Source organism: Cavia porcellus, unplaced genomic scaffold, assembly GCF_034190915.1.
Source record: "Cavia porcellus strain 051 isolate PalLab524CR breed Dunkin Hartley unplaced genomic scaffold, mCavPor4.1 scaffold_1, whole genome shotgun sequence".
Taxonomy (NCBI): domain Eukaryota; kingdom Metazoa; phylum Chordata; class Mammalia; order Rodentia; family Caviidae; genus Cavia; species Cavia porcellus.
The window spans coordinates 71329732-71473910 of NW_026947484.1; the positions used below are offsets into that span (position 1 = coordinate 71329732).

General features: G+C 36.5%; 1 protein-coding gene across 2 annotated transcripts; it reads left to right on the forward strand.

Moving 5' to 3' along the window:
• Positions 1–12165: 12165 nt before the first annotated feature.
• LOC100728538 (aldehyde dehydrogenase 1A1) lies at positions 12166–90971 on the forward strand. 2 transcript variants are annotated; one of them, XM_023566061.2, is made up of 15 exons: positions 12166–12286; positions 43034–43248; positions 44455–44534; positions 57186–57290; positions 66711–66851; positions 69143–69272; positions 70854–70915; positions 71968–72096; positions 72631–72744; positions 75331–75433; positions 77016–77200; positions 80481–80645; positions 83171–83328; positions 85756–85830; positions 90397–90971. In XM_023566061.2, exons 3-15 carry the CDS (start codon positions 44469–44471, stop codon positions 90467–90469), a joined length of 1506 nt encoding a protein of 501 aa, XP_023421829.1. In that variant the 5' UTR covers positions 12166–12286; positions 43034–43248; positions 44455–44468; the 3' UTR covers positions 90470–90971. The 2 variants fall into 2 exon arrangements, with proteins under 2 accessions (XP_023421829.1, XP_003472266.1); XM_003472218.5 differs by lacking the exons at positions 12166–12286; positions 43034–43248 and having other exon boundaries at positions 44333–44534.
• The last annotated feature ends 53208 nt before the right edge of the window (positions 90972–144179 follow it).

Consider the following 144179-nt stretch of genomic DNA (forward strand, 5'->3'; position numbering starts at 1 on the left):
TTATATTGACATGAACATTCCACAAGAGGTAAATTTATAGAATTGGAAAATAGCTTAGTGCTTGCTTGGAGCTTGAAGGTGAAGTTAAAGAAAATGACTACTAATGAAAATGGAATTCTTTTTGGAGTAAAGAAAAATCTTCTGGTACTGTATGATTATCATAGTACCTCAGCACTATAAATCTGCTAAACACCAACTGGTCTGCAAAATTCTCACTTTAAATTAAAGATGCATCTAGATTAAGAGTAAGTAATAAAAAATAACATCAGAGAAGACTTAAAACCAAGGAGAAGAAAGTAATGGTAACAATATAGATTGAATTCATTCCCAATCAAAATACCAATGCCATTTCTCACAGAGACAGAGAAAAAAAACCCCTAAAATGTATATGAAATCAGAAAAGACCCAGAATAGCATTATCAATCCTGGATAACAACTCAAAGCAGGTGGCATCACAATCCCAGACTTGACGTTGTACTACAAAGTTACAGATTAAAATAACACAGTGCTGGCATAAAAATAGGCATAGGATCAATAGGATAGAATAGAAAAAGCAGCAATAATGTCACACATGTTCAGTAATCTTTTGAGATGTTTAAATATTTATCAAAGCAGAAGATCTGTGAATAATAAAAGGTTAAAAGAACACAATGTTCTGATGAACATCAGATGGTCACAATCAACATTCATGTAAAAAATCTGCTGAGATTACATCTGCTGGTCTGATCTTTTATTTAAGAAAGAAAAAAATCAAAATAGAAAAATGGTAGAATAATACAGAATTCAGAAAAAAACAAAAATTAACACTAAGAAATCACTAGCTGATACAGTAATATTGTCATATAGAGATAGTTGTTCAAGTTACAAAATCAAAACATAAACAGTGGGTAGACCCTGAAATATTGACAGTTCAAACCACTCTGTTCAATGATCCAACAAAAATTTAGTAATATGGTCATCTATCTTACACACTTAAACATACAGTTATATCCTTTAGAGCACTTTCCTTCCCTTTCATTTTTGCAATAGCTATTATACATTCTGGATCATATTACTTTTTCAGTTTTCATTGTTTATTACACTGGAGAGACAATGTAATAGCAGCACAATTTTTAATAGCTAAATCTTGGAAACAACCAAAATGCCCATCAACCCTAGAGTGGATGAAAAAGATGTGGTATTTTTATACAATGCAATACTACTCAGCCTTAAAAAGGATGATTTTGAGGCCTTTATAGGTAAATGGAGGCCAGTTGAGACTATCCTGATAAGTGAAATAAACAAGACTGACATCAGCAAATATCAAATTGTCTCTCTAATGTACAGGAATTTTACCTTGGATAAAAAAAGCAAAAATATGTATTGCAGGAAATGCATCCTCCTTAATAAATAAGGCTGAACAAGTGAATATCCACATTGGCAAGACTGAATATAAATCCATAAATCTCACCATGAACTAGGCTCACAGTCAGAAATTATCAAAGATCAGAATGTTAAAAGAGAAACACTTAGTCTGCTTGAATAGAATAGCATAAAAATGGAATAAAACACTTAGTCTGGAATAAAATAGGAGCAACTCTTGAAGACATAGGTAAGGCAAAGACTTTTTGTACAGAAACCCAATTGTACAAGAAACACTACTGAAAATCAACAAATGGGATATTAAGTTTAAAAAAAAACTGCTTCACAGCAAAAGAAATAACTAGCAAAGTAAAGAGAAAACCTGTAAAATGGGAAAAGATTTCCAGCTGTTCCTCAGACAGAGGGCTAACACGAATATATTAACAAATGACAAAACACAATTAAAAACCCACTCAAAAATTGGGTGACCAAATTGAATAGACACACCTCAGAAGGAGAGGTACAAATAGCCAATAAATAATTACATGACAAAATACTCATCTTTGCTGTCCATCAGAAAAATGCAAATTAAAACTATACTGGGGGTAGCATCTTATCCCAGGAAGAATGGCTGTCATGCGGGAGAGGATGTGGGGAAAAAGAATTTCTTGAATTATTGTTGGGAAAGTAAACTAGAGCAACCATTATAAAAATCAGCATGAAGATTCCTCTGAAAACCAAAAATAGAAATTCCATTTGACCAGCTATTCCCATCCAGGTATCCTTCCAAATGAGCTAAAATCATAGTACCACAAGAAGACATGCATACGCATGTTTATAGCAGTACAATTTATAATATCTAGATCTTGGAAACAGTGTTCTATCCATTCAACAGATAAATGAGCTAGCAAAATGTAGTACTTATACACAAAGGAGTGAATGCTGTTATAAAGAAGGATAAACCTGATGCATTCATAGATAAATGGATGCAACTTTACAACACAGTGTTAAGTTAAATGAGTCAAACAAGTTCAAATGCTGCATGATTTCTCTTATGATATACATAAATATATATATATATATATATATATATATATATATATATATGAGAGAAGGAAGCAGAAGAGAGACAAACAGAAAATAGGATAGTCCAAATACTTGCTCAAATTATATATTTCATTGTTCAAGAATATTGTTCCATTTATACTTTGTTGAGTACAAAGGTTTATAGATTTGGTTTTTTGTTGTAAGAAAATTTTGGTTTATGCTTGTAATCCTATTACATAATGAGAAAAGACCAATATTCCAAGAATATGCAATAATTTTTAATGAGCATTTATCTAAAATGAGCGCATCAAAGCATAAGAAGATAAGACTGCAGAGTTTCATGGAAATGAGTGGATCTATTAATATAGTTTGAGCCCTTAGCAGCTCTCCAGTGCAAATGGACAGATTGATAAGCCTTTTGTCAGGCTTAAGAAAGAAAAAAGTCACAAATTACTAATATAAAGAATAAAAGAAGGGACATCACTATAGATCACATTAACATTAAAAATATAGTAAAAGATTATTGCAACTATAATGACAAATTTGATAATTGAGAAGAGATGGATGTATTTCTTGAAAGATACAAATCTGCCAGAGCTCATATAGAAAGAAATAGATAACACGGAAAAGCCTGTATTTATTAAAGAAATGAAACATTAATAAGCCTCCTTCCAAAACAAAATACAATGTGTCTACATGAATTCACTAGAATTTTCTATTTAATAGTTAAGGAAGAAATTATACGAAGATCTACATCTCTACTAGGAGACAGATGAACAGGACATACTTCCTAAGTCATCTTGTTAGGTCACCATTACCTCAAAATTAAAAAGTAGATAAAGAGATTACAAGAATCAACATAAAATATCTTTGAACTGAGAAATATTTACAGCAAGATTATGGGATATAAGACTGATATACAGATGTCAGTTGCTTTTTTATATACCAGTAAAAAGCAAGTGATGTATGAGATTAAAACACATTAAAATTTATGTTAGCAACCTTCAAAAATAAAATATGCAGGGATATATACAAGATCTATATGAGAAACATGGCAAAGCTCTATGAAAGATACCAAGAATTAAGTGTAGAAAAATTTCATATTAATAGATAGGAACCCCTGTGTTATGGTTGATATGTTGTGTCAACCTGAGAAGTTTAGAAGTTTAACTAAGTGACTCTGCAGGGGGCCAGGGTCCTCACTTTGTAAACATCTCCATCTTGTGCAAGAGGAGGGCAGGGAGATGATGGTATGAGTGCTACACTTGCCCTAGTTGGGCACAGCCTGCTTCTTTAATTTTAGGTATTGAGTATTTTGTCTAAGCAATGAGAGAAAAGTAACCAAGTTAGAATTTGATGCCATAAGTTGACCGTATTTATCTGAGTCTGTTATTGTTATTGTTTTTCCCCATTACCATGATTTCTCTATGCCATTGACAAATGCCACAGTGCCTTGATCACTTGAACTTTAAAATATGTCTTGAAATCAGTACGTGTCAATGCTCTGACCAAAGTTTCCAAAAATATATTGAATAGCAGTGATGCTAGTGGACATCTTTGTCTTGTCTCTGATTTTAGACTGAAAACTTTGTTTTTTTCCATTTAGCACAATGCTGGTTATTGGTTTTTCATAGATGGTTTTTACAGATTGAGATAAAGAACATCTATTCTGATTTTCTGTGGGACTTTTATCATGAATGAGTGATGGACTTTGTCAAAAACCTTATATGATCTATCGAGATTATCCATTAATTTTTTACTTTGGCTCTGTTGATATAGTGTATATTTCTACATTTGTGAACTATTGAACTATTTCTACATTCGTGGTATGAATCCCATGTGGTCATGTTGTATAATCTCAATGATTTGTTGTTCCATATGCCAGTATCTTGTTGAGAACTTTTGCGTTTATGTTCACTAGGGAGACTGGCCTATAGTTCTCTTTTTTGGTTTGGTGTTTCTCTGGTTTTGGTGTCAGGCTAATACTTACCTTCAGTAACGTATTAGGGAGTATTGCTTCCTTTGAAATTTAATTAAAGTGTTTGATGAGTATTGGCACCAAATCTTCTCTAAATTTCTTGTAGAACTCAGCAGAGGCTCCATTAAGACCTAGATTTTACTTTGTTGGTAAGATTTAATTACATTTCCATCTCATCAACTGATACTGAATTATTCAGAGATTTTATATCTTCTTGAACCAGATTTTATAATTTATACATATCTAAGAATCTGTTCAATTCTTGTGTGTTTTTTATTCTACGGGAGTAAAAATTTTCAAAGTGGCTATTGATGATCGTCTGAATTTCTATGAGATGCATAGTGATTTGCCCATTTTTATCCCTCAATGCATGAATTTGAGTCTTTTTTTTCCTTTTTTGATTAGTTCATTCAAGAGATTATCAATTTTATTTATTTTTTCAAAGAACCAACTCTTTGATTCATTAATTTTTGCGTTGTTAGTCTCCATGGTGTTAATTTCTGCTTTGATCTTTATATTTTCCTTCCTTGTATGGACTTTGGACTTGTCTTGCTCTTCTTTCTCTAGAAGCTTGAGGTGTGACATTAGGTTGTCTATTTATATTTAACTATTTTCCTGATGTGAGAATTCACTGCCATAAATTTCCTCCTTAGGACTACTTTCATTGCATTCTGTAAGTATTGGTATGTTGTATCTGCATTTTTGATTGGTTGTAGATAGTTTAATTTCTTCCTTTATTTCATCTCTGACCTATTGGTTGTTTAGGAGAGTGTTATTTAATTTCCATCTGTCTATGGAGTTTTTCCCTATTGCTGTTGCCATTAATTTCCAATTTCATTGCACTATGGTCAGACAATATGCATGGGATAATTTAAATTCCTTTGCATTTACTTAAGCATGTTCTTAGGGACAGTACACTGTCTATTTTAGAGAATCTTCCAGGTACAGCTCAGGTGTATTCTGATGATACTGGGTGGAACACTCTGAAAACATCTGCCAAGACCATTTGTTCACAGGGTTGGCTCAGTTCTTTGCTGTTTTCTTATTCATCTCTTTGTGACAATGGAGTATTAAGGTCTCCGACTGCATGTGTGTTATTGTATATTTGATTTTTCATGTCTATTAATAACTGTCCTATATAATTGGATGCTCCCATATTTGGTATATACATATTTATGATTGTTATCTCTTCCTTTTGAAATTTCCCTGTAACAGGTATAAAGTGACCTTCTTTATCTCTTTTGATCATTCTTGGTTTGAAGTTTATATTGTCCTTAAACAGAATAGCTACCCCTGCTTTTTTCTGAGTTCCTGTTACATGGAAAATTGTTTTTCCATCCTTTGACTTTCATTCTATAAATTTCATTTTAAGTTAAATGTGTTTCTTGTATACAGCATATTATTGGATTTTGCTGCTCGATTCATTGTGCTGGTCTGTTTCTCTTGATTGGTGAGTTCAGGCCATTTACATTGAGGATTATGACTGGTATGTATTGACTTGTCCTTGTCATGATGTTTTCCTGTTGTTGTTTCCCTGGTTTTTCCTCCTATTTAATTTCTTGCCATTCCTGATGTTTTCTGTCTGTTCTTGTCCTTGGAACTGTGGTCATTTTTATCTCTGTGTAGAATAAATTTCAGTATTCTTTGTAGGTTTGTTTCAGTATTCGTGAATTTCTTCAGTTGTTCTTTCTCATGGAACTGTCTTATTTCTCCATTAATTTTGAAAGATAGTTTTGCAGAGTACATCAGTTTGGGTTGAAAATTGTTTTCTTTTAGGACTTGAAATACTTCACTACAAGCTCTTCTTGATTTGATAGTTTGTGCTGAGAAATCTCTTGTGATTCTGATGTGCTTTCTTTTATAGGTGAGCTGTTTTTTTTTTTTTTTTTTCTCTAACAGCTTTTAAAATTGTGTTTTTGTTCTGTATTTCTGGACTCTTCATTATTATATGTATTGGTGTAGTTTTATTTTGGTCATGGCTTTTGGAGTTCTATATGCTTCATTGGTTTGTGTGTCAAATTCTTTATCCATGTGTGGAAAATTTTCCATCATTATTTCTGTGAGGAGTTTTTAATGGTTTTTATGCTGTCCTCAGGTTTTTCACTGACCCCAATCAAAGTTGTGCTGGTTTTTTTTTTTTTTTTTTTTTTTTTTTTTTTTTTTGCTTCATCTTGTGGATATTGGATAGATTTTTCATGGTCTCTTGATATTTTTAAGATATCTTTCTTTTCATGATTACTAACCGCAATTTTGCCTTCAAGATCTGAAGATCTAAGCTCTTCATTCAATATGTTGCATGTACTTTCAATGGAGGTTTTAGTCTGTTGGATTTTTGTTTGCTCCCTTTCATGTAACCCATTTCTTTCCTGTGTCGGACATATTTCATTTCCTTCATTTTTCTAAGCTTGTTTATTCATTTGTCTGTGTCTTCTCTAATATGTTTGATTTTGATCATTCTTCCTTTTATTTATTTATTTAGTACAGGAAATAGAATTGAGGACTTTGTGGGAGGCCCTCATGCTGCTGAGTTATATCCCTGGCCTATCATTTATTTCATACTTGAGTGATTATTTTCTCTATAGCCTTTTCCATTTCTGTTTTCACTTCTGGTGCTATAATTTCAGAAATTTCCAGTGATTACTTCCAATTTTATCTATCTCATTGAATTTTTGGGCTTGTTGTTGGTGGCCTGGGCATTTGGGCTTGCATTTTTCTTCCACGTCTTGTCATTTTCTGTTTTATTTATTTATTTTTTATATTTTTGTTTTTATGTTGATATTTGCCAATTTCTTATGGTAGGCAGCTTTATCATTAGTGTTGAGGGTCTCATAGGAAATGTCTGTCCTTCAGGGATGTCCTCTAGATGTGGGTGGTTCTTTACAGCTAACACAAGAACCGATCATCCCAATTTGTAAAGGATGCAAAATTGCTATTTGGCTCAGCAACTAATCCTTTGTTACTGGGCAGTGGTGATTATTAGAACCCTATAGAGTCACAGTGTTGTCATATAGGGGAGAAAAACTGCTTATAATATGTATGACATCTTGGTTAATGTAGTACAGTTAGTAATAAATAAATACTAATTTCCAGAACAGCTTAACTGCCAACAAACTATGATAATCATTAATCTGTAACCTCCAATCACAGAAGCAAACTCCAAAGTTATACAACAAAATCAAACATATGATGTATATTTGTATTCAGTGATTTTCCTCTTAGTGGCATGAGTTTAGTCTTTTGTAGGGTGAGGGGTTCAGATTAAAATGGGTAGGGGACAGGATAAGTGATGAATGAGGTCAAATACAGTGTGTCCAGAATGGAGGTCAAAGGATGACCACTCATGTTTTGCCAAATTGGAGGACACAGGATGGAAAGAAGAGATAAAATGCAAAAGAGTAATCAAAAAGGAAAGAGACAATGTTTACTTGCTAGGAAGTTTCAATTCAAGAATTAATTGAGGAAAGTAAGTGAGTCAATAGAAGAGATTGAAAAAGAAAGCTCTGAAACTTATACAGTGAAAAAAAGACAATAACAATGAAAAAGAGAAGACAGAAAGAAAAAAGAAAATAAAACAACAACAATAAACAGGAGGCCAGAGAAAGAGAGGAGAGAGAGAGAGAAAAAAAGTACCAAAACAAAAATGACCACAAAATAGAAAACAAAACAAGACAACATCAAACCAGACAAGGAAAGGGAAAGCCACTCAAACAAACAATGGATAACAAAAGTAGTAAAACACCTCTAGTTTTTACAGTTCTGTGATAATGTCCATGTTAGATCCCAGAAATGTGCAGGGCGTGGAGCTAGCTGATCTTGGCCTCTGTTTGGATATAGGGGCTGAGACTGGCCTTGCCCTGCTGGACTTCTCCAGAGCCCACTGCTGCCTCCTGGCTGCTGCTGCAGATGCTTCCACACTGCTGGTCTTGCTGATTCCTCCACCCTCAAACAAGTGTGTGCCGTGTGCCCTGGTCTGGCTGGTAGTCCACTAATCCTTGACAAATTAGTAAATGCAACCCACAGAGAAGATACAACTTTTTAAACACACGATGCAGAATGAACATGTGCATGCAAAGAAATGAATATAGAAAAAGAAATAGTCTTCAGAAAAAGAAACTCAAAAAGTATCAAAGAATAAATTTAAAATTCAAAACTATAAAAGCCCCAAAATATAATATAGGGGAAAACTGGGATGACAATCATATTTTTAGAATCAATACCTATTTACTCACAGTAATTAATTATATATGAGCTGTAATTAAAATTAATAACTTCTGCTCTGTAAAAATAATATGTATAGACAATGAAAAGGTAATCCACAGGCTGGTACAAAATACTTACAAAAGTTATATGTGTCATAAAAGCACAGTTCTCCAAAATGCACAAAGAACTCTAAAAGCTCAACAGTAAGAGAAACCAACAAATTTTTTTTTTTTTTTTAAAGGGCAAAAGACCTGCATAGACTCTTGCCACAGAAATATAGACTGCAATACTGAAAGAGAACTGCTGCAGAAAGTGGCAGGAACGATGCCACAAGTTTGCTCAAAGCAAGGGGTGTTTATCTGGAAGGGAGTTAATGGTAATTTATCTGCTATTGTAACAGATTTTTCAAAAATGTAATTATTAATATTTCCGATCATGGCTCACGTTTAAAACATAAGTTCTGCCACTCTAAAAGGTATGAAATTTAAACAGTGTGATATAAGTAAGGCATTAATTTCACTCATTTGTAAATTTACCAGTAATTGTAATTAAGAAACTACTATTTTCTGAACATTTGGCAGTCTTGAAAATTTAAGGGAGTACAGATTAGTCTCTATTAAATCAATAACAGTAAAGATTATATAAGCAAAGAGCTGGGATAAAATGTAATGAAATGGTGATAATAAAGGCATACAAAAACTTTCACTCCATTTATACTTTCCCATTTAAAAAATATCCTTTACTATTGCAAATACCATAGTTTTTAAAAAATAGTTTGATATATTTGTATGCCTTAATTATCAAATAAAATAAACTGTGATGCTACTAGTGACACTGGTTTTCATTTTAAAAAATGTATCTTATAAAAATAGCGTGAGTTAAATAAATTGCCTATTTTCTTTTTAATACTAGTATTTTAAAATTAAGAAAAGTATGTAAATAGATGCATACTTGATAAATAAATAATATATTTGAGTATGTTTCGTTGCTGCATTTGGAACATATCTTTCTATTGGAAAAGCTTTCTAAAACATGCCTCATGGAAATCTTTTCTCTCCTGACTCTTTTTCTCCTCTCACTCAGAATTAGAGTTCTGTATCAAAGAAAATGAGATATTAAGTTTTTTTTAAAATTATAAATAATAACTACATAACGAAAAATAAAAGAAAACAAAGTCAGGCAAACAACATTAACATTAGCTGTGCATATTGAGCAGAGTCTGAGATCCAGCCAGACAGCACCTGGCAAGTACACAGACACAATGCTCAAAGGCTGTGTTTGCTGTTTGCTTTGCAAGGGATCTAAGACGCCAGATGACCAGTAATCTCACTTGCCCTTTCTTCTGCTGCTCCCTGTGGGCGCTGCCTACAGCTCCTTCCCCGGCATCCTCCTCTGCCTTTGGCCTCAACCAGCTACCTTGTTCTTCTAAAGATGTCTGGGGTGGTTAGGATTCAGCAGCTCACACCTTAGCCTGTCAGGACCTGGCGTCTCCTGTGCCCAGCACCAGTCCATCGCTTCATTTCCCCTCCAAAGAGCCCAGCGACACATCTGCCTTGTTAGACACAAATCTCCGTGAGCCCATGGCAGCCAGCAGTTCCCTGTTTGGCCTCCTGTCACAGCTCCTTGCTTGGCAGCCTGAGACATCCACAGTGCTTATTAACCTCAGCAAGCGCGGTGACCAGGACGGGACGTTACACAGAGGCATTTGACTCCAGGGCTTTTACACTTGGTCTGCACTGGGGCAGCATGCACAACTGCCTAGGTTAGGCCCAAATTCATGACAACAGGTGAGGTTTATTTGGATCCAAACCCTCCATCACTTTCTGAAGCTATGTATGACAGGGAAAGAAAGGAGAAATTGTCCAGGCACTTAAATTTAAAGGAATTAATTTACCTTATCAGTTTATTACCAGTTTTGATCTTCACAACAATCCTGAAAGATGAATGAACAGTTCTCCATCCCACCGAATTCCATTCAATTGTTAACAATTCATTTACTTAATGATTTTTTTGTGAGAATTTCTTTGGTATGTAGCACAGTTCATGGGGCAGACCTACAAAGACTAAGAACATACTCTCATCATGGACTGTGTTCTTATGGGAGTGGCACAGGACCCGGCAAAGGTAAATGAAATGGTGGGGATAAGCAAAGCGGGGAGACTGTGACCATTATGGGGCATAAGTGGGCTCGCTAGGGGCTGAGTGCTGGATACCTGAGCTAGCATTTGAAGTAGGAAACCCACAGAAGACCCTGACACATTTTGCTCATTTACTATTTCTGTAGAACTTGTACCACTGCCATTCACACACCCCTTTTCAGATGTTGCAATCCAGATTTAATGCAGTAACAGAAACTTTCTGGCCATTTAGCAAATAACTGGCAAAAATGGGCAACGCAAGGTTGTCATATTGGACTAGTGCTGTTTCCATAAATCAACATTCTTTGCTCAGAAAGAGCTCTTCCATATTGAAGAAGACACTGGATGGGGAGAAGAAATTAATTCTAAATTCAGAGGACTTCAAATTAATTACCCATGGGAGAAGAAAAATAAATTGAAGCCTTTTGTCCGAACTACATCCATTTTGTGAATATTCAGTACTAAATAAGTGCACAAGATTTCTGATTTATATTTTAAAGTGGGATTATTATGCAGTGCCTTTTTGTGATTTTTGTAAAGCACACACTGCACTCAAACTCTGCATAGTAAAAACTACAATTTACAGTTAAATTCTATGTTGGAGAATTTTTCTTTTTAGGGAAAGATCATTAGTTAACTTAAAAACATGCTCCTATCCAGCAAAACAAAATGTTTTCACAGCATTTCATTGCATTATTTTGAGGAGGAAAACAAGTGAAAGTATATAAAAAGTATTTCTCTCACGGACTTTCCTGAAAAAAATTCCAGAAAGGTTTTTACAAATAAAAGAAATTAGTTGAGAAAATTATTCCATGGAAAAACCGTGAGATGAGGAGACCTGCTGTGTGACTCTGAACACATCACTGTTGCAGGGAGACACTTTACTTGTGGGATGGAAGTATTGATTGAATCGTATTCCAGTTCACAGAATCTCAGAGGGTACATTAAGTGATACATAGAGAATAATCTGAAACATAAACTACCACGAACAATAAGGTTCCAAAAAGACTGCATTATAAATTAAATATATTTGATGAGAGAAGATTGTTTTATTAGCAGATACATATTCAAGAGAAAGAGTTGGTAAAGATATCTCAGGAAAACCTTAAGACTTCTCATGTTAAGATTGAGTTGCTTACCAATTATTTTAAATATTTCAGCATACACATGGTTTGTGGGTGGATAACCTAACTGTATCCTACGTGCTAAAGCTGGTTATCATTTGAAGTGTTTTAATTAAGATTCTACTCCCCATGGGTAAGTAGAACATTTGAAAAGTTCTAATGAGCATGCTGTAATTTAAAAATAGTAATTCTGAGTGCAATGACCTCAAATACCAAAGACTTTTAGGATCCCTGTCTCTATCTGAAGTAGAATAGAGATGTTTGAAAACTTTTCCCCATTGTGATGGCATGAGAACCTAATGTCCCTGCATTAACATCCTTCCATGTGTCTCCCCTATTACAGGACTCCTAAGCTTCCCCTGACCCTCAAGAATAAGAAAGGATTTGCCTAATTATGACTAAATGATTAGCTGATGCCTCAAGTCTACTGTCACATGGGTCTGCAGTGGAGCTTTTAGGTGAGTACTGGTCACTTCCTAAAGGTTGGAGAGCTAGAATCATATAGTTTGAATAATTGGTTGTTTCAATATTTTGTGCATATTTAATAAGGAAGCTGTGTCTGCTAAACCGTATCTGAGATTCACTTTCATGTAGCGTTCTGCTTGGTGTGTTAGAGCAGAAACAGCTTAGTGACCTCTAACTGTGAGGAGAGAGGGAGAAAAGACCCGGAAATCAACCCAATAGCCTATTATGAGTGGGCAAACTGTTAGGAGTCATGATATCACAACCCACTTTTATTTGTAATAGCAACTTAAATGTGTCTTTCAAATGTACCAAACACCCACTATCAACTGCAGATACTCAGGAGACCCACACTCAGAGAGCCACAATGTATGCTGCTGCCCAAAGACCTCAAATAATAGATTTCTTGCTTCCTTTGGGGGTTACTTTTTCTTTTCAGTAATGAAAGTCATGTTCCCTATTTGGCTGGCTCTCTTTTCACTCTGGTTTTCAGGAAACCCTAAGTAAAGTCTACTGTTCAATTGTACTGCATGGTTTGATACAAATTGCTTTCATTTTATTTTTCTTTATTTATTTTTAAATTTCAAACAAATGTTTATATTATTATATTGTTATTTTATTTATTTGTATTCTGTGTTCTACCTTAAATTTTTGTTGTTTATTTATATAATTTAGATATACGTAATTATCACATTCATCACAGAGACTTGGTACCTGATCTGAATACATCTTCTTTCCTCTTTTTGTCCCATTCTCTTTCCCTCCAACCCCTCTTTTAAATTCTCTTTGTAAGCACAAAGAACAGAGATAGAAATACATTATTTATAACTAACATTTTAACAAAAACTTTAACAATACTGGAATAGAATTTGCAAAAAATGGTTATCTTTCCTGTATAAGCTTGTTTTTCCTAAATTATTGAGAATTGAAGAAATTAGTGAATAATATAAGCAATAGAACAGAAGTTGAAAAATCATTGTAACAACTTTTAATGAATAGTAAATATGCGAAGGTAGTGTGTACGTTTTAACTGTATGGTTTTGTTTTTCATTTTGGGGGGTTTTGTTGGTTTGTTTGTTTTAGTATTACTGGGGCTTCGAGTTAGGGCCTTGGCACTGGGGTACTTCCCAACCCCTTTTTTTATTTTATTTTTGATTTTGGTGACAAGGTCTCACTGAGTTACTAAGTTGCTCAGGCCAGGCTGGTACTCAAGGTCCTTTTGCTTCGGCCTCCCAGAGTGCTGGGGTTAGAGGAGGACACCACTGCATCCACTCATTCATGTACATTGATTGCTAATAAATGGATTCTGGAAACAATAACAATAGGTGGAAGTTTTCACGGGGCCTCTTTTATACAATGTGCTTAACAGTTGTGCATTTATGTAAAATGCACAACACAGAGATTTTTGGAATAAACCATTAGCTTTCCTATTCTGACTGCCCTGTCTTTCCATCTCCAAACCAACAATAAATGCAGAATCAAGTGAAAGATAAGGCTGAATGCCATTGCACACCTGGGATTTTCTCCGTAGATGCAAAGATTTCTTCTTGAACGAAGTCAGCAATACTCATGCCAACGGGTAAAGCCTGCAGTGGATCAGCTCTGCTTCTTCCATCCGGGGAACAGCAGCCTGGTTTGTCCTTTTGACGCTGATTTCCTTTGTACTCCACATCTTTGAGGCTTCAAACTAGGATTAATTTCTTAATCTTTATGCTGTAGTATTTATCATCTTTCTCATCAATCTAATTTGAGTTAATAAGAGTTGGTAACTACTTCTCAGCCTGTGTTACAGAAGAACAATTGAAGAGCGAGCATAGACACAATTATGCCATTTGATTGTCTGGAGTAGACAGAGGGCCAGTGGGGCTCCCCTTATTAAGTTAACATCTACCTGACTTCAAAATGCTTTAGTGATACAAACAGCTACAGGAGCCCCTGGGAACACTGAACTCCATTCCTCTTCCTCTTCCGTCCTCTGTACAAGCCAATTAATTCGAAGGTGATGGGAGAAAAGAAATGTTCTAGATGTCAAAATGACAAAGTTCATTACATGACTTACAGAATGAGAAGTCTGAGTGAATGAATTCTTGTTTTTACTTTTAACCCAAATCCCCTTTTTGTCATGTTTTGTCAAAACTTCTCTTCAGATCTATGTGGGTAAGGTTTATGCCTGAAAAATTTCTCCAGATAACTACCACAGTAGTTTGATAAACATGAGAATTAAGTAAATATAAAATTTTTGTGGATTCATCATGCCCAAAACACAGACATTCTGCCAGAGTGGTATGGTTTGATACCCCAACAACAAAATGCTTTTGAGTGTACATTTGTAAGATCAATATATGTTAAAAAGATAAGGGATAGCATTCTTCAAAATACATGTAGTTTAGATCTTTTCTGAACTTCAGAACACAATATACTATCTCCAAAAAAATACCAAAAGAGGAATGATATTTAACATAAATATATGTCTACTATATTTTAATGAACTCCAAGCTTTAATTTAATCGTTAAAAATTAAAAACTCTTAATCCTATAATCAAGATGAATGATCCATAAAAGTTTAGCAGATAGAGGGAATTGCTTTATTTCACATAGGTCCAATATCTCTTGTATAAGAAGAAAGATCTTAGAAGTCACTTCTTAAGAAAATCCTAATTGAAAATCCCTGGCAACCATTAGAACATGAATAAATGTAAAACAAATGAAAAAAAGATTTTAAGATAGCAAGATCAGGTGGTGGGTAACAAAATAAATGTCAGCTACTTAAGAAATTTACATCGAATAAGAAACTACTAATACTCTTTCAAAAGGGATATTAACGACTTATCTGAAATATGCCCCTCTCAGTGCCCTTTAGATTCCTAAAAGCATAGCTAAGTTGCTTTTCCTTTGCATTAAATAAAACATATGACATGAAAATGTTGTTTATTGTGAACCAAAAACAAGTTTTAATTCACCGCAGTGCAAAAATTACTACTCAAAGGTAGGCAGTATTTTCAGGAAAAAATTTTAAGGGAGAACTTTTCATTTTCCCCTTTGACTCACTTAGGTAACTTTACAAAAGTAATAACTTTAATAAATAAATTAGACTTAGAGGGTGCACTCTATTGTCACTAATTTTATGGCTTCTTTTGATCATGTAAGTTAAATCATAAAACATGATAAAATAGATTTTGGAAACCAAATGTCTGTGAAGTCTGTGGTTAGTCTGCTCTTACCCAACAAATGTTACATGTACTTTAAGATGAAATGACCAGGTCTATGGGGCTGCCTCGCAAGTATGGATTTTTAATTCTTATTTCCAAGAGTAAATGTTCCATCACCAAAGAGGAAATGCTTTCTGTTTCTTAGCTGTAAATCGAACAACATCTGCTTTGCTTAAGTCCTTGTAAAACTGTTAGGACACCAATAAAATCGAAGTGAAAGCCGAGAGAATAGTGAATCCTTTGGCAAAGGATGACGTAATGCCAGAATTCTCCCTGCATATGACAGAGGAAGACCAATAAGCTGCACCTGGAAGGAACATTCAGCTCTGTTCTGGGCCTGTGTTTATGATACTGCAGGTTGCAATCTGTCGTGCTGTTAGGAATATTCAGAGTAGCTAACTTACTCCTGCTGTCTTACCCGTGTCTGGCAGGTAGCTTACTTACATGTGTCTGGTAGGTAAAGCCACTTCCTTTGCACAGATGCAGGCATTTTCTGGGGCCACAGCCTCAGGAGTGGAGCAGGCCAGGGTCTCTATAATAGTCAGCAGAAGCCTTTCTATCCTGTAGTGATATTTGAGTATTATAAATTCAAGTTTCTTTTAAAAATTCATCTAATAGCAGCTCTGGACACTTTACTAACAATCAAAATGGTCTCACGGAGAAGGGAAAGCAGGATGATACTAGTTGATTCTAAAACCCTAATTTTTGGATGATTTTAATGGCTTTTCTCAAATGTTTGGCTACAGTATTCATAAATTGCAAATGTTGAGGTGCTTTAATTGTTACAATAGAGATCATCAGTGATTCAATATTTCCATCTAAAAATATCATGTGATCATTTTAGTGGCTATTAAAAAATTAAGACAGGTCAATTTTTAAAATTTCAGTAACAATTTTCAAACCAACATAAATAAATTATCATTAATATAATATTTAAAATATAAAATTAAATATTGCCTTTTTCCTTTTTAAATAATGATCATTTTTATAATTTATAGTAGATTTAAATCCAAAGACCAAACTTTTATCAAAAATACCTCATTCGTGCTTAGATGCATAAACTTTACAGTAGAGAAAATTCCACCAAGCATATTTAATATTTTAAATGTAAAATTAGAAGCCTTAGTCCTTCCATCATATTTTTCAGATTCCATGTATTTGGCAACACATCTAACTTGGCTACTATATTATACCCCACAGTGGGATTATACAGGTACTATAAATTTTCCAACTGTTTATTAATCAAGTGTGCTCTTGAGTTTTTAAAGCTATTAAATGAAAATTTTAATTAATGTATTAATTTATTTTAAGTGGATATTCTAATGATCATTATGTTTTCAGCTATAAAAATAATATTTCAACAAAGTATTACGTTGGTAGCAAAGATTTTTTAAAGTAGTGAATGTCTACCTTGTTGAAACATTAGTTCCTTTTATTTGCTTATTAACTTGTTCTGTTTGTGATGTATTTGTCATTCAATGACTTTTATGTTCAAAATATTTGCTGTTATGTTTTCTAACTCTACCTCCCCCCAAAACCAGATGTACTCATGAGTGGGGCTTTGGGGAGATGATTTGATCTTGGGTGCTTGTGATACTCATTGGTGCATTAGCCCAATGATGAGTGTAGAGCTTAAGGTGACATTAGGAGGCGAAGTCTGGTCTGAGGAGCTGTATCCTGGGGGCATGGCCTCAGGGGTTAGACAGTGTCTCCCTCCTCCTCCCTTGATCTCTCCCTCTACTTCTGGCAACATTGCCGTGAGCTCTCTACTCTGCCATGTCCCCTCTGTTGTACCACTCTGTCTTGGAGCCAGCCAAGTTTGCACGGGAGTCTCTACAAATTGTGAGCCAAACCAAACTTCTCCCTAGAACTGCAGTTGTCAGGAATTGTGTGTCAGTGAACAGGAAAGGCACTAAGACACTCTCATTCATAACTTTCCATTAAAATGTGAATAACTCAGATGTTGCCTCACTAAAAAATCTCCTATGCATATTCTGACTTGACTGAATTTGTGTTTTTAATTTCAGGGAAAGAAGGGAGAAAGTCACTTCATTTCTTTGTTAATAGAGTAACTTTTAATGCAGTAGGATTTGGAGAAAAAAATATGAATCATGTGTGAATGTTATGGCCTGCAGAATGAAATTATGAACACAATTCTGAATATTTTTACTCTCTCACTTACTTTCCGGGTCCCTAGAAGAGTAGAAGACTTGAAAATGTATATCAACCATTAAAAAAAAAAGTTTCAATATTTACTGAAAGCTGTAGTGCATATTTTTTACTTTTATTTCCTTCTCATATATTCTGGATAATGTTCACATTTGCAGATAAACCTTATTCTTGTGATCTGAAAAAAATTTAGAAATATTTTCTCTTATTATATACTACCTTTGCTGCCATTAAGTTACCAAAAAAACTGACTTTAATTAACTTTTCCTCGCCTAGTAAAGGAACAAATATCATTCAAATCCTGTATGTGCTTTTGCTTGACTGTACCATTTTATGTGAACAAATTTTTCATAAATTAAATATTTCACTAGTTATAATTTCATTTATTGAAATTACTTATACTTTATTGTTTTCTGAAACCATCTTCAAACAGCTTCCTTGTTTTTGAAACTTAGATGGATAAAAAAGACAAATTTTCTGCCATAGAAAATTATAAAAAATTTATTTGCCTTAGAGACCACGATGCTTTAAAAGCACATAATGAAAAAAAAATCACACTATGAGTGTTTCTTTTGTAGATGTTTTATATGAATTTCTCTATCCATGAAAAGGTATTTAGTGTACAGGAGAGTGGGAGGGATCATTAAAATTGACTTTTGTTTGAAAATTTATTTCAATAGGTGGACAACTTTGTGTCTGGACTTGGTGTGGACTAACTGATTTTGTGGATAAATGACATAGCTGATTCTAGGTCCACAAATTGTCCCCCCACTGAAAACTGCAGAGTGTTCATGTGCTTTGCCTCAGAGAAGGCAGATGGCCTTGTGATGTTCTTGCTCATGATATCCTCTGAAAGGGCAGGCATTGTCATAATTATTCAAGCAACGTAATTCATGCCATTGTAAATATTCTGAACCGTCTGGTAACTGTGAAGAGGCAGAAAATTGCTGTGACAAAGGATTATTCTATGCAGAAAATGTGGAGCTAATGACAAAAGCATGCAGCCCCATTTCTTTAAAAGAAAATAGCTTTTTACAAGATAGAGTCCATTACCAGAAGTCTGTTAATACCACTGACAATTTTTATATTGGTATTTTATTGTGTGCAATGCTGCTTGTAATAAGTAATACATTAGTTAAGGGCTAGAAAAACATTGTTTCACATTTACTTAATAACTATGGTTAGGATGGGTTTTGTTTTCTAAAATATATAAAAGGAATTTCATTTTTATATTCCTTATAAGTTCAGGTACTAATTAAATATTTTTCCTCTTTCAGTGTGCCTTCTAGAAAATGGTTTTCATAATTATATGATGCATATTTAACAACATGAATGTGAATATTTATATGAATCACAAAGAACATGTCAGTTCATGTTTAAATTTAAACTTACTGTGTTTAAAGCGCAAAAATTCTTTGTACTCTTTATTTAAAAACACATTTAACCTTGCTTGAAAGCTTTTACATTGCATACAAAGAAAGATCTTTAATTCCTACAAACAGCATAACTGGAGCTCAACTTTGCTCCTCTCCTTTCACGTATGATTTTGAAATTTTAAACTCCAGGACATAGCGTGGATGGGAAAGGATAGACACAGAGAATTTTACAGCACATTCTTCATTTTTCCCTAGACTATCCTGGCTTGTTTGTTTTGACAAGTAACTGTTCATATTCTACTTGCTTCTTTCTGAAACAAAATAAAAATGTTGGGAACTGGATCCAAATGAATGCTGCTTCTGTCCTTTTTGGATGTGATTCCCATAAAAACACACTGTTCCCACAACTTCACCCAGAGACTTCTGCCTTGCTGGCTCCTATGGGTCTTTTGTTTCCATCTCCAGTAAAAAGAAACAAATTAAGAGATGTAGGAATTTCTGTGTTTCTCAAAATATAACCCATATCAGAAGCCTTAGCAATGTCTCAGAACTTTTTGAGGAAACCAAATTCTTGGAGGCCATACCAACCTACTTAATTAGAGACACTGGGATGGAAAACAGAAGATCGTGTTTTAGCAAATCCTCCAAGGAAATCTGAGTCTGAGAACCACTATTATGTAGAAAGGAAGTACAAAATTGTACTAACTCAGAAGTAGAGGTAGAACCAGTCTAGAACTCGTGTCCTGCAACTGTTGGGTCAGATCCAATGACCCTACCAACTTCACATGTGTACATGTCAGATTTATTGGGGTGATTCTTTTCTTTAATTTTTTTTTATTGGTACCGGGGATTGAACTCACGACTGCCTGCTTGCAAGGCAGGTGCTTATGCCGCTGAGCTAAATCCACAGCCCCATATTGGGGTGATTCTTGAAACAGAAATTCTCCAGAACTTTGTTTTAAGTGAAGAAATGAAGGGCAGCATGAGTATTTGGATTTTAATAATGCAAAAAGTGAGTGAGAATATAATAAATACATAATAACTTTTATTAAATATTGCTTGGTTTTGAAGATCATTTTGGAAATCAAGTTTCTCTCATGAATTCAGTAACAAACTGTCAGTATCTAAAAGTGCCCAGTAAAGTCTTTGTGAGCAGCTTCAGTGCTTGCATTTGAGAAAATTCTCCTAGAGAAATGTGATGGACTGAACTGCACTGACATACTCCAACACCCATGAGTCTTGGTTCTTTGCAATCTAAAGCATTTTATTGCACTTTTTGTTAACTGTAAATTTGTGCATGCATATAGAACTATGGGCATAATCATGACTTTTAAAGTTTGTAGCCAAAATTTACTCTTTGACTCTCTACTCATAGAGAATGTCTTTTTTCTTTATTTGATTGTATTAAATTCTATGTGTTTTCATTTGACACTTTTAAAAGTCAATATGGTGGGCCCATTTAGGCAAAAAAAAAAGTCCTTGAGATCTGACAAAGTCCAGCTTTGGAGCAAAAAAAAAAAAAAAAAAAAAAAAAAAAAGAACCACCGTTTTTTGAAAATCAGTATTTCACAAGTGATCACAGGTTTGTGTGGTGGTTTTCAAAGGGAGACGGCACTGGATTCTTTTTATGGCCATCAGTAAATTTTAAATATTGTATGGGAGTGTACATCTAAAGCCACAGTTATCGAAAGAAACCATGTTGTCAAGGCTGGTTTTGTTTAACAAGTTTGATTTCCCTCCACATCAGATATCCTCTGTCTCTGGAGAGATTTTGTGTTAAATACAAAGCAGTTACCACCATTCAGGAGCTTACTGCCACACACAATCCAGGTAAAACACATGGGTATGGTGCAGCCAAGTGTGAGACTTGCTGCGCTCCGCGTGGAATCCCTTTTGGTCAGTAAGCTGATAGGCACAGTCAGAGGGATTAGGTGAATAGTGAAGGGAACGAAATGCTAGGCAGCGGGTGTAACTCTATCCTCCTCCAATGCAAGCAAGAGACAACATGTACCTGGCACATGCTGGAGTGAAGGGAGGTGCCTAAAAATGGAACCAAGTTACTTTTTATAGTCGTGCTCCTGCAAAAGTTTATACTGCACAGTAAAGTTAAATGGTTTCTTAATATAACCAATGAAACTACTGCCAGGGATTTTCTAAATCATTATATATCTTACTGCCCATACCTTTCTGGGAACACACATTATTTTTCCAAATTATGGTGATTAAAGAGTGTGTTCTTGCCTTCATAATTCTTTTTTAAATCTGTTCTGAATTCACTATTAAAAGGAGACAGCTTCCTACATTAACCCCCAGTACCATAGTACATGTTATTCATAGTTTTAGTCATTACGGGTTGAATAAACACACTGTATCATTTTCTAGGAATATGAGGCTGCCTAGACTCATTTCTGTAATAGCCATGTGGATGAAACAGACCTGTGGACACCCCAGTGGGATGAGTTCCAGACTGGACATCATTAGTTGTTGCAAGAGCCTTAAGGAATTGGGCTAACCCCAGATTTAAGGATTTGGAAAGGTTTCTTGGAATACAGTCCTATCAAGGCTGAGGTCTAGAAGTAAGAATTAACCAGACAAAGAGTGACAAGGATGATGGGTGCAAAAAGAAAGGAAAGTCATACAGAGCATCACAGGTAGAGAAAGCTGCATATTTGAATTCAGATGAGCAGGACGAGGAGCCTTGTTCAGGGAAATTCAGTACAATGATGAAGGTCGGCAGTTAGAGGCAAAGCTGTGGATGTGAGGCTGATGGAAAGCAACCCAGGATGGTGATGGCAAGCCTTCTAGAGACCCAGTGCCCAAGCTGCAAACCAAAACCCACCTACATACTTCCAAGTCCCAACACTATGTTAAACCTCAATACTGAGATTTTAGCATAGAAAAAGCAACTATTCTCCGATGCTCTGCTGCTGGGTGACTCGGCTTGCATGCCCTCCACACCACATGTGCCTGCTGCAGCGTGTGGGCCACAGGTTCCCACCACTGACCTCCGACACGAACACAAGCACTGCCGTGCTGAGGAGCTCGAATCTCATCATCTGGACAGCAGTGGGAGCCCCAAAGCGGGCTTTCACGTTGGCAGAGAGGCAGCACGCACTGTTCCTCAGAAGGTTTTGTCTCTGACTGTGCTAAAATGATAAGGAAAAGCAAACTGCTAGGTATTTATCTACTGCAGCACTTTCTACTTTTATCAATAATTCTAAACAATGTGAAAAATGCTCAACCGAAACCCAATAAATACATGAACAATATTATTTCAAACAATTTCTGCTTTTATTAGTTAGTCTAGAATGCGTATAGGAAAACAGTGACTCTCTTAGCAAATTTCTGTGTATCTCTTTGGCTTTTGCTCAGCTGTAAAAGTTGTCCTTAGGAAAGCAGGCACACAATAACATCCTGTCACCAAGTGTTCAGAAGTGGGGAAAGAACACTTCAAGGAAAACTTTTTTCTTAACTCTGAACTTTATCATCAAAATAATTTAACCCCAGTCATCATGTAATGGCAAGAAACTTTGATGTGGCTTCAGTGATGTACAGGAGAAAAATGTTTCATTATTAAGCAACTGCTCCTTATTATCATATGTGGCCACATATAGAAAAGCAGCCCTCCTCCCTACCTCTCTAAAAAAATGCTGTTTTTGATGTAGTGCCTAATTGCAAAAATATTTGTCTGCAGTTTTACTATGCAGGTTCCTCCTATGTAAAAAAAATCAACAGGTGGGCTGAGTCTTGACTTCAAATCATAGTTTGCTTCAGAGAAAACTGAAAGCTGTTTAACCTCCATTGCTTTTAACAAAGCAAGTAGGAGATTAACAATGTTGCCTGCAGACTGGCATGAGTATAGGGATCTGTTCATCTGTTCATATTGTACTACAAGCAAAAAGCTTTAGACAGTTATCCCTTAAACATTTGCATGTAAAGTCATTTAAATTTTTAAGGTCAAAAACTTCATGATAATGTTTAATTTTTCTCTCTGAATACATAGTTAAGAGCAGATTGTTATATTCTGTCATAAGTACATAAGAAACAGTTAAATTACACACAGAATTATTCTCAAAAAGCTCAAAAGAGGCTCATCTAACCCAAAGTGTTGTTATACAGTTGATCACACAGAAGGTTTAATAACCCCAATCCTGCTTGGTTCCAATCCACATTACTGAATTTTGGTGGGCTAGACCCAGGACCCTGACTCCTGACTTGAATCCCAGGACAGTATTCAGCACCTTACTCTGACCCAGCTGCTTAATTTTATTTTAGGATTTTCCAAGCTGGAGTTATCAATAGATTGCAAAAACAAATCACTGGCAATGATGTTACAGGATATGCAAATCATTAAACACAACACCTCACATCAAAGGAGCAAAGGACAAAAATATGAGCATCTCAAGAGATGCAGAAAAAGCACTTGCTAATTTTCAACATCCTTCCACACTAAAAACTTTCAGCAAATGAGGAATTGAAAGAATACACCTTGTCACAACAAGGGTCACACACCATAAACACACAACCAACATTATACTGAATGAAGGCAAAGCTGCTCCTGAAAGATCAGGAAGAAGACAAAGGTGTGTGTTTCCCCCACTCTTGATCAATAGAATATCAGAAGTCTTAGCCAGAAATACAAGGAAAGAGAAGGAAATGAAGACACTCACATAAGAAGAAGGAAATCTAATTATCCCCCATTTGGAGGTAACATGACTTTTCATGTAGAAAAAAACTAAAAATTTCATCCAAAACAAAGAAAAGAAAAAGCTACAGGATTCAAGAACTCATATCAGTTTTATACGCTAACAATGAACTTACTGAGAAAAAAAAATCAAGAAAGTAATTACAGTCACCAAGATATGATGAATAGATTCATGGGTTCCTAGGAAATATACTTGGGTTTATTATTCCTTCTATTTGCTTTCCACTGTCAACTGTTAGCAATATTTCACAAATGCACCTGAAGTTTATGTAAAAGTCTGTGCTCCCTAGTAGATACATAAGCTCAAATTAACTTTTGGGGGAAGAGATTTGAGATAAATTATTAATCATGCCTATCTTGTTACAATTATTAATCCTTGATTGTTGAATTAACCTGGTAATCCTATGATAATATTAACCAAAGTTGTCATTTAAGCTACTTTTCACCCAAAGAGGTCTAAATTAGAGTTGACTCATTTTTCCTCTCAAGAATTTATGTACTTTTTGTATGTTTATTGTCTTTTAAATCAAATTTAGGTGGAGACAGTTCACAATAAGGTCACAAAGAGCAGTTTGTGTTATGGCTCTCTAAAAGGCAGAGCAGGGTGTAAAGGACCTAACACCTCAGAGGAACCTGGAGGAAGGATATACACAGGCTGCTCCTAGGTAGGAGCACCATGAAGTGAGTGGGGGGCGAAGAATTAAAAAGCATGTGATTCTGAGTCTGGGTTATCCCAGAAAGATGACAGTAGTGATGACATTTCTCTTCTCTGAGTAAGACTGTAGGATCTCTGGACTCAAATGCTCTTGAGGTGACCGCCAGGTCTGAAAAACTTCCTGGTTTTTCTGGGAGTGCCCAACAGATGACAGAACCAAGTCCTTTCTTTAAAGGCTCCTTCCTAGGAAGGATTTGTGCTGTTTCTCTCATAAACACCTATTCTTAGGAAGTTTGTCTTCTTGAAATCATTTTTTCAGAGATAATTAAGATTGACAGCTTTCATTATTTCCGACAAATACTTCTAGAGTAAATGTATGTGGAATACATTCATCATGTCGTATTAAACTCAACAAATAGGGACAGTGCCATGTGTCATATTATAATTAAGCACAGCTGAAGAAAAGTTAAAGAAGCAATACGGATCCCCACTCCATGCAGTGTACCCTTGTGCATTCTATGCTACTGCATTTTATTTTTTAAAACGTTGCTCTCAATCCACTACAGTAATATAATTTTTTGGATAATTAATTTGAATTGCTATTTAATGTTTCAATTGAGAGTGCTGCTTCAAGCAATATCAAAGTGTTGCATGCATACACAAGTATTCCAAAATGAAACTCACTATTCTGTGAATAGAAAAGAAATCTATGCCTTCACTCTAGCACATATATACTGTTTTCCCCATTAATAATACTTTTTTAATTTTTTAAAAAAATGTAGCCCTTGTTAAGAATGTGGGTTTTATGCTACAAATAACAGGAAGTTATCAAAGAATTTCAAGCAAAAAAATGGGGTGATTTTTTTTCAGAAGATCACTCTGCCTCCACTGTAGAAAGTGGCTCAGAGGAGTTGGGGATGCTGGCTCAGAATCTTGGCTCCTCCCTGGTCAGCAGTCCAGGGTCCATACAGCTTCTCCTCACAGCCTGGCCTGCACGGTCAGGAACCAGTTTGGGGGGTGAGAACTTTGAGATGATGTGGTCTCCACTTCCGTAAAGGTCTGACCTGGGAAACACAGAAAGGAAGGAAAAGAAGCTGGGGGATTATCCCTGTTTTGTGGGGCTGGAGCTTACAAACTTCACCATAAAAAGCCCACTTGCGTGTTAGTTATGCCTGCTTTGCTATCCACAGTTGTGGTATTTAGTCATTGGATTATTGTTCACTCAATTTGTAAGTAACAATTATGATATAAAATAATAATTATGATGATACATTCATGGATTAGAGAAATGTGGTTAATTTCTGGCCCAGAAGTACACCATGTGTTTTTTGAATTAGTTTCCCTTTTGCTTTCCACATAAATTCCCTAAAATACAACTTGGCTTAGTTGTGTTGAGAGGAATTTATAGCGTCAGGGAAATCAAAAGAACTCTTTCGCCTACCACCAGCCCCAGGAACAGCTTGAGAAAACAAATATACAGGCACCTCATTCAAAGTGGACTTCTTTATGGAAACTCAGCTTCCAGTGATAAATCTCTGAAGGCTCTGGTTTTTGTTTTAAAGTATTAGCATTCTCTTGATCCTTAGTTATAATCTTTTAACATGTCTTTTCAAAACATGTTAGGCTAACTATTAAGGAAATAGTTCATTTATCATGAAAAAGGAAGATGTCACTCTCCCTGATTCATAAATAATATACTCCCCACATATTTAAGCTATCAGCAAGTGACATTGGTAATCACTGAAATGGATGTACAAAATATGAAGGGACATCAGATAAAGATCTGAGCAGTGACATACAACAGGAGCAGGGTTATTCAAAGCACACTTTCTACCAAACTCCAGCACACAGAGAACTCTTTCTGTGAGAAACGGGGTTCCGTAGAACATCAAAGAGTGGACACTCCAGATGGTATCAAGAAATCTAGTGGTTAAGGAGCCAAAACCAGGGATTAAAATCTTCTTTTAGGTGAACCCAGGAAATGAAGCACAGAAACACGGGCAGTAAATATTTCTGTTGGAGTGAGAAGAAAAACAAAATGCAGAGGATAAGAATGCAGTAGTCTGTAGTTCAAAGTGGAAGAAAACATAGTGCCCAAAAAACACAGCACAGTGATGTGTATTTGACACCTGTGACTGTTTATATCACCGAGACCGAATGGCTGATTATTTCCCAGGCATTTCTGAAATTATAAAATCAGTATAAAAGAATATAAAGTGCTAAGTAAGAATCAAGTTTATTTCCACACATCTTTCAATCACTCTGGTGCATTTATTTCTACAGACAGACTGGGTTCAATATCAAGCCATTAATAAGCTGCTACCTGGCCCAGATAACCTATATTTGGTATTTTTCTAGGTTATTTGTGTTACTAATGATTTTTTTCTTTACTAATGCTTTATCGTGCAAAATAAAACAGAAAAACTAGATGATTTTTAAGGCACTTTCCAACTGTAAGCCCTTCTATCTTTAGAAATAATAAGCCTACTTGTTTGAGATACAAGTGCTTAAGAAAAAGAAAACCTTTCTTTTTCTCTCAGTAGAAGAGAACACATGTAAACAATGAAATTTTGGGTATATACTACCACTTTCATGAATTCTATGCATCTCTGAATACCATCTTAATGCCTAATATATAATATATTTAACAAAAGCTGCAAATGGCCATGCAATTTCATACAACATCCTTGGCAATGGTCATATCTTTAATCTGGGTGTATAGTTTTCTCTGGATTTATTCTATAATTATTTTGACCTATAATTTCTTGCACAATGAGTCAGCATTTCTTAAAGCTGACACAAGTGATAAAATATTTTTCACACTTCCTGTTATGTAATCCTTATACAAATACAATCTATGGTTTTATCTTTTCCCATGACATTCTCATAACCTTGTACCTCTTATGGCTCAAAACCCCTTTATGTATGAGCTTTGTGAGCAGGGCACACACCTTATGTATACACTGTAAGTCTTACTTCTATTTGGTTGCTGTGTTGATATTCACAAGGGCATATTTGTGGTAGGTGTTGCTATTTGCACCAAAACTTGAATTCATCTGGACATACAATCACCAAAACCTAGTAAACACGAGTGGATAACACGTGACCCTATGGTCCTATGCGTGCTTCATGGCCTCCTGTGATTCTAAACTCTTATTTTCTATTCTTAGTGAAGAGAACCACTGCTAACTTAAGGAACCAGGGTAGATTAAAGGCACCTTTGTTCTGAGGAAGAAACCACATGGTAAAATATTTCTGAGTGTGCTTGATAGTAATAGCTTGAGTCTTGTGAAAATAATTGTCTTCTGTTCTCTAATAACTATCTTGTGGATATTAATAAGAGAGAAACATCTTGGAAGAGATTAGAATGTCATTTCGAAGATATTATTTCAAGAACACATAATACCATAATACCTTAGTTTATCTAAAATGTGTGAGTCTTAAAGCAACCGTTCTCATACAACTAATAGAAATATAGAGTCCTGGATGGAGGCCAAGAGATCTAAGTCCTAGAAGGAAATGCTTGTAATATATTGCATTATTCAGGTCTCTAATCTCTTGGATTGTTATGTAACATTTTGCCACACTGTTTGAAAATGCTTCTAAACCACAGAATGTCTTCAGCATTGCAAATAAATTACTTTGCCAATCTGTGTCTGCCACCCTGTTGAGCCACATAGTTAGATGAAAAGTGATTTTTGTTTTCAGGAGCTAGATTCATTTGGTTGGAAATGAAAACTTTCCAGGTTTCCAGAAATATTTTAGAAAACCTTTAGCACAAAGGCCTAGTATCTTCCCTCATACACATATTCAACTAACCAACACATATTGGTACAGGCATTTTAGGAGCAGAACACTGTATAGGACCAATAGTAATTAAAAGTGGTTCTTGTCCTCTAATTGCTCACAAAGTCCAGGAGAAGAAACAGACACATAGTCATAATTACCAAATGGTATGATTAAGATTATGGGCAAGATTTCCAGGTCAAAGTTAAAGGAAGTCTATGTGAGGATGAAAAGAAAGACAGAATCCTGATGGCGGAATCTGTTCTAAATCCAGCTTTGTCTGAAACCAGCTTTCTTTCTACTGCAAGTCTTTGATTAAATTAAGTCTTCCTATTTTATTTTGTTTTGCTGGCATCCTTTGAGTAGGGTTCCTGTGCTTGTAGTCCAAAGTGTTCTTACTAGTCTGAAGAGTAAAACTCCAGTAAGAATCTAAACTGAAGCCAAGGGTCAGTGGTACATATCTGTAATCCTGGTACTCGGGGAGGCTGAGGCAAGAGAACATTAATTCTAAGCCCAGTGTAGCACTGGAAAAGAAGGAGGAAGAGAAAAGAAAGGAAAAGGCCTAAGAACTGTACTAAAAGGAGCTACAGTAACTTGGGTGATTACACTGCATTTAAAGAAGAAAGGGTATATCCAAATCAAGATTGAAAGTGGAGAGGGAGACAGAAGAATCATGACAATACTTATAAGATGCCCCATCTTAGCACCTTGGCAAGAAAAGTAGGCACCTTCTTAAAGATTATGAGTGGAAGGAGAAGGGTACACTTTAATTTGAGTCCAAGGAAGCATTTAGGGATTAATGTGCCCCGCTGGAAAACCAAGGGGAATAGGCAGAGACCACATGTGCAGCTCCCCTCAAGCACTCTCAGAGCTGGTTCCAAGACTGCTGTAGATAGTTATGTGGCCCTTGCTACTCCTTCTTTGCAAAGCTGGGCATGGCCAGATGTAAGAGGTCACTCCAGCTCTGTGCCCACCGCAGGGTGCAGGTGACTCACCACTGCTGGGAATGGGATAGAGACCCAGACTCTTAGCTTCGGAACCTCTCACTGTGGGTGACTGAGTAGCAATCCAGTCTGCAGCAATGTCAGTGGTTGCAGAGAGGTGACATCTTCCCTGTGCCAGGGTGCAGCCAGAGGAAGGCTCCACTGCCTCTACTCAAATGCTCTCAGCTAATCTAAGGCGATTTGGCTCTCATGATGGAATGAAAATGAGAGGCTAAGCAGAGTTTAAGTGGACAATGGTTCTGAAAAAAAGATCAGATTATTTATTGCCTGGTCTAACTTCTTCAAATCTGCATGCAGACACCAGAGTCTTAGTATGAAGGAGGTGAGAGGGGAACACACGTGCACACGAAACAGACCTGGGGACACAAGTAGCCTCACAACAACTTAGCAAATTTAAACAGGTTAGCCAAAGTTTTGGAAGGGAAAAATAGTGATGCTAACTAATGGCTTTTTAGAATTCTCTAACCCAGGTGAGCTCGCTGGAGATCCTGGTTCTTAACGGTAATGTGAGGGTTTACTTTGTTCAGACTCTGGGTGAACCATGGTCCAGGAAGTAATAAACTACTAGCTGTGCATCTAATAGATTCTGTGGTCTGTCCTAAAAGCTATGTGCTTCTCTTTACATTGATCTGAAAAATTTCAAAAATAATCATGGAACAGTCCGTCAAGCATACTACATTTGGTACAAAGCTGGCTGTGATAAACTGTTCCTCTAACTGTTGAAAGAATCAACAAGAGTATGTGAGGGGGTTGAATTAAGAGAGAGATACCAAGATAAAAGCCACAAATATTACAAAGGGTGACAAGTCACAAAAATAGGGACTAAATTGAGTTGGAACAAGAGAAAAGATTAGGAAGACAGGAAGTATCTGACTATCACTGTGACACCTCCAAACCACAGTATGTTTATCTGTACAGTGGAAGAGACTGCACCTTCCACTTAGAGACATAAAACATTTAGAGAAGGATCATGCTCTTAGCAGCCAGAAATGTCAACCGCAATGTCACTGTTTTTGTGGTGGTTGACATCATTCTTTGAAAGTGCGGTTTTGAATGATGAACAATATTCCAATGACTGCAAATGCTAATAGTGTAGAATGCTAGATTGATGGACAAGAATGACCCACTACTGGATACTCCATTGTTACGTATCCAAATGTCACAGGGTTTAATACAGAGTCACTGAGCGAGATTGTGTTCCTAAACCAGAAGCCTAAAAGTGTCAGGAGGCACCAAGACTTTTTGACCTGGGTCTGTAGATAGAAGCAATGATTTTATTTACCCAATTTTATGAATTTCTCATTTAGTTCCTTAGAAGGAGAAGTTTGGCAACTTCTTACTGTATCATAACTGGCAAAGATAATTTTTTCCCGGCACATTATCAAGGACTACCTATATACTGAAGCACACAAGAAACATGTCTAATAAAGTCACTTTTTGGATTACTCATAGTGGTGAGAATAAAGACAGTTACATAATGCCAACTTCAGTTCCTCTGAAGTGGTATCCTGGAGTTGAGTGACAAGGAAAACATAATGCACAATTCAGTGAAGCCAAGTGGGATGTATACACACTGTTTCTTGAAATTCAAAGCAACTGTTGGCATAAGTTATGCACAAGATTTTCAGATTGGAGGAATGACATTTTAAGTCCTAATTTCATATTTGACAAAAACAAATCTCATGGAAACCCAACTAGTTAATTTTAAATAAACTTTCTAGAGTCCTTCCAGGTCTTTGAACTACTGAAGTCTATTTCCTTGGAGAAATAGTTTCGATCACCCACTGATAATTTCAGTAGATTACATGTGTTTGTGGAGTTGATGATCCATGAATTTGAGAACCTGTTCTTCATACAATACTATGAGGCAAAGAAATGTCCCATTTCTGTTAGACTAAGAAAGCTGTGTCCTAAAAGAAGCATTTCCTGATGGTTGGTTTAGAGGGTGCCTTTGAAATCAGGGTCCAGAATGCACCATGATACTATCGCTTGACAGAAACTATTTCCTATGTTCACACACCATTTGTTTTCAAAATGTCAAATTTGCATGCTAAATTACTGCTCTGTGCTTTAAAACTAGTGTGACTTGAGAGAGAGAAACAGATTCCTGATTTCTCAGACTATTCTCCAAACCCTTTTTAAAACCAATGTAACTACTTGCTGATGATTTTGGATTACTACCTACTTTTGTTTTCTGCCTTTGAGAGAGAGGGATGTGAGTGAAATCATCTCTTATCCTTCAGAAAACGATTCGACATAACAACAAAAACATACAACAGTTGCCCGTTTAGACTATTTTTGAAGTGCTATCCAATAATGCTAATCATTATTTATGTTGTCCTGACATCTAAGAATTGCAACAAAAACAATAGGATGTGGAAGCAAAACATTTAAAAAGTTGTGAAATGCATATTCCCCCAGGGCATCCACTGCTAGTGCAGTCTGAAAATAATAAAACTGTGCTTCTCAGGCTTTTATTATCCATGGTGTTGCAAGGTCTGCAGTTCTCATCAAAGAATTGTCCCACAGCTGGAGTGAGCCCTGGGTTGTCACACATGGTCATAGCAGAGCTTGTCTCTGCTTCTCCTTTATATTTTAAAAATAATCTACTGAGGTGAAATGCAAGCAAGCAATGGTCTTTTGTGTATTCACAATGTGGCACAACCACCACTTTCATCCAGCTCCAAAACATTTCCATCCAAAGTAAAACTCTTTATTCACTAAATGTTTTGACTCCATTCCTACTCTCCCTCACTGTTAGCTACCACCAATCTGTACCATTTCTCATCTCTTTCTCTTTCTTGATCCTCTGCTTTTAGTGAAAGTTTTCATCAATGCTTTTGCTGTCCATAAACTCATCTGGCAGCATTTCTCTGTGCTGTCATGTACAGCTTCATAGAGTCGATACCAGAGCAATACTCTTTCTTGGAGGTCACTAAGCTGCTATGTTATCTCCCTGGTCACCCTATCTCCTGGGCATTGCTATGGTCCTTACAACTCTGCTTTCATCAGTGATGCACAGCAGTGTTCAAATATACCACCAGTAATGTATTTTATAGGTTTAATAAAACTCCTCAGTCACTGTCAGGAAGAGACCATGTCTTTCTCATCTCTTATATTTCTCTTCATCATATGGGTAAAAGATAAAGCAAATACTCCTTGAATTTCCTTGTCAATGTGGAAAGGACTAATTAGGCAAATTTCTTTAATTGATTTCAGCCAACTTTATCCATATCATTATGATCAGAGAACATGTTTGGGAGGAGACACTAGATCAGAAGCAAATTCCAAATATAATCGATCAGTTGTAATCAGAATCAGCTCTTATCTCCAGCAACCAAAGCATTGTTAGAAATTCAATGCCATTTTGATGCTGATATCTTCAATTATTATTACTCCTAATCCCTCCCTTAAAAGTTCTCTTCATAAAGTAATGCATAATTATCTCCAGACACATAAAAATATTTGCATATCAGAGAATTTTTAGTTTGAATTTATGCTCAAAGTTGGACTCTAAATGTGAACATAAAACTTCATATCTGCACCATAACAAACTGAGATAATTTTGTAATTTTAAAAATTAAATTGAAAAGGAATGTCTATAAAAAGGAAAATCTGGGAAGGAATAGACATATCAAGAAACAAGTTTCAATACTCATGCACCCATGAATGTTATGGTTTGTGACTTAATGTCCCTTCGAAGCCTCTTACGGTCGTTGAGTTTGTTCAGTGGTGTCTGAATCTGGAGTGTGTGATCGATTTGCAGTGCCATGAGGGCTGAAGGATGCTGGGATTAAGGGTAGTTGGTTGCTGGATCAGTCCACTGATTGGATTGGCATTGCCCTAATCCCAGCAGTTGAGATACAATATAAAAAAGGCAGAAAGATGTTAAATCCCCTTGCTTGGTTTTGATATCTTATGCTACCATGAACTGTTTCTGCTCCATGATGCCCTTCTGCCAAGACATATCAGCTTGGACCCAATCAGTTATGGACTGAAACTTCTACTACCTGTGACCTACATGAACCTTTCTTCTTTTAGCTTTGAGTAAAGGGTATTTTGCCTCAACAGTGAGAGAAATATAACTAAGATAGCATATAAGTAATAAACAAAAAACTATAATGTAAAAGAATAAAATATTGATTATTATTCCTAAGAAGAACCTTTATAAAAACATGTAGAAAATAAAAATGTACAAATTATAAAAATTAAACGTTTTATGAATCAAGTAAATTTTTAAACATGATTGGGCTCTTTTCTGATTGAATCAGTAAGTTCAATTTCACTCAGAACAGCAGACCAGATTACATGAGAACTCTCTACCAAAACACAACTCAAAATGTAAGCTAAAGACATCATGTGTGTTAGGGATTGCATACTTCTTCCAACAAGGAGGGAAGAAAAACCTCCAGAAGTCAGAAGAACAAGAATGAAATAAAAATGGTATACAAGCATCGAAGAAGCTGTGTTGCAGTTTACAACTCAGAATGGTAGGTGGCCCAGAGCATGCAGAGAAGCAGAAGGGAGCTCTGGTAAAGCTCTTCCTTGGGTCCCAGTCTCTTACTGGCATTCACAGTGGCTGTGGAAGACACAGAGGTGCAGCACCAGGAGGTTTGCTGCAGCGAACACACATTCTTTGGAAGAAGGTAGCATTGTCACAGGTTTGTGATTAATTCTGCAAACAAAGTTTTCATTTAAATGCCCAGCAAGTTACATCGAGCAGAGTTAGCAGAAAACAGAATCATTATGAACTAACAGACAGTATAAAAAGAATTGGTTGAAATTGTCAGACAAAGACTTGATCATGTCTATATACAAAACAGAAGAGCAAAAATGTCAGAAGAGACCTGGGAGCCAAACAAGAATACTGGAGAGATAATTCTTGAGCTATAAATGATTTACATCAAGAAACCACTGAGTAAATATTTCAATGGAAAGTGTGCAGAATGGAAAGAAACATGGAAAATTAGTAAGTATAGAAGAAAACTTTCTTTTCTTTTTTTTTTTTTTTTTGGCTTTTTCATTTTTATCGGTACCAGGGATCAAACTCACGACTGCCTGCTTGCAAGGCAGGTGCTTATGCCGCTGAGCTAAATCCCCAGCCCCCGAAGAAAACTTTCATAATAAGCCATGGACAATACAACAAAGAAAAGATGAATGATTAAAAATAGAAACACCTAATAAGACAACAGCAACAAAATGTAGAAAAATTTTCCTCTAAAGAACAGTCTTTGGATGGACAGTCCATGGTACAATAGAAACAAAGGGAAGAGGATGTCAGTGAGATTATATATATATATATATATATATATATATATATATAATTTAAAACATCTACAGCAAAGCAAGAAAGTAGATTCTACTTCCAGCTAAGTTTAAATTTAAAAAATATATTTGCCTTCCAGCCTGTAAGTTAGCTTTCGGCTACTATAACAAAATATTTGAGATAGTATAAAAAGAGAACTTACTTGATTCAAAGTCTTGGAAGTTTCCACTTTGTCTCCTGTGTCTAAGCCTGTGGTAAAGCAGTAGATCACGGCGAGTATAAGTGGCCGCGCACACTGCCTACCTCACGGTACAGGGAAGGGAAAGGGACACAGGGAGTGGAAGAGACAGTCCTCTTCTGAGGCACATTCCCAAGGACCTAACATCTCCCATACCTCTTAAAATTTCCATCACCACCTAATACTGCCAGCCTGGAGACTGAACTTTCAACACACAGATCTACAAGCAAGGCTATAAAAATCAACTCTGCAAATTCCTCCAATAAATTAAAGAGAAAAGAATACTTCAAACTTATTCTACAAAGACAGTACTACTTTGAGTTATAGGGCTTTCTCAAAAAGGAAGGAAATAGAGGGAGAGAAGGAGGGGTAAGGGATGAAAAAAAAAAAAAAAAAAAAAAAGGAATCGCAACGTGCTGTGTTCATGGACCAACCCCACACAAGGAATGCAAACATTATGCATTGCAAACATGTACCATAAAAAAGGAAGGCAATTAAGAGATGAGTGGAGGAAGGAGAGAGGGAAACAGGATGAAAAATGGAATTAAGATGTAGTATAAACATGTACAAACTTCCCACATAGAATATAAATGTTGTTGACTATAAACATGTACAAAAAAAAAAAAAAAAAAACTGGACACAATTGTAGACCAGGATCTTTCTGAAACAAGATGAAAGCATTCTTAACAAATTATTAGAAATCAAACCCCAAAAGTATTTAAAAGAATACCACTTTATGACCGAGTGGGATTTATCCCTGAAATAGAAATTTGGTTCAACTTTTGAAAAGCAGTCAGTGCAATTCACTTTATGATTTTTTCAATGCATAAAGCCAAACTGTGTAAAATTCACTGTTCACTTTTAAATAAAATTTATAAAGAACCTCTTGGCAGAGTAGGAATAAAAATATCTTCCCCTTGATAAGAGGCACCCAGAAAAACATACAACCAGCATTTAAATAAGGAAAGAGTAAAGGCTTTTTTCCTATGGTCTGTAACAAGACAGGGATATTTACTTTCGCTAATCTTCCTCAAAATTGTATTGAAGATTCTAGACAATGTGATCAGGTACTTAAAAGAAATAAAAAAGCATGCAGATTAGAAGGGAAATAATAAAAGAGTATCTACGTGCTGGTGATGTACTTAGCCATGTAGAAGATCAGAAGGAGGTTTGGCGAGGTGTCAGGCTACAGGACCAACGTACAAAAATTGTTGCATTTTACATACGAGTAAGAAAGAATATGAAATTGAAATTAAAAGTGCCACTTATAATAGCAAAAAGTATGAAATATTTAGAAGGAAATATTGAAAAAGGGCAGGTATATGACTTACACAAAATACTGAGGACAACTTCCTTAAATGCCAACATTGCCACTTCTGAGTTCATATCCAGAGGAAATGGGGATACCAAGACTTGTCCGCCACTTTCTGCTCCATGATTCCCAGCAGCAAGTGAGAGAAACAGCGTAAGTGGCCGTCAACATCTGGACAGATAGAGAATGTAAGGGCCATGCATACAATAGGATATTACTCAGTATCTGAGAAGGGGAAATCTTGCCATTTGCAACAACATGGAAAATCTGGAAGACATAGTATAAAGTAAAATAAGCCAGACACAGAAAGATAAATACTGTACAATCTCACTTATATATAGAATCTAAACACATTGAACTCATAAACTCGGAGAGCAGAAGTTGGATATCAGGGGATGGCAAGAGGAGAAAGGGGAAAAATTGATCAAATTGTACAAAGATTTAGTTATGTAGGATGAGTAAGTCCTGAGAACTAATGTAAAACTAGGTGATCGTAGTTGATAACAATATTTCATATACTTAATATTTACTGTTATTTGTCAGTGTTCTTACCAAAAAATAAAACAATGTATGAGAGCAATTGCTATAACAACTACAACAGCTGAAGTAAAGTGAATCTGGTGTAGAAAACACAGTATTTGGTGATCTTAATATGCAGTCAAACACTTAAATATATATTTAGCAGCAATAACTAGCACTCTGAGAGTGATATAAAGGTAATTTAAAGTATGTTAAGGCATTTGGATAAGCAAAGCATTAATTAACTTTGGACTTTGATGAGTGGAAAACTACATATAACTTCTGGAGTAACTATTAAAATAGTAACAAAGACAACATATAATTGTCAGAATAATAGAACAAAAAGTTAAAATCATAACTATATGAGAAATATATATATATATATACTAATTAGTTTCTCTGTAGTAATTCCACAATGAATATGTTTATTGAAACATAATGTACACCTTAAAAACACACATTTTTTCAAATATTCCCTAATTAATCTGGAAAAAATCAAATAGTCAAAAATCAATTATCATACTCAGACCAAATATTAAAAAATACAAAAATATATTACTGAGAAAAATTATGGGACAAATAAATGGGATTATATATATATCCCTTGTTCATGTAGATGTATATGAGCATATATAAGTGGATTATGCTTACATTTTGTGCTTACAGATTGTCATATATATATATATATATATATATATATATATATATGACAACCATTCTATTACAAGCTGCAAGTACTTGGGGACTATTTATTACTAATCAATAAAGAAATTAAGAAATATACCTCAAAATAGTCCATGAACTGAGGAAAAATAAAAATTAGAATTAGAAGGTACCTTGAAATTGAATCAAAAAGAAAATAATATTTCCAAATTTGCTGAAGAAATACTGAGATGAATATTTAGAACTTTAAATAAAAAGGACAGCTGAACATAAACTCTAAATGTTTTGAATTACAAAACTGCAGAATGAGAAGAAATTAAAACTGAAATTGAAGAAACCAAGCAAACAAAAACATGCTAAAGAAACTCAATGCAGCTAAAACTCCTGCAATAATTTGACAAAACTGATACCATCCTGACAAGACAGATCAAGAATGTGAACTTTTGACACTCAGAAAAGGAAAGTAAACCTAGAAGGAAATGCTCAGGTCAATGACTGAATAGTAGACAAAAAGTTTTGTAGCAAATGGACAAAGTAAGATAAAGAGTGACTAGATATAATTAATAATAATAATAATAATTTGACTAATGGAAAGAACCAAGGAGGAACAAAATTGAAGAGGTTGCTGTAACATGCAGAACAGGACTGGAGAATTAACTGTTGCTTTAGGGATTTTAGAGTCCTTAAATGGAAGTGTGACGAAATTTAAACACATCAGCGAATATGTTCACATCTTGAGTATAGCACACACAAGTGAACAGTATTGCTTGCAGACAGCAGTCATAGTTTAACAACAGAAAAAAAGGGGAAGGAGAAGAAAAAGAGCAAAGGGCAGAAACCACTAGCCATCTCTGCAATAATCGTCCTTTCTTGTCCTCACTAATGTCAGTGCCGTTCTGTATGTAGGACCCTGAAGCTTAGAAGACGCTTACAGTATTTACTTTGCCTTGCAGTTAAATGTGCACTTGTGTCCAAGCTCTAATCAACCAGTTCTAAGTTTCGCAGAAATTTTAAAATGTAGGTAGGCTCCAGTCTCTCTCAGTTTTCTTCGTCTTTCTCCGTTTAGATCGTGGTATTTGAGCAGCCTTCTCTTCGCAAGAGGCCAAGATTCAGCCAGCAATGCCTGAGCGTGAGCTGCAAGAAGCCTTGCGAGGTGTAGTTCCCTTCTGGAACCAGCTCCGCCACAGACAACGCACGCGCACCCCTCTTTATGGGAGAAAGGATTCCATTTCCACCTGAAATATTTATTTTGATTTCCCTATTATGGACAACCAAACCTAGTCATAAGTAATTTAAAGATAAATGGAAACACAAATTACCTCAGTAACCACTAAATATAAACAGATAAAAAGACTAAAATGCATATTAAAGGAAGCAAATAAATACCTGTTAAAGGCAGAAACACATGAATTGAGTTAAAAAGCACATCAGTTATATGTTCTTTATAATCCAGGTCCACACATCAAAACAATGCAAGGTTGAAAATGCCCAATTAAATAAAAGCCATAGCATTATAGGAAAAGAATAGGAAGCCATTAATGCCTGAAATTTGTTCGTTGGTGTTTTGCTGTAGTCAGAAATTTAAGAAAAAGTCTGGGTTTGAGAAAAAGGTGGGTATCCTTTTTTCATTTGAGTGAAAACAGGTTAGAATAAATATCAGAGGTAGTGGGGGCCTCCGTGGTACTAGAGTACAACCAGAATCACCCAGAGGGCTTGTCCTGTTACAGGTGGACGGGTCATTCCTCATAGTTTCTGATTCAGCAGCTCTAAGATGAAGAGTGTGACTGCTCTCCTAAAAGAGGACAAGGTGATGTCCACCGTCCTCCAGCTCTGAGATTCCCTGCTGTTCTTCTCAGTGATCACAGGAAATGGAGCCAGAGCTGCTTCAGGGGTTCTGATAGCTGACTACACATTAGAATGACCTGGAAAGCTCCAGGGGCACACTTACACCTGGGCTCGGTCCACACCTACTGAATCAGAATCTGCTTTGATTTTAATTAGCTGTGTAATCCCAGTGAGCAAACAGGCCCAAACCCCTCTGCAGTTCCCCTGACTTTTAAATTAAAATCTAAGGTTTTGTGTAAATGTTTATAATTGGCATGATACTACACATTTCATCTAAAGGAATATACTACTCTCAAGTTTGCATGTCTAGCTGCATGACTAGAGGTAACATTGACCTTTGGAATCCAACAAGCAGCCCAGTGGTAAAGTTGGGCCTAGATGATAAATTCAGATTGTGATCATAGATCTAGGTTTGTATGTAAAACTTTGAAATGTAGAAACACATTTGAGCAGGCACATGCCAGCCAAAAGGTTGATATTGTCCAAATAAAATGATTCTTGAATAGCTTTCACAAGTATTATTTATTGCATTTTGATTTTGCAATAAATACTGATTTATAATGCAGTTGAAATGGAATATTTTGAAGATATAAACCCATGAGGAATTTTTCATCCCAAGGGAGAAGTAAGAATTTACCTTTAGTTAAACCTGCATATTTAAATATTAACAATAAACTAAAATGCTATGCAAAATGACTGGTACATGATCAAGGATGGAATGTACATTTATGTCTCTGAACTTGAGCGCTCAGGGATTTGTGTGTTAATTTTCCATTCATTCTGCTATGAACTTGAGAAATAACACATTTATCCTCATAGTTTTTTAGGTCAGAAAACTGAAATCAGCTTCACTGGCAGATATCAAAAAGGCCGGCAGATCTGTTCCCTCCAGAAGCTTGAGTAGTCATTTTAGTACCTTTTTCAGATTCTTCATCCTCTGTGTGCCTTGACATACAGCCCCTGCAACCAGCTTAAAAGACCGTAGTTCACCAGTTCATTTCAGTAGCCCACGATGCTTTGTTTTTGTTGATTCATTTTGTTTTCTCTTGTAAAAAGCATTTATAATTGTATAAAGGGTTCATCCTGAAGATTCAGGAAAATCATCTCAAGATTCTTAACATCGCTTATGAAATTTACCATATTACAATTAGTTTCCAGTATTTTTAACAGCTTTTCTTACACTAAGATAATTACATAAGACAAGGAATTCAGGCCATTTTTATCATGCATAAATTCAGGATGTAAGAAATGACAATGAAGGACAAATTTAGCTGGTAAAAGCAAGGGAAAATTGAAATACCTCCCACTTTCCTTGCTTTCTATCATCCGTTTTTAGTTACTATAAAAATCTTTCCTCTTGGGGCTGGAGATTTAGCTCAGCGGCATAAGCGCCTGCCTTGCAAGCAGGCAGTCCTGAGTTCAATCCCCAGTACCGATAAAAAGGAAAAAAAAAAAAAAAAATCTTTCCTCTTGGAGTCATACAGATGAGCATTATAGTCATCGTCTTTGCTTCAGTGATACCTCTGTCAGGTGGCTGATGTGACAATGGTTCCCTGGGTTATTCCTCACAAACATGGGGACCACTTTGGTCAGAAACCCTTGTCTGCTCTGGGATCTAATGATGTCCCATAAGAGGGTGAAAACTGACCGTCACATACTAAGTCTGCCCTTCAGAATGTAGGTAGCATGAACATGCAGGGAAATTGATTTGTTGTGCAGACCCCTGAGTATTTCTCCTCCACCTTTCCCCATGCCTGTAGTCACTCAGCTGCCTTACCCACAGATATCCTTAAACCATATCTCCAGAAGGCAGAGGCCAGGCCCAGGCTCCCCACCCAGTGAACTCTCCTTGTTTGCAAAATGTGTTGCCTCAGAGACTGGCATATTTTGCAGTAGGCCAAATGGGTCTGGTTTAGTAACGCACTGAGTTTTCCAAATGCTGAGCGTGGGATCCAAAGAAAATTATAGACTTTACTGAAATACTAAGAAAGAAAGACTGTTTCTTACTGTCCTTATGCACAGCTCCTAAGGTTATTGCTTGTTTTTAATTAACTAAAAGAAATCACAGTAGTTTAGCAGGATCTTCTTGAAGTATCCTTCTACCTTTTTATTTTGGCTGAATTGTAACTTATCCACTTGTTGCAGGCATTTTTCTATTTAAAGATGGATGCTAAAAGTTGCTGGCCAGGCAAGATGGCACGTGCCTGTATTCCCCTGGGAAGCTGAGACAGAAGGAACACTGGAGACCAGGATTCCATGACCTCATGTTGAGACCATGTCTCAATGTAAATAAAAAAAAAAAAAGAATCAGATATAAATAAACAGAAAAAAATCCCTTTAGCAACATGCTATTTAATAACTTGTGCATATTTGATTGTTTTCTTAAAATAAATGTCTGGAGGTAGAATAAGTTGAACAAGATTCTGACTATTTCTAATATCTTGGTAACAGTTTCCAGGTGCTATTCTATTTTGACAAGTCTTGTGGGAGCATTAGCCATTTGTCTGCACTTTCCCATCTGCCATGATTGGGATGCAAAGTGTCCCTGACTGATAAAATGACCAGCTCATTGCTGTTAGTTTGCATTTATCTGAAGGTAATAAATATCTGTCTGGTTACACTGGAGCGGGAAGAACTTCCTGGAAAACAGTCTTTTCTTCACAACCATGCTTTAGCTAACTTGCCAGACTAATGTATGTCCTTGGATTTCCTTTCTAAACATATTCTCTTTGTAACAAATTCAAAATCTGAAAAGAAAAGAATAGGATGTCCTAAAATTAGGAGTCCAGCAATTTGAGGAAGAAGGAAAGTCTGATCAGAAGTGTGCATGCGTAGACCATCAAGTTCTGGCATTCTGTTTCTTGACCCAGGCGGTGATTGTTTTGTTTTGCTCATTTTACAGCTGTCTGTTGAATCGTACACTTACAATTTTTGCAATTATCTGCACACAGTATATTTGACATTCAAGAAGTTTAAATTAAGTTAAAGCACCAGCCCTTTCCCTGTTGGTTAAGCCTGTCAAACAATAAAAACACACAAACCTGACTCCAGTCTTGAGGTTGGCATCCAAGCTCCCGTGTTCTCATCAAAGCTGCTTTTTCTCTACAGAGGAGGAAGGGAAGAAAGAATCTTTCACTCACATAACCATTCCCAGGACTACACAGTAGTCTAGAAAAGAAGGCTGGAGCCAGGCAATACTTCACTCGGAAATATAGATCTTAGATCTTGTGGTTTCTGGGAAGAAAAGATCTGACCTTCAAGTGAGATTAAGCGTGAGCAATTAGTGAAACATAAATGATGCTTAGTAAATATTTGTTGAAATTAAATGTGTAGGTGTGGTGACCTGTCTCCAAAGCTGCCGCTTTTACCTGCATTCTATAATGCCTGCTTTAAAGAGACTATTCTTACGCAATTATCTCACAACATCTAAACAAAGATGTGCTCATTCAAAGAATGAGATGGAATACCAAGTGTGTTACGAAGCCTGGTGCTCTCACTGCCTGGACATCAAATAAACCAGTGTTTGTATCTACAAACAACTGTGAAGCAGAGAGCAGAAGAAAGCAGCAAACCACAGCTGCTGGGGCCTGGCTGCAGCCCCCTGCGAGTTATGTAACAGCCGTTGTGTAACTGTGCATTTAATTCAAAACACATTTATGAAAGAGAAAACAATTAGCCTTACCAAAGAGAAAAGATTTAAAAGAGAAAACGAGAAATGGTGAAAGGGCCCAAAAAGTTCTATCTGGTCTTCAAGAGAGAGGTACAGGGTAGTCTAGGACTTTGGAATGGAACTGCCTTAGAATCTAGAGGGCTGGCCCTAGCCCTGAAATCTGGCCTGCCTTCTGGTTTTCTGTAAATACAATTTTTATTGAAAAACATTTACACTCATTAATTTACCTGCTGTGTACAGTTTCATTTAAACAAAGTACAAAGTAGTTATAACAGAAATCGTCTGGGCCAGAAACCTGAAGATATTTACTATCTGTCTCTTGACAGAAAAGTGCGTGAATTCCTGACGAAGATGAAACCCAGTCAAGCATAAGTGCTGTGAGGGTGAAGATTCCCTGGAAGAACCAAAGCAGCTGACTCCAGAACCTGTCTGGGATTCTTCCTACAGAGCAGGGGCCACGGTGAACAAGAGCGTGGGATTCGAAACCAGCAGGCAGAAAGAACACTACAATTTTGGCCTCGTACCTATTAGATGTGTGATTGTAAGTAAATTACCCTGTGGATACAAAACTAGGAGACCAGTTGAGGAAGGAAAGGAAACTGGGGATCTCATACTTACTTAAAAAACAAAATACTACTCACACTTTTTAGTTTAGCTATGTAAATCTCATATTCAGGGGAGCTGGCAAGAAATTGTTGTTAATTCATTATAATCAGAGCATCCAAAGAATTTTATCTTGTTCCTATTAGAACTTTTGCTAGAACTTCAATACAATAAAGCATTGTACTTAACATGAGAATGGTTCCCTTTAAAATTGTCCTTTTTGAAAGTTCCCAGCTTGAACATCAAGAATTGGAATTTTGAGAGTCCTGTTTATAAAATTCTTGTGTGATTGTCTATAGCACTGATCCATAAATATACACACCTTTCAGAACCACAGGTCCCCTTAGTTTTAACTGAGCTTTCACAGATGACACTGTCACAGGGCTGATTGTGGTGACCCTGTGCTGTATGTCAGTGTACTCTGCATGCCCTGAGAGCCCTGCTGACTTTTCTGTATCCACATAGAAAATACATATAATTTAGGGTTTCGGAAATCACTGTAGACGCACTCACCCAGCACTGAAATACACCTGAATGATTAGGTGTTTAACAAGCTGGCATAAGGTAGCACCTCAGGGGCCCTTGTGCCTCCTCGAGGTCCTGGTTCTCTCGGGATGGACTGATTTGCTGTGAGCCTTGTCTGAGACACCTGCTTGTGGCTCTTTTCCTTCCTATCTTCTACTGAGAACAAGTGTCCCTTTGGACTCTCCATTGTCAGATTTTCTGGTTCCAAGGCTATCAGAGTACAGAAAGTTACACAGTAGCATAAAAAGCCAAAAAAAAAAAAATAAAATAAAATAATAACTGAGCTTAGTGGCCAGAACAGCTGTGCTGCATATTCTTATCAGAGGCTTCAGCTCTGTAAATTAATTCATCTGCAAATAGTGCCCTGTCTCCAGATGCAAGTTTGGTGCTGGAGAGCTGATTTTCTTAAGGACTTAAGTTTAAAGTCAAAGGCTTCCTGCTCTAGGTGTACAAATAAGTAGGGTCCTTTTTTTTCTTTCCTTTTTTTTTTGCTCCCGGTCTGTTCACCCAATCATATCCCAATATGCAAATAAACTTTAGCCAGTGCAGATAAAAAGGAACAAATAAAGCCAAGTGCTGTATCAGAATCAAATTGCTCAGCCTGTCACCTGTGTTCCAGGAGCAGAAACAGAAATGTTGTCCTCAGCAAAGCCAGACTTACCTGTCCCACTGACTGACTTGAAGATTCAGTACACTAAGGTGAGTACAACTTGTAAGTGTTGCGTTGCCTGGGGTTTCCATAAGGTCCCTCTGTTCGAAGTATAAAAAGGTCAAATTAACTTAAAGTTGTGTGAAGAGCCCTTTGCAAATACAAAAATAAAGACTTGTTTAAAATACAGGTCTGGGATTGGTGTCCTCATCAAAGAATTGTTTTTAAAGGCTATGGACAACTTTTAATAACTTTCTTATAATATTTCAAAGTAAAAAAAATATTTCAAAGTGAAAGGAATCTTCTCTGTGAAATATTCTTGTACCAGAATCCAGTGGACTTTAGTAAGCAGTTTTATTAACTGATAAGTGAGGCAGATACTCGTTGGACTACCCTCCTGGAAAAAGTCAGAAGGTTAAAAGTTAGAAATATTTGAGAGAGAGAAAAAGAGAGAGAGAGAGAGAGAGAGAGAGAGAAAGAGAGAGAGAGAGAGAGAATACTCTAATAATATAACTTTTCTATATGGTTCATAAAATGAGTGTTAAATAAGAGGATTTAAATATGACAAATAGATGCAAGCTGTTTTATAAAACTTAAATGGCTTCTATTATTCTGCACATTTGGAGGAAGAAAGCAGGCTTATTTACTACTGCAGCCACATTTGTTGCTATTGCAGCAAATATATAATTGTTAACTGATAAATATTTGGAGAAACAAGGACAGGAGCCAGACATAGGAATCAAAATCCACATTTAGGGAGAACTAAGGCATCGATCCTGCCGGGGTTGTTTTGAAGGTCCCTGTCCCTCTGCCTGCCTCAATTACATGCCTGCTTCCTGTCAGATGGCAGCACTGTGGAGCCAAAAGGAAAAGAAAAAGCAACATATCCATCTATCCAAAATCACTCAAAGCTAGCTTTCTGGTGTGACAAAGAAAAGTAAGGAAAAAACTGTTGTAACTCAGGACGAGCCATTTTGCCTTCTGAATTAACCAATAAATTAACCAAGAATATTCAACCTGCTAACATAACATTCTCACCTATTGTTTGCTTATATGCCACGTGCAGCCCTGTCTGATTATGAAACCCTAAGTTCTATTGCTTTTATTTACATAAGCACAACAAAGTAGGAAGCTGCTTGGTTGATTGATCCTTTTCCTTAAGAAAATTTCCCCAGAGATGAGTATGCTTTTTATGTGGTAGCCTTGCAGCTATGGGATTTATGAAGGTATTATTATGCAATGATTTATTGGACAGAAAATGCTTTTCTAATGAATTTTATCATAAATGGGATGAGGAAATACATAAATGTTTCCAAATAATTTACATTTAAAAAAGTTATGCCCAAAACATCACAAGACTCCAATCTTCTTATAATTTTTTTACCCCAAATTTGCCATTCACAAGAAGTTTCAGTTCAAATTAAGTGTATTTAAGAATGCATTTCATGATGATCAAAGTTGCTGGAATTGCTTTAACTATTCCATTAAAATTATTAGAAGAAATATATTTTTCTATGATACTACTTGGAAAGATATTTTGATAGCCGGAATATCTCCTCATGCTTTATTTAATTTGACTTTGCAAAGGTTTGCAAAGTCTGTACTGTCTTTATATCTATAGGCAGCTCTCATATGAAATGATGTCTCTAATGAATTAAACTTTATTTAGCAGCTATTAACCAAAACTGCAAATAAAAGTACTAGACAAATGAGATGTTCTTTATGATATAATATACAAACATGGAACTAATGATTCCTTAACACAAAAAGGTGCTTTTAAGACTGCAATTTATTTACCTCAAATTCAATGCACAATATCCTTCTAGAAAAAATGACTGAGTGTTCAAAAGCAGACAAGATTGGAAGAACAGGCCCTTGCTGACTGTTGAAATACTTTTTTGGATAAACTACAGAATGCCACTCGGTGAATTTGGTATCTCATGCACCATTTGTATAAATCAGGTCTTTTATTGTTTGACTTTATGGGTTACAACATTTTCACACTTGGGAGGACACCAGTTATGTATGTAATTAAATCTAAATGGGTGAGCTTTTCCAAATGCCTTTGCATTTTCCTCTTTCTGTATCCCATTGATGAATTAAATTGAATTTGTACTTGCAATAAGCTTTGGAAAAATAATGATAATTAACTAAATTTCATGTTTGCAAACCAAGTAAACAATGGTTTTATAGTGACTTGTGAATTACCTTCTCTGATCAGCCCTTAAACTTGTATATTGATTACTTTAATGTCTTTGAATATTATCTCTAGAAGTATATTGGTTGTTGGGGCAAAGGAAAGAGAACAGACAAGCAAGGTTGAATACAGAAATTTATGACTATTTTAGAAGAGCTACACAGTATTCAGCTGGAGACTGCTTTTCTTCCAAACAAAAGAATTCATTGATGCATATCTTTTAATGACTTATTTTCTAGTACAGTCAAATTATGTCTTTGTTGAGTAGATGAAACAGAGATTAGAGTTTAAGAAATATTTTTTAAAATGATCCAAAAGCTTTTGGAATGTAAAACCTCAGTAACATAAATCCACATGAACTTGGATCCCAGCCCTAACCTCATTGTTCTGCCTTCCAATTTTAAAGGGATCCCACGTCTGCCAATCCATCCCTGGTGTGGAGCTTTTAAATGAAGAGCTTCTTTGAGAGTTATGTGATCACTGGGCAAACCACGTTAGCTCTCTCTGCCTCCTTCTCCTTAGAGATAAAATGGGGTTTATCAGTGTATCTGTTTCTTAAGGTTGGTGAACGTATTTTAGTTGGGTGGTGCATGGTAAACGGATGACTAACATTAGCTATCCTAGTCTTGAATATTTTCCTGAATCCTTTCCAGATTTTGCAGGATTTTCTTTGACTCAACTTTCCCGGGCCAGTTTCCCACAAGTGCCCTCTGGTGTCACTCTTGCTTGGGTTTTCCTCTCCTGGTCCCACACAGTTGCATCCCACTGACAAAGGTCGCCCAGGAGAGAAACTCAAGAGAGTTTATCTGGGATTTCCTCTTACAGGGTTTGGTTACTTTGTTTTCCATTTTTCTTTCTCCATACCATTTTTTACACTAAAAATAAGACCAATAGGAAATTCAAGGTGACAAGCTTTCTTGGATAGGGTTTAAACTTCAAAATGTTTAATATATCTATTAAACTTAACTAGTTAAGCAGAGTTTGCTCGTGGAAGGAAAAATATATCAGCAACTGATGACATTTTACACACACACACAGAAACACACAGAGAATAATTATAGTTAAGATTCACGGAGTTTACCATGCCTGTGACCACTTCAGTTCTTTATAATGATTTCATTGCCACCTACAGCAGCCCTATGAGGAGGCTCCTATTTGCTTCTCACACATGATGAAACTGAGGAATCCAGCAGATAAGGAACTTGCTTGAAGTTACACAATTCCTAAGCAGCAAAGCTGGGCTTTTGGTACTGGCAGACTGAGCCCTCACACTAGCAAGTGATTTTTCTAGGGTCAGATCCACTCCATTGGGTCACAGAATTGCCAGGTTTGGTTGTGTTTACCTGCTTGCTTGTGATTACTGCGTGATACAGGATCCTGAGCCTTTCTAACTCCTGCTCCTCAACTCCTAGGCCAACAGCAGGACATTTGCCACCACTTGAGAAAACAAAAGACAACAACAGGGAAAGCTGGAAGGGAGCTGGCTTGCTGCTTTAGACAGGAAGCTGGAATTTGACTCAGGAGGGGCTGGCTATAAGGAAGAGGTGCAAAGGTTTTTTAAATGTCTTCAACACATAGAGATTGAACTTTGATTATAGAAAACCATTGCTTTCCTAGATTTCTGCTTTGCTTGCATTTCTATTTTTAAAATGTTTTCCACAAGAAAAATTTACTCACCATTATATACTATGTGCCAGGTCCAATTGACACTGCTTTTTTTTTTTTCTCTACCATTCTGTTTTTAAATTTTTACAATAGACAAATTTGAGCCAGATGCACTTATAAATACCTTCTCTTCACTTATTTCTCCCATTTTCCCCCCTTTTCCTTTATCTGCCAAAGTGACCTAGTGAGGGTTCTTTGCTAGGTATTATGATACATGTATGCTAATTTGATTTTTATCAGCCAGAGATTTATTCCTAGAAGATATGTGTGGCAGAGAGCGAGTATGTAAGGCAATACTTGAATCACAGGTTATAAGTGCTAAAATGAAGAAAACTAAAAGCCGAGTGAATGCCACGGGCAGAGCTCACCCCTGATGATGTGGTTAGGAAGAATCCTTTTAAGAAAGGGGCATTTGAGGTAAGCTGCCGGGGGCAGAGAATGAAGTGGCCGCGTAGAGTGGGGAAGAACAAAGATCCAGGGTAACAGAACATACAGGACTCTGCACACAATGGCTTGCTGTGTTGGAAGAACTGAGAAAAGGCAAATATTTCCCGGGCTAAAGTCAAAGAGGGAAAGTACTCATTGAGAGGAGTTAAGAGATGTGTGCAGGGGTCATGTCAGCTGGCTGATGGAGTCCATTTGAGGGAACCGCTTTGAGGTGCTTGCAGCAGGACTGGATTTATGTTCCCAGAAAAGCTAAGGGGGCTGTGGTACTGCTTGCATTTGAGCGCACCTTTTAAACTTGTGATTGTAGAAATATTTTGTTTGCCTGGGGCTTGAGAGCAGTTGGACAAGTAGCTGAATGTCTCCAGGGCAGTAAGTAGCTTGACAAGATAAAACTGGCTTCAGTTTCCAGTTCTTCTACCTGTTTAATAATATGACCTTGGCCAAACTCCTCATCTCCTTCAGTCTCAGGTCCTCTATCTGCAAATTGTGAATAATGCCTGTCTTAAGTCAAATAAGTTGTGGAAAGTGCCTAGAACCTTCTGTCTAATTGTTCCTTTCTTGAATTCTCCTTCCTATTACGATATTTAGAATTCCGAAATTATTCATGCCCCAGTGTTAATGAGCCTGTTTGTATTCCTGTCACAGTTCAAACTGATTCCCTCCACTTATCTCATTGGAAGCTCATAATTAACCTTTGTGAAAGAGCTGGAAAAGACATTACTAGGTCCCATTTAAAGTTCAAGTCAGACTATGGCAGATATGTTTGCTCAAGGTGATCAGATTTTAAGATGCAAATCTAGAAAGTACTGGATTCTGAGTCTTGTCATTTCAGAGTGGTATATTTCTACATGAAGTCACTTTCCTCCTGATTCCTCAAGATAGTGGTACTCTCACCTTTCTCAAGAAAGCCCAATGAACATAAATACTAAAGTGCAGAGCACAAACACTGAGAGAGGATGTTATTCCCATTCTTAAAGTCTTGCATTACACTTGCTCATGTGGCTTTTTAAACATAAATTTCACTGATCAACTTTTTCACCTGCTGCTTGTCAGAATGAGAGATCTGGGTAGGAAATCTCTCAAAGAACATGAGAAGCAGTTCACCTGGAGAGCAACTCAGTGTTGAGATAATCCTTCTGAAATGTGTTACAGAATGCAAAACACAGATCGGCGAAAAGAGCTGTGTTAATTCATGTTGGTAAAATGGAGACACACACACAATGGAGACATGCTAATTTCATATAGCAGTAATCATGACAGTATCATTACATGTTACTGGGGATACATTACATGTTATCAGAGGTAGGTGATAACATAGAGCCATGCTCCAAAGAATTGGAGCAATGATTATTTTCTAATTAAAATCTAATCAATCAGAAAATCCTTATGCTAAGTTTTGCTCTCTTTAGTTTTAGGTATCAGTTGGACAACTAATGTTAGAAAACATTAAGTTGGAAATTGCAAACATTGACAATTTATAAATTGTAAATGTCATGCCATTCTGAGTAATGTGATGAAGTCTTGGTCTAGTCTACTGCTAGTTTCACTTAGGAAGTGAATCTTCTCTCTTCTCTTTTTCCGCACTACCCTGCCCATCAGCCATGAACTAGCCATCCAGCTTATCAAATGATTACTGAAGGATCATAGTACTGAATGTCTGGTAACAATTGACTGTAATGTCCCCAGTGTCTAAAAGTAGCAATACTGAGAATTTGTATTCCCAAAGAAAATGCAGAAAGTAGTTCCTTTAAGTAAGGATTTAACAGTATAATAAGGTCTTATGAGATTGTAGTCATATAGCTTTTATGTAACAGGATATTGTTAAGGTTGGTCTATTTTATATTGTTGCTAATATCTTTGCCCAACTTCAAGCTGTGGTCATAGTATAGAGAGAAATGTAGTATATATGGGTTCAGTCATCTACTGGGAGTCATTGATCATTTCTCCTGCAGTTAAAAGGTGCTGCCGAGTTGGCACAAATTTGTAATTCATGATACAGTTATAGTTTGAGTATGTTTATGTGCAATTATGTATGTATCTAAGGTTTCCGTGAAGTTAGCTGCACTGCTTAGAAGTGGCATTAAGTGTTGGTAATATTTAGTTTCTGATATGATATCTTTAATTGATTTATTATAATATTGGAATATTAAAGGAGTTTGTCCCTTGGGAATTTGGTCAACTATGAGAGCTCTCAAAACTTTGCTTGAATTGATACTTCTGAAGCCCCAAGACCCATTATCAGACTTATTTGTACTGATCTCCCAATATAATTTTAGATGTTGAAGGAATACATGTTTGACATGTTTTACAAGCAAAAAGTCTTCCTATAAGCTATTATATTATGGGGTTTTAAATGTGAAATATGTATAGAACTTTTGAGTGCTTGGTTTTCCAATATCTCACACATGCACTCACTCATACACATAGACATATATATGTATATATATAAGTACACACATGTGTGTGTCATATATACTTATGATGCATAGAAACAGCTGATAACTACTTTTGTCATGTGTAGGACCAGTGATAATATGGCTCAAAATAAATGTTACAGTACTTTTTCTTTTTCCCTGGCCAAACTGAGAAGGCTGGAGGACATTTTAAACAAGGAAAAAAGTACCCACTCATATCACTGAATACAGGCTATAATATAAGATAATTGAAAGGCAAATTTTATTTTTCCTGGTTTTGTTTTAGGCATTGTCTCATTTTTGTTTCTATACCTATGAGTATGGTTAAATTTTCCTTCCGCCTGTTATTTCCTCCTTAATTTCCTTTCACATTTTTCTTTTCTGAGAAACAGAAATGTTTTCTACTCCACACTTTGCTTTGCTGCCTCAGGGCTTGAGCTTGAAGTTGCTGCCAGAGATCTGGCTTTGATTCCTCCATGTGTTTAAGGCCCACCTAATTATATTCCAAGTCTCCCTTCCTGTTAATTCATCCTTTTTGTCAACTGTTTCATCTCTCAGCCTCTTTCCTCCACAGTCTTTGCTACTCTTTTCGGCTCTTGGTTCCTAAGGTTGAGAAAAGATTTACAACACACGTTACAAACTCCTTGTGTGCTTACGTCACCGCCCACCCCACCCTAGTTCAACATGACTTTCAGGCTAGAAAATTTCATGCAGCAAAGTTATGTGGTGACTCTAGATATCCTCCCTGTCCTTTGGAATATCTTAAAAGAAATCCTCAGTGCATTGAAAATGAGATCTGTTAAAAGCTCTCTGCCCAAGGTGTGATGGTGCTGCCTGCTCTCCCACAACTTGGGAGGCTGAGGCAGAAGGATCACCATGAGTTAGAGGCCAGCCTGAGCTACATAGTGAGTTCAAGGCCAGCCTGAACTATCCAGTGAGATGCATCTCAATAAATAAAATAAAATTTACAAAAAGTCCTCTGCCACTGAGAAAGTATTGTCTTCACTTCTAAGACCATAGATCTGCTTGCCCATTGGCTGAACTAAAAATATAATGTGAATTTAGGGGACCATAGTAGAGGAATAGAAGGTCTTTCTAAGCAACAGCCCACAAAATCTCATGTCAGTACATGAGATCAATAGGTCTTTATTTTGCCATTTGTAAAATAATCTTTATTTAAACTAGAAATATTTTGAGACTACTTTTTAAATTATAACTGACTCTGTGCTAAATATATTAAGACATAATATTACTCTGGAAAGGCAAACCCTACCCAAACCATGGCATGGAAAATAAGCTACATTCAGAGAGCATTTGCTCATTTATTAAAGATAATATTATGCATCTCTTTAACTCTGACATACCTAAGGAAATCAGTCTCCAGATTGCCTCAACATTCCCATTGACTGCCTTCCTGAGGTGAAAAAAAACATCTGAATCCCAGGTGCGTAGACATCTATAATTTCTGATCAGTACATGTACTTAAAGTTGATATCTACTGTACATATAGGTTACTGAAAAGTATCCTAAATCTACAATTATAATGAGAATACAGTTAATATAATGGCCAAGTGGCATCCCAAATATTTCACCTTTATAGAATTCTCCCTTTTTCCTTAAAGTTGCTGAAGGCAAAATAGGAAATAAGAAATTGGGTTATCACCATAGATAGATCATTTCAACATGTCTAAAATGGATTTCACAAATGCTATTATAAACACTCATTAGTTTAGACTTCACCATTTAACCAGTGATTATAATTACAGGAGGGTCATTATTCAAATGCACTTGATTACACAGGTAGGTATATGGCAATTGCCAAACATAAAGCTAAGAAAATTAAAATCATAACAAATGATAACGAGGAGAGTTCCTCCTAATAAACTCTGAACAGCTCAGAGAGTGAAAAGGATGTCGGGATACCCCACCCTTACAGCTATCTCAGTAATCTTATCACCTGTACTGAGTTCTGTCTCATACCTGTAGGTCTCTCTGGGGGACGAGGTCCCTAATGCATAACTCGAAACTAACTGCTGCCTATGCTCTAAAGTATTTGATCTCATTCTTGGTATATCAGTCTCTGAGCTAATCTTTTAAGTTCTGATCGCTGTTTCAAAAAAAAATTGGATATCTTAAAAGTAGTGTTTTTCTATATAATCGATTTTATTGAGAATGTAGCCCACACTTCCTACTTGGGAAATTGAGGTCCATCACAAACCAACTTCATTTTCATGCTCGAGCCTTAGCTATGCCTTGATTCAACAGGAACTCTGTTTGGGGCAGTCCCTTTTCTATGTTGCAAAAATCACAAGACTGTTTGTTCTCTTTGCTCGTTGTTTTTCTTCTTACCACTAATCACAGGCCACCCATACTTCAAGAATACATTTCCTTGAGCTCACCTCCCCTCTCTTCCATGAGTTCACTGTACCATGCACTGCTTGATGTTTGAATTCTACAAGCTTTACCCTTACTCAGCATAAATACACACCCCTCTTGGATGCTGCACGCCTTGAGGCAGAGCTGGGACTAACTCATTTCACATTCTCCCCCTTCATGTTCCAGAGTACCTCTCAAGTAAATCTGCTCATTATTTGATAAAAAAACTTTTCTTATTAAAACAGAAGATGACCATTCAGGATTATGTAAATATAAGCACAAGTTCAAACAACACTTGGCTTCACAATGTTCCCTAGTGTTAAAGGTTAAAACTGAGTAATGCAGAGCTGTGGCCAATAGTTTAGGATTATGTGTAGCTGATTTCTTCAGTTGCCCCTAAGATCGCTGGATAAACTTGTATTTTTACTGCAGGTTAATGATGATTTACCAAACGTTAACTGATTTTAATCTGAAGAAAGCAGTTTATGTAGTTTAGATACAGGATTTTGATAGTAAAACAAAATGGTATCTACATAGTGTAGATTCTTTCACCAAAAAAAGGTTAGGTTAAGGGCATACAACTATAATGTATTAAGAGCACATTACTGAGAATTTGAAGTAAAAAAATAAAGTCACAGACCTAAGAATAAAAGGACTCAGGCAGGAGCTAGAAAGCCTCACCATAAATCACGTAAAAGAATCTAGTCTGTTTTTTTCTTCTTCTTCGAATTTTGTTTAATGAAATTATACTATAAAAGGGTAGAATTGTGAATATATTTCTCAGGTAAGATTCACATGTTCTCTTAGTTTGGAGGGTAAAATCTGAAAAGATAATACATTCTTGAGGGCAGGATTAACAAATAGGTGAATCTGATTCAAGCTTTGAACAGCTGATTTAAAAATTGAGGACAGGCACCACAATATCTTTAGGTCTTTATTTTATTTTATGTTTTTGTTTTTTCTTTTGGAATTTCATGGGCTGATACATGAGTATTTAACTTTACCAAAAAGCAGAATTGAATAAGAAATTTAATAATAGAATAGCAGCACATTATTTTGGAAAAGGAAGGTAAATATGACTAGAGAGACCAGTGAAGCCTTCATAAAGAGATGATGCATTAAGCCAGAGTTTCAGGGAGAAGAATGTGGCAAAACTCCCACCTGAGGAACCTTACAAATAAAGGTGTGGAGCAAAGAAAGGCGCGCAGAAGTGTTTCCACAAAGCAGAATAGAAACAAAAGGGAACTTTGGGGAAGAGCAGGACCAGAGTTTGGAAGCAGATATTGGCCCAAATCATAAACCCCCTCAAGTGTCACACAAGCAGTCTGAGGAGGAGAATCCCTGAAGTTTTCTAAGAGGCAAGTAGACCAGAGTCAACTGGCTAGGTGAGGGAGATTCTAGGAAAGGGGTGAAGATCGAATTTTATTTAAGCAGATATGGGGCATGGAGTGGTTTAAAAGGTAGTTATGAAGCTGGGTGTGGTGGCACACGTCTGTAATCCCAGCACTCAAGAGGCTGAGGAAGGAGGAGGATTGTGATTTCCAGACCAGCCTGGGCTACAGAGTGAGTTCAAGACCAGCTTCAACTGCACAATGAGACCCTGTCTCAAAAAGACAAAAAAAAAAAAAAAATAATAATAATAATGAACAAATAGACATTAAAAAATGACCACAGAATATGTGTGTTATTAATGGAAAAGAAAGTATGTGGGGGGAAGAAAGAGAGAGAGAGAGTAAGAGTGAGAGACAGAGAGAGAGAGAGAGAGGAGGTCTTGATTAGAAGCTTTTAGAGCTTCAGTTTGAAGCAAGAGCAGCCAAAATGTAACGGTAACAGTGAGCTGAGTGGAGAGCACATTACAGAAGTGATTTCAGCTCAACCCTTGAGAAGAAAAATAGTAAGTGGTAAGGGTTAGGGATGCATAAGAAAATATTTCTTAAGAGTAATTATAAGATTCTGCAAAGCGTTTCCAATAACTTATGTATTGTTTCACCCCATAGATGCACAGGGTAACTCATGATTTTAAATTTACCTTTCTTCATCTTGAACTAAGAGGCCAACTTTTATTCTTCTTGAGGGATAACATGATTCATATGCTCTTCGTTTGTATTCAGTTACTGTGTCAGAGAATCAAGGGTTTGCTTGGTACTCTTTCTCAGACCTTTATGTTCCTGTCCTTTCTCATACAGTCTCTTCCTCTGAATGGCTTGGTTCCATCTTCCTTCATTTATTCATGTGTGGATCCCTTTCCAAGCAAGTCCAGCCTAGCACTACAATTTTTTTCGAAATCTTCAACAGACATAAGACAATGTTGTTTTGTTGTATGGAAAATTTTATTGGTGTGAACAGGAAAATAAGGAAGTTTTCCTCCATCTCATTTTGCAGCAAATCACACATTATAATCTTAATGTCACTGAGAAATTTTTACCAATTATGTTGCTTTGTTAGCATAGCTATTGATTTGAACTTTGAAAAGTGGTGTACTGATGTATTCAAGACAAAAATGAATTCCTATCTCTGAATATGAAATGAGGATGGGTATCTGAATTAATATATATGTTTCAAACCCTGTATGTAAGACAAACTTCTTTTAGAGTTATATTTTTCAGTTACCTGAGATTCAAACTAGTTTATCTTTTCATATACCTAACAAAAAGTTGCAATACATAATTGTTACTTATGATTGTTTTCTAATATCAAAAATAAGAAAAAGAATAAATAAAAAAGTAAAAAGTGAAAAAACACTCATATTTGTCAGAAACAGAATATAACCTTTTTCATCACAAGGGATATTCTTTAATTGGCTTGTTGTGCTCCTATAAAAGTTAAATGAATATCAAAGTTGATTTACCAATGAAATGCAAACTCAGAGCTGCAAAAGTTGAAACTCAGATATTTTACATGAAATATTCTTTTAAAAAATCTTTTGCTTGTTTCATTAAAGTGGACACCGAATAAAATTCCAGGCTTTTTGGGTGCATGTTGCAGTCACATCTCTTTATCAGCGGTATTACTAAGAAATCTAGTATCTGATCTCATCTGAAGACAAATAAACTGGGAGATGCTTTGGTGAAAAGATGGATGAAATTGTTATGCCTTTAAAAGCCAATGAAAAATAAGCCAATAGCTAAGTTTTTCTAAACAAACTTCTTGTGAAATTCCACCATTTATCTAGCTTGGTGACAGCAAAATAAAGTACTGAAACTGATCAGTCATCACACCCACTCACAGCAGCCCAAGGAAGCATGTTTGGGGCTTGAAGTTGAAACTAGGAGCAGTGGTTTATGAAGCTTAAGCCGCTGAGCTGCTCTGGTCCCACCTGAGTGACAACATCAGTTAAAAACACCAATTTCCAAGTTGTTTTCTCCCAGCTGTGTTTTCTAGCTTTGAAATGACTCCACATCTTAATAAACCTTTAAAAAATCTGATTTTAATTTAGTGTGTACACATTTGTATCTATTCCTGTATATAAAATGTAAGATAAAAATCTAATATTTTGACGTGGGACATGGTTTAGATGTTGTATGATGCTCTAAAGTCATAAACATTTGCAAAGGTGCTGCCTATTTAAATGCTTTCTTATACACTTTCTCCACATCCCCCAGATCTTCATCAACAACGAATGGCATGATTCCGCGAGTGGCAAGAAATTTCCGGTCATTAATCCTGCAACTGAGGAGAAAATCTGTGAGGTGGAGGAAGGGGATAAGGTGAGTTTCTCAATCCAGCTCTGGTTCATACCAGGCTCCTCTGCTTCTCACCATGCTGAGCTCCCAAACCCATTGTAAAGCCAATAAATGACCTTATGCCTGAGATGCTGTAGTGATTTCTCTTTGTATAGCTTTCTGTGATTTCCAATTGAAATAATGTTGACATTTATTCTACGGTCTATAAGACAGGATTAATTACAGCTTTGAAAGAGGAGAGAAATACTTTATTGATATGAAATCATTCTTTTTTACTTGGTAGGTGAAATTTGAAAATTTAATATATTATTTTTAGACAATCTATTTTGGATACTAAATTTCTAAATTATTTCATTAAAATCATTGAATTAATGTGAATCTGTACCTCTTAAGTGAACTGCAAAATATCTTAAGTAGAATAATTAAGTAAAAGTATAGTTATACTCTAGCTAATATATTAACAAAAAAGACCAAATTTTTAGTAACAATTTTTTTAATTCTAAATGTTCTGTTAATTTAACATTTAACACAACTTTATTAAAAAGATAGTATTTTTATATACATTTACAAATGGTGATAAAATGACCACATAAAAAGATTGGGTACTTTACTCAGGACAACCTTGCTAATAAATAATAAATAAGCATTTATAGCACTTCAGAGTCTGTGCCTAGAAAGGTTACTGCTTTATTTTGTGATTTTTATGAAAGCAAGATAAGATGAATTTAAAAAGCCTTTAGTGATGAGAAAATAAACGCTTTCAGAATTTTTACCCAAATACAGACATAAAAAGTGTTCCCAATTTGAAGTAATTTGTCTGTTCCGTGTTACCAAGCTTTAAATCTCTGTTTCTGAGATTAGTTGTAAAGCAATAAAAAGTCTTGCTTCACGAAAATCCTACTGGAAGATTAACGCATCGGAACCGAAGGGTGATACCATTCATGACCCTAGGTTTCAGTTGGATCAATTTCATGCTCCTGTACAGTTGCCGATTTGCCTTTGCTTTAAAAGCAGTGCAACTTTGGGTTTTCTAAAGACCCTAGATACTCTGCAGAATTTTCAGAATAAAGTGAGGCCCAGGCCTGCAGGAGAGAGCAGAGTTTGGACACAGAGGCCAACAATTTGAGAAGCAGGCACAGAATGAGATGAACACGTAGCACTTGACATCAGACTTCACTTTCTGTATACACTGAAGAGCTCACCCATGCATGGATTCTTCACTCATCCTAAGGAAGAAGTCCACACACAGAGGTCAGCTGTAATACTCCTCAATCTTTTTTTTATGACTGTGTCCCACGGTACTTAACTGACCTTAGACCTCCAGATTCACCACGCCCAGTGCCCCTTGCTCACACTGCTGGTCCCTGCCTCTGTGCACTTCTGCACTGCACTCCCCGGGAACCTGTCCAAGTCACGTGTACAGTACCAGTCAGTGGTTCCACTTTTGCACTCATCCTGTGGAGCTCCTGTTCTTTTTTGTGTAAAATGAGGAAGTCAGAAACACTTGCAAGGTTAATTAACATAGCCAAAGATCTTCAAAAGCACCAGGCTCATAAATCCTCAGTCATTATGTGGTTTTATCCTTGTTTCAAAGCCTTCTCAGATCCTCCCAGATAGACGTGCTCTCTTTTGTGTGATTATAGAATACTGCATTTGCCTATGACTCTTGCGTTAGACATATGTGGGTACTGATGGATTAGTCTAGAGCACGCTTTTGCAGTGATCAGTACTGCATCTCACATTTTCACAGCTTGGATTCTGGTGGTAGTGAAACATTCTTCTCCTTAACCAGGCTTTGAATTTTCACATACCCCACCCACATCCTAAGCGTCTAGTACTCAGCTGGTTGCTGGCAGAGGTAGTGATCCAGAAAATGTGCCACTCATCAGAACTTCCTAGAAACCTGGTTAAGATACAAATTCCCACCCTTCCCTAGAGTTTGTTTTTATGGCACTAGAGTGAACCTGGGAATTCACATCTCTGACAAATTCTCAGCTAATGCAGGTGAGGGGAAAGGGAAAGTGGGGCAATATATTTTGAGAATACTGAATGAAACTATTAGACCATAAGCTGTATCTTCTCTCACAGCTTAGCATTTAACAGGAGACAAAATTCTTTTCATAATTGTCAGTGAAGTAAGCTGTAATACACGGATAACATATTTTATATAATTCCTATGAAATTAAATGTATGTATAAAATGTGTAGCAATTACAGCATGCAAAAATATAATTTCCATCTACCCACACATGGTTTCTTTGGGATCAGAACCTCTTCTAGTTCTTATAAAACATACAGAAAATTAAAACTACAAACAGTGTCATCCTAGTGTCTGTAGACCATCAGTTTTCTAACTGTAGTGAAGCCATTATTGGACCTACGTCTATCACCCCTCTCACCTTTCCTTCCCAGCTTCTGCTAATCACTGTGGTACTTTCTGTTTTAAATAACCTTTTTGTCTTCCATCCATGAGTGGCAGCATAGCAACTTTGTCTTTCTGTGACTGAATTATTTCACTTAACATAATGTCCTCTGGTCTCAGCCATTCTACCACAACTGACAAGAATCGTTCTTTTTTTATAGCTGAATCACATTTCATTGTACATATGTCACCTTTTCTGTATCCACTGATCTCCTCACAGGCATCTTAGTTGATTCAGTACGTTTGCTCATATAAATAGTTCGGTAATTAACTGAGCTATCCATGAGAGCACAAGTATAATTTTAAATGATTTTGTCTTGTTTGGAGATACATTCAGATGTGGGGCAATAGATTACATAGGGATTTAATTTTAATTTCTTTTTGAAATTTTCATGCTCTTCTCCATAATGACTGTACTAATTTTTTAGTCTCATCAAAAATATGTAAGGATTTATTTGTCTCCACATCCTCATAAACATTTATTATGTTTGGCTTCTTTGGTAATATCTATTCTGTGCGATGTAGGAAAATATTAATCAAAATAAAGTTTTGACATTTTTTGGATTATTTGCCCATTTTAAAATCAGATTATTTAATTTTTTGCTATTGTTTCAGATCTTTTGATAATATAGACATTACTTTCTTGGCAGAGGTACAGATTACCTATTTCTCCACTTGATAGATAGGCTTTTCACCTGTTTTCTGTTCATATTAGTTTTAGTTTGATATAAATTTGTTTATCTTTGTTAGTAGTGCTTGTGCTTTGGGGATTTTATCCACAAAATCATTGCCTAGCCCAATATGTTTGCCAGTGTACTTTGGCAGTTTCAGATCTTTCGCTGGACAAAGTTTATACTGTATTATGCACATTATAAGAGGTAATGGTTTAATTTCATTGTTTTGTGTGTGAACAGTTTTCCCAGCGTGGTCCACTGAAGAACCTGCCTCTTATCTAATGTGTGTTTTGGTGTCTTTGTTGAGAATCATGGGACAGATGGAGCAGGACACAGTCTTGGAGAAGTAAAGTGGTCTTTGGTAATCATGCTGTGACATCCACTTTGCATCTCTGTGAATTTTCACAAGATCAAACTTGGCCATCCCTGGCCATGAGTTACAGGGGTTTCAAATGCCTGACTCCCATGAGCTATTCGGAGAACTAAGAGAATACATTTTTCATATTTAAAAAAACAATGAATAACTGGTGCCAGAGATTTCTCGAGATCCACCATAGCCTTACCTCAAATGCTTATCTAGTCGGTTCAGTGGCTCCGGCAAGCCTAAGTAAAAAAGCAATGAATATCTGAGTGTGCCAGAGCAAGGCTGCGAGGGCTCAGAGTCTTTCTCTCTGTGGTTATGAGTTGAGTGTCACTCACAGAAAGGCTGCCAATCTGTTTGGAGTTTGTAACTAATAAAAGAAAAAATCGATGGATTATGTTTTAGCTCCGGAACACTTAACTTTGCCATTGGCTTCCAAGATAGCATCTTGCTGGGCCACCAGGATTATTTCCTTGAGGAAAACAAATCTCTCTGCTTGGGTGACAGTTGAAACCTGAGGGAGTCCGAGGCCTTTTCTTGGCACAATTTATGGAATTTACCATCTTTGTAAGGAGTAGTAAGATAAAATTGATGATTACACCATAAGCCTTTGAACAGTGTGTCACTGAGTTGCTCTGTGCTTATGACCATGCTCCTACCCCGAGAACAGCAGGACACTTAGTGACACCCAGCAAAGCTTCAAGTCGGGTCACAGTTGTCATGGAATTGGCTGGACATTTGACCACCCAAAGTAAATTGTCAATGATATAAACAATGCAAGGAAAATAATTTTATCATCCAACATTCCTATCATGGAATTCCTTTTAGAATTATTTGTAAAAGTACTTTGATCTTGAAACAATAATCACTGTTCGAACAACATGGCCAATGAATGTAAACTAATAATGTTTAGTAAAAGGCACAAATCTAATAAATTATATAGTCACAGTAAACCTAATATTCTGGAAATGACTCTTTCCATAATGAGCCAAAAGTTTTATGAGAAGAGTGGAACTAACAATGAACCTTAAGGAGTATCAAGGAGAAAAGAGGGGAGAGCACACTTGGAGTTTACAGAGCAAAGCGCAGATGTGCTTTCACTGCTTCCAACACTAAAGCACAAACTAACTAATAACTGGTGGGAGTAAAAATAAATGTTCATTAAAGAAAGAATTTGTGAGAGGTGCAAAAGTAAAACTGATCTGATGATTATTTTCTTCACTTCTGAATAAATTTAATATGGAAATGAATGATCTAGTGGTGATGAAGGCTTCAGTCTTCCTTAACAGAACTCAGCACGTCATTTGAATTACCATCATGTACACAGCTTGTGTGGATCGTTACTTTTTCTTTAAAAAAAAGAACTTTGTCCTGGGCGTGGTGGCACAGGCCTGTAATACCAGCATTTGGAAGGCTGAGGCAGGAGAATCACCATGATTTTGAGGTCAGCCTTATGTACATAGTAAGTTCAAGGTCAGCCTGAATGACATAGTGAGATGCTGTATGAAAAACAAAACAAAGAAACACATTTTTAAAAAATCAGCTTAAATGTCACAGTGTTACTCTTTTTACTAGTTTAAAACCAGTGTTACTGGTTTTAGAAAATCTTAGTTAATGTACCAAGTTATTTTCTGGTTAATTAAAAGATTATATCCCTGGACATGCTTGTTCTAGAATAAAAATTTTAGTCTTGAAACTTAAAAGGGAAGAAGAAAAAATAAGCAATAATATGCCTACCAGTTATCCATGTTGTAAAAGCTTTTTTATATGATGGAATCAATTAAAATGACATCATATAAATGTCAATATAAGTTATGTAAGATATATCTTTATGAAACATCAGGATAACTTGATAGGCTTGGAAAATATTTAACAATATTATGAAATATTTATTAATTTCCTATTGTAGGCCCAGAAAAATATAAATACCACAATTTATAATAAAGACAGTAGTAATTATTAACTACAGAGCAGATATAAGAACAAGGCTGCAAAGCTATGGAACCTAAAATTGAGTCAGACATAGGATCAAATTTTGGTTCTGCTCTGCTGGATTTCATGTTCATGAGACTTAGGCATGCGTAAAACAAGGTTCATAAAAACTCTAGTAGAGGCATGAAATTGTAAAGAACAGAACGTATCTTAGAGCATTAAGGTTTAGTAGACCAGTGGTCTCTTAGCTGATAGCCATCATCAAGTTGATTTCTCCAGTGGAGATTGAGTTAAATTATAGTAGTTGAGTCTTTAAAAATACGGAGGATTTTGAAAGCACAGAGTGCTTTACTAGGACACTCTTGGCAAGGGGAATCATAGATCAATGAAAAGCTGAGTCAGGGCAAAAAAAAAAAAAAAACGTGAGCACAACTTATGAGCTGGTTGGGGAGGGAGGCAAAGAGTATTGGACTTTGAAAACCAAGCAGAGGAGTCCAGCCTTGGACTGTAGGTGAAAGGAACAGTTGCAAACATTGAAAGGGAGGATGATAAGATAAAACCAGATGACTCTAGCCTGGTAGCTACAGGCAGCAGAGCTGGGGAAGGAAGAGAATGAACATGGGTAGGCTGTCAACATTATAAAATAATAAAAACCTGTAACTGTATCAGGCATTGAAAACTGAAAGGAAGTGTTAAAATACACCAGAATTGCTGAACATTATTTTAACACTAGTTGGACTTCTAAAACTATAACAACAACATACCTATATGATGAATAGCACAATGTCTGTCACATGAAAATGTGTACCAAGGGTTACTTTATTTAATCTTCACCACAATCCTGTGAATTTAAAGACCAGAAAACAGCTAATTGCATAGCATTTACATTATAGTGGGTATTAAAAGTAATCCAGAGGTGATTTAAATTACATATGAAATTGTGTGTAGTTTATATGAAAATACTATATCAATTTATTTAAGTCTTTAGTATCTGCATATTTAGGTAATCTGTTAACATGGTCCTGGAAACAAGTGACAGTTACCTGGGAAAACTGACTGGTAACTGTCATTTATGACGTACAGGGCAGTGGAGTGATGGTTTGGTTGTATGTACGTCCTATTTGATTGCATATTTCAAAAGGACAGTTTGGTCAGTTCACCATCCCAGTGTTATCCTACTGCTAAGAAAAATGCTAAATGGTGGATTGGGTATGAAATCTTCAGGTGGATGTATAGATTGCTACAGGTGACCGGATATTACAAAGTGGTAATAAGAAAGAATTAGAATTTAAATCTACATTTTTTTTAAAATTCTACATTTTTTTATAAAATTTAAATTTATAAATTAACTGCCATTACTCTTTTTTAGCTCCTGAAAAATTAAATATTAGGTATGACAAAAGGAGAGATATGGTCCAAAACACACAATCACAAGAACATCTTTATTGATAATAAGCATTTTCTAAGTGTGTGTTTTTTATATGGCAGAGTAGTTGTCTTGAAGCAAGTTCTCCCTTACCCCCTTGGAGGCTAGGACATCTCTGATAGCCCATACTTGGCTGAGGCAATGGCAGAATGCTCAGCAGGATTGAAACAAAAGCTGTGTCACATCCATCAGTTTAAACACAGAGATGCAAATATTTTATAAGCCATAGTATCCACAGGCCATACTTACTGACAACCTCAGGTTCTTGTAGTTTGCTTCTCTCTCTTTTACTCCTGAGTACTCTCTGAATTTAAGATGAGGAGGGCTAGAATTCATAGCATAAAACAAAGTCCAAACATGCAGTCAATATCATTAGCATGCATAGTGCTCAAGATACGCACTATGTATTCATTTCTTGGGAGAGCAATTGTGTGCCCATACGTTTTGTTTGTACATATATATCAGTCTTCCAGCTTTGATGGTAAGACACCTCAGGGTCATGTATTGCACTGAAAAGTCTTTGCTTGTAGTCAATATGCATTATATCACTAACTCAGACCAGATTATACTTTTAAGAAATCTCTCTTGCTTCAGATCATCTTAGTTTGATGATTAATACAGATGATCCATAACTTGCAATGATGTTCAACTTCAAATTCTTACTTTATTAAAATGCAAAGCAATACACATTTAATAAAAATCATATTTTAGGAGTTGGGGATTTAGCTCAGCGGCATAAGCGCCTACCTTGCAAGCAGGCAGTCATGAGTTTGATCCCTGGTACTGATAAAAACAAAAACGAAAAAGACAAAAAAAAAAGAAAAACATATTTTAAAGTTTAAATTTGTTTTTTATCCACCAGGTTAGCAATAGGTGGTCTGAATTTCTCTTTCAATGCTAAGCAACAACGGAAAACCACAATTCCCAGTCAGCTACACAAGCCACTGCAGTGTACTGCATTTAATACACTGAATGAGATATTCACCACTTTGTCAGGCTAAACAGACTCTAGACACTCTGGGCATATTTAAATCAAGCTAGGCTGTAGGTCAGGTGTGTTAAACGCAGTTTCAACTTATAGTATTTCTGACTATGGTTTATGAAGATCTTATCACAAATTAAAGAACATTTCTACTTAAAAAATATTTTAAATTTACATCCACTTTAATGATTCTGAAACGTGTAGGTTTGTGACTTAATTGAATACAGTCTAAGGAGGAGGTCCGTGGCTTTCCAAGAGGGAGATATCATCGTTAAATGGAATTTACTATTTGAGAAAATTTTTTAAAAAATAGTTGATTTTTTTCCTCCCCACTCTAATTCTCAAAGAGAGTTACATCTTCTGCAAAAAGTCACAATCTTCTGGCCTGTAATATCAAGATTTCTGAAGTCCCAAACAGGGGTCAGTGCTATGTAGCAAAAGTGGGGCAAGGGTAGTGGAATTTTAGGTATTCGCAATGGATTTTGGCGGGGAAAACAACCACATGAATTAGAAATACAACAATGGTGATACCAATGGCAGGTATATTTTGCAGTAGATGAGTGGCTGTCTGCATAAGGAGCCATAGGGGAAGAGAGTACCTAGGGTGGATGAGCACACAACCAGACAAGTAGTCCTGGTTTAGAAAACACAAGACAGAAGAAAAGAGTATCACAGAAGGCAGCCTAAGTGAAGACAAGGAGACTACATAAAGGACTTTGTTGGTGTGGATTTATTCTATTATTTGGCTTCTGTTTGAATCAGTGCAGGTCTTTTTAATTCATCGCCTAATTTCTTTCTTTCTTAGTAGTACTGGTTTGCAGTGCTTAGTGATTACATTATTGTGGGAATCAGTGTAAATGGAGCATTAACAATAAAGAGCAGCTGATTCCTTTACTTAGGAATTGAAAAAGATCTCTTTGTACACTGCCAGGCAAAGAGGGCATAACTCATGCGGAGGCTTCTAAGAACTGTTCCACTTCCTCTCTGCCTTTTGCCATGTGTGTAGAAAGCATGGATGTGTGTTTATATTGTTCACTCTTAATAGCTAAGTTTTAAAAGTGCTTATTTGGTTTTCAGTAGAATATGCATGAGTATGCACAGACCGAGTACCCAGAGACCAGAAAAGTGTTCACTTTTTGAGTTCTTGAGTTTGCTTGGTACTTCTGTAGCTCAGTCACCAAAGGAGTAGAAATTGTTGTAAATAGCAAGGGACCCATGTCAGATGGACCCCATTGAAACTCAGGTCAGCCACATGTAATTCTTGATCTTGAGCAAATCTTTCTCTCCTCTTCTTTTTTTCTTCATCTATGAAGTATAGAATATATTGGTCCTATGAGATAATTGAGAATCAAAAGAGGTAATTAATGTATGTAAAGTTATTAGAACATTACTCAAATGCAATAAACACTCAAAAGATAACACATTCTAGGAAATCAAGCAGGTGTCAGGAGTGAGGGGCTCATTGTGCTAAGGATGGCTCAGCAGGGGTCAGTGCAGCTACCATAGCTGGATGTATACAATGTGATAGGCTTGGAGGTCATGGAGACGCTGCAACTGTTCACAAGTAGCTACAGCTGTTTCCGAGGGTTATTGCCATTGGATTTGCAGTATGTTGAGCGCACTGAACTGAATTCTCTTTGACTTACAGGCAGATGTTGACAAAGCAGTGCAGGCCGCAAGACAAGCCTTTCAGATTGGCTCTCCATGGCGCACTATGGATGCTTCGGAGAGGGGCCACCTCCTATACAAGCTGGCTGACTTAATTGAAAGGGATCGTCTGCTGCTGGCAGTGAGTATGACCACGCTGGATGCAAGGGGGAGCTCACAAAGCATTTTCTGTTTGAATTGACAACATGATTGCTTTTAGCGCTATGTGCACTCTATTTCAAAAGAAAAAAAAAAAAAAAGGATAAGGCTTAATTTCCTTTATCCTGTTGGATCACCAACCCTCGAGGTTATTTTCCACTAATTATCCGTTTTTACTTCTGGACTATGTTAACTTCTGCTCTCATAACTGGTTCTACAGGATAAGCCATGGCCTAAGCCAAAGACATATCTTTCCTTTACTCTAGAACTGTAATAAGTCTTTAACAAGGTTATGTGCAGTGTGACTCTTCTAGAATACTGTAGTTGGTTTCTCAAAATTAGTTGGCCCTGAAATCTTACTAGAAAATCCTATTTAACTGGTTGACAGTGTCCAGTATAATTTTTATAATAAATCTTATTTCTCCTTAGTTCAGCTCACCAAAATATTTAATGTGTCTATTCACAATTAAATGATGTAGTTTTTCTTTTTAACAAGTGAAAAAGACAAAAAGAAAGGAAGGAAGAAAGAAAATTCAATTCTTGATATGCAAATAAATAATGGGGTTTTTGTTGGTGGGGTTTTGGTTTTGTTTTCTTGAGGCAGGGTCTCACTACACAGACCACACATACCTTAAAGTAACTGAAACTGATCTCAAACTCACTGCCTTGCCTCAAACTTCTAAATGCTTGGATTACATGTGTAACCCTCTACAACTGGTAAAGGTTATTTTTTTATTCATGCTTTATAAAAATGATCTTAGCAGTTAGGTAATTCAGCACATAACATGGGTGGAGAAATGCATTTCTTTGTTTTCTCAGGCAAGATATTAAAGACAACTTAACATAAATTGATAGATTTCAGAATAAACTTGTATTATCTTTAGAATCTCACAGTGACATAACAAAGACCTCACTTTACCAACAAATAAACATTGGTGACTCTAACTAATCAAAGGACCACTTATTGTTTGAAGGTACAGCATAATTCAAAATATAGAACCATAAATTCTATGTGATAGAACTGTATTGAATTAAATGTTCTTAGGGAGAAAACAGATTTTGCTAAAACTGGGCTCTGACATTTAATTTGTAGATTGTTGAGTGTTGACTGCCTTTACCAGCATAAGATCTTATAGGAAATACAGCAGGAATTAAAAAAGTCAAGTTTGCTTAAATTTTGCAAGGATGAACATTATAATATGAATAGAACAGATTTAGCAATGTATCACCTATATATGCCTACTGAGTTGAATTTTAGACACCTCTTCCCCAATTTTTTGAATTTCATTTTAAGCCAAGAAGGAACAGAAGAGAGATGTGCTATGGCAATTATGCCAGAAAATGTTGAATTTTATATTATGATCATTCAAATGACAGTTATCATAAGAATATCCAAAGGAGTTTCTTCACTGAAAATTCTGCTAAGGACAATTCATGAAGAAATGATCCTGATGTTATGCTTGTGTGAATGCATGTTGGATCCAGATGGAATCCCCAAAATAAAAACTGAGAAATATGAGTAATAGGCACTGATGTTAAACTCTCACTGTGGTTGGATTACAAGTGAAATCTTGTTGCATTTCTCTTCTTATCAAGGGGACTACATACTGTTCTAACCTGCAAGCTGATAAAATTGTGACCACCTCCTCAAACACTGGCTAGCTAGGGGGCGCCAGGAATGAGAGAAGCTAAACCTTGAAGAGTAAAGAAAATATATTTACATGAAACAGAGTACTGCTCTACCATACGATAACCCTGAGTTATTTGCAGAACACTGTGTTGCACCTTGAGACCGTAATTTTAAATCAAACACACAATTTAAGTATCATGTGGGTTCTCCTATGTGAAAATCCCAAATAATAAGTAAAGAGCAAAAGAAAAACTAGATCATAAGAAGCAGGGAGGCAGACCTTTCTCAGATGAGATGGGGCTCACGAGGTAGCATGGGCATGAAAAAAGTGAATTATGTACACGCACCAACACCATGAAACGAATGGAAATATTATGTACTGAAAATTTGTACCAAAAAAGAGAAGAAAGAAAGAAAGGAAGGCCCGTCAGGTTTAGCAACTGGAATCTCCTACCCCCTTTTGATTGTGAGTTATTTTAACTGTTTTAGAGTCTCTCTTTTTCAAAAAAAGGCAATTAAACAAGAGCAGATTTCTTCCATGTACAAATTTCTGTAGCACTTAATTATTCAAAATTGTGGCTATGTATAGTTTTAATCTAAAAATTTCATGGAGTTTTAAACTTTGAAATTAATCTGTTTTTCAGACGATGGAGTCCATGAATGCCGGGAAATTATTTTCTAATGCATATCTGATGGATTTAGGAGGCTGCATAAAAACACTGCGCTACTGTGCAGGCTGGGCCGACAAGGTCCAGGGCCGCACCATCCCCATAGGTGAGGAGCTCTGGGCACCTCAGGGCAGGGCGGGGCTGAGTGGATTGCTGGAGAGCTGAATGATTTTGAACCCATCTTGAACATAGCAGCCAATCAAGGCAAAACTGTTTTCACCTGACATTAAGCCAACAAAGCTCTAATTTAGGCAATTCTGTAGTGATCCAACAGAGTCCTTTAAAGCTGATGCAACATAATCATGCAGAAGATAATACCACAGATATGTTAGAAACAGTTGAAGGAGGAACAATATTACGGTTATAACTACTGATTTGGGGTGACTCTCTAAGGGCCCAAACTTTTCATACCTGGCCTCAGACATGAATTATTTGGTTTTCATTCCCATAGTGACACTTATACCCTTCCACTGTGTAATCACCAAAGCCTTCTGGCTGCTCCATTGTGGGCCAGCTATGGGCATCTGTGCCTGTTCAAACTCAGTACAGTTAGACCAGAATAATTAAACAAACCAGTCCATTTTGATTGGCTTCAGATGGCTTTAAAATAAAACTGCTTATAGCCTGAGTTGAGAACTTATACACAGAATTATGCATGCATATATTTATTTAGTAGGATATACACATAAAAACAGAAACATAAAAAACACTTCATATGAAAAAGCATCAGTTTGAGAAATAGCATAGATAGACTATAACTCAGGTAAACACATTGCCTTGAACAATAAAGATACCCCACCATGATGGCCCTCCTGTGTATTTCTAATCCACTTGGGCATCCAGTATGTTACAAGTGGTATTCGCAAACTAAAAATGGAAAATTAAACCATAGTGACAATGAGAAAGGTGTCTATCTTAGTGATTATATTACTTTACCCTCAGATCACATGGGAAAAGCCATTTAAAGTACATATACTTCTTCAGGAAAACAGGCCTTGCTATGGAGAATGGAACAGAACTGACCACCAAGAGCAGTGGTGCTCTCAGAAAGGCCACATCCAACAATGAAACACATTGGTTAGTTAACTACAGACAGAAAAATATACTTTGTTTTGTGCATCCCAATCCCCCACATTCCACCTCTGCCGTGGATCAAGAGACTACATTTTGTTTAGCAGGCAAAATTAAAACATTTCAGAGAAAAATCAATAGAAAGGTTTACTAGTTTTAGGAAATCCTGTTCAAATTTCACTAATTTTGCATCATATTACTTTTTTAAAGGGATCATATTACTGATAGAACTTTGAGCTGCTGAAAATGCATTTGAATATCATTCTTTTTTAGCTGGGTGTACTATCTTGCTTCTCTTTCTTTTTCTATAAAACTTTGAGAATAATAATATAGGAAATATCCCTCTAGATGATGAAAAGCCGAATTATCATTCAGATATTATCTAATCTTGCATCTTTACTTTTTTCTAACTCCATTTTATGATTTCTATTATTCTAAATTGCAATTTGAGAGCTTACATTTTTGTTTTGTAAATCATTGGAGATACTCTTTCCTCTTCATTGTTAATTATTATATATTTATCTCCACTTCCACTCACATCGGCTTCAAGCTTCCACCCCATAAATGATGAATATACCAGCGCCCCACAGGACTGAGTGTGTGCTTTCTTTTCCAGATGGAGACTTCTTCACTTACACAAGACATGAACCTGTTGGAGTGTGTGGTCAAATCATACCTGTAAGTTGTCTTCCCGTATACTTAAACACCGGATTCAATTTGATGGACCGACAGAGTTTTACAAATCGATACTTGTAAATTGGTAAAAAGTGATGTGAATTTCAACAAATAGGACTCGTTTAACCTGCTCTTTCTGTTGCTGAGTTTCTAGGATATGAATGAGGCACCTCATCTATATCCTTATATAACTTTTGAACATGTTTCAATATATTGCATCAACAAATTTAAACTTTTAATCTAATAGTTGTTTTCAAAAACTTGTATTATGCAGTCCAATTCATAAGCATGTGTCGGAGAGGTGACCTCTGCTGCAGGACAGCCCTCCAGGGGAATGTGCCTCCTACTCCCCTCTACTCTGCCCCCTCTGCGATGTTTCATCCCGGACAAGAGTAGCAACAATTGTCCAAGTCCTTAAAAATACTTTTTAATTGAAGCGGAGTAAATGGTGCCAGAGGCATTGGAGCACTTAGGGAATATGCTGCACCTTTAGATAAAAGGCTCTCATACCCAAATTCCCCTAGAGAAAACAGCACTTTGTAGTGATATTATGAATATTTTCTTTTAAACTCAACAAGGAAAGACTGTTTCAGAATAGCTGGAATACTTGAAAGGTCAACTAAAAAGATGCAATGTGTTCTGAATTTCTTAAATGAGGAAGGGATGATGACTTTTGTTTCAATGAGTTTGAAAGGTAAAGACATCAGCATTTCTACTGAATTAGCTGGTTTGTTCGCAAACTCTATAACCTTAAATGTTAATGATAGCTAACATGAATAAACATTTACTCCACATAGTTAAATCTCGAGACAACCTTCTGAGGCAGACAGGATATTATTAGCACTATTATTAGCATTTTATCTACTTTTCTTAGCTTGTTGTCATTTATCAGTCCCTTCTGGCCATGACTTAAGCACAACACACTGGAGGCCTGTCCAACTACTGCAGTCATTATTTAACAACTGCAAGGGTGGGGGGAGACATAATGTCAAAGTTACATTAATAACTGTGTCTTTGAGCAAAACAAACCCACAGTATGGAATGTTGCTTTCCAGTGGAACTTCCCATTGGTTATGCTGATGTGGAAGCTAGGACCCGCCCTCAGCTGTGGAAACACAGTGGTGGTCAAACCTGCAGAACAAACTCCCCTCACTGCTCTTCATGTGGCATCCTTAATTAAAGAGGTAAGCAAGCATCCTGGGTCAAAGCGTGCACGAGACTCTAAGAGCTCCAGCTGCAATGGGTAGTCTCATTTAGAGCTACTGTCTGCTGCACTGCTCTGGAAGGCTTTGTCCAGTGGTGAGGGTGCCCTGAGCAGGGCTGTTAGGTGGGATTTCTGGCAGTCAGTGCACATCAATCTCCCCCAAAGGCACACCAGAAGCCTGAGCAGAGGCTTGAAGTCAGTCATCTGCTGATCGATTATTTTTTTGCTTTTGTCCAACTCTCAGGGGCACAAATTCATGGTGAAATTAATCGTATCCATGCTGTAACCATAAGCTGGTTTCCAGCTGCCTGTGATGATCTCTATTGGGTTATTTTCAAATAGGTCAAGAAATGGCATAATAATCATAAGCAGTAAAGAACAAAGCTGCTTAAGCACTTTTATCAGTTGTAGGGCAATGCACAAGATGAGCCCGCACAAGCAGCCTGCACCCCACCCTCCCTGTCGTGCATCTTTCTGAGTTCCGTGGTACCCATTCTGCTTTTTGTCCTTTCAGGCGGGTTTTCCTCCCGGGGTGGTGAATATTGTCCCTGGCTATGGGCCCACCGCAGGGGCCGCCATCTCCTCACACATGGACGTGGACAAGGTGGCCTTCACAGGGTCCACAGAGGTAATGTACTTACTCAGCCTGGCTGCGAGACGTGTCCTCAATGCCCATGATGCCAAGGGTGTTTATGGGACTGTTCTGAAGCCAATGCTTCCTTAAAACTCAGGTTCACTTTTAATGATCTCTGTTGTTTACTCTAGCTTTCAAATTTATTTACACAATATAAGCATTTATAGTTCAAATGAAATGAAATATCAGTTACAAACCTCAGAAGACTAAACCGTGCTGAGCACATTCATTACTTGCCTTGTTAGGAATGGATCATTTGGTCTGCGTCATTTGATTGATCAAGTTTATGACAGTAAATATAGATTAGGCCACAGTGATTCCTGTGAGTGAATGCAGTCGTATGCTGTAGATTATGAAACTTCAGTAGCAGTGCCTATCTCTGAGCTCATTCAGGACTCTCTTTTCCTGACCTTTGAAAGCCAAAAGACTGGACACTTACATATCTAGGCAATAAATTGAAGGTATTGTGATTATTTTATAATCTTACAAAAGACTTTTTAAAAACCTATTGGCATATAAAATTGACATAGATGTTAAATATTTTTGTTCTTGATGTTTTCAAATGTTTTGTTCTTGATTTTTTGTATATAAATAAACAAATATTTTTAAAATGTCATCTTTTACAGATAAAATAGAAATAGGCTGCTTTGGGCAAATGCCCAAGATAAAGAAAATACAACCCTAGATCCAGGATTTTCCGTAGACATCTAAGAATGTACAAGACCTGGCAACAGCTATTAAAGTGACTGAAAGCACCGCAGAGAAGGGACAGGAAGGAAGGCACAGGCTCCCCAACCCAGAGCTGTGACCTTTTCCCTAATAGACACGGGCACATTTCTAGGTCGCTTTCTTCTCCTGTCCGTCTGCATCCCCTGATCCCACTGCCCGCATCACTGCCCGTTGGACCTGGCTCATCCCTAAGCTCCTACAGTGTTCTGGGGTCACTTTACTTGCCGAAAAGTGAGCTTGACCTTAGAAGACTGGGAAACTTCTGGGTTCCCTCCTGATGCTACCCCTCCTTGGCAGTGTGGCTCAGAAATGTTAAGCATTCTTGTTAAGTTTGAAATTGGGCTTTAAAGGGACAAGAAAAAGGGAATTCTTAATCACCTGGAACGAAAATTCAGTTTTCGAAAATGGTCACATGAAACATGTTGTGAAAGGAAAATGGACTATGAGAGAAAGTTCAGACAGAGTTCTCTAATCATAGCCTACGCTTAGTTGAGCTTTATTAATCTACTGTTAGGGGATCGGCTGAGTCTCATGAAACCTTCCCATCAGATTCGCCAGTACTTTGTGCTGTAATGCACAGTGCCAGTCCCTCCAGCAGCCACATGGAATGCAAATCCACAGTCTACCTTCTCATTCGGTAGGCACAGAAATTTCTTTTAACACATGTAGGAGGAAAAGGAATCCAAAGACTAAAAGAAGCAAAACAAAATAAATATATAAAAGAGAAAGGTGAAGGTCCTTTTAGTGAATTAAAGTGTCAATAAAAGTCATAACATTACTAAAACAAGCCAGGTTTTGGAAGCAGGAAAACAAAAACAGCCACAGACAATAATCTTTATGGGAAGTGATCCACAAATAAGGAAAAATAAATTTAAAACAATTCTTTTATCTGAGAAGAGACATCTGGCATTCAGGAAGAAATCAGAACAGTAGGAGTCCACTAACTGAAGGGATAGCACTGAACAGACACAATTTCTCTTTTCTTCTGACTCCACTGTCTAAAGGTGTGTTAGGTACAGGAGGGAGGGAGCAGATGCAAGGACACACACACACACACACACACACACGCACATACATACATGCACACACACATACACAGCGGTGGTAGAGTTAAGGGAGCCCATTGTGATAAACACTACTGAGGAGAGTTACGCAGTAAGAGGACATGGTAATTACTACCATGGAAGTGACAATCTACTTGGTAAATATTTGTAAATTTATACTTTTAAAACTAATCCAATGTGAAGCATTCTCCAACTATGAAAGAATCTTTATGTGTGTTATTGGGAGACCAGGAGAAAAAGGGTCATGTGTACACAGAGTTATAAAGAAGGAACCAAGAAAAAGCTAACATCTGGGGTGGACCCCAACTAAGGGCAGGACATGAATGCAATCCAGGTTAGGATGGCTCTAAAATGAGAAAAAGAAAGATGACATTCAAGAGGTAGGGAACACAGCAGTTGGCTGGACAGAGTTCTGAATGTAGTACAGGAAAGCTGAGACCCAAGAAATAATTCTGGGTTGGGTCAGGGTGTGCGATCAGTCTGTAGAGAGAGGCAGTTTTGATGAAAATGAAAATACCTCCTCTCCAGCCATGCACATCAAGACTACTTGTGCTGTATATCTCTACACCGTTACTATGAACATTTTTCTGATTAATCTCTATGTCTGCTTAATACTTGAATAGAGCAGCCTTTTAAGTCTCCAGGTGCTAATTTTGGAAAAAACTGTCAGTTAGTGTTTCTTCCAGTTGAAATCTGATTATGCTACAAACATCAGATAAATGTAAAATGCTCAGCCTGTCTTCACGAGCACGTAGTGAGTCTCCTGCTTTGCAATGCTGCCTTTCAGGTTGGCAAACTCATCAAAGAAGCTGCGGGGAAGAGCAACCTGAAGAGGGTCACGCTGGAGCTGGGGGGCAAGAGCCCCTGCATTGTGTTTGCTGACGCTGACTGTGAGTACGGCCACCTGGGCTAAGCCCGCACCTCCATCCTTTCTGGGATGATCGCGCCAGGCAGGGAACTTGGGTTTCCAAACACGTTTGCTTCAGAGTGTAAGGAATTCATCAGAGAACAGTGTTAATCTAGAAAAATTTTTCAATTGTCCTAACATTGGAACACATAGAAAAGTTAACCACAGACACTTTCTTCTTGTTTTGAAATCAATCACTCTTTCCTCAGCTGAACCCTGAATAATGTAAATGTTTTGCATTTATGAGTTAGGTAGGTTGTATTTTTTAACAATTCCACCTATTTAATTATTAGCCTGGGCATAATAAGATACCTCAGATATGCTGGACCTAGATCAACTTGAGAGATGATAATTTTATATCTGTCATCTCTTTTCTTATACACTCCTTAACTGAGATAGTCAGAGGAGAATTAAACCTGTACTTACCAGGCAGGAAATGTATACTCTGTCCCCCATGAGGTTTTGTTTTTTTTTAATTGAAGTTTTTAGAATTAATTTATTGTTTTTTTATTTTTTATTTTAATTGAAGTTTTTAGAATTAATTTATTGTCTTCTGAAACAGTCTACAACATGACAACATTCCCAGCTTCACTAGTTTGTCGGTAAATTGCTTTCAATACAAATTAAATTAGTATGATTAGTTCTCAAATTCACACCCAGTTGTTTTACTGTTAAATTTGAATCTTTAGCATTTAGAATATTAAAATGCAAAGACGTCCTTTTTGTTCTTAGTAAAGCTCTACTAATGAAGAAACCTAGTCTTATCCTGCCAGCTAAACAGATAAGAGTCTCTAGCATGAATATTAAAAAATAATATTGTACACTTTTAGATTTTGAAAATGTTGTTCCTACAATAAGATTACAAAGTAGGGGTAATAATGACTATTGGTAGATTTTGTTGTTTTCCTGTTGTAGGTTTTTTCAGAAAGATCAACTTTTTTTTTTACTAATCGGAACAATGAAGAATGTTATTAAGAATTTCCTGATCACTTTGCCTTGCAAACAGAAACATTTAGCAAAATTTGTTTTTCTTTGCAAAGTCTGAACTGGGAGACAAACACGACCATAACCATCTTTTCCACACAAACACAAATGTGGCCACGTTTTCCAAAATGCTAGAACGAATTAAGGTTGTGAACTGAGGTACCACTGTACTTGAATACAATGTATATTTTCAAATTTTCTTTGTTATTGAGTTCAACCCTGATGCTTGGAGGAAATATTCACAATTGCCTAAATATTAATGCAGATATTTATGAAAATCATTTGTAACAATATTTGATCTTGGGGTAAAATTCACATTCTTAGTTATATTCTTATTAAAATTATAATAATGACAATCATTTTTCCAGATTCTACTATTTATTGTCATTATTTTCATAGTAAGTAAAAGATTACAAAGATCAATTTATCCTCTAGATTTTAAGTGGTGGACACACATGTCCAACTACCTGACCCACTGTTTTTCTATGACACCATGTTACCTCTGGGAGCATATTTAAATATGCACTCTTTAGAATATATTTCTTCTTTAATGGTGTTTGTTTGTTTGTTTGTTTTTTCAGTGGACAATGCTGTTGAATTTGCACACCAAGGTCTATTCTACCACCAGGGACAGTGTTGTGTAGCCGCATCCAGGCTTTTTGTGGAAGAATCCATTTATGATGAGTTTGTTCGAAGGAGCATTGAACGGGCTAAGAAATATGTTCTTGGAAATCCTCTGACCCCAGGTGTGAACCAAGGCCCTCAGGTGAGAATAAAAATAATATAATTTCAGGTGACGATAATACAGTATCCTTTGTAGGCCTCATTTTTAATAAACTTATGTCAAATCTATACAAAGTCTTCAGTAACAATAATATAACAGTTCAGTGATTTAAACACTGGTTTCCAATGTTAAAAAAAATTATATTTTTGTATTGTCTATTTTTCATTTCTAGAAACACTATTGAAGTCATTCTGGGACTAAAGATGTGAGAAATTTAGTAAACAGTAGCAATTTCTTGCTTTCCTCGAACCACACACTTTTTGATTCCTATACACAACTCTTTGTCTATCCTGGAACTTCATATACCTCTATAGCAGTTTTGCTTCAGAATCAGTTTTTAATCCCAGCTGCCTTTACACAGCTATCTCTTAAATCTTTTTCAAATTTTTGGTCACTCTCAACTTAAGGTAGTAGAGGTCCCCTTAGGCGTTCTGGTTTCTAGATTCCTGACAAACTTCCCAATTAGTTGTGAAAGCCCAGTTATTTTCCTGGAACCCCAAGTTATCATCTGTGTTTTTAGAACCATTTTTAATAAGAGTATCTCCGATGGTCTTTTTCAAAGATCACCATTTCATCTTTCTCACGCAGTTCTTTTTTTATGATCAGTTATTCAAGCTCTTGCATGTTTCTTTGAGTCTTCTCTGTTCCTTTAACATCCTACCCTAGATTAGCAATCCTCAGCTAGGGGTGATTTTGCTCCCCATCCAGGGATATTTGGTCACGTCCAGGGATGTTTAAAGTTGTCACAGCTGGTAGGAATGTGTGATTCTACTTGAAGCAAGTGAGTAGAGATCAAGAATGCTACTCATTCTGGACAGAGGATTAAATGGCCCACAATGCCATAGAGCCTTTGATGACAGATGATGCCCTAGAGGCTGGAGGCTTGGAGGCGTTATTCTTTCAGACTGTTACAACACCGTTCCATGTTGTTGACTTGAAACCAAACTATTCTTGACTAATTGGTTAAGCAAAAAAAATAATTTTAAAACTCAACATTTGTGAAAACTACTTTTAGCTAAACTCTGATGAGTCCTGAGTAGACACAAAGCAATGCCAAAAAGAACAAGGAAAACATATTCACTGACCTAATGCTGTTTGTCATCTAGGTAACTCAGGAGTCTTGGGTTTTCCTGTTCATCCTCAGTATCTCAGGATGAAAATCTTAGGACTTAGATTATGCTAAATATTGACAGCTCAGAGCCCTACATTAACTGGCAAATGAATTTATAATTTGCTTTATTTTAATTTCATTATATTTTATAAATGTTTTTGAGTTTTATTACAATGTATGAATAATTGACAATTTTATCACCTTGGTAAATTCTCAAATGAATGTCAAGAAATATAACCAATTACAACTTAAAATTGGTCTCCCATTATAAAAAAAACATTTCTAAATATTCTGTTGATTATTTCTCTATCTATCTAAACATTAAAGTCTTTTCCCATTAATAGTAAAAAAGAGGAGAGAAAAATATCTAAAAATAAATGAATATTGGGCATTGATTGGGCAATACTTTCCTCTACTAGAAGATCTGTACATATTTCAAAGAATTGGAAGAAAATTAAAGTTTAGATTCTTAGGTAATCTGATGATTAATGACTTTAAATCCAATACATGAATAGGCTTTTATCACAGACTGAACTGTGTAAGCAGGTATTTTGGAACTTTGAGAGATGGAGGACCAAAAAGACCCTGGGGTTTTGACCCTTAAAGTTTTTCACCTGTTGTTAGACTGTTTTTGTGGAAAAGAAGCTCTCACTCACTAACTGGAACCCAGTTCCGCATTCACTAATATTTGAGGGAATCGAGGTTTTTTAAATAGGATTGTAGAACTTTCTTCCTTAAGTGTCATGACAAAACAGTTATGGAGAAAATAATTGCCAAAAATACTTGGAAAATAATTTTTTAAAATACTTTTGATTTTTTCTTATTGGAAGAATATGAACTTAAAATATCAGATTGCTGGAGCAATTTTTAGGATTATTTGTGTTATTATTTATATTTGTACTATAAATGGGTATTCATATATGTATATTTTTCTTCATTTTTAAAAGAAGTTCCCTATTTGATTTCAGAGTTCAGAATAATAATATTTTCATTTTAGAGAAAAATGATGCTAACCACACAAAAAATGTATTAACACCTTGTCACAGTAGGGAGACCTGGACTTTGAAGCTGCACTGAAAAGCACTGAACAAAGTATTGTGCTAAATTTTTAAGAATAGCTTCCGATTACACATAGCACTTAATCCGGTTAGGTACGGGGACAGTTAAAAATCATGTTATGGAAACTTTTTCTGAGCTTTAGAAGACATGAAAAATTTGCCAAATCCAAGAAGAAGATAAAGAATAGGCATTAAACTGGCAAGAGCCTCAGCTTCCTACTTGGTTTCTGAAGCTCTCATTTTTCCTTTAATCCTTAACTCCAAAACACCTGAGACAGGCAGCCTTCACCAGCAATGTGGAGCCAAGTGCACTTGATCAATACAGGAAGTGAGATGATAGACAGCCACCTCAGTCCAGTGCCTGGGAGGAGGAGGTACATGCTCACTCGTGGTATTGTCAGCCAGAGCTCTGAGATCCTTTTTCCACTTATAAAAGTGTTAGTTTAAAAAGCTCATTTAACTTCTGCTACACCAGTTATGTATTTAGATGTGACCCATTTAACAAAATAGAAGGATGATAATGATATCAACCAGAAATAAGAATCACAACTATAGACTTGAACAGAGAAGGATACCCAGAATATGGTCAGAATGTGCTGTGCAAAGATGTGGATGGAGCAGGCCCAAGGGAAGGGTCAGGAACGGGGAGACCCAAACACATACAGTACAGGAGTCTTTCTAAAGTCCAAAAGCATCAGCTTCTCAACTGCCGTGTCTAAGTGAACAAAAATCAGAGCATTTTTCCCCTTCTACTCCTTTTATTTCAAGTAGGACTACAGTGTCCAGGTGTGAGATCATTAATAAACTTGTTTTCCCAAATAAACAAATGACAGTTATGTGAAAGGTCCATGTGAAGAACATGCCAATCTGTAGACATTAAATACAAATATCTTCAAGGTGTTTCCCTAAAAACTTATATGATGTAAATGCACCCAAAGAATAATTATGAAGTTCAGTTAACCTGTTGTTTCAATATTAAGTTTATTAACTGTATCCTAGCATTTTGAAGGCTTCATTAACAGGTCCAGCAATTGTTATATTTATAAGTTGCTAACTGGTATTTATTCATTCTCATGTGCTATTTCTGGGACAGATTGACAAGGAACAGTACAATAAAATTCTGGACCTCATCGAGAGTGGGAAGAAACAAGGGGCCAAGCTGGAGTGTGGCGGAGGCCCCTGGGGGAACAAAGGCTACTTCATCCAGCCCACTGTGTTCTCCAACGTGACCGACGAGATGCGCATTGCCAAAGAGGAGGTAAAGGCTCTTTCTGTCCACTACCTTTGTTGCTGTGTTTTTGATTTGCTTGGTTTTGGTGTCCTGCATGTGTACACTGTACAGTGTCTGTCCATCCTGTTGAACTCAGCTCTTTGAAATTCTTTGTCAGCAAAACTGGAATCCTGTGCTTCTGCTGATAAAGGTTTAAGTTATACATAATAATAAAAATAAATAAAATTATATAACAAAAACTAAAAAATAGTAAGAAATCCACTGGACCTAAGGAGAATTTCCAGCTAAATACAGTCCAAGGTGCTCTACAATCTTCAGGATAGTCCTTCTCAACTATAAACTCGTGGAAAAGAATCCTGTCACTTGTGACAACATGAATAAACCCTATGGCTTTTTCTTACCAAGTATCATCTATATATTTGATAATAATATTTATCTATGTCATTTCATATTTGGATGTGCTTATCACCTTGTAGGATGACTTTCTAATTTAATATGTGCAAATGTAAAACTAAATTATGAATTGTACATATATATTTGTATGTGTGTCTACATATAGTCACAAATGTATTTATATATAACATTTATGTATATGCATATGCCTTTCAATATCCCTTCAATATTTAGACACAATGCACAAAGTTAGGAAGTCTAACATCTAAAATATCTGAGATAATGAGCATGTGAAGATTGGCAAGTGTGCAGGGGATATATACTTACAGTTACATATATATATGACTATATAAGTACAAAACTATATTGTACAGTGTCATATGTTACAGTGAAATAATTGGTGAGCACCAACTAAATAATAGGATAGATGTTATTCAGAGATATGGCTTACAACTAGAAAGTTCGCACTTAGGAATGATAAGTAATTTGCCTCATGCACACTGAGAGTTTTCAGTAAAGCAGAGGAAGATGCACCACCTCTGACTATGAAGGTGTTGTGTCACGCATTACAATGAGGAAATAGTGACAACTCAAAATACTGAAGCATAACCCTTTCAGTCATTTGTCCTCCGTATCCATGGTATGATTGAGTATCAGAGGTTATTTCTCTTACCCCTCAGAATGTCTTCAAACCAAGAAGACAAATGTCCAATCGGATTTTCAAACACGAGAAAACAGAAAAAACACAAATAAAACCCAATATGTATGAGTAATCAAGCATACTTCGTTTTCCTTATCAATTTAGCTAACTGAATTATAATTGTTCATTTATTGATAAAATATTTTCTAATTAGAGCAGTCCCTACATATCTTGAATAATACCAGACAGGGGAAAAACATTTTCAACTGAGGAACTATTTATAGTGTGCCTATAATATAAGAGGTAGAATAGCTAGCTTGATGCTTCAGAGTGGAAATCTAGAGCTATATTCTGTGTTCAACAAAAGTTATGCAACACATGAGCACCTTTATTGCAATATTTGCTATCTGTCTAGTTCTGGGTCGCAATAGCATGATTAGGTTTACACCGTTGGGATTTGTACCTAGTTTCTCCTCAATGGGATCCCCTGTCCCCTATACTACTTAAATCAGTGGGAAACACCAGAAAATCACGTGTTGTTTCTGGTTTTCGCCTACCATCTTTCACATTCCTAGAAAATTCTGGTAGTGCTCTAAGGAGCCTTCTTTTATTTAATTTAAATTAACTTTAATAGACTATAGCTATGTCTTTTTTAAGAGACAATTAGTAGTTTTTCTCCTCCCTGGGGCTGAACACAGAATGAGTTGATTTATGGCTGTGCTAAATAGAGTCTACCAAAAATGAAAAGAATGATTTAGACTGGAATATACCAAGTGTGAGTTTTGTTTCCTGTTTTGTGATTATAGACATTACCAGTAAACTCATGCTTTTGTTTCTACGAGGAGCAGTGTTCGAGATTTAAACTCTTGGAAAAATAAACATTGTGTTTGTTATATAAGTTACATAAGAGTTACATAAGATTTGGCTACACGGTAGAATCTGAGTAAAAATTTATGTTGTCTTACCTAACTTCATTATGAATTATGAAAAGGTTGAAGTGCATTAGAATACCTGATAATTCAGTGGCACGGTGATATTTAAAACACAGATATTATGAACCATTGCCTCCTCGTTTATCCAACAAAGTAAGCATTGCTTTCTTGGACTTACTATTATTATATGTAGTGACTTGGAAGATGAAGAAAGCTAGGGAGGAAATTCTAAATGTTTCTAAGGAGATATTCTCAAGTTTGTGATTTGATCCACAATCAAATTCTTGAAAGCTTAATTCCAAGATTTAGAAAATACCTACTCATATTTATCTGTATCTTACTTTTCCTCAAAGAGAATTTAACACATCAACATTACTTATTATCACCTACCATTTTGATAGTTATTTATTTTGATCCATATGAACAAGTCAGAGTTGAGAAACAAAATCTTATCCAATTTAGAATAGTCAAGAAAAGATAGACAGACAGAGGGAGAGAGAGAAAGAGAGAGAGACAGAACTATATTAAGCCACCATTTAAAATATTAGAAATCTATTATTTTATGTCATTTAATTATTATGCTATAGATATTTGGACCAGTGCAGCAAATCATGAAGTTTAAGACCTTAGATGAAGTGATCAAGAGAGCAAACAACACCACCTATGGCTTATCAGCAGGAATCTTCACCAAAGACCTGGACAAAGCAGTGACCGTCTCCTCCGCTCTGCAGTCTGGTACAGTGTGGTAAGTCAAGTGACTGGGGGGTAATATGTGCCTATCCAACATCAGCCATATTAACAGGTTAATTTGAACTTTTCAAGAAATGACATGGCATGCTGAAAAACAAGCAAAAACAAAAGAAAGTAAAACAAAACAAAATAGAACAACAACAAAGAAATCCAGAACATGAAGAAAATTAATTGCTATAATGGAAAAAAAATTGAGAGGGGTATTTTCTTTAACTTACCCCAGCCTTTTGGAGTAACTTAGCCAGATTATTTTATGGATGTTTCATTTATTTATATAATATAAGTATTATGGGGTATTTTCTAGGTACTTCACACAATGTTATGTGCAAAGGAAATAAAAGACAAATTTCTGCTTTAAGGTTTAATTTCTTAAGATAATGTTTATTTAATATCCATCCAAATATTTAATTCTTATTTCAGAGTCTTATTCTGCAATTAAGAGATATCTGAAGGTCATAATTTAGAAGCATATATTAAATTTTGAGGAACATCTCTTTCAATTTTGGCCTAGCTTATATGTTTAATTTTTATACTTTAAGTTTGAAAATCTAAGTTTCAGGGCTGCAACAGCCTAAGATTACTTTTCTTATCATTTCTATTCCAGTTTTTAAAAACTTAGACACTGACGAGTATCCATGCTGAGAGCTCTAGAATTCTCTTCCTGGCCATGAAGAGAGTCGTTATTTAGTTAGTGTTTACTTTAAGTTGCACCCTATTTTGCTTGTCTAACAATCCAGTCCAAGCTGGTCTTGAACTGTGAAACTCTTTCCTTAGCTTCCTGAGTGTCAGTGTTAATAATATTAGCATATCTGCCCACAGCACTGTACTATAGCACTGACCATGACAGAGCCGAGCAGCAGGCTTATCTCACAGTCTGAAGAATGGTTCTCAACCTAGGCTCTCTATTAATAGAGTACTCTCCACTCCAAAATCAAAATTCCAAAATGCTTTACAATGCAAGACCATGATACTCAAAAGTTTTGGTGTCACGGGAAAGCAGGGTACTAACTCAGTGAGGAACTGGCCTCTCACTTTTTTGGAACTTGATTCTTGTTGTCTTCTAAATACCAAGCAGCCATTAGGTTAGCGATGATGGCTGAGTATTATTGTTTTAGAATATATACTGATAAGAATATGTCCGCTTTGTTCTAATAGTGCAGAAATTTCTGATGGGATTCCATGCCCCTCAGTGGGGTGATGTCCTAACAAGTTTCTTTAACAAGCATTCATCCAAAATGTGCAGAAAATAATCTTGATCTTTTGACTCCACAATGCAAAGGAAACTAGTTTAGTATAACTTAACAGAAGATTGAGAAATAGGCACTTAGACAAAAGTTCAAATTGCTACCTAGCCTCTCTAAGTCTAGTATAACTGGTATTTTACCAATAATTTCAAAGTAGGGATCTAATTCTTCCATTTAAAGGGCAATTAAAGCACAGAAAAGTCTACTTTTAAAAGTGGAAATTTATTTACAGAATGATTCCCTTCGTAAGAGATATGTGGAAAAGAATCTTGTGGCCTAGGGAAAATGTAGAACTCTGAGAACTGGGATAGTAAGGGTTTTAATGGAAATATCTGAATGTTATTTCAAAATCAAAGCAAACTCTTTCAGTACAGTACAGTTTATCTGGTGGTTACTCTGTTGTCTACATATTAAAGTATCATGAAAAGAGGGAAAAGTTTAAAAATGTAATTTTTTATGCTTTTATTTATTTTTGCCTTTGGTGTGTAATTAGAATCATGTGGGTAATTATATTTTGCTGTTAATTTTGGCCTCCAAGAAATATTAAACTAAACAAATTGTTCATAGCCTGTAAAAATACATTCTAACTTCTCCTCCTTCTCTTTCTTTCTATCATTTTTTCGTTAATTCTATTCACATCTCTGTAATTATATTTCTTCATGTAAATATCTTTGAATACTTTATGAAATCTGATAGATGAATTTAAAATTTCAACTCCTACCAAGGCCTCTATTTAAGCAATTTACTGAACCAAGTTATGAAAAAAAATGAACTGATTGATATAAATTACATGATAAGTTCATCCATTTTGAGAGAATTAAAAATCTTATTAAATGTAGGCAATAAAGAACACTCAGACAATAAATTCCAGTCTCTAGCAAACCATACTCTTTTTTTTTTTAGGGCATATGGCTCTTCTACCAATTCTTAGAGCCATGATGTAATGACTATTCACATACATGTTTTATTTATGTATTTAAGTAGTATATTTATATCTTCATACCTTTCTGCATTCTAATTTATCTTGCTTCTTTAAAAGAAATCTCAATATATTACATGAAAATCAATGAAGTTCTTAAAAAGTTTTCTAAATTTCTAAAATTTCAAATTTCTGAGTTACTTTGTAGGTTAAGTATTACCTGTCATGTACATCATTTCTTTCTTTCTTTCCTTTTTAGGGTAAATTGCTATAGTGTGGTATCTGCTCAGTGCCCCTTTGGTGGATTCAAAATGTCTGGAAATGGAAGAGAACTGTAAGAAAAATGTTCTGTTATATAAATTTTTATCTTGGTAAAAGTGGTTATCTCTCCTAGGGAATTGATTCATGTTCACTATCATAGATAAAATGTACCTTTGTTCTTTCTTGGATATTCATGCCACCAATTCATTTATAAGATGTTGCATTAATCCATAATGCAGAACTACAAAAGCAGAAGATAAATAAAATTTACTAAGCTTCTACTGTTAAAAGGGGTCATACTAAGTGCTTTACATTGGTGATCAGATTTTTGTATTCTTTTAGAATTGCAAATTGGATATATATATTAATGTAATTCATTTGGGAAAATTTCCAGTAAAGAGAAACTAAATTGGTGATTATAAGATATGTAAGGAACACTTTAATTATTTGAATATATCTTTGAAATAAATTAGATGCCTTATACTAAAAGATTTAGCATTAAGATGAGTGATTCTCATTTGCCAAAATATTAATGATATAGTATCTAAAATTTTAAATTATCTGGTTGGCACTAAAATATAAACCTAGAAAGAAATTTGAGTAAGGAAAACATGTTTTATAGTTGTGACTCAATTGAAAATATACATATAATTGAATTTATGGATACATGGTTCCTTTTGAAACCAAGATATATAGAATTGTTAATATACACATACTATGTACACACAGCAGTATGGCACTGTGATTAATTTTTCAAAAAATATTTTTAAAAAAATATTTTTGCATTTAGGAATAAATAAAATTTCATTAAGACAAAGATGATGCATCATACACAAAGTTTTTACAGTCAAACATACCAAAAGCTTCCCAGTTTGTTAACAGCAAGTAAAGTGGGTCAGCTATAAACACTACAAGCATATTAAAAACCCCATAAGCTTTGCCATTTGTCTTAATTAGCAAAATTACAATGAAATAACTATCTTTTCAGAAACAGAAATGGAGGAATGACATAATGACCTGTCTATTTTCACAACACACATAGTTTACATTCTTGTGCGGACATGGCCCTGGGCAGCCCAGACACATGGCACTCTGTGCCATCTTCTATATAACGGTGGTGGCAGGAGGAATATGTAAAAAAAAAATATACAGACTAGAAAATGCCCTCACAGAACTAATTGGGCAGCAGCAGACTGGAGTTCATACCTTGTGAAGTCCAAGATGTGATTAAAGTGCAGAGCAAAGCACTGGACAGAAAAATCTGAGCATCACTGACTCCACAGTTACTCACACTCTCCTAATTTTCAACTACAGAACAAGCTCAAGCTTTAAGAGTGTAGGGAAGAAGCAGGTCTTTGAGATTCCTTCCACATTTGAAATTCTACAATTCTAACTCCAATGAGAGCACAGGGGATAAAAATTTAATAATTGATAAAGTAAGAGAAAGCTTCACAGAAAAGGCGAGCCCTCATCTGCATTACAAAGCTAGTGTGAGAGGCCAGCAAATGAGGAAGAGGGTTTTCTTTGAAAGGGACATTACATGCGACACGTCAGGGGGAATGTGGTCACTTGCTTGGGTTTCTGGGAATGGGACAAATGATTTTAAAGAGAAATAGGATAGAGATTAAGATACTCTGAACCCAAGAAAGTTGGCTTGGATCTTACTAGTGGAGAGATGAAAAGCCATGGCTATCTTTAGAATGTGGTTGAGTCCATAGATAGTGGTCAGTGATAAGTGGACAGACCCCAGAGCAACTGGAATAGAAGCCTGAGTGGCCTGCACGGAGTCCTGACTCCATCACTGGCCCGCCATGGGGCTGGTTCAGGTTGTTCAACACCTGAGCCTCATTACTTCTATTTAAAGAGATGTTAACAGCCTTTTTTAAGATTATGTGAGAGGTGGGCTGGGGATATAGCTCAGTGGCACAGTGCCTGCCTGGCACGAGCAAGGTCCTGAGTTTGATTCCCAGTACCAAAAAACAAACCAAAAAAAGACTATGTGAGAGTTAAATGATGTTCAATCACTGGTCTTATAACTGCCCCAAAATAAGAACTCTAAAGCTGATCTTGTTTCTTCTCTTTATAATGTTCATTGTTGCATAATTCTTTGACAATCAATTACATTGCACACAAGAAGCTAATAGAGAGATCAGTTATTATTTCAGGCCTGCTGATTTACTGCTGATCCAGCAACAAACATATTTCTCTGGGAAAGTTGATAGAATAATCAAAGTGAATGAAATAACAGGAGGCAAAATATGTCAATTGTTGAGTACCATTTGGTAAAATTTTAGTAAGTTTGAAGCATAAGGAAATCAAATGAGAAAAGGATTGAAAACAGGAATCAACCAGCCATAATTTCCTTAATACCCATGACACTGTATAGATAATTTTTCCTTCAAAAATTTCAGCTAAGAATATCACTATTAACATATATATATATATATATATATAATAAATTTGGTGAACCTAATAATAATAATAAACAAGTTACATGCTGCAGGATGTCTACAGGGACTCACTGAAGCAATCATCTCAAATGACCCCAATTTTCAAATTGTAATTTGTCCTTAAAGGTAGGAAAAAAAGCAATATTGGTTGGGGTCAGAGATTTAGCTCAGCAGCATGAGCGCCTGCCTGGCAAGTGCATGGTCGTGAATTACATCCTCAGTACCAAAAAATAAAATAATAATGATAATAAAAAAAAATCAATATTGGCCAATTGGGGGCAGAGCACTTAAAAGCCACCTCAATATGTTTGATGATAATACTGAATAACAAAATTCAGTTTTTGAAACTCTGATCCTTGGCTTTGCACTGGGATGGAGTCAGTGGTAGGAATCCCTCCCTTTAGGTGACTGCACTCATTCTCACAAGGGTTAACATGGATAACTTGAGACTTGATTGGTAGGACATTCACATTTAATTGATTCTCAGTATCCCCACAAGGTAGTTTTTGTTACTTTCAAAAAGGGGAACAAGAGGATGCTGGCAAACGGGCTTATAGCAAGAGCTCAAATAAAAATCTTCTGTCTATTGGCCAGGTCAGCTCAGCCAGAATCTCCTCTGTGCCTGCTTACCTAGCACAAAATCATTCCAAAGCACAGAATGAAAAACAGACATGACTGCTCACCAAGGCTGTTTTCTTTTGGTGTGGACCGTGGGAAAAAAGCCTGAACACTGTGTGAGCAGGTAGCAGAAATGTAGCGTGAGAACTCATTCACTCCAGACCTACTGCCTCAGAATCAGCATTGGAATGAAATCCTCAGTGATTTGTGAATTGAGGATTTTAGAAGCACAGAACTAGCAAGATAAAGAGAAATGCAAGCAGATTTTTGTTTGTTTGTTTGTTTTCCTATGGAGGATATAATATATGCTTGAGAATCTTAAGGAAGAGGACCTATTTCAACCTGAGCATGACAACAATCACACTTACTACTCTCCTGAGAGTTTCAAGTGCCTTTGTAAGCCCAAATACAAGAAAAGCCTACTGGCAAAAATCATGGGTTTGTTTATCTGCTTTTGGGAGATAAAATACTTCCTAAAATGTTATCATATAATGGGTTTCAGACAGCTGTAAGTAAACCTTTTAATTACTTTGGAGAACACACTCATTGTAGCTTTCAAAAGATATTTTCAGAATATCACCCAAAAAATGATCTTTAAGGGGACCAGGTTTCTCAGAAGAAAAGATGTATTCTATACCTGTCTATATCACAGGAAGGGGAAAAGAAAGAATAAAGATTTGACTCCTCTTTTAATCTATAAGTGCCTAAGTGTTGGGATTTTAAGCACAGTCTCCCTACATGTAATTTAGTTTTCTCATCAAAACAGTATAGAAAATTGGCGAGCTCAATCCTTCTCCTAACCCTTCAAAAAAGGGTTAATCGTAGTTTCCAAAAGGGCTAGGAGACACAGACCTGAGAACAAGAGTCCATGGTAGGAACAGATTGGTTCATGTTTATTTCCAGTCACTTGTGGGGAACTTAGTATCTGCAAATGGCAGAGAATCTGTCACAAACCCACATTTAGGTAAATTTCTTCCTTCTTAAAAAGTATATAAATTATCAAAAAGGAAATAAAATTCTAGTGATCAAGTTCAGGCTTTTATTTTTCCAAGATCTAACAATGTTTTAAAATTACAGCTGCAAAAAGATTAGGATACCTCAGAATGACCATGGCAGTATTTTCTGCCTTCACCAACTCTGTGCCAACAGCAGAGGGTACCTAACAGTTCTACTTCAGTTTACAGTTTTGTGCTACAACCCTTGAGTGACTGTAGGATGCTACTTCTCTTTTTGTGACCCACCTGTCTTATTTAAGTACAAATGATATTAAGCATGATAATCTTATTGAGTTGAATTGTCTTTTGAGAAGATGAAGCTTGTTTATTCAAGTAGAATAATGTAAAAACATTCCGTTTCTATCAAAATCAATTAAAGGCATGTAAGGAAAGAGTGAATATGTTTCAAAAGAAGTTTATGCATGTTCGGTGATTGTCAGCTAGCTTCTGTTTATGTGAAAAAGATTTTATTGTCTCTAGATAGATAAACGAGCGTATTTGTACTAATCGGGGATTGTTATGTTTGCAGTATAGTGTTCAAAAGTGTTTATGAGTGCTTTTTTCTTCTCTCTCTAGGGGAGAATATGGTCTCCATGAATACACAGAGGTCAAAACTGTCATAATGAAAATCTCTCAGAAGAACTCATAATCCACAAGAATGGGGAGAGGATTCTTCAATCACTTAGCATCTCCTATAGTCACCAGTTTAGTGGAATTTAAATATGAATTTTTTTCAGAATTTTTTAAACATACACTAATTGTAGTAGTCTTAATACTGAACATCAGCTTGTAGCTTCTTGTAAACGAATCGTTTGGCTTTTTACATGTGACCCCCAAATCCTATCCTGTATGAAATGGATAGAATTGGATGTGAGATCTCTCTAGTTTTGTCACAACTGTGTGCTTTTCTTTATTCTGAGGATAATCATTTTATAGTACAGGCCCAGTAGTCATTTAGCCTTTTTCCCTTAATGATTCTTTGAAGTACTTCCTGTTCGTGTTAACTGCTGAATAAAGTGCTCTGTTTCCAGCACTTACGACGTCCACGGAGCGCCTTGAAATGTTTCCTGGAATGCCATGTCCGCTTGTCAAATGAAATTCTTAACTGTACGCTGACTACGCAGCTGAATAAAACCCTTGCATGAATCGTATTCAATTTGAATTACTCAATTTGAAATATTTAGTTATAAGTTTGTGCTATGGTGATTGAGAAGTCTTAAATTGGCATAAGGATGCACAAAAAATTAAAATCTACTCATTCACAAGGGTGGAGGCACATATTTCACTTTCCAGAGGAATCTTTGAAACCATATCATTTCTGGAGATCGCTGGGATTAGTCCTTCATAAGTATTTGCTGAGTTCCTAACAAGAGGTGTAGTACAAAACAGGTGAAGAGTAAGGGGCCGTGTCTCCAGGTGTTACAGTTTAGAAGCAAACGAAGACAGATCCCTGCAATCCCCCCAAAGTGGGTTTAAAATAAACAGGATTCTAAAAACCTTAAGAGTTGATAATGTGCCAAAGAAATAGTGAAGAAGTCTAACTGAAGGTCGTGAAGATTAATCATAACTGAATGTGAGGGTTAATGAGGAGAAAATGTGTAATAGTTCACGCAGCACGGTCTCTCAGGACATGTTTCCCTTGAAAGCAAGTGATGACGTCCTGTACAAGGTGGTCTCTTCCCAGACTTTCACATGGCACATAAGCAGGGTGGGGTGGATTCTGAGACTTTCTACAACCTGTTTGGTTTTATTTTAATGGATATTTTTTCCAAATATATTTTAGTAGAGAGGTTATCTCTCTACCCCTCTGTCTAGTCTAATACTATATTAAGAAATCCACGCTGGAAGTTGCAAATTTTGCAAAAGGCAGCACTTTGTGTACTAGTGAGAGATCTGAAGATTAAAACAGAACAGCTGGAAAAATGCCTCTGTGAAACAGTTAATTACATCCTTACAAGCCAGGGCCTTCTTTTTCTTCTGTGGAGCCCCTTTGGAGGAAGTGACTTTGGCCCATGTAAAACTGAGAGAATATCTAAAAATATTCTTAGTTCAATACCATAAAATTGAAACTTAATGACCTTTAGGATAACTTTGCTTCCCAGATTGAGATTTTATATGAATAGCATAGTTCATCATTTTAGATTGACAGATACTCTGGTAACTCCGATAACTGTGATAATTATAACAACATAAGAATAAGTGAAAGTTATCAGCTTCTTAGTTTAAGAGTTTCTCCAACTTGGATAGTTTGGCAAATAAGTAACTGGACTACCTTGTGAGAACTAGGGCACAATAACCATTTTGAGAATTGGAGAAGCCTCAATCTTGGGGAAAACTGAAAGTTCTCTGGATATTGAGAAGAAAAAAATAACCAAACACAGAGGAGGATTGTGTTTTCCTAAAACTAGACAGTGCCTACATTTTAAAAAGATATGTTTAAAACCATGTGCAAATAAATTAATTAGCTAGACAAGTTAATATTGCAGTGGAATCCAACCACAACACTGTAATGTATAACAAAGGAGACCGGGCACAGAGAAAGACAAAAGCCAGAAGCAAGTTTAAATGTTTAAAAATTAAATCTTCATTGTATAAATAAGACATTACTGGATTAAACAGAAAATACCTGTTTTATATTAGATGGTCCTGAGCCTCTGGACATTATTTGTATTCCATTGTTTGTAGGAAAGTCGTAATAATTCTTAAAACTTTAAAAAGTGAGGGAGTAGCTTATTAGTCCATGGATAATTTCCAGTCACAAATATGATCTCACTGTCCTCAGCTCCACATGGAGGAAAACCATACCAAACTAAGCAACCGAAACTGGAATTCACTGTTCAGGCAGAGACAGTATCAGTTCTCAGATTCCCAAATGTCTAACCTAGTGAACATTTTTTGACTTTTGTTTCTTTTCTTCAGTTCTTTTTCTTTTTTTTCTGTTTATTTTTTTCAGTATATGCGTTTCTGCATTTATTTCAAAATAGTCAAGGAAAAATAGGGGCAAATATTTTTCTTAAATTTTTGTGATCAATTCAAAATAGACCCAACTCAAGGGAGACAATTTCAAACGCTTCTGCATATAATTCAAGAGAGCATAATAAATTCTAAAATGGTTTTTCCCTGGGAAATGTGTGCCAAAATCTACCAAGAACTACAATTTTACATGGATACCATCAGCAAAACATTTGCCTTCTTGTGGCTTGTCTCATAGTATTCTAATAACCGGGTCACATTTTCACATAAAATCTGCATTCTCCAGCATAATTTTATTTGCTAAATTATCCTGGGACTTTTTTCTTCTGGAGATGCACTTGAGCTTTTCAATGTTTATGGGAAATAAATGTAATGGAATAACAAAAATGATAGCTAGAGTCACTAGAAACTCAACTTTAGTGGTAGCTGGGTGACAGAGCTCTCATTGTCACGCACCAGGACTGTGAGATCTCCCAAAATAATATCCTGAGTGGTGAAGCCTCATGCTAAAGCACTTAGAATTATCTGTAGGGGGTTGAGGCAGTTCTGGGGCATGTAGCTGAACTGGCCCTCACATTCTGTATGGAAAGTCCATCTCAGAGAAAAATACAGTCTCATCCATAAGCATCAAAGCTAATTCCCAAATCACCTCATGAAATATCTACACTAGAGAAATACTAACACCTCTTGGGCATTTACTTTAGCATTGTGTGTTGAATAGTTTTACAAAATTTAGTTTCTAAATGCATACTTCTGATTTATAGAAATATTCATGGAAGGCAAACATAGTATCACCCTAAAGTGATTTCACCCAAGTTATCACCAACTTTTAAGAATTTGTCTACTTTTAATCAAGTCTTTTATTTAAAGAGTCATTTGCCTATAAGAAGAAACTAAATATTAAAGCTCAAAGCTGTTTTATGCTTGAAGATGATTTTTAACTTTTTATTTTAAAATAATTCCAAACTTTTAAAGAAGATATGATAGTCATACAAAAAATAACATTTTATTTATTAAATTTTAACATTTTCCTGTGGTGACTTTATCACTCCCGTTCTTTGAATAGATTCATTTTTCCTCTGAGACACACTTTTAAGTATCATTTCCCTTTAGCACAAAATACTTCAATATGCTTTCATTGAAATAATGTCATTTTTTCACAAGACTGCTGTGGAATGATCTAATTCATGAAATTTAACATTGACAAGATATTAGCACCCAACATCCAATCTATGCACAATTTTCTCTAAATGCCTTTTATAATATTTCTTCCCATGATCCAACAATTAATGCATAAGCAAGCTATTCAGCTACCATTGCCTCTTTCGGTCTTTCTATTGCTTCATACCAGGGAGGCAACTTGTAAGCATGTTTACTATTTAATCAGGTTGGTCAAACCGCCTTGGGCTGAGAGGAAAACACAGGAAACATACCAAACCATTACTGAAATGACAATAATCAATCGAAAAAGGGCTTCTGGTTTTAAAGAAAATATTTCATCTCCATATTTGTTTACCAATGACCATCTTTATGAGAAACCAGACAAGAATATTTATGTACTTTGAAAAATGTTCCTTTTCTCATAAATAATTGTGAGGAAAGCATTTTTTAAAGTTCCCTGAAGATATTGACATCTGGTCCTTATCATAATACTGTCCTCTGCTATTTAATTTCATAGTCTGTGTATATTAATACTTTCTCTTCATAGCAAGTTAACCTACATTCTGAAGATATCTCAAAAGATACCTTAAACTCAGTAGGTGACCAATCCTTAGCCACATTTTCATTTCAAAGAATAATTATACAAGAAGGATCTTAACATTTGGGGTCAAATGAGTGCCAGATTCAGGTTGTATCACCCAATATCAGTGTGATCATAAATCAATTATTAAACCTTTTTCATTGATAATCATTTGGCAAATCACAATGTTCTTGATATTTGGAAAGCTATAAATGTTTTACCTAATCCTTTGGATTCTTGGAGTCCAGTTTCATAGATTCAAATTCCTGTTTACCACTCACTGACATTTGGATTTGGGACAAATTTTTCTATCTTTCTAAATTCTGATTTATTTATCTGTAGAAAGAAATCAATATTCATATCTATCTAATTGGATTCCCAGTCAAATGAAATAATGCTGTAAAATGCTGAGCAAACTTCTTAGGATCTAGAAGTTCCTAAAATATGTTATTCATCTATTAAACATATATGGGAGGTTTAATAATTTCATCAACACGAATAATAGTTTATTATAGACACCAAGGCTTTTTCTTCATTCTGATTTTGTGTCTTTTCTCTACAAGCTGTGTCTCACATTCTTCCTTGAACTTATTAGACTTAGTAAAGACCCGACCATGCATTTGCTAAACTTTCCATCTATTTTTAAAAATCATTATCTTCATGTAAAGTTTACATCCACTATCAAAAATGTGACAGAGTGGAGCACACTGAGGTCCAAACAACTGGCTGGAATTTGAGGTTAGAAATTCAGATACATGCAATGCCAAATTAGAGTCTGCCCTAATTAAATGAACTCAGCTGTCTTTCACCCAATTTACCAGTCAACAGATTAATCCTTAAGCTAATGGTCAGAGACAGCAGGGCTAAGTGAATAACAAGCAGAAAAGGCTGGTATCCAGCATGGCACTGGAGCCCACAGTGATGCCGGTCACTCACTGATTGAGGGAGAGACTCAGCCCACATGAACTGAATAGAAGGATTAGTGGACTGAGGCACAGAGCTTAGCAGTTCTGCTCAGTGTGCAGTCATCCCATGTTCATGTAAGCACAAATGTCAGGGCCAGCAAGGGACCAGTGTTTATTCTAGCCCAATAACTTCATTTCGCAGAGGCATGGAGAAATCGAATGACACCTGAAAGCTTACTAAATTATCGGCAGCAAGCCAGTCTCCTTTGCACTGGGGCTCCTTGTCCTGAACTACTGCTTTTATCTCATGTGGCAAAGCAGATGCTTCCCTGACATTTGCTTAAACCTGTAATATCTATGACCGCATTTTATTTGTGTATGTTTTATTTATTCTATTTCATTCATTTTGTCTTTAGAGAAAAAGGTATTTAATGCTCAATTTTATATTGCATTCCTCTGTATTTTACTTATTAGGATTTAATTCTGTGACATGGAAAACTGAAAAACATAAAATGATAGTTTATGTAAGTCCCCCCAATATGCACATTGATTTCAATCATTTGCAAAGGTGTTTTGAAATTTAGCTATAGAATAAAATATTCATTACATTTATTTAAGTAATGAAAAGTCAAAATACTGAGTACAGCAAAAGAAACAATTAGAATTGTCTTTCTGTGCAGGACAAATGTGAGTGGCATTCAGAGTTTATTTTCTTTACGTAAAGATGCTCTCACATACTTAAGTCTACAAAAAAGCTGAAAAATACACACAGAGCAATGGAAATAAAAGTCACAGTGCACAAAATTCTGTAAGATTGATATCAGCGAAAGTTCTGGAATCGTTCAGAAGGAGGAAAGTGGAGTGATTTCATGGGGTAGGCAGCATTTGGCCTGCCCTTTGCCATCAATAAGACCCAAGGACAGACGAATAAAAATGAGGAATAAAAGTGAGAAAGCCCAGTTTATACGATAATGATCCTATTTGACTGGAGTATGAGGCTGGACATGTAGTCTGGAGGAAAATCTTGGAAATTGTGAATTCGAGGTCAAGCCATTAAAACTAAATCAGGCATAGAAGAACCTTAAAATGAACAATAAATGTATTGAGGTGGAAGTTTTTAAGTACATGTTTACTTTTAAGTAATTGTAGGTTTGCATGTGGTAATTAGAAATAATAGAAGATGATACTATGCACCCTCTACCCAGTCTCCAACAGTGGTAAACTGAAATGGAATATCACCAGCAGAGTACAGGAGCTCTTGCAACCAGGGAAGGGAACTTTGCCAGCGTCATTGGGGCCCACGCAGTCCTCTCAATTAAGACACTCGTGTCCCTCTTGCCCTCACATCATTTCTGTTTTGTTTTAAATATTTTACTGCCTTATAAAATTGAAATAAATAGTAATTAGACACCTACTAACCTTTACCCCAAATAAACAAGGTAAACAGGAAAATTATTCTCTCTATATGGTTTTCAGTTGTGTATTTCACACACTGTGCAGATTTGTAGCATCTGCTAATTGCAACAGACACACACTGTTATTTAGGCCTGTCCTGAAGGCTAGACGCTCCGAGCCTGCCCCACAATAATCTACTGCCATTTACTGAGTTCTGTGGCTATGAGCCCATCTCATCCTGGCCATTCTGATAATCAAAATTAGTGTAACGCACTGGTGAGAAGTGTGAGAGCCCAAGTGTCCATTTCCATCTTCATAAAGGTCCTGCCTTATAAGGAAGCTGGCAGAGAGAGAGATGCTCATTCTTCTCGCAAGCAAGATATGCGTGCATCACACGTCCTTTAGGAAACCCTAATGCCTTGAAGCTTCTCCAACTTCTTCCTCCTGCGATGCTACCTGGGTGTACCTCACACGCCCGCTTTCAACTTCTGCAGTTCTCCACGGCCTCCACCTCCTCCTCCTCAACCCCCAGCTTCATGCACTGGTTCATTTACCATCTGAACAAGACGCTTTCTGTCAAACTTTCTGTTGTAGCAATGCCTGAAGGGAGAGTGTGTGACTTTTCCCTTTGGACATTCGGACGTACTGGGGTACACCCAGCCAAAGAGATTGGGGCCCTCCACCATCTTCCTCTTTAGTAGTCAGAGGGTCCAATAAGAACCCGGGACTCTTCCCCAACTGCTGAATAGAGCTTAGACCTCGCCCCAGAGACACTGCAGACCTCTCCCGCACGGTGAAAGTCACAGCCACTGTGGCAACCCCGCCAGTAAACCCCTTGCTTCACTGAGCCACGCCAGCCACTAATCTAAGTAGACATGGCCCCTTGGCTCATTTCTCTCTTCAAGAGCCATGGGAGACTGGTAGACCACCACATCCTTCACTTGCTAAGTGAGGAAACAAGCTCAGATAATTTAACTAACTTGGCAAAGTTGCACAGCCAGTATAGAGCATCTTAGAGATGCGAAGCCCGCAATCTAACTACATAACCTCGCTCACATTTTTAGACATTGTGTCACCATAACCAGGGTGAACTTAAATGACAATGGATTCCCCAAAGGCAGTGAGTTTATTCAGGAGTAAATAGAAAGATCATAATCCAGATATGCATGCTTCAGTAGGCCAAGGGTCCATGCAGAGAGAAGGCCACAAAAGAAGGGACTCTTCAAGTCAAAGGGAGATGCACAAGTACTTCGTTTTGAAGCAAGGTGAACCTGGGTGAGGGGTTTATCCCGGGAGTTTACGTTAGTTTGTTACCAACAGCCGCACCTGGCAGGTGTGGGATGTCTGGTTGGGGTCCTGTGACACAGTGGCAAGCTGCAATAGGGGAAGCCCCTGCAAAATATTCTGGACAATCTGGAGAAACCCATAATCTCTTTGAAGTTAAGGCACTTGGTTGCATAAATGTCTCACAGGAGTTTTTCTGACAGTTCTCATAGGCTGTTTGGATGAGGGTTCCTTTTTCCCCCATATCCCCACTAGCATTTGTTATTAGTTAGGGTTGTTTTGTTTTGTTTTGTTTTGTTTTGTTTTGAGAGCCATTCTTTCTGGAGTGAGATGTAATCTCAGTTTTAACTTGCATCTCTCAGATGACCAGTGACGTTGAACATTTTTTTCACACAATTGTTTGCCATTTCTAGCTTTGCTTCTGTGAAGCATCTATTCATCTCAGATGCCCATGTTTAGATTGGGTCTTGAATTTGTAGGACCTCATTTTTTTCTGTTCTTCACATATTTCTGGATATTAGTCCTTTGTTTGAAGAATAGCTGACAACATTTTTTTCCACTCTGTGGGTTGTTTTTTCACTTCATTGGTGATTTCTTTTGCTGTGCAAAAGCTTTTTAATAAGATGAAATCCCAGTTGTTGATTCTTCATGGTAATTCCTGCACAATCAGCAAAAGCATTTATTTAGGTTCATCTCCTCCAGTAACCAAGAAAATGCTGGTGTTTAAGCAAATCAAGTCTTGAAAGAAACATACAGAAGAAAGACTTCGGATTTAAGAATTTACTTATGGTTAAATTATGACTAAGGGAAAGCTCAGGATAGAGTTTCAGGAAATGAGAAATGAGGGTTTAAGCAACCTTAACACAGAGGCTGAAGGGGAGAAATACATTTAATTATAGCAGTAATGTTGGTGCTGATTTTTGAGATCCAAGTCCTCAGTGGGCACAGTCCTGAGGTCTCCCCTATGCTCTATTTTCTGCCAGTCTTCTAACCAGTTGGCTCTTTCTCATGTCTCATAGGACTGTCAGTTAATCTCTGATCTAGAATTTACTCTTTGCAGCTATTGCCCTCTGTGTGTTTGCCTGCTTCACATGCTGGGCTAAGAAATCACAACCTGAACCCTTAGGCTGGACTTTTGCTTTATGTACATAGCTCTCACATACGGCCTAGCACTTATCTGGTCTGCAATAAAACTTAGAGTTAAATCTACATTCTGGCATCCTGGGCTTTTGCAAGTAATTCCTCATACTTCTAAAAAAAATACTTTATATGTAACATACATATGTCAGATTTGACATGACTTATTTTTGCCATTTTTTTCTTTCAATCCTCCCTGCAGGGGCTAAGGGACAGCTGGATCCCTTGGCTATCTCGGTCTCATTTTTCTCATCATTGCATAGGTTACAAGTGCACAAGAATCATATGAGCTAAACAGAAATACACTGTTCTTAACATAGGAATATGTATAGATCAATTCTTAAAATGTCATTACACATGTTGCATAAGAGAGCCGACTGGCAATCTATAGACATACGTTACAGAGCTGGCTTTTCTCTGTCATCAGTAATTGTGCTAGTTTGGGTAAAATAACAATTAAACGTTTTCCCTTCTTTGCTCATCAATGAGATGAGGATAACATGGTGAAAATTTCTGAGCATTGTAAGACTCAATCAAGTAAATAGTTAAGCAATGTGATTAATTTACCACATACCTAACTCAGCCAGTACCAGGTGATTCAGGAAAGTCAGTTGCTCAATGATTCAGTGAAGCTAAGACTCTTGCATTTTTCATAGCACTTTCACACACATCACTGCATTTCCATCTCATAGTGAGCTGTAATAGTCTTGTTATCCCACTAAATATATGAGAATGCTTCAAAGAGAGTAACTGATTCCTCCAAGATCACACAAAGCCTATGTAGAAATCTAATTGTGTTTCTCCAGGATGCTAGATGCCCTCAGATCTTTCACGGTACTCTTATAGTTGGAGTATAGCAGAGAGGCATCCATGGCAAAGGACACTAGTTCAGTGTCAGGGAAGGAGGAGAGGGGAGGGTTCAGGAAAGGAATATGCAAGGTGACACTTGGGGGCCAAGAAAGGGTGGCATTTCAAGGGAGGGCTACAAGGCAAAGGAATGCAGAGGAATAAGACACACACTGCTTCTGGAATGAAGACCCAGAAATCACTCCCAAAGGGATGTTCTACTTTTGTATAATCTATTTTTCATTTAAAAGATCACTGTTTGTCTTCCTAATGCTGATTTTTTTCCTGGTCATATTTAGCACTAAGCAGAAATTGGAGCAGGGCGGGCAGAGATGAAAAGGAAGGAGCGGTTTGGTGAACACAGCTTGTACATTACTCAGAGTGTTCTCTGCTTGGGATCAGAAAATTGATCCCAGATCTCTATTTAACATAGATAAAGGCAAAGAGAGAACACATGTATGGGGATGGAAGTGGAAAATTATAGAAATTTCTGAGTTTTTTAAACAAATATGGGAGGAAAATAATCTCCATAAAACAGCCAAAGGGCACCTCAGAAGATTTATAACACTGAAGGTCCTAAAGGCAAACTTCCCCAACTGTGCATATCTGAAGACCATTGTATATAACCAACACTGAGAGATCAGTCCTATCCTGCCCCAGGCAGGAAGGGCTGGGGATAGACAAAAATGTTGAGCTACAATGTTTGGAATAATTGCATGTTCCAAATAATATCAAACCAAAATATCAAACCATCCTAACCTTATTGGCCTGATGTACAATCAAGAATCCTGTGATGTCAGACTGCAAGAGTACACAGAAAATGACTGCACAGGGCATATTAGGGGGTTGCAGGATATTCCCTTTGTAGTCGCATTAACATCCCCATCCCAATTATGCCACATTCTGGGAAGAAAAAAATCCAGGCATGACTTTTCTATAGGCAGAAGGTGCAATTTAAAGAAAGAGAGGTTTGGGGCCAGAATAGCTCAGCAGCATAAGCACCTGCCTGGAAAATGCAAGGTCCTGAGTTTAATTCCCAGTACCATAGGAAGAGAAAAGGAGGGAGGGAGGGAGGAAAGGAAAGGAGAGAAAGAGCAGGGGGAAGGAAAGGGGAGGGGAGGAAGAGGAGTCTTACAAAATCCTATCTGATCTTCCCTTGAGCTATAAACTTTTTAGAAATGTGGGTAGGTATGACATGATTATAACCAGCAGCTAAAAGGGAATCACTGAAATTATGTTTCTATAAATTACCTTAATTCCAATTAATTTTCCAGGGCCCTTTGGTTCTGACAGATTTTTTTTGCCATAAACTTAAGGAAGAAGTGAATATAAAAATCCATGAACTCTAACTTCCCTTTCTACCAGCACACCACGCATTTGTATGCCAACTGTACAGTTTAAAATGAAAAAGGATTAGGGTATGTTTTAGCCCAGACCTGTCTTTATACAGAAACTGAGGCTCTGAGTGTGATGGCTGCTGTCACATAGACAGTGGCAGTGTCATGACCAGGATTAGGCCTTGCTCGTATGTGGACTGAGATTTTTCCTGGCAACACACTATCTGTCACTTTGTGAAGCCTAAAATATTTGCAGCATCAGGACAAAAGTGACCTGAGCAATTCCAGTGCACCTGGTGCTGATGGTTGTTCTGTTCTGACTGCGAGCTGAGCATGTGTTTGAAGAGCCAAAGCATGTCTCTATTCTCACTCCATACGGCTTGGGAAAGTCAAAACCCTGCTCTAACTTCAAAGAAAGGTGTGTTATCAAAGTCTTAGCTCCATGGGCTTAAGGATTGGTGTAGGGTTAGGCACATGGGCCAGTAAAGCCAAGCAGAGCACTGTCCAAGGCAATTGCTGGACTTCCAACAAATGCTTGCCAGTAGCTCTAACTATAGAGCATTGAAGAGACCTAAATGATCTAATTAGTGTACAGGTTTCCTCTTATCTCTTGCTTTCCTCGGAAAATATAGGTCTTCCATATCTATAGCTTTTGTATCTGTGGATCAAAAATATTTTAAAAATAGCATCTATACTTAACACTTTGCCATTGTTAAGTGATATAGTATAATGACTATTTAAATATCATTTACATTGCATTACATTTTCTAAGTCGTCTAGCTAACATTTAGAAATGCAAGAGGGTGGGGGTAGGTTTGATGCATGCTCTATCCCATTTTAAAGCAGGGATCTGAACAGTTGCTTAAGGATGACCGTACTCTGCACCACGGCTGTTTCCATACCCAGGACATGATTTTAATAAGTAATTCACCTGTGTAAACATGTGAATGCACTTAATGTTATTGAACTGTCTACTTAAAAGTGGCTCAAATGACAAATTTTGTGATACATTGCAATGATTTTCAAAATGGTAAGGAGCAGGGGACTGGTCTCACTACTGGACAAGTGCAGAGCCTGATATGCCCTTGTTTCTAGATCCTCTCTCTGTTCCTGCTATAGACTCACAGCGCTTTGCTGAGCAGCACACAAACCCGAGAACATCCCTGCTTTGAAGATGTCCCTGGCTGCACCAGCTCTTCCCTTAGGGACCTCATTGCTGACCCATCTCACCTCCTAGGTTAGCCCTGAAAGCCGTCTCAGGAGCTGTCTTCACCCACCTGGGTTGCAGGGAAGATTGACCAAGATTTCTATTACTGTTAAAGAAGCATTAGCCGTACCTGATTCCAAAACAACTTCATTTTTTATTTTCCAAGTAGCAAGTTGTCTTGTTATAGCCAAATGCAATAGCGTGTCATTCTTCAACCCCGTCCCAACCCCTGACTTATAGATATGGAGCCTTCTCACAGCCTGCTGAGCCCATAGAGGGCCTTTGGTTCTCCCAGCTCCTCCTCCTGCCCACGCTCACACTTCTGCATGCAGAGTGTCCTCTCCTCAGAGTAGCCACAAGAAGGGACCTTTCTGTGGTGCCCGTGAGGCTGGTGCTATATACTGCATTACAGAAATAACCTGACCCTGCCCGAGAACCTCCATAGATATACTAATTTCACCCTCATATGATAAAATGTGCGTAAGTAATTTTAAGACATATTTCAATATTTAGAATGTCAAGTTCAACTTATTAGTCAAAGGCTCATGCTTCTTCAATATACAGCCTTAAACCCTGTTCCACCGGGAGCACCTATCAGTGGAAATATGCAGACTGGAAGACTGGAAACCCTTCTTTTCTTCACATTTCTCTGTGTTGCTGACTTACCCTTATCTCCATCCACAGCCAACCTAACCTGATTTTCACTCTTTCAGCTCAAATCAGAGAGGGGGCAGGGCCGGGTGGGAAGGGAAGAATGACAGCCTGACTGCGCTTCCTTGATTATTGCTGGGATGATCTGTCCTTCCCACTTTTGCTTCTAGGGTGGGCATTTCCATGGCTTCAACAGAGATCTCCAAAGCTGGAGATCTTTTAGTATCTTTTTTTTTTAACACAGGAGCTTACTATATATTTCAGGCTGGCCCTGAACTCAGTCTGTAGTCCAGGCTGGCCTCAAACTAATGGCAATCTTCCTGCCTCAGCCTACCAAGTGCCTGGGTCACAGACCTGTGCCATCAACAGCTAGCTAAAAAAAAAAAAAAAAAAAAAAATGAATTTTGGGGCCAGTGATTTAGCTCAGTGGTATAAGCACCTGCCTGGCAAGTGCGAGGTCATCAGTTTGATTCCTGATACCAAAAAAAAAAAAAGAATTTTGTATTATTCCTGGCAAGTTTTTCCTCCTGCAACTATAAAACACCTGTAACTCAATCTCTGTATAGGACAGAGTGCAGAATGATGACCCTGACAGCTCCCTTATATGTGTTTCCCATGCGCAAGCTGTTGTGGGCTGATTTGTGCTCCCTCAAAATTCATATTTAAAGGAGAGAAGACTTTGCCAGAAGTTATTGAGATAAAATGAGGTTGTACAGGTGGGTCTTCATCCACTGTGCCCACTTCCTGGGTAAGAAGAGAGTAGGACACGGAACCCTGTGCACACAGAAGGAAGGAAGACCACACCACACCACGGCAAGGACGTGGCCATCTGCAAGCCCGGGAGGGGCAGTGAGAAACCCAGCCTGCGGGCACCTGCTCATTGACTTCCAGCTCCAGAACCCTGAGGAAATAAACTTCCACAGATCCCGCTCCCCAGGCCTAGTATTTGTGTCAGGATTAACCTGGAAACAGATAAATGGCCAAAAGATGCCTGAGGGCACCAGCCCCACTCCCACATCTTGGGCATCAGCACCAACGCAGCAGCCACCCTCCTGCACTTTACCCGGGGGAGCTGCTCAGCTTTTCTCTCAGCCTGGATTTCAGGGGAGAGAATCAGGTGTGGTTACTGCAGAGGGTGGGTGTCAGGCTCTCAGAGTGATGATCTCAGCCAACAGTCTTTCCACTGGTCCAAACTTCTCAAGAAATCCTAATTTCTCCTTAACATCACCCAAGCTAAGCTTTCTGATGAAGGTAAGAGGTTCCATCACTGCATCGTTTGCTTTCAGTTAAATCTTTCAAATTCCGCATGTGGTTTAACACCTTCTTTGTAAAGCAATAAATATCAAACTTCAGGGTTCCAGCTGAAACTCTAACTAACCTTCCGTACATGACAGATCATACCTGGGTACACATCAGGTAATAAACTAACCGCTGAGTTGGCATTCTCATGCTTACTTCCTTATCTCTAAATTTTCAACCGAAATGAATCAAATCTTTCCGTCAGGAGCTCTTTTTAAGTGTCTTATTAGGAGGCGGTTTAGACCTCTTTGTCCTCTCCTAACACTGCCCACTGACTGTCCTGTCACAAGAGTCCAGGAGCTGGCTGAGGCATTGTGGGCTGGAGGTGTCATTGCATAGCGGGTTGGACAGAGATATTCCCCAGGGTCCAAGGGACCACACACGTGGAGCTTTGTTTAGGGGCCGAGTAGAGACTGAGTAGTCTGGTGTGGCTCAAATAATCTCATCCAGAAGGCTTTGAACTTTTATTTTTGCAGATGGGGTGTGTGAGTGAGTTATTAGAATCCTTGTTGCCCTACAAAAGTAGTCTGAATTCATTTCCTGACAACACTTTCACTGGTATTTTCACTCTTTAAGCATACAACTTTGTATGAACTGTACTCACTTTTTAATCCACCTATAAGTCTTGTAAGGGAAGAAGTTCTTTTTGTAAACCAATTTCAATTCCAATTGGTTTTAACTGATATCCTGAGCAAGGTGGATGAGTTTCTGTATTATTCCATATTTTTAAATCAAAGATGTGCCAAACATTTTTATATATTTACTATATGCCAAAATTTATGCCAACAATTTTTAATTTACAAGAATTATCTCACTGAATCCTACCATCCTTGAAGCATACACTAATTTTGTTCCCACTTCACAGGTGAGAAAAAGGTTTAGAGAGTTATCAGTGCTTGAAAGCCACAGTCTATGGCAGATCCAGATTGACCCAATTCAGATTCATCTTTTAAGAATGACGTTAGAATGCCTTCTTTTATAACCTCTTCTTCTCCTATGGTTTTGTGTCATGAACATTTCCCAAATCTTTCTGAATTGGTCTGGATAGGCTGTATCACATTGCAATCCCAGATAAATTTCCAAATCCCATTGGCTTTGCACAACAAAAGTTCATTATACCGAAGGCAAATCTCATGTGGATATGGCAGTCTCCCGTGTTTTATAGTGATGGCATCTGGAGTGCGTGGCCTTCAAGGTAGGCACTTCAAAGGGAGAGATGGCATGGGGCCAAGGGAAATGATGGAGACAGGAGGTTTTATCTTCCTAGATAAAATCATCCTAGAAGCAATGTATGACATATACAACCTAGTTTATAGCAATCTTATGAGCTTTGTATTCCTTGCTACAATTACAGGAAAATGAATTACATCTCAAGGACAGATTTGAAGGGGAATACTTTGCTAAATATTATATAAATGCAGTCATTTTTTGAGTAACATTTTTCAGTCTTCCAATCACTACAGCTACCGTATCTCATAAAATACTGATGAAATTATCAAGAATTATAAGAAGAAATCTTCTGCTATTCTAAATTGGAGTTCTTTGTGAGTATTTGAATTATTGTCATGCAGAACATTTATAATTCACTCAAGCTATTTGTTTCTGACACTTTAAAACCAAAGATAACACAGAAATCTGTGAGTAACTGTGTCCAGAATCTACACATCAAAATAACAAGATTCCATAAATCCTCCAGAGCAGTTCAGGAAAAGTTTAGAAATCTCTATCAATCTAACTGAACAATAATTGCAAAAAGAATATATATATATATATATATATATATATATATATATTCTTTATCAGTAAGAAAATAATACAGGATGCTGAAAAATTATTATACCAGCATACAACTGACAGGAGAAAAAAAAGTCACTCTGACAATTGTTCACCCATATTAATTATGACATTTCTATTGAGTCTATCCCCCTATCTTTTAAAGTTTTTTTCTTATTTCATAGTAAGTGACAGCTGTGTTTATAGAGCAATAGATATATCCTAGGTAATGTGTGCATTTGTGTTAGGTGCATACGTGTGTAGGTAGGTATTCATTTTGCAAAATTTGTAATCATTCTGATAACGCACGCAAGTAAAGAGTATTATACAATGAAAGCAGCTAAAGTACATGGAGAATAAATTATGCCTTCAAGGGCACAAGCCCAGTAAGTTGTGAAATGGCGTTCTAAACCTGGTTGAAATGACTTCAAAGGGAGCATTTGTCACCGGATTTCAAAGACCACACACACACATATACACACACACACACACTCACACCTGGCTATGCTCCATCTGGATCAGCCAGCATAGCATTAAATGAAGCAAAGAATGAAAGAGGAGTTTGGAGGCTGCCTCTCCTCCCTTCAGAGCCCTGGACGGGAGCAGCCGGCTTACTAAGGATGACACAGTGGATTCCCCTGCCCTTGTGTTTTCGTTCCACCAGCTAATTCATCCCTTTGTTCACCCACGGTTTGTTTACTCATTCATGTACTAACTCCACTTTCTTTCTTCTTCTTATTTGCCCCACATCTGATTGTTCTTTTTGTTGTCTCCTCCTTAGTCAAACCTCCACACCCAGACCGCTGAAAGCGTGTCCTTCCGAGGCCTCTGAGTAATGCAGACTCCAGACCCACAGCACCACACCCGATACAATATTTCAGTGGCTGAGACCACTGTGAGAATACAACTCTTAAATCCATTTCCTCATCAAAAGACTGGTCTTGTTTCAATTGAAACTTTAAAGATGGGAAACTAGGCTTCAGTTAAAATCCTGGTTCTACCAGTTCCTATTGTGTGACCCTGTTTGTGTTTAGTCCAAGGTTGTCACATATGATGTGAGGGTAAAGATGGTACCCAACCCCATGGTTAAAATGGTCCTACAGTCTCCTGTAAAAACACATAGAAAACATGGGAAAGCTCATGACATTCCCACCAAAGGTTTCAGAGACAGCACAGAAGAAATCTATGACGTCTCAAGGTCTTACTCAGCATAGGTGCAAACGGTAAGCCCTGGAAAAAAATAAAGATGTAGACAAATACACAACCTTTCGCTTGTAGATGAGGGCTTGGAAGATATAGAAAGCAGAATAGCTAAAATTAGCTGTGGAAAGGAAGGAGTATTTTTTGAAGTCTGTTTTGAAGCTTCACCTGAAAATAAAAGTAAAGGATATCACTAATGTTACAAACAGTGGAGTTCTAAGAACAGGGTGTCTAGAGGTTCTTTTGATGAAAGCTAGAAATTCACCACTTTGAAATATGAGTGAGCTATGTAATGTGCTTTCTGACCCCTTTGTGGTTGTTATTGTTGGTGTTGCTTTTTTCTTTTGTGTGTCCTGGTGCTCTCAGAGTGTATGAATGAGGCAGATGGGTTAAGTGAAAAGAACAAGACAGAAAATGATGTTTTGTTTTGCCATTGAAATATAAAAGATTGTAAAAATTAGTATTTATTAAATTCTGCTAAACACATCGTGGTTTCATGGAATCCTCTGAGCACCATACAAGGAAGTTTTCCTCCACGTTTGACAGGGAAGCCTGCAGCTGGGGGGGTGGAGGGGTGGGAAGCTGCCCACAATTAAAGCTTGTCCTAGCTGCTGGGAGCCTATGTTTAAACTACACAACTTACATCATCTTGTAAAGCCTCGCAGATCTCTAGTAGATGCATTGTTATCAACATTTTTATAATTGCTGAAAGACAAAGGCTAAGTGATAAATTTGGGCAAAATTCAAATGGAGATCTTTCTAACTCCAAAATATGTGCTCGGGTTTTGAGCCATGCTCTTGTTCTTTGTTGACATTAATGTTCCAAGCTTTGGCTCAGAGTGAGGATTCATGGTGCCTCGTCCATCGTGGTGAGTCTCACCCTTGTGCAGCATGCACTCAGGGACAGTCTCCCTTATCCCAGAGCAGGGGCGTTCAGCCCCAGTACTGCTGACGTCATGGGCTGTGCAAGGCTTCGTTGTAAGGGACTCCTTGGCACTGTGGGGTGTTTACCAGCCCCTCTGAATTCCACTTACTCAATAATGCTGGTAACATTTCCAGTGTCCCCGCAGCTATGCAGCAAGGTCACCCTCAGCTGAGATTCATTGCCCCAGAGTCACAGCGGGACCAATCCAAGTAATGGAAGAAACTCACACTCTGTTTCATAATGCTAGATGATTTTCTGATGGGGGATTTTTTACATACCAATTACATTAGAAACCTGGTCTTGCTCCATTCCACATCTGTATCCACAGATCAATTATTTTTCTGGTTCAAACCCTCAATAATGGATCAAACAAACCTTTTGCCCCATTGTGTCTCTCTAACCCTTCCTCATCTGTAGGCGTAAATTTAAGTGGTACCTTTTAAAAAAGTCTATTACCTATCTTCTTATTTAAATTTTATGTGACATTCTCTCTTAAAATCTGTACATTATATTCACAGCATTTAAAGTAACTTGTGATCTTGTAGATGTGAGCTGGTTTGCTTGATGTCTGTCTTTGCCGTTTAATATCTTATCCTCTTTTTGTGTATAAGCCCAGCACCATGGCAAAGGCTTCGTGTGTACTCAGTGAATGAATAATGATCACATGAGAAACAAGTAATAATGATCCTGGGTTCCTTTTGAAAAACAAAGTGTGGCTCCTGCTCTTGGTCAGCTTTGGCTGTATTTTATTTCTGTTGTAAGAATGTCCGTGATAGCCCTGTTGTATATTTAGAGCAAAAATCTTTTTTCTTGAGCCAGCTGGAATGGGTCCGTTCTTTGCATAAGAAGTCCTACATCATAACCGGAGTACAGCAACACGTTGATATAGTTGTCAGAACTCACGCGGTAATGGTAAGGAGAAGATGACATTCCAGCAGGACAGCTAGGGAAAGAAGTTCCTCAGTGTTGTCTTTTTTTTTTTTTTTTTTTTTTTTTTCCATTCCTTCCATCTGAAGTGGAAATCCTTAAGCAAATTTACATCTAGAGTTTAACCCTTTAATAAACTGGCCTCTGCTTCCACCTGGTGGAGAGTCATAAAGATCTGCCAGTAAACCAAGTCAGGTGAAGAGCAAAATGTGTCCTCTTTCACGTTTTCAAAAAGAAAGACACCCTTTTGATTTGACTGACTCTGTTTTGTTGTCACATTTGGTTTTATTCTCTTCAAAAAAAAAGTAATAAGAACTATGGGAATAATAAAACCAAAATGTGTAGTTGTTATGGTAAAAAAGAGAGGAAAAGAAAGTGCTCTAAAGGATATGACTGCATGTATATTTAAGTGTGTAAGATAGATAACCATATTACGGAGTTTTTGTTGGATCATTGAACAGAACTGTTTTCAGTTTCACTGTTTGAATGTCCACTTTGTATGCTTTAATTTTGTAACTTGAACAACCATTTCTAAGATGACAATATGTAATCTATTAACTAGTGATTTCTTACTGTTTTTTTTTTGAAGTTCTGTATTATTTGTACTTTTTCTGTTTTTTTTTTTTCTTTTTCTCTTAAAATAAAATTTAAAAAAAAAGAAAGAAACACACCCAAACATCCAAACAGATGATCTTCTGGGATGTGTTTTAATCACACAGAGCACTGCAGAGGGGAGCTTAGGGCAGTCACTTGCCTGATACTTTCAGTTCTGCTTCTGCTCTTCTATGTGCTACCTTGTTTTGGGGTCCAAAGATGCTACATATTCTCTTCTCCTACAGATTGTTGTGTGGTTAATTTCTGTCAAAAGGGTATGCTGGCAGCAGTTTGGAAGGTAAAAGTGAAAAGAAGGAACTGGCTTTGTTTTTCAGATTCTGGGGGCGTTTTTTCAACAGCAAAAACACCTGCCCTTCCATTCATCCTGGAGTACTCTCCCCACGCATGCTGAGGACACCCATTCCCTCCCTGATGACTGGAAGCCCCACAGCAGCCCCCAGCACCTGAATGATAAACTGAGTCATTGGTGGGTTCATGAGTGTCACAGGTCACCCTTTTCCTCATAATCCTGAGCTCTGCTGAGAATTTACTCAAAATGGACCAAGGAGCTAAATGTACAAGCTAAAACTATAAAACTTTGAGAGAACATACGGAGGGAAATCTACATAAAATTAGATGTGAAAATTTCTACCACATATATTCATACCATGACTAGTACCGACATCTCAGAAAATAAAGCCACAGACAGGGAGAACTATTATATATTGATGTGTAGTTAATAGTGAGGTTGAAAAGGAAAGGTATTTTGAAGCTTGGTGATATTATGCTAAGTGAAACCAGGTAGTCATCAAAAGCCAAAAACGGTGTACGTACATTTTCCGGCCTTTAAAGCTGCCTTTATCTCCCGTGCTCTTTTCCTTCACCTTTGACATCGCCCATCTCAGACACATTTTACATCCTCAAGTTTCTAATTTTCTTCTTCTGCTTCTGTCCTCCACTATTAAGAGTTCTTATACTTCCTCATACACATAATGCAATTCAGTCTTGCTAATTCAAAGTCAGTTGACAAACAACATTATTTCTAGTACAACTTTAGCCCTCACTTTCCATGTAACTTAACATATTTACATGTATGGCATGGGAATACCCAATGGGAGTACATTTAGGTACCATTATTCTGCATACAAGACAGGTACTTAAGCAAATAGGGTTTGTCTATGGATCTATATTTTAAAAACTGAAGTTTAAAAAGTTGAGACTACACATCAGAGTATGGTGTTACTAAATGACTCAGTTTGGCCACCAATCAATTTGATAAAATGTTACAACTCTTGGTCATCTTTATGTTAGCAGTCATTTGACATATAATCTAGCATGATTTTTAATATGTCACATAAATTTACTTTTAAATTTTGAAGCCACAGTGATTCCAAAAATATTTTTTGTACTTTAAGTACAAGTATATATAATGATAAAATCTATATTTCAATAATGAAACCCTCAATTTTTTGCTGTGAACTTTTATCCAATCCTTATAGGCTTTAATGAAGAAAACGAGCTTGTGAAAGAAAAGAGAGATATTCACAAGTCAATTTAAGAAAGGGAGACGTGGGAGTTGGAGGTTAAAGACATAGGTGTTTTACTATTCAGTTTGGGCCTGGTAAAGTTCTAGCAGAGGATATTTCGCACTTTTGCTACGTCATGGTTCAAACTTCCATTTCCTATTTTTTGTAAGTAGTAGTTTCTCATTTCTTAGCCATAATTTATAAAACAAAGTGGTAGAAGCTAGGGTTGTAAGAAAGGACTATGTTAAGGAGAAGACATAAAAACATATCATTTCAGTGCAATGAAGAATTACAATAATTGAGATATTTGTGGGTTAAAAAATTGCTGACAAAATATATCTAACATATAGTAGGAAAAATAAAACAAAAATCACAGCAGGTTTATGAATAATCTCCTAGTAAGCAGATAGCTGAGCATACAAACATAAGAAAACATGGATCAGGTCATGGGTACAATGGAACAGCCATCTCCAGCTCACTGAAAGCCACACAAAAAGACAAGAAATGTGAGGGAATCAGTCGTGTTGCAAGCTGTGCCCACTGGAAAGCATGAAGGGGCAGCACACATAGATGATGGAAGGATTTGTTGGCCCCTACGGCCATTCCTCTTTCACTCTAGGAAGGAGAATCTACTAGAAGGACAGAGGAAGGACCTGTCTGATCATCTAGTTCATGAAAGCATCTTGAAAGGTGGAGTGTGACAATGAGGGTGATCGTGCTTACACACCAATGGGACCAAGCTTGTTGCTTCTATATCTAGGATGTGGGAACCCCAGAATCACTTCAGCTAGGGACTTAAGGGGACGTTATTTTGTACACACATACACACACGTGCATACGCATACACAATCATATATATATTATAGAAGGTATTATAATAATATATCACTAGTTGAGATCTTCTTTACCTTATGATACAGTTATATCCTAGTAACACAGTTGAAAAATACGAGTTCAGCATACACTGAATACATCTAACCTACCCGATGTCATGCTTAGCAGCGCACATCACTGCATAGCATGGGTTTTGCACTGCTCAGCTGTGATGCTGACCATCAGCTTCCTAACCACGAAGGAAGACATCCTGCTGCCTAGCCAGGAAAAGTCCAAATTCAAAATTCAAAGCAGTTTTTCCTGAATGTCCACAGCTTACACACATTGTAAAACAGTTTCTAAAATGATTAGACATCACAGGTTATGATGTGTATACATGTTTCTTTGGGGAAATGCACACAGTGCCCTATGACTCTGCTTGTTATAATCCTAACCAAAAAGTCTATTGCCTATTTATCAGTGGAGAAATTCTTTAATAGAACTTTCTTAATTTGTCTTAAATGAACAAATGTTCATCATTTTTTAAAAAATGAAGTGAGAACGGAAACACAAATATAATGAATTTAGTTTGGTTTTGCTTTGAAGTAAAGCTCACTGTATCACATAGGGTTCTTAAAACATAAATGTGGCAAAATGTTTTATAAAATGTGTGCAGATCTGGTACACTCTCATAATCTTAGTTTGCTGTTCCATATCTTCAAGAGTTTGATTATTTTATCAGTGTGAATCTCTAATATCTGTGTGAACAATATCTCAATACACTCCCAAAATTCACTGTTTGTGAATGTCATTGACCTTTTATTTCATAAATACTCTTCAATGTAGTATTCAAACATAGGTAATTACACTTGTTATACAAATAGTTATCTTGTTATACAAATAGTATATAAAGTGTTATACAAATAGTATATAATAGTGTATAAAGTAAAGCCTTTAAGATTTAAATAATTTTCTGTCTTTTACCTTAAATATGCATTGGAAATATAATACAATCTTCAGAAGACATATATTTATACATTTTAAATTTTTATTAATATATGTTTATTATGCATAATAAACTGACTTATGGAGAATTGGTACTTATACACAGTCCATCAACAAATGGATGATAAAGAACAGAATATATATATATATATATATATATATATATTCAACAAAGTACAGCTCAAATGTAAAGATATATTTGAGTTATTTGTAGGAAAATGAATGTCCCTTGAAGCTATAATGCTAAGTGAAATAGATTTGCATAAAAGGTTAAATATTCCCTAGCTTCTCTTCTGTAAGAAACCAAAAACACATATTTCAAACAGGAAAATAAAAGATAAATAATGAAACAGAGAAATGGACTTCATGAAAAAGGGAAATTAAAAGACACATATTACAATGTAATAAAACTGTTTCTACAATTTACTTCTGAAGATAAAAGAGAAAACCAAAGATATTTTACACAAAATGTACTTTGCAATAAGAACCTTTAAAACTTTTTTCTTTAAATAAAAATGGAAACACAGTGAGCAAACAATATGGTCAGCCTTTCACACCTGTAATCACTGTGAAATTACCTGAGTGGCCCTAAACAAATTCACTTGCTTTGTAAAATGTTTCCCTCATGAAAACATATCAGCATGACAAAATAGAAATATAATACACACACAACACATGAAAGTTATGGTCCAATGCTAGTAGACTATTAAAACTTTCTCAAACATTCTTTAATATATCTGAAATCTGAGGCTTTGATATTCCTGAAGAGGCTCTTATCTCTGTGCATGGTGAAGTCTTGGTCAATTTTAAATTTGAATTTCCTATGAGATGCTTTCCACAACAAACTCCAGTGGATCCTTTGTTCCTTATGCATGTTTTGCTTTTGCACTTTATCACTATTTTGTCATTTATTGTTTATCCTATTATACAAAACCTCCCCCCCCCCGGCATGTGATGTTTTCCCACTGGTCCAGTTTCACTATCTAGTCTAGTAATTTCCAATAAAAACATATGTTCAAAAACTCTTCATTAAGTGGAGTACCATGAGAGAGGAGCTATATAAGATCCTTGGTTATGCAAACTGGGAAACAGCTGGCTGGGGTAAGTCAACGCACCATCCAGAGCCCCAGAAAGACTTTAAGAACATCTCTTCCAGAGCTCAAGGACCCACCTAGAGCCCAGCCACCCTGGACTGCGCTTGGCAGGTTTCAGGCCTGCCCAGGACATGCCCAGTGACCTTCTCCCAAACCGGGAAACTCAGTGGCAGTGGAGGTAAATTTGCGTGACCCAGAACCCTGGGAGACTTTAACATCATTTCTTTAGGAGCTCAAGGACCCATCTAGAGCCCAGGCACACTAGACTTGCCTTGGGAGGTTTTGTGGACCAACTATATTACATCCAGTGACCTTCTTCAATTACAAGATTTGAGAGTAGGTGAAGTGAGTTCCAGGGCATTGGTCCCCCCATGGGGAAAGCTTCAACTCATCATCCACAGTGGTTAGGTGCCTGGCCAACTACCTGAAACACTGAAGATGGCATGGGAAGGCCTGAGGCCCTAACTGGACCAGGCTCTGAAACTTTAATTCAGTCCCAGGAGCCTAGGGCACAGGAGACAATTTCCAACACATCCAGGCGAAGCGTTGGAACAACACTTGAAGCATAGAAATATAGGATAATGACAAAGTGAAAGACCAAAATGCAATCTCAAAGCTCCAGCTCATCCCAAGAAACCTGAGGAGCTATGTACATAGAAGAAAATATATGCCGTAAACCTGAAATATCTGAAATAATAGCAACAGAAATAAAAAAACAACTCTAGGAAGCTTTAAATTCAAGCAAGAATTCAAGCTAGAAATAATCTCTCAGGAAAAGAAGAAATGATAAAAGTAATGAAAGAGATGCTGAGCATATCTAAAGAAGACACAGTTAAAAAATTGGAGGAACTGAACAAAAGGTAGAATCCCTGGATAAACAATATAAGAAACAAACAATACATAAAGCAGATGGAAAGAGCTATACAGGAAATCAAAAATTCCACTGAAGGTTGTAAAAACCATCTCAATGAAAGTGAAGATAGAATTTCAGACCTCAAAGACAGGATTGCAGCTAGTAAACAGGAAAGGCAAGATCTTTTAAAAATAACAAGGAATCAGGAAATAACAATTCAACAGCTGCAAGAGGATGCAAAGAAAAACAACATACAATTGATAGGGATAAATGAAAAAGAAAGGGATAACATAAAAGATGTCAAGAGGATATTTAGAGAAGTAATAGCTGAAAATTTCCCAAACATGAGAACAGAAACTGACATCAGGATCAGTGAAGCATATTGAACTCCAAATAGAAATAACCAAAATAAAACTAAACCCAGACATATAATAATCACCATCCCAGAAATCCAACATAAGAATAGAATATTAAAAGCTGTCAGAGAGAAAAAACAAATCACCGATAAAGAAAAACCTATCAGAATCACAGCAGACTTCTCGGCACGAGCAATAAAATCACAAAGAGCATGGAGTGAAGTATTTAAGATCCTAAAGGAAAATGATTTCCAACCTAGACTGATGAACCTTGAAAAACTGTCCTTCAAAATGGATGGAGAAATAAGAAACTCCCATGACAAAGAATAGCTGAACAACTTCATGATCACCAAGCCAACCTTTCAATGAATACTGAAAGACAGTTTAGATACACTTAGGAAAAAACCAGTAAGCAAAGCAGACAAAACAGAAATATAAAGATTCAACAGCAGAAAGATAACATGTCAGTGATAAATCAACACACAATAGTTATAAACATTAATGTAAATGGTCTCAATGCAGCAATTAAAAGAAACAGACTGGCAGAATAGATGAAGAAACAACATCAACCATATGCTGTCTACAAGAAACCCATCTAACCCAAAAGGTTACTCACAGACTGAAAGTCAAAGGATGGAAAACAATACTTCATGCAACAGGAACCAAAATCATAAAAAGCAGGGTAGCTTTTCCGTTTGCAGACAATGTGAACCTCAAGCCACTAATGATAGGAAGAGATACAGAAAGTCATTACTTACTGGTTAGGGGAAAACTTCAAGAGGAAGAGATAACAATCTTAAATATATATGCACCAAATTCCAGAGCACCCAGTTATGTAAAGCAAGTATTAACAGAAATGAAAAACCAAATTAGCAGTAACATAATTATAACAGGAGACCCTAACACACCATTGACACCAAGGGACAGATCAACCAGACAGAAAATCAGCAAAGAAATAACAGAACTGAATCACACTAGTGAACAAATGGACTTGATAGATATACACAGAGTGTTCTACCCAACAACATCAGAATTCACATTCTTTTCAGTAGTACATGGGACATTTTCTAAAATAGATCATATATTAGCCCACAGAACATATTTAAATGAATGAAAAAGAGTTGAAATTATCCCATGTCTGTTATCGGATAATAGCACCATGAAATTAGAAATTAATGATAAAAGATACAGCAAAAAATCCCCAAAACACATGGAAACTGAATAACACATTCTTGAGTAATCAGTGGGTCACAAGGAAAACTAAAGAAGAAATTAAGCAATACCTACAAGCAAAAGAAAATACAAATACAACTTATCAGAACCTGTAGGATGCAATGAAAACTGTCCTCAGAGGGAAACTTATTGCACTGAGTTCCCACATCAGGAAAACAGAATGAATACAAATAAATAACCTGATGCTACACACCAAACATCTAGAAAAAGAAGAGCAAGTTGAGCACAAAGCCAAAAGAAGGAAGGAAATTATAAAAATCAGAGCAGAAAATAATGCAATAGAGACTAAGAAAACAAAGAATCAATGAATCAAAGAGTTGGTTCTTTGAAAGAATAAATAAAACTGATAAACCCCTAGCCAACCTTATTTTAAAAAGGGAAGAAAAAGCTCAAATTCATGCAATAAGGAATGAAAAAGGTGAAATCACTAGAGACTCTGTAGAAATACAAAAGGTCATTAACACCTATTTTGAAAACCTCTACTCTCAAAGGTTTGATAACACAGACGAAATAGATAGATTCCTAGAAACATACGAAGTACCAAAGCTAAGTCAAGAAGATATAAAACTGCTGAATAATGTAATTTCTATTAATGAAATTGAAAAAATAATTAAGTCCTTACCTACAAAGAAGAGCCCAGGCCCAGACGGATTCACTGCAGAATTCTACAAAGAATATAAAGAAGACTTACTGATGACACTCGTCAAACTCTTCAATGAAACTGAAAGGGAAGCAATCCTTCCTACGTCATTCCTGGAAGCAAATATTACTCTAGTACCAAAACCTGAGAAAGACCCAACTAAAAAAGAGAACTACAGAACAATCTCCCTAATGAGCACAGATGCAAAAATCCTCAATAAAATATTGGCAAATAGGATGCAGCAAATCATCGAGAAGATTATACACCATGATCAAGTGGGATTCATCCCAGGCATGCAGGAATATTTCAACATATGTAAATCAATAAATGTAATTCATCATATAAATAAAGCCAAAAGTAAGAATCATGTGATCATTTCTATAGATGCAGAAAAAGCTTCTGATAAAGGCCACCACTCATTCATGATAAGAACCTTACAGAAAATTGGAATATATGGTCTTCATCTCAATATAATAAAGGCCATCAGTGACAAACCAACAGCCAGTATCATACTAATGGCCAAAAATCGAAGGCTTTTACCTTAAAATCAGGCACAGGACAAGAATGTCACTTGTCACCACTCCTATTTAATATAGTACTGGAAATACTAGCCAGAGCAATTAGTCAAGAAAGAGAAATAAAAGGGGCAAAGATAGGAAGAGAAGAAGTTAAATTATCATTATTTGAAGATGACATGATACCTTACATAGAAGACCCCCCAAATCTGCATTGAAAGAGTTGTAGACATAATAAATAAATTCAGCAATGTAGCTGGATGCAAAATCAATACTCAAAAGCATTATATAGCATTTCTATATACTGACAACAAAATCATGGAGAGAGATATAAGAGAAGCCAAACCTTTCACGCTTGCGTCCCCCAAAAATGAAATATTTAAGAATTATTCCCATGAAAGAAGTTAAAAACCTATATAGGAACAATTATAATACACTGGAAAAAGAAATTGAAAAGGATCTCAGAAAAGTGAAAGACATCACTTGCTCATGGATAGGAAGAATAAATATTGTGAAAATGGCTGTTCTCCCAAAACTGTTATACAGATTCAATGTAATCCCAATAAAAATACCACCAACATACCTTATGGATCTAGAGAAATCACTCTTAAAATTCTTCTTAAACCAGAAGAGACCTAGAATAGCAAAGACTGTTTTAAGCAGCAAAAGCAAAGCAGGAGGCATCACAGTCCCTGACTTGAAGTTATACTATAAAGCAACTTAGTATAATCAACATGGTATTGGAATCAAAACAGAGCAGAAGATCAATGGAATAGATTAGAAGATACAACCACAACTACAAACACACTCAACCACTTTATCTTTGGTAAAGGGGCCAAACATGTTTACTGGAAGAACGACAGCATCTTGAATAAATGGTGTTGGAAAACCTGGCTCTCCACATACCAAAAACTAAAACTAGACCCATGCCTATCACCATACACTAAATTAAAATCCAAATGGAACAAAGATCTGAAAATTAAAAGAGAAACACTAAATCTATTGGAAGACAAATTGGGTAAAAACCTTGAAGACATAGGGGTAGGTAGAGAATTCATGAACAGGAATCAAACTGCACGGGAAATACTTCCCAGAATCAATAACTGGGATCGCCTCTTATTAAAAAGTTTCTGCAGGTCAAAAGAAATCTCCAGCATAGTGAAAAGAAAACCCACAAACTGGGAAAAAATCCTAGTGAACTGTTCCTCTGACAAAGGACTTCTGTCTAAAACATATAAAGAATTTCAAAAAATCAGACCCCCCAAATTCAAAGATCCAATCCAAAAATGGGCATCTGAGATGAATACACACTTCTCAGATGAAGAAATACAAATGGCAAATAAATACATGAAAAAATGGTCATCATCAATACTCATTAGAGAAATGCAAATTAAAATCACACTGAGATTTCATCTCACTACTGAAAGAATGGCCAGGATCAAGAAAACTACCAACAACAAATGTTGGAGAGGCTGTGGGGAAATTGGAAATCTCCTGCACTGTTGGTGGGAGTGTAGACTGGTGCAACCATTGTGGAGGTCAGTCTGACAATTTCTCAAAAAGCTGAGATTGGAAGTCCCATTTGTTCCAGCTATTCCATTTCTAGGCATATTCCCAGAAAAACTGAAAGCATCATACCACAGTGATATATGTGCACCCATGTTTATAGTAACATAATTTGTAAGAGCCAGATCTTGGAAACAACCTAAGTGTCCATCAACTGAGGAATGGATAAAAAAGTTGTGGTATTTTTATACATGGAGTACTACTTAGCTATAACGAATGATCACATTGAGATATTTATAAATAAATGGGCACAGCTTAAGACCATACTAATAAGCAAAATAAATCAAACTCACAGGTATAAATACCGAGTAGTTTCCCTAGTGTAAGAAATGGTAAGAATACATAAAAGTATGTGGTAAATATGATTCCCCATTACATTGCTTTGAAGCCTTATAATGTTTTCATTCATTAATTAGACTGGTTTTATTCTAGTTGTTTGATTTTTTCTGTAATGGTATGAAGTTATTCTGAAGAAAACAATACAATATAATAGCTAGTGCTGATATAATATCATCTTATTTTGAAGTCCCAAGAAGCTTTTGTTCATCTGTCTCCATCAGTGTATCATGTTGTATCTTACTGTCTTACTGGATTTTATTACATGTGATAGTATCAACAAAATTTTTTATAGACATGAAGATAATATAGAAACCGTTGTTCATTTCCTGTTAGTTGGTTCTAAATACCCTGTAATACTTTAATTCTCTTGAATGGTTTTACACTGTCATGTTGTGTTTGATGCTATAATATATGAAGCTATACTCAAATTTTTCAAGGAAAGAGACACTATGGTAGCTACTGTTATGTCGGGTTATCTTGTGGTGAAACACTATGTTGCTTAAATTGTTCTGTTCTGACCTGTATTGTTATGTTGTTATGTCCTCTTTTATCCTAATCGTCTTCTTTCTTTTAATTTTTTTAATTAAAAAAAAGATCTTTGGTTACACTTTGCTTTCTTCTCTCTGTATCCTTTTCATTTATTTCTCTCAAGTATTGTTTGCTAGCATTTGGTACAAGGTCATCTAAGTGTTAGACACCAGATTAATCACTTTCTATTCTGGGGCTATCATAGCAAAATACAGAGTGGATGATTTCAAGAACATGTAATTTTGTAGTACAGAAGTGTCAGCAGGTTGCTTTGTCTAAGTCCCCTCTCTTTAGCCTGCAAATGGTTACCTTGCCACTGTTTCCATCCAGCCTTTTCTTAATGTGAGTGTGCCCCTCTTACTATAAGGACATTAGCCCTATGGATTATGGTCCCATTCTCATGACCTTACTGATGTTAGTTACCTCTCTAAAGCTCCATCTCCAAATAAAGTCAAACCAAGTGTTCAAGTGTTAACATAGAAATTTGAGCGAAGGGTTCAATTCAGTCTATAAGAGACACATTTGTGATTCACTAATAACCATTCCTTCCTTGACATCACCTACCCCACTGTCACCAGTAAGAAGATATAGAGATGAAGGGAGAAGGTGCCATTCTTGCCAATCCTGTTCACATAGGTGAAAGTAGCTCTGTAATTTGAACTGTAGAGGAAGCATAAAAGGCAAATAAGTAAAAGAAGAACAGGTATGTATTTAGGATGCAGAAAAGGTAGGTGGCTGGAGGGGGAATATTGTGATGCAAACACAGTTGGCTTTATGACTTTGAAACTCAGTATGTGCATAATCGAAATTTATAGAACTATTTATACACCAAATTTTTGTTGGGTTTTTAATGTTCAAAGATGTACAAACAAACCTTGGACGTGATGGAAATGCAGTATTTCTTATTTGTAGTTCTGGTTTCATGGGTTTTCATATGTCTGTTAAAATCCATTGAATTGCACTCATTTAATGCTTTATAATTTTTAGATATGTTATACATAATAAAGTATTGTAACAAAATAGTTTGAGAAGAAGGATGGTAAATTACAAACTCAGTGAAATGTTGAAAATAGATTTTACTGTGCTGTATTTCTTATGCTCTTCTTTGCTTTGCGCAGATCTAGGAACTCTAGATACAGAGAAAAGTGTATTAAAATTCAGTAACAAAAACATATGTAGGATAAAATACATGAATGTCTTTTCAATGTTATGAAGTAGAGCTTAATTTATTCATCTAAACATTAGTACATAGGTGATAGGTACTAAACCTGATATTTAGATACCATGTTTGATTCATATAGAATGTAAGTCTAATTGATTCTATCTTGAAATAGACCCTAATTTGAACCATCTCCACATCAAGTGTTCTAATAAGTCAACATCTGTAGCTGTACCCTCAAAATGACCAGGGCTTCCTATCTTGTCATCTCTTGTCACCATACACACCCACTTTCAAGACACTTCTCCCTTAGAAGATCTGACTAAAACATGCTTGAACCCTGTCAGTGGTTTTCGGTGGGCATCAAGCAGAACCCAAGCTCCTCATGCATCTTCTAATGGGTTCATTAGCTGACCTGAGCTCCATCATGCAGCCTAGCCCACTGCCTGCCTTGCTCGCTGGACTTCGTCACCTTGGTCCTTGTTAAGCTCCATGATCATGCTGAGATCTTTCTTAAGTCTTTTAGCTTTTATCGTTCTCTTCCCCAGACTTTTATCTTTCATCCTCCCCTTCTTCTCAACATGATCAACTTCTTTGATTTCTTCAAGATCCATTTCGAAAGTCATTCTGTCTGAGAAAACTCCCTTAATCAGACTCAACTGGTCTGTCTTCTCAGTAATTCACTACCACAACACCTATTTACTGCCTTGTTGTTATTTACCTGAATCTTTAATATGTTTTTATGTGTGTTTATCTGCTTCCTTCTTTTCTTCGCTGGAATATAAACTCCCACACATGAGTGCCTTGTTCAGCATTGCTTTTTAGATCTATACTAAGTGTCCATTTTGGAATAAATATTCTTGAACTATCCAGATATGGGAAAAACAAATGCATAAAATGTGTTTGATCAATGCTATGCATGCACAAAGTTCTCAATTCTTTTCCTTCCTATAATGTCTGTCATGATTTTTACAAAAATTAATTGTAAGCATTTTTTCTACTATTTCAATCGCTCAAGAACTTGAAGAAATCAGAGTGGATCTGGGAAAAGTTCAGGAAAAACTTAAAACTTTCATGTGGCCATGCACTGTTTCTGGAGATGAAGGCGTCTCGGGATTTGGATGCAGAAGCAGAACGAGAGTGCAAACTAACTTGGAGTAGTGCATATCCCCCAGGCTCCAAAATAACAAACGTCATTGTAACTTTTTACATTCATTTTACTTAACACATTTTTCAGTTTTTATTTATTAGTACCTGTGTGCATCACAATTACAATCCTCGCGGAAAGCTTGGGCCTGCACATTGCACACCTCTGCAATTCTCTTCTTTATCTCCTTTGCCCCTTCTCTTTCCATTCCTTTCACCTCTTGATCCCCTTCCCAACTGAAAAATATATCTAAAATAACTTTTAATAACATTATTTAATCACACTGCAAATACATATCATTTTGACATCTGAGATTATAATGTGAATCAATCTATAAAAAACTGAAACCACCATTTGGTTGATATTCATAAAGAATATATTTGATTTGTATCTCACAGATACTCAAATACATGTACATTATTTTTATAGGTCTATTTCATCTATATTTTCCTCAAAAAGATCTTTAAAAATTCTCTCCACAGTATCATGTTGAGACATAAGCTTTCACTGTTAGGTAAAGTGAATTCTTCAGGTAAATAACTCAATTTTGTGATCATATCTAATCCAGAGCCCACATGAAGGACTCACGCCACTCTCTTTTACGGATCCATGCCGGGAAGGCCCAAAGGCCAGTGGTGGAGCCAGAAAGTCTATTCCAGCTGGGGGAAAGAGCTGTGCTGGTGAAATGAGGCCTCTACACTGGAGCTGAGAAGTCACACTCACAACAAAGACCAGGGCTGTCCTGAAAGGAACCAAAGCCATCCTCAGCGACACGGAGGCCATGAGCTCCTCCAACAACAAGCATAGTCGGGCATATGTCAGGAAGCCAGCATGACGAGCTCGTCCTGGAGACCAAGCAGCACACATCTTCCCCTATGGAGCCAGGAAGCAATGCTCAATGTGAGGACTAGAGCTTCTCCAGGAGAACCAATGGCTCAAACAGCAACTCGTAGAAGAACCCACAATGCCTCAACGCAATGCAATAATGCATTAACGACCTCCTTCTCCTTCTCCACCTATTTATGCTGGCAACTTTCCTCAGGTGGAGCATCTTCACTCACTGCCATGCTGACGTAATCCAGCTGGCGTTAAGTTGACACCAGTTCTTAATCCATAACAAACCTAAACTTGGAACTTTCCAAGAATTACCAAATGCTGGCTTCTAACATGTTTTCAGGACTTAGGAATGGCCCTGAAAAGGCACTTTTACTTGCCATCTTAATCAATAAATCTATTATATTTCTTTTATTTAAAATTAAAATTTTCTGAAATCTCACTGAATTATAGTAAACATTACATATCTGTATCTGGAGCCTGTGTAATGAGCTAGATCTTCAGCCCTAGCCTTTTCTTTTGTTTACTTTTCATTTCTTTTCTTTTTTTCTTTGCTATTATTTCCTTTCTTTTCCCTTCCTTACTCAGACTATAGAGAGATAAAGGTATATAAACTATAAAAGAGAAGATAATGTTCCTAAAGAAAATAAATCTTTTTTTCTTTTCACTAAAGATTCCTGGAAGGGGCAAGGAATTTAGCTCAGAAACATAAGTGCCTGCCTGGCAAGGGTGAGGATATACCAAAAAAAAAAAAAAAAAAAAAAAAAAAAGCAAGAGAGAAAGAAAGAAAAAGAGAGAGAGAGAGACAGAGAGAGAGAGAGAGAGACAGAGAGAGAGAGAGAGACAGAGAGAGAGAGAGAGACAGAGAGAGAGAGAGAGAGAGAGAGAGAGAGAGAGAAAGAGAGAAAGGGAATGGAATGGGGTGGAGCAGAGTAAATAACATAGAATGGAATGGGATGAGAGTTCCAAGAACTGTCCAAGGAAAAAAACAGTAGAAGTGAAAGACTTGATTAGAAGGTATGATGCCTAAGAAATTCTTATGATCTGTTTAAAACATCATTTTTTAGATCTAGACATCATAAATATATGTATTGAAAGATGCAATAAATAGCTATATAAATATCTATATTATGCGTATCTATAAAGTCATCTATTTGTGTGACTACATGCATAGCATAAATTGTGCATTACATACTTTATTATACATACACACACACACACACACACACACACACACACACACACACACAAAAGAGCAGAATCAAACCACAGAACTTCAAAAGTAAAATTTCTCTGAAAAGGAGAGATCAACAACAAAAAGATACAGTATTATAAATGTGAGCTCAACAAATAAGTCTCATGAAATCAAAATTGAGAGTGTCTGCTCTGAAAGTCTCAGTAGCACAACTTCTGAAGGATATACCCACAGAAGAGGAGACTTGAACCCAAAAGGAAAACTGAGATTAAAGAGCGAATATCAGCTAAATTAGTGAATATAAATAGCATTGAATACATAAACATAATAATAACTCATTGGATTTTAAGGATCATACTGAAGTTAAAATACTGGTTGATTCTGATCTGGAAATCAAGAGGAAACTGATTGGAGTTTATATGGCTGGTTTTTTGCACAGTTTTGCAGTAGCAGTGATATTAATCAGCTTATTCAGCTTTAATAAAGTTTATGCAGCTTTAATTATGCGTTTTCTTTACAGTGTAGATAACAATCAAGAATACTTTTGAGGCTGGGGATTTAGCTCAGAGGCATAAGCACCTGCCTTGCAAGTGCGTGGTCATGAGTTGGATCCCCGATAGATTTAAAAAAATAATAATAAAATAAATTTTAAAAAAGAATACTTTTGACAACAGTGAAAATCATAGAATTAAAAAATTAATTTAAAAGCAAAATAGAACAGTGACCAGATTGGAGAAAGCAAGACAAATGTGAAGTAATATGAACAAAGTAAATCCAGTATTTTAGTGATAAAAAAATACACGTTTATGACCCTTACATTTGGGAGAAAATATTTACTATTTCATATTAGTGACATTGTTAAATGTTATGCATTTTGGTCAAAAAGAATTTGACAATTTGAGAGGCATTCTGATGTAATATCATGGAAAAACCCTAAAACGTAGAGAAAATGACAAATACTTTACATAATTTAAAATTCTTCTATGAAAAGGAAGGCATTTTACTGTAATTACTAGCACACATTAAGTTTGAAAAATAGTGAGTTAAATTATGATGTTTCCATACATGAATGTAACATACTCTATTCTCAACAATATATAATAACAAATTATAGTATGACCATTTGCTAGAAAAATGCAAGCTTTTGATAACTATAGAGATGTGGTAACAATATGACAAAATTGTAATAAAATAACATGACTGTGTTATGTATCATTATAGCAATCATATAAATGATCATAGGAAAAGTTTTAAACATTTTGAAATACAAGCATTGCTTACTTAGAATCATGCAATTATGACTGACTTTACTGTATTTTTTCCAAATGTTTTACAATGTAATTTCAATTTAAAAAGAGAAAAAGGGATTCCTTGTGTGGAAAATAAGCTCAGTTTGGTATGCTTCAGAATGTTTTTGAAGATAAATGTTATAATACGTCCTCCTTAGGTGGTCTTTTTAGATCTACCTAAGTCTACTGCTCACAAGTGTAATGGTTTATATCTGTCACCTTGAAGCCTCGAGTGCTGATAGGTGGGGCTTTCAGGTGACCGGATCATGAGTGTGTGTTAATGGATTAGTCCCCTGATGGGCTCATGGCTAGGTTTATGGTGAGAAGAAGTGGGTCACTGTAGCTGTGACCGGAAGGATACACCATGTGGATAGATCCACTGATGGCTCCTGCTGCCTGCCTTGCCATGTGAGGTTTCTCCTCTGTGATGTCTGCCCTTGCGCCATGCTGTCTGCCTTGGAGTCAGGTGACGGTATACCAAAACCTCAAAAAACTGCATCAAAATAAAATTCCCCTCCTTCACACTGTGGGTGTTCAGTACATTGTCCCAACAATGAGGGAGCACTAGACCACAAATGAGAGTCTAATATATAACCACAGGAAAGACAAACACACAGACCTTTCCCCTCGCTGTGTTTGCCATTGTCTCCATCCTCAGAGAGCTGAATTATGACACAGACAGAACCAAACTCTCACTCTTGCTGTCACTTGGCACAGCATACTTCCCCTTTCTCTGTGTGTGATTATTTAACTGTGTGTGGCAGTTGGCTGGATAACCTCTGATAACACTTTTTTCTAACTGTCTCGCTTCTGTCACCTGTTCTTTTCATTTTATAATGAAGAGATATGGAATGATAGGCAGTATAAATATTGAATTATGCCATTTCAAACCTGAGTTATAAGCTGGGAGAGCCATGGTAAGGTCAATAGAGTTGAAAGAAATTTGAGAGATGACACTACCCATTCTCTTTTAAGAAAAACTAAGCTCCAAGGATCAGTGCTCAGTTTTTACTTAAAAATTTAGTAACAAAATTGAGACTGGAAAATTAAGATTTTGGATCCTCAGCCCAGTAAATAAAGTAATATCCCCTGTATGATTAGCAGAGTGGCTGGCTCACAGTCATGGTAATAATACTTTTTCTTCTATATTGTAGCAAGGCAATTAATTTTCCAGAGTTCATACAATTTTTATTGTGCCTTAAGCTATACATACATTTTCATACAGAAAAATGAAAGCAGACTTTTCCTTCAGAAGATTAATGATAACATAAAACACTGATTGGGCATATACTTCATGAAATGTGCTGTCACAAACTTTAACACTTTGTACACCATTCAGTTCTCAACACAGTCTTATGAACTGTATGTTATTAGCTTTGCTTGGCTTTAAGTAATAAATACAAATTTAGGAATACTATAAACACAGTTCAGTGGAAGAAACATAATTCAGTGGTTTCTGAGTTTGGAGAGATTAAATACCTTTAACTATGAAAATTTGATATAAAAGAATGTAACTTTTAACAAGTTATACGCGAGGCATCCTTTTATGCTTGATGTCTCACTTAACATCAACCTGATTTCTCTCATGTATTCTCATGTCACAAAAGTATTGCTCTAGACAGCCATGTATGAGAATTATAATGAAAGAGTAAAGTATTCCTAGTTTAAAAACTGAAATAGAATGAATAGAAAGGCAACATGAAATAAAAGAATGAAGGTAGAATAAAACATAGGAACATTAACAGTTTTGGAAAAAAAAAAACTGATTTTGAATTTACCCTAATTTCAGGCACTGCAGCCTACTTTCCAGTAGGTGGCGGTAAAGTGCATGCATCTGTAGCATATTCTGGTAACTACAAAGGCTGACTTGGTACCCAGACTCTCTACCCGCAAAACAGAACATCATCTTATAGACTATCAGTCAGCTACAGGTAGCTAAGCAATGACTGATTAGTTTTCAATGATGCTTGCTTTAATATAAATTATACTTTTAGCCATATTATAAGGAGAGACTCTGAAATGCTCCCTTTAACACAGCATGAACTGAAATGCTTTTTTCAACATTTCTCTTATCAGTATTTCATTTTTATTTACTTTTCTAGCATTCATAGCTATGAGGTGTTTCCCATGGCAACTTAGTAAAGTGTAAAAGTAGTTTTAGCAATTCAGGACTACATATAATAAATGCAATATAAAATGATACTTGCAGACACTTATTTTGCTATGTTCCCAGATTATAAGAAAGACTATGAACAATAAATGTTAGTCTAAAATGATTATAATTAATGGCATGCAGGTGGGGTAGCTCCAAATACTCAATCAAAAAATTCATAGTTATACACATCCAAAAAACTATACTAAAAATTAAGCATCTATTATCCAGAAATTCTGCTCGAATGAAATGATACTACTAGAAAACTATGATAAATAATTCTAATTTTTCTGTTTGAGATAAACAGTAAATACAATGACATGAGTTGGAAAATATGAATGAAATAGAGCACAAGAAACACAAAGACAATGGAAAATAGTTCATAAAATCTCAACACATCCTTTGCTGGTCAAAAGACAAGAATTCGAGTCAACAGACTTTACACTTTTGACCAAGAAGGAATTCAAAAAATGTGAATCACTTCAGAAAACATCCTGTTTTTCAGTATCAACCATTTTGATGAAAAAGAGAATTGTGAACATTAAGCAAAAGCCATGCCACAAATAACCCACTCTACACTTGCAGTACACTGTGAATAAAATATAAAAATATAAACATCATAGTAAGTGAAAAACATTTTAAAGTTACATTTTGGTCTAATTCATGGGAAAAGTTCTGTAGCATCTCTACCAAGGGAAACTAGGAAAAAGAATTGAAGCAAAGCTGCTCACTCAGGTGACCATGGCAACTATGAACTCAGATCATCTGTACTTGAGGAGAGGTCAGATAGAGTGGGAGATCACTCACTGTTGAGAACTTTGAGTGGATGAATGCACTCATTCTGTCCCACATGCACTTCATTAAGAAAGAATAAGCCTGCTAACACTGCCAAAGTCAAGTTCATCTAAGGTAGTGGGTGAGGAATATTTCCATGACCTTTCTCTTTAACACGTTAAGTTTTCTATCAAAATGACTAAAATGAAAATGACCAAAAAAAAAAAAAAAACACCAAATATCATAGATATAGGACAATCAGAGAAGTCTTTTTAGCTTGCCATTAGGAGTGTAAATTGTTGCAGCATGGTGAAAGTCTAGCTGGCCACTCTAAAATTGCACAGATGAATGTTTACACCTAAATCCCAGTTCTATGTTTGTAAGATCTACACAAATATGTATGTATTTTCACCAAAGAATATGCCCAGTAATGTTTATAGTGAGAGTTTTTGTAGTAGACCCAAACTGAAACCATGAAGTGCCTTCGTCAGCAGAGTAATTTCATACATTCTGGTATATTCACCTAAAGAAATAATTTGCTACAATGAGAATGAATGAAATTCATCAAGGTTCATCCTGGAAAAATCCTTGAAAAGTGTGGATCAGTCCTGTAAATACAGTGTGATATCAAAGAAGTTAGGCAAAAAGAATATATGCTATTTGATTCCCTTTGTCAACAATTGAAGAACAGAGAGACTAACTGATATTGGAGGTCAGGATTGCATTGATCATTGAGCCAGAGAGAACAGAGCCTGGAGGGAGCAGGAAAGGATGGATACGGGCTTGGGTTGTGTCCAGCAAATGTGTATTTGTGGTAAAAACCAGGGAGCAGTGAAAAGTAAGCAAGGTGACTTTGAATGAAGAAAGTAGTTTATAAAAATTTCTATCTGGAATCCTAATGTGACTTTCCATTTGTTGTGCTAGCTTATCACACAGTGAACTGGGTTGTCAATAAGTACTCTGAGTGTAAATGAATTTTCTAAGTACATGTTGAGTGACTTTACACTTTAGATACTTGCTAAGTACTGTCTAACCACTCAGCTAAGACAGTGGGTGACTTGTTATTTCTTTCCAAAGGTACTACGCTGCCTTCCCAATCTGCAGAAATTTTTCTACCCTGGTTTCATCTAATCTGTGATGGCAAAAATTAACTGTAGTCCTAAGCAGATGGACGAAGTTAAAATATGCAAGACAGAATCTTAAAAAGGCAAGCAGAAGCCCAGTGAAGATCATAAAGTGTGTAATTCTAGGGCAACTGTAGAGTAGACCAAGTAGACAAATGAGAATAAAACAGTGATGATACTTTACAAGAAAACATTTATGCAAAGGAACAAATTAGTAGAGTTGTACAATATGCCTGACCAGTAAAGGACATCCATCTTTTCAAGATCTTTTTACAGGAAAAGAATATTGCATAGACATTTTCAAATGTACATTCCACTAATGTGGGGGAGGAGATTAGAATAAAGCTTGAATCTTTATTGCCATCTCAGAAGGAACAATTAAATATGTGCATATGACTGGATAACAATGTTACCATATAATGAGCAGTAGGTATAATCCAGGCTATCCTGTACAACATGCAATGAATTGTAGCCTGAATACCCAACAGCAAGTGGCAATCTGCCATATTTATTGAATATCATGAGAATATATGCTCAGGGAAAGCCTGTGCTGACAAATGTATGTCACAAAGAGAAAAATGGTGATGGGGTAACAGAAAAGTAAAGGTACTGTATATGGGTTAAAGTATGTACCACCAACAAGAGCCACAGCCCTGAGAAGTCAGGCATTCAGAATTAAAAGATCATGCACTTCAGCCTAGCTATATGCCCTGGATCTTGAGGTGTGCCTCATAGGAACAACTGACGGCACTGTGCCATCACAGCACCTCTCAAAATGCATGCTATGTCCATAGGGCTTGTGCCTAGATGTTCCTCCAAAGACACGTGCAGTTATAGGTGGGCTTTTTCAGAAGAGGCTGAATCTAGAGTGTGTGAAGCTGGAATCAGGAGTGTGTGATTATTAAAATAGTCCACTGACTGTTCTGTCATGGCCTCAATCCCAGTAGCTTGGACAGAATGAAAAGGAGGGAATGATATGACCCTGATGTTGGGGCAGGAGAGTTAAAACAAATAGGAGACAGGATAAGTAATGAGCGAGGTCAAATAGAGTAGAGATGGAGGTCAGACCATCACTCAAACTTTGGAAAACTAGAAGATACAGGAAGGGACGAATGAAATAGACTGTGATGGATAATCAGAAAGTGAAGAGAAAATGTTTACTCACTTGAAAGCTTCAATTCAAGAAGTAGTTGAGGAAAGAGAGAAAGGTCAATAGAAAAAAAATAAAAAAGAAAGGTAAGAGTCTAAACATGAAAAAAGAAAGAAAAAAGAGAAGGAAACCAAAAAAAGAAAAGAAGAAAACAAATTATAAAAAGGAGATCATGTTGGGAGCCATTGATACAGGAAATTGAACATGTTTAGAGCTGTGGCAAGGCCAGGGCATGGCCAACCTGAGAACAAAGCACCAAATCTTCCATGTTTTAAAAAACAATTTTAATTTTGTGATATAAAAATAGATGAAATTATGAGAACTTTTGTTCCCTGTATACATATTTAACTAAGCCTGTCTACTTACCCTCAGCTGGCATCTGTTTGTGTGGTGCAGATTTCAGCATAAGCTTGAGTCAACCTTCAAATACCTATAAGAGGGTCTTCTGTTTAGTCTGTTTGTAGCATAGTTGGGTTCCTTTGTTTATTGCCCAGCAAAATTCTAAGATTCTGGAAATGAAACCAACCACAATATCAAGACTTAATTATAAAAAGATAAAGTAGTTTTAACCCCTCACCCATTTGGATGTTTGGATGATCACTATTAAAACAAACAGAAAACCAGTTGGTGAGGCTGATATTCATCACTTGAGATCAAGTGTGTGTGTTCTACTCTTTGTACCAAAAGATGTACCACCATCAGGGCAGGGGGAAACAGATGGAAACATACAATCATTTTTATACTGCTGGTGATAGAAAGAGAGAAGGGTGAAAGAAACACAAAGAGATGCCTCAAAGGGCAAGATGAGGCCACAGCTAAGGACACCTGGCTACAACCCCAATCAACTAAAGACTGTAGCTACAGGCATTTCAATCCTGTCCTGAAAAGCAACATGGAGATCTTCTCCTAAGATACTTCTCTTAAATTAACATAAGCTAGTTCTCCCAAAATAAACATAATCTGCCACAGGGTTACACTATACACCAGTTTTTCTCTGCATTATTACCTGGGGTTTTGGACATCTTCCTCTCAGGTGTCTGGAACTGTTTTTTCTGCTATAATCATTGGTGTTTTGGCTTAGTTAGCACATGAGGTTTCAAAATTATCTTTTAAAGACAGTACCCTAAAATAGTCTTTGGTTATCAGAACTTTTTCACATAGAGATGAAAGCAAGTTTCCAAGGTAAATGATAAACCTCATTCATTTGCTTAATGGCTGCCTTAAGGCCCTGGCCTACATATTAAAAATATCACGGCTTTCTAGTAGCTAAGCTCTGAAAGTCATGCATTCAAGGTATTTCCCAAAGACTTACAAACTACTTGAATGCTCTGCCCCACTGGCAGAAGTGTGGTTAACTGAAATATAATTGTGTCATACTTGGTTATGATAAATGTTTTATTCATAATAATTTTCCATAAAACATCTCTTTCTCTAGTTAAGTCAGCCCACTTCAGATTGATACATGGATACTATGTAGCCGTATCAAACAATTTCTGCACATACCCATTTTTAAAGACCATACATAATTGTCTTCTAAAGTGCATTGAAAGCTTTGTTAGGGAGAGACAGAAAGATGGCAGCTTGCTAGGTAGCTGGGTGTAGAGCCTCTCGGGGAAAAGCAGCTCACATGCTGGAATTTGACAACATGGAGAGATCTGGACAAGGGGAGAGGGATTCTCGCGACCCAGGAGGAAACTGAGGAAAAAGAAAAAGGGGAAGAGGAAGGAAAAACGCGGGTGGAGGGCTAGAGTCGGATGTGCTCATTGAGACCCGTCCTGCACTGTGTTGTGTGCGCCAAGGAGTTGGATGATTCAGGGTTGCGCTGAAGCCACAACTGCTGATAACTTGGGAGCTGGTGAATCCCTAGGCCTTGGCAGGAGTTGGTGAGTGCCGGGCCCTTGGCAGGAGAATGCAGCACAGCATGGAGTAGAGCCAAGGTGGAGAGCTACATTAATTCGCGATGAGTGCTGGAAATTGGGTCCCACAGCAGGCGTGGCTGACTGGAGGACATCTTGGAGTTGGGCAGGATAGGCCTAACTCCGGGACTGCAGTGGCTCAGTCGCCACCCCTGGACCAAAGCGGACTGGTGGGACCTGCTTGAGCTGAGTCACACCCCTGGTCTGGCACAACAGTCAGGGACAAAACTTTCCCAACCCTGTGACATCCACAGGCCTAAGTTGCTGAAGGCACTCACGGGTTGACTGGCTCAGAAGAGAAGGGCCAGCCCACATTGTCCCTGCGTGTACCTCAGAAAACAGCAACCTGGAGAAGGCAGCAAAACCCCAGCCAGCACACTTCAGAAAAACCATAAGCAATACAGAGAAGGCTTGAAACCTCCACCACACATCAGTCTGAAAGAAACCAGAAACATGACAAGGGAAAGAAACAAGAAAAAACCTCCAGCCACTGACCCTGGGAAAATAAATCCAGGAGAGGTAAATACAGAGGAGATCCAGTGCAGCAATCATGCAATATTGGCCACAACATCAGTGGACATAAAGAAATACCTTCGTGACCTCATAGATGAACTTAAAACTGAAATTCTAATCCAACTGAGGCAAAATATAAAAAGATTAATAAAAGAAATGCCAACTTCCTCTCCAGAAGACACAGATGGAAGAATGGAAGAACCCAGAAAAGGAAGAGAAACCTTTGGTGAAGAATATAAACAAAATCAAGAATACATGAAACAGATACAAAGAGACTACCAGGAAATTAAAAACTCCATTGAAAGCTGGCAAAATGCCTTGACAAAAACTAAAGTTAGCCTTTCAAAACTTGAAGAGAGATTTACAATGTGTGATCGTGAAAGAAAAGGCCTATTAAAAATAACAAGGAACCAGGAAGTAACAATTCAAAGGCTAGAAGACGACAATAGGATCTATAACTTAAGAATAAAAAACACAAGCAAAGAAGCAGAAGTAATCACAAATGAATTACAAAGGCTATTCACAGAAATAAAGGAAAACTTCCCAAGCATAGGAAAAAGAAAAATATTCAGATAAATGAGGCATACAGAACTCCAACCAACTATAACCAAACATCTATACCCAGACATATAATTATCAAGATACCAGAAATTCACCACAAGAACAGAATATTAAAAACAGTCAGAGAAAGAAGCAGATCACCTATAAAGAAAATCCATCAAAATAACTACAGACTTCTTCAACACAAACTATCAACTTAAGAAGAGCCTAGAGTGAAGTAGTCCAAACCTTGAAGGAAAATAACCTCCAACCCAGATTGATGTACCCTGAAAAACTCTCTCTCAAAATTAATGGAGAAACAAAATGTTTCCAAGACAAAGAGGAACTGTGGGAGTTCGTAGCCACCAATCCAACTCTACAAAAAATACTGAAGGACATTCTAGAGAGAGAGAAAAAAAAATACCAGGATTCCAGCAACAGTGGCAGAGCAGCCTCAATGAATGGGGAACACAGTGGAATGAAGGAGAAAAGTGGACAAATAATAGCAGAAAAATAGAATAACAGAGATGAGGCAGAGAAGGTGGGCTATAATCTCTAATATAGATAGCCTTGATACACTAACAAAAAGAAACACAGGCAGAGTAGATTAGGAGGCAGGATCCATAGAGATGCTTTGAATAGGAAATATACTCAACCTGAAAGAGGGTTAATAAACTGAAAGTCAAAGATGAGAAAATGATGCTCTATGTGACAGGGAACCAGAGAAAAATAGGGAGAACTCATCCAGCATCTGCAGATAGGTTGGAAAGTCATGACACTGTGCAGTGGAGGACTACTCAGCTTGAAGGAAGGAAAACCGTTAGTAAGTAAAGGAATACAGCTCAAGATCAGGGGTAATAGGTTCAACACCACTTAGATAGATAATGGGTTCCCCCTAATCTAAAAACTAAAGGAGTTGGTGGGACACAAAAGCACCCTGAGAAAGGGAAAGGGGAGGAATTTCCTAAAAAAGAAAGGCAGAGGACATTGTTAATAGTGTGTCAGGATTTAAAAGCCACATTAGTCTTATTGCTCTGTTTACTTTGATTTTATTTTGTTCCCGTCTCTCTACTCAGATTTGAGGGCACAGACAGCTATCCCCAAAATAGCATGTTATACTATGGTAAATATCCTTAATTCCCTATTTACTTAAACTGAAGCCCTGTATTACTTACATTGTCTTAGTTGACTGATCTTATTTGAAGTTGGTTTGTTAGACCACTGTATTGCCTTGACTGATTTTATTTGAATTTGGTATGCTTGATAGTATCAAGTCTAAGAGTAGAGGCAACTACTCTGAAGATGACAAGATATAATAAGATACCCATTCCGGTTTGATTATTAACTTCTTTTGAAGTCCTACAATGTCTCTAATGTTGTGTTTTTATTAAAACTGCTATGTAATGTTATGGTCAATTATATTATGTCTGATGATGTGGACAACTCTACTGAAAATAACAAGAGAAATTACGACAACAACTACTACTACTACTACAGTAACTACTGTACATCACCTAATATTGTGGTTTTATATGGTTTTTGTTTCATGTTTTTCTAGGAATTTGTTTTGTTGTCTTGTTTTGATCCATTTTTCCCTATAATACAGAAAGGATAGTTATACATGTAGAGATTCACACATGTGGAAAATTTCTAAATAGTTTACAGGAAGAGATTATATAATACACAATGTAATGAACAGATATTCTGAAGAAGAGACACTAAGATATCCAGTGCTAATTCTGTAGCATATTATTTACTGTTCAGAGTGATATTAGTCTAGTCTCTTATGTTTAATTTCAGCATACATAAAGATATGGACAGCTACTTCAAAGAGAATGAGAGATATTATGCCAACCATTTTTGACTTCCCTAAAGTCAGGTCTTGAAGACCTAAAAAGCCTTCATTGTCCTGTTCTGAGTAATTAGTACTATAATGCTCAGTATGTATTCACTCTGTGTGAAGATTGGGGCAACTATTTGGAAGAAAACTAGAGACAATATGATAGACAGTGAAGATCTCCAATGGACTTACTTTAAAATTCATGTTTCTTAAAATTGTTTCCTTATGATCTGTTTCATTATGTTTAATCTTACCCTCTTTAAAATAATAAAAATCTGTCAAAAAAAAAAAAAGAGAAAGTTTAGGAGATGGTAGTGAGGCTTGACCTGCATTTCCACTGACTGAGAAGAAAAACTACTCTACAAAAACAGTTGTACCAGCTAGCAATGTTTATTGTTTGCTTCTAAGGAATGGGCATTTAAAAGTACTATGGAGATTATTTCACTTTTTCTCATAGCAGATATCTGGAGGAATTTCTTTTCTGATTTATATATTAACTTTGAGACCCAGAGATTTTAATTTGCTTGGTATAATCCTATATTCATTGTATAAAAATGATTGGAACCCAGATAGTTTATTACTTGTGTCCTTGGCCTCTGACCATATTGTTTTTTGGGCAGAATATTTCTACTGAAGCCTGAATCTTCTGCTATTGACAATATCTACCCTTATTATGTGACGTCAACATACAAGGGATAATCATATAAGATATGCAGGGCCAATCATCAATATTAAGGCATAGATCATGGATTTTGCATATGTACTGAATGGCCAGGGATGGCATATTATCTTCCAGGGGATGCCGTCATGAAACACTACAAATTTGGAGATTTACTAGAAGAAATGTACTAACATATAATATAGAGGCCAGAACTCTGACATGAAGATGTAACCTGGGCAGTCCTCCCTTGGCCAACTGAAAGGGTGAATTCTTCTGTGCCCTCCAGCCCCTGGTGGCTGAGGTATTCCTTGACTTAGGGCTCTAAAATGGTAAGAGAAACAAAATGAGATGCGAGTGGCAGAAGGTGAACCTGCAAAAATTTTTCTTAAATGAGAATCTCAAAGTGCTTCCTGAGACTTCATGCTCTCCTGTATTTCAGTTATTCAGCTACCGACGTATTTCTCATATTCCTGGCCTCTCTATTACCAATCAACATTACCTCACTACAGTCTCTGTCAGATCTTTCCTGTGCTACTTTTATAGCTTTGCATATTACTTAAAATTGCATTCCATCACTGTTAACAGAAACAAAATGAAAATGCTTCAAATAGGTAAGGCATATGTTTCTCTTATGCCTAGAGGTAAATGAGCTTTCCGTTGGTCCTGTGACAGGTGTGGTGACATCTCTATCATTCTTTAGGACTTTCTCTTGGTTGCTATGTGGCTTCTGCAACTTTAGCCATCAAATCCATATTCAAAGCAAAAGAAGGCAGGAGACCTACATGTAGAATATTTCATAGTTAAAGAAACTTAATTTTGCTGGAAGCAATAATTTTACCAGAGATCAGATAATACTTAGGTTGCTATATTGCCATGACAAAGAAAACAAGTCTCAATCAGTAAGAAAGGCCAAGGGCCTGGATATTAGTAATAACTAAAATGTTTTCTGTACTTTATTTTTTAAAATTTTATTTAAAGAGAAAAAAACAAAACAGAAAAAGGGTACAATTAATACAAAATCTCAAAAAAAACAGTAAGAAATCACTAGTTAATAGATTACATATTGTCATCTTAGAAATAATTGTTCAAGTTACAAAATTAAAGCATACAAAGTGGACATTCAAACAGTGAGACTGCAAACAGTTGTGTTCAATGATCCAACAAAAACTTAGTAATATGGTTATCTATATTACACACTTAAATATACATGCAGTTATAACCTTTAGAGCACTTTGTTTTCCTCTCTTTTTTACAATAACAATTACACATTTTGGTTTTATTACACCTATAGTTCATATTACTTTTTTTTAAGAGAATAAAACCAAATGTGACAAAACAAAATAGAGTCAGTCAAAACAAGGATGGACATAGTACATGATGTAAAAGCAGAATACCAGGTGATCAACAATGGTTACCATAATGCCTCTTGCTATGTTAAAAAGAATTGCCCATATCATAATAAAATTGCACAAAATAATACAGAACAAAATCAATAAAACCGAAACACTGGAGACATTACAGGACATCAAAAGAAGATAATAGTCAAACCAGAATGGGCATCATAGTGAATCTTACTGTCTTCAAAGTAGTTGCCTTTATCTTCAAACTTGATGCTATCAAATAAAACAGAATAGAGTAAAATCCGTTAAAGCAAGATGGTGAGAGTAATACAGGGCTTCAAATCAAGACAATAGGAAATCAAAATGATTATTATAATATATTCTGCTTTTTTATTTTTTCACTTAATTAAAAAAATAAATATAAAAATTTTAAAAAGGGAGATTCAGATAAAAGAGGACATAACAACACAGGTCAGAACAGAACACTTTAAGCAACATAGTGTTTCACCACAAGATAACCGAATTTAACAGTAATTACAATATTGTCTCTTTCCTTGAAATATTTGAGTATAACTTCATATACTATAGCATCAAACATATCAACAGAATGTAAAACCATTCAAGAAATTGAAAGTATTACAGGGTATTTAGAACCAACTAACAGAAAATGAACAATAGTTTCTATATTAACTCCTTGTCTATAAAAATTTTGTTTTATACTATCACATATAATAAAATCCAATAAGATAAAACATGATAAAACTGATGGAGACAGAAGAACAAAAGCTTGATGGGACTTCAAAACAAGATGATATTAAGTCAGCACTAGCTATTTTGATGTCTTGGTTTCTTCAAAATAGCTGTTCATACCATAACAGACAATAAAATCAAACAAACCCAGAATAAAACCATTCCAATTAATGAATGAAAACATTATAAGGCTTGAAAGCAATATAATGGGGAATCAGGATTACCACATACTTTTATGTATTCTTACCATTTCTTACACTAAGGAAACTGTTCAGTATTTATACATGTGATATGATTTATTTCACTTATGAGTATGGTCTCAAGCTGTGCCCATTTATTTATAAATATCTCAAAGTGATCATTCTTTATAGCTGAGGAGTACTACATTGTATAAAAATACCACAACTTTTTTATCCATTCCTCAGTTGATGGACACGTAGGTTCCAAGATCTGACGATTACAAATTGTGCTGCTATAAACATGGGTGCACATATATCACTGTGGTATGAAGCTTTCAGTTCTTCTGGGAATATGCCTAATAGTGGAATAGCTGGAACAAATGGGACTTCCAATCCCAGCTTTTTGCAAAATCTCCAGACTGACTTCCACAATGGTTGCACCAGTCTACACTCCCACCAACAGTGCAAGAGAGTTCCATTTTCGCCACAGCCTCTCCAGCACTTGTTGTTGGTAGTTTTCGTTATCCTGGCCATTCTTTCAGTATTGAGATGCAATCTCAATGTGATTTTAATTTGCATTTCTCTAATGAGTAATCATGATGAACATTTTTCTCGTGTATTTATTTGCCATTTGTATTTCTTCATCTGAGAAGTGTGTATTCATCTCAGATGTCCATTTTTGGACTGTATCTTTGAATTTTGAGGGTCTGATTTTTTTTAATTCTTTATTTGTTTTAGACAGAAGTCCTTTGTCTGAGGGAGAGTTCACTAAGATTTTTTCCCAGTTTGTGGGTTTTCTTTTCACTATACTGGAAATTTCTTTGGATGTGCAGAAACTTTTTAATAAGATATGAACCCAGTTATTGATTCTGGGAAGTATTTGCCATGCAGTTTGATTTCTGTTCATCAATTCTGTACCCCCCCCATGTCTTCAAGGTTTTTACCCAGTTTGTCTTCTAGTAGATTTAGTGTTTCTGTTTTAATATTCAGATCTTTGATCCATTTAGATTTTAATTTAGTATCTGGTGACAGACATGGATCTAGTTTTAGGTTTTGGCATATGGAAAGCCAGTTTTTCAAGAACCATTTATTAAAGAGACTGTCGTTCTTCCAGTGAACATGTTTGGCCCCTTTATCAAAGATAAGGTGGTTGAGTGTGTTTGTAGTTGTGGTTGTATCTTATAATCTATTCCATTGATCTTCAGCTCTGTTTTAATCCAGTACTAGGGGATGTAACTACAGTTGCTTTGTAGTATAACTTCAAGTCAGGGATTGTGATGCTTCCTGCCTTGCCTTTGCTACTTAGAACTGTTTTCTATTCTGGGTCTCTTCTCACTCCAGATGAATTTTAAGAGTGATTTCTCTAGATCTATGAGGTATGTTGATGGTATTTTTATTAAGATTGCATTGAATCTGTATAACAGTTTTGGGAGAATGGCCATTTTCACAATATTTATTCTTCCTATCCATGACCAAGTGATGTCTTTCCACTTTCTGAGATACTCTTCAATTTCTTTTTTCAGTGTATTATAATTTTCCCCATATAGGTCTTTCACTTCTTTCGTGAGAGTAATTCCTAAATATTTCATTTTTTTGGATGGTAGTGTGAACGGTGTGGTTTTTCTTATTTCTCTGTTAGTGATTTTTTTTGTTAGTGTATAGGAATGCTACTGATTTTTGTGTATTGATTTTGTATCCAGCTACATTGTTGAATTTATTTATTATATCTAAGAGTCAATGGTGTTTTGAGTGTCTTGTATGTAGAGTATCATGCCATCTGCAAGTAAGAATAATTTAAATTCTTCTTTTCCTATCCTTTACCCCTTTTATTTCTCTCTCTTATCTAATTGCTCTGGCTAGTATTTCCAGTACCATATTAAATAGGAACAGTGATAAGGGACACCCTTGACTTTGCCTGATTTTAAAGTAAAGGCCTTCAATTTTTGGCCATTTAGTATGATACTGGCTATTGGTTTGTCATAAATGGCCTTTATCATATTGAGATAAAGACCACCTATTCCAATTTTCTGTAAGGTTTTCATCATAAATGAATGTTGGACCTTATCAAAAGCTTTTTCTGCATCTATAGAGATGATCATGTGATTCTTACTTTTGGTTTTATCGATATGGTGGATTACATTTGTTAATTTACATATATTGAACCATCCCTGCATGCCTGGGATGAATCCCACTTGGTTATGGTGTGTAATCTTCTTGATGATTTGCTGCATCCTAGGTGTCAATGTTTTATTGAGGATTTTTGCATCTGTGTTCACTAGGGAGATTGGCCTGTTGTTCTCTTTTTTAGTTGGGTCTTCTCAGGTTTTGGTACTAGAGTAATATTTGCTTCCAGAAATAATGTAGGAAGGATTGCTCCCCTTTCAATTTCATTGAAGAGTTTCAGGAGTGTCAGTATTAAGTCTTCTTTGTACTTTTGTGGAATTCTAGTAAATCCGTCTAGGCCTGGGCTCTTCTTTGTAGGTAAGGTCTTAATTATATTTTCAGTTTCATTAATAGAAATTGGGTTATTCAGCAGTTTTACATCTTCTTGACCTAGTTTTAAATGTTTCAAGGAATCTTTCTATTTCTTCTGTGGTAACAAATCTATGAGAATAGAGGTTTTCAAAATAGGTGTTGATGATCTTCTGTATTTCTACAGAGTTTGTAGTGATTTTGACTTTTTCATTCCTTATTACGTGAATTTGAGCTTTTTCTTCCCTTTTTAAAATAAGATTGGCTAGGGGCTTATCGATTTTATTTATTCTTTCAAAGAACAAAATTTCTGATACATTGATTCTTTGGATTGTTTTCTTCATCTCTATTGCATTAATTTCTGCTCTGATTTTTATAATTTCCTCCCTTCTTTTGGCTTTGGGCTAGACTTGCTCTTCTTTTTCTAGATGTTTGAGGTGTAATGTCACGTTATTTACTTGTATTAATTCTGTTTTCCTCATATGGGAGTTCTGCTATAAATTTTCCTCTGAGGACAGTTTTCATTGCATTCCACAGATTCCAGTAAGTTGCATTTGTATTTTCATTTGCTTGTAGGTATTGTTTAATTTCTTCTTTAATTTCCCCTGTGACCCACTGATTACTCGAGTGTGTTATTCATTTTACATGTGTTTGTGGGATATTTGCTGTATCTTTTATCATTAATTTCTAATTTCATGGTGCCATTATCCGATAACAGGCATGGGATAATTTCAACTCTTTTGCATTTATTTACATATGTTCTTTGAACTAATGTATGGTCTGTTTTAGAGAATGAACCATATACTGCTGAGAAGAATGTGTATTCTGATGTTGTTGGATGCAACACTCTGTATATGTCTTTCAAGTCCATTTGTTCACAGATGTAGTTCAGTTCTGTTATTTCTTTGCTCATATTCTGTCTGGTTTATCTGTCCCTTGGTGTCAATGATGTGTTAAGGTCTCCTGTTCTAATTGTGTTATTGCTAATTTGAGTTTTCATTTCTGTTAATATTTATTTTATATAACTGGGTGCTCTGGAATTTGGTGCACATATTTAAGATTGTTATCTCTTCCTCTTGAAGTTTTCCCCTAAGTAGTATGTAATGACCTTCATCTCTTCTGATCCTTATTGGTTTAAAGCTCACATTGTCTGCAAACAGAATAGCTACCCCTGCTTTTTTTGGCTTCCTGTTGCATGATGTATTTTTTGCTATCCTTTGACTTACCGTCTGTGAGTATCCTTTTGGTTAGATGGGTTTCTTGTAGACAGTGTATGGTTGGATGTTGTTTCTTGATCCATTCTGCCAGTCTGTTTCTTTTAATTGATGCATTGAGACCATTTACATTAATGTAACAGTTATATGTTCATTTATTGTTGACATGTTATCTTTCTGATGTTGCATCTTTATCTTTCTGTTCTGTTTAATTGTCTGCTTTGCTTAGTGTTTTTTTCCTAAGTGTATCTAAATTGTCTTTCAGTATTCTTTACAGGGTTGGCTTGGTGATCAGGATGTTCTTCAGGTATACTTTGTCATGGAAGTATCTTATTTCTCCATCCATTTTGAAGGACAGTTTTACAGGGTACATCGGTCTAGGTTGAAAATCATTCCTTTAGGATCTGAAATACTTCATTACATTCTCTTCTTGATTTTATTGCTTGTGTTGAGAAGTCTGCTGTGATTCTGATAGGTTTTCTTTTATAAATCATCTATCTTTTCTCTCTCACAATATAAGAATATTCTGTTCTTATGTTGAATTTCTGGGATGGTGATTATTATATGTCTGGGTGTAGTTTTATTTTGGTTATGGCTATTTGGAGTTCTATATGCTTCACTGATCCTCCTGTGAGTTTCCAATCTCATGTTTGGTAAATTTTCAGCTATTTCTTCTCTAAATATCCTCTTGACATGCACTATGTTTTCCCTTTCTTTTTCATTTATCCCTATCAATCTTACACTGTTTTTCTTTGCATAATCTTGCAGTTGTTGAAATGTTATTTTCTGATTCCTTATCTTTAAAAGATCTTTCCTTTTCTGTTTTCTAGCTGCAATCTTGTCTTTGAGGTCTGAAATTCTACCTTCACTTTCTTTGAGGTGGTTTTTACAACTTTGAATGGAATTTTTGATTTCCTGTATAGCTCTTTGCATCTGCTTTATGTATTCTGTTTGTTTCTTATATCATTCATCCAGGGATTCTACCTTTTTGTTTAGTTCCTCCAATTTTTTAACTGTGTCTTCTTTAGATATGTTCAGCATATCTTTCATTTCTTTTATCATTTCTTCTTTTACCGGGGAGATTATTTCTAGCTTGAATTCCTTTAAAGATTCCCAGAATTTTTTCTTTATTTCAGTTGCTATTATGTCCCATATTTGAGGTGTATGGCATATATTTTCTTCTATGTACATAGCTTCTAAGGTTTTTTGGGATGGGCTAGATGTTTGAGATTGTAATTTGGTCTTTCATTTTGTTATTTCCCTACTTTTCTGTGTTTCAAGTATTATTCCAAGGCTTCCCCAGGGCCTGTTGGAAATCCTCTTCTATGCATTCAGCTCCTGGGACTTTGGTCTCCCAGTTCCCTGGATTGTGACAGTTTCACTGGGGGTGGGGCAGGCCAGCTCAAGACCTGCCAAGCTGGTCCAGTGCAACAGGAAGACATGATGTT

Bases quoted from the DNA above. Each gene is read 5' to 3' on its own strand.
- LOC100728538 (XM_023566061.2), top strand. From the start codon at position 44,469: ATGTTGTCCTCAGCAAAGCCAGACTTACCTGTCCCACTGACTGACTTG. The intron at 44,535-57,185 runs GTGAGTACAACT...CACATCCCCCAG, and splicing joins TGAAGATTCAGTACACTAAG to ATCTTCATCAACAACGAATG. The intron at 85,831-90,396 runs GTAAGAAAAATG...TTCTCTCTCTAG, and splicing joins TCTGGAAATGGAAGAGAACT to GGGAGAATATGGTCTCCATG.